The sequence below is a fragment of the Trachurus trachurus genome (genome assembly GCF_905171665.1).
Source record: "Trachurus trachurus genome assembly, chromosome: 3".
Lineage (NCBI taxonomy): Eukaryota > Metazoa > Chordata > Actinopteri > Carangiformes > Carangidae > Trachurus > Trachurus trachurus.
In genome coordinates this window covers 25,584,615-25,728,793 of record NC_139893.1, presented here as the reverse complement: position 1 = coordinate 25,728,793, position 144,179 = coordinate 25,584,615, and the positions used below count along the sequence as shown (strand labels likewise).

Below are 144,179 nucleotides of genomic sequence, written 5' to 3'. Positions count from 1 at the left end.
ATTGTCATTAGACTTCCACTCTGCCTCTAAGCCACAGTGCACACACAGTTGCAGAGACTGTTGTCTGTTAATGATCTGCACACTGTCAACATCAAGAAAGCTTGAGAGTCAAGCTTGAATGACTTAGAATGAAAATTTCTGTGAATTTCAGGCTGAGAGCAGCAGTTTCAACATGAAGCAAGTTATCAGAAGTCAATACTTCATACTATGAGGAATCAAAGACTGTCCAATGACAGCTGAATAATTGGAATCAAAAGTCAAGCAATGATGTGAAATGACTAAGGCAGGAATCGAACCCATGACCATATGATCACTAAACCTTTACTCTGCCACTCGGCTACAGAGAGCACACTGCTTTCAAGACTGTTGTCATTCATTGTAATGTGATGATGTGCTGCAAACTGGTATGAGTAATCAAGGAGATAACAAACACCTGTGACCAATTGAAGGCGTGGGAGGAGAGCAGAATTCAACATAACATAACAAGAGTTCTTCCCTTGGATTCGAACCAGTGACCTTAGGGTTGGGAAGCGGCCACCCTAACCCCTACACTACAGTGGAGTTGTCAAGGAGACGGTTGTCTGTTAATGATCTGCACACTGTCAACATCTAAAAAGTTAAATATTTGAAAAAGTATAAATAGTTAAAAAGAGAAAAGTAATGCCAATAAAGTTCAAAAAAAGCTGCACGTTTTGATATATGAATTGTTGAAATAGCACAAAGTATGAAGGACTAGAAGAAGACCGTAAAAAGGCGGAAGAAAATGGCCAAACAGAAGAACAATAGTGTGACTGCTTCAGCAGTCACACTAATTAAGCTTACAAAAATACACAGCAACATGCAGGGGACTAACACTGGCACACATGGCATGGACAATGCATACAATGAAGACAATGGGAAAACACAGAGGTAAAATACACAAGCGAACAAGACACAGGTGGTGTAATCAGACACAAGTGAGACACATTAGGTGATCACAGCAGGGTGCACACAGGAAGACAGGATAATGAACTTCAAAATAAAACAGGAACTCAACAGGGAAAGAAGATGTGAGCATATCATATACTTCAGCACTAGATTTTGATAGGGTATGAAATAAAATGCCTATGTTCAACTGCACACCTCAAGCTTCATGAACAAATCCCATCACAGGCTTTGTTGTGAATGGAGAATATTGTCCTCCTGAAGCTGCCATACATCTGACAAACTTTTGTCTGTGATCAAACCACCGATGGCAGCAAGTTTTACCTGATCACTGGCAGAGTCGAACAGATGTGGGTGGGATAGTGCTGCATTTAAGACAAATCTGAAAAAACAGGACAAGCCCTGCCGCATATTGATTCCACACGGGACACGCTATTTAAATATGGGACGAAAAAGTTTACCACATCTGAAAGTTTGACCACATCTGAATTTCCCTCGGGATTAATAAATTAAATATGACATATAACCTCAAGTATTACAGTACATGCAAAAAGTAATGTATTAGGACTGTCAAAGTTAACGCGTTAACACGTGATTTAACGTGTTAAAAAAAATTAACGCACAATTAAACATGTCACATGATTCAGGTAGAACCTGAAGGCCTCCCTTAAGGCAGCTGTCTCATGGGAGCAAAAAATGCACAATGCACACTAACAGTGATGCACAATTATACATGGAAGCATCTGCTGTAAGATTGACTCACTGTTCCAAAATAATCATGGAAACATCTGCATTCATGTGGATATCAGTCTTGGGGCTTTGTTTTACATTTTTCACTGTAAATCAGCAGGCATTTTGGAGACTTAAATAGTCAGAACACTTCACAGTGTCATGAAAAAGATTATTCAAATGCCTCAGGTAAAAGACTGTGCATTATTTTCTTCCCCAAAACATACACACTACATCTTTATATTCTTTTGTGTTTGGTAAATGATCATTATTAAACAAATAAAATAGTGTTTTTTACACACAGAAAACATGATGTTCATGAAAGATTGAATTAAACGAGACAGTTTTTGATCCTTGCAGTTAATTGTTAGCTACTGAGTCTATTTGTCGGACACAACAGTATGTTTATTCTGTGGAAACTCCCTACAGGATGACTTATCTGTCAGTGCTTCATGATGGGGTAAGCCCCATGCTCAGGGGGATGACAGTAGTGAATGTGATTGGTCATGACTACCTCTAACACACCCACCTATAATGTATGGTAATGTATTCTTTGTAATCCCACCCTGTTTCCAAGTGAGCTGCAGGTGCAAAGTGTTTTAAACAAGCTGTAAACACAACATTGATGCACTGGCCATTTACACATCACACATTAGAAACACTTGGATTCATCTGGCAGATGCAAGTCCACCATACACTCTCCTTGTAGCTCAACGCCGGCTCATTCACAAGCATAACAAATAATCTAGGTCTACACAGAAACTACTTACATAAATAAAAGATTTATGAAGGATAACTCACCATAAAACTACTACAACACATTCACTACTAAGACACAGTCAATAATCAGTGGTAAAGTGTGGGTGTTGCCAAGAGAAACTGTATTTATTTTCTTTTTATTGTTGTTACTAAAAACCACACACAAAGAAGGCATTTATTGTCTCTTATTCTCAGTGAACATAAATAAAGAAATTAATTACAGCACATAAAAGAAAAGTGAATGATCTCAAATTAACTAAAATATATCAATTTAATAAACATGCTTAAGGGCTTTCTTGTCAGCTCATAAGGAATTTCAACTGGTTACATGTATACATGGTTTAGTTTTTTTTTTAATAAAATGGATAAATAAAGACCTCTGTCATAACAATTAAATATTACAAAAAATTCAACATTCTGATTTTCTGATGGAATGTTTTCACTGTCAAGCCATTCCAGTGAATTGCGCTGACTTGAAGTGAATCTCCACAAACTCCTGACACTCGTTTGTGGGTAAAAGTTGCAATCAAATGTAAGGTGAAAAATGGAAGATGACAGCACCAACCACCTGTTGTTAGTATTACTGTAAACACGATGTATTAAGATGTCTATTTGACTGGTGTGATATTGAAAATGTGATCTTTTTTATGTAGGTTTTTTCAGACCCCAGGAAAACTAGCTTGTGCCATTGGCATCAGCTAATGGGGATCCTTTTAAATAAATAAATAAATGATGTTGATGAGTGCAGCTGAACCTAGGCCAAATGCAGCTGTCATCTGTAAAACCAAAACAATAAGCTGAAAGGTGCTAAAATACTGTGCAGAGATGAGGGTCAAATGCAAATTTAGACTATTGTTATTGGGTTAGTTGTGGTCTTTTTTTTAGTTGGTTATTAATTGGAAAAGGCAAGAACCACTGAGCTAGAGCATTGTCCAAAAAGTTACTACATTTGTTGCAAAGTGCTTTCTTGACAAACACACTCAACACACAACTTAACAAACTTAGAGTCTGCAGGTTTGCTCAACTGTGCAAGCCCCCTGCCCCTGACAACAGCAGCATCAGCAGCAGTTGCCAGGACTGCAAAGAAAAGGAAACACAGTCCGAGTGAAGTGCTGGCCTCAAGGAGGAGCCTCGACGTGCGACGTGTAGGAGGGATGTCGCGGTGAGCACGTGAGCCCAACTTCACCTGTGCTCTGTCACTGGGGAGAAAACACCGGCCCAGAAAGGTCCCGTCCACACCAAAACATCAAAATACAGGGGGGCACTCTGAAGACACAGTCACCTACCAACGAGTAGAAGCCCATGGGTGATGATGATTAATGGTAAAGTGAGCAGGATTTCCGAAAAAACAAAATAAAGACTTATACAAAAGAAATCCTGCTTAAGAAATGGCAGTCCTCTTCAGTAGCATCTGAATGGTAATCTTTACATTCAAAGGCAAGAGGGGTATATGACTGTTTTAAACCCCCTTGAGCTGTTGTTTTTACCTCTTTTGAGGGGTCCAAAATCCTCCTCAACCCCCACCACTAAATTCACGCCCTACAAGTAACCCCTTACACTTCATGCAGCATTTTATTGATTAGTGGAGCTTTCGGTGGACACTGATGAGCTGATGTTCTAAAATCCTCTTATATTCCCTCATGGTCACACTCACCTCATCAAACAATGTGAATTTCAATCTTAAAATCTTTAAATACACACAAATGTAGGCTTTTACCAAGCCCCGTTAGGTTTGTCAGTCATGTTAAACCCTTATTTGGACGAGAACGCTTGTGTTTCAACTCCACTTCCTTTTTAGTAGACTGCATTTTGAGACGTGACAGATCTATGTGCTAAGGGCCTGTCAGGGCCCTGATTCATATTACACTTGAAACAGGCCAGATAGGAGACTGGTAACAGATCGTCACACCATGACACTCTGTGAAGGACTGTCTCATTATGTGTCCCCACACTCCATTTAAAACCACTAGCTGCCACTCGGTGTGTGTTTGTGTGTGTGAGTGACTCTGGTGTGTGTTGTTAGCATATTTGCTCCGGCAAATTTGCATCTTGCATATGTGTGCATGTGTGCACTGTGCGCTACACATGAGTCTGTACACCTTTCATTGTCTGTGTCTGTGTGTATGTTTACGAATACGTGTGTTTGCATGCGTGTGTGTGTGTGGGTGGGTGTTTGAGGGGGAGCTCCTGCTGCAGGAAGAATGAGTTGATGCCCTGTGTTTGGCTAATTAAGACAGCAGTCGACAGAGAGAGGGGGAGCTGAGAGATGGCAGAGAGGTGCTAATTCATAATTGACGTAATGGATGAAATCTGTCTGAGCTTTTAAAGACACATGCGCACACAGACACACACAGTCACATACTCAAACACACGTGCTGGGTGATTTTAGTCTGATTTGTTGGTGCATCTTTGTACTTGTAATGAAAATACAAATCATGTACCATAATCCAAATCTTTTCCACAACTAACACACATGCATGCACGCACAGCACAGACAACAGACACCGATAGACAGACACAGTATGTGGACATTTGCCTTTATTATACTGATAGATTATTAGATTATCTGCTCAAATTGTGGTGGTTGACTTCGTGTCCTAGTGACAAGATGGATCACTCTGTTTTCCTCACTCCTTACCAGTGATTTTTCTTTCTTTTTAAACACGAGTCGATACTGTTGTGCAAGTAATGACTGTCGAGCATTAACTTTTTTTCCCCCTCTCCTAAGTAGTTCACCTTCCTCTTACAGTGCAAACAACCCTCATTGTTTCTGGTGAATGGTCATTACACACTCACATCAATTTGAGCCTGTCCACTGAGCTGTTGAAGGCAACGGGTCATTCTGTTCTTGAGCTGCACCTACATTTCCAGAAATAGCAAAGATGTGTTATTGCTCAACACAAACACCCAGACATATTCAGTGAGAATATATTGTTATAGGACTTTGGGATTATGTAGAATTTAGACAATGTATGTAAAAATGACACAGCCACATACATAAAGTTGTGACAAGAGGTCAGAAAGTGTAATGGTAAATTAATTTACATTTAAACAGAGAATTTCAAAGCGCCTATGCACATGTGTACATTGTACTCATGTGGAAAAATGGTCATAAACTGAAAATAATTAGAATTTCAATGTTATTTTTCATCTTTGTGCTTGTGATGATTTGTGATAATGATTTATTAAACGGGGACTCATGATGCTCATTTCCAGCTATGTAGTTTTTTTTTATAATAATAATAATAATAATGGTTTACATTTATATAGTGCTTTTCTATTGATACCCGATACCCAAAGCGCGTACAGAAACCATTGTTCATTCATACCACATTCACACCAGTGGTGGTAAGCTACGTGTGTAGCCACAGCTGCCCTGGGGCAGACCAACGGAAGCGTGGCTGCCAATATGCGCCAAACGGCTAAACGGCCCCTCCGATCACCACCATGATCATTCATACACATTCACACAAGGCAAGTTAGGTAAGGTGTCTCGCCCAAGGACACTATGGGCCCTATTTTCCTGGCGCAACTCAGGGGGGCGCAGCAAGGCGAGCCCTGACGCAGCTGGCGCAGTGGCATTTTCCTCCAGTGCAACAACGTGTGCAGCGGATTCGGTAAATTGGCAGACTGCTGTGCTGATGTCCCAAGAGCAGGTGTTGACACTACACACTGTGCCGTTGCGATGATCAGCTATTTATTTATTTACTTATTGATTTATTAGGGGCCAGCGCCGCATCGTCACGCAACCATAAAAAATAAAACTGAAAACAAATACACTATCATCTCTCACAGCAAACCACAATCAGCCTCGGCATCAGATGTGAGCAGATATTCACATCTCCCATCTCAGGTAAATTCTAAAGAAAAAAGAAAAAGAGAGACGCTCCGTGATGCCTCCTTTATGCACAGCTGTTTGTTTATGTTGTGATCTGTGCACACGGGTTTAAATAGTGGGTTACTAAATATGAGTGTCGTTATTAATGGAAAAGGTGTGTGTGTGTTTTGTTTTTTGTTTTTTTTTTACTGGGCAACAGCTCTCAATATGTCAGAGCAAACCTGGATAAAATCATAACCTCCTCCCTCCCACACTACTTTTGCATCATCAGCCCGTGAGGTCTGTTCGCGCGACCATATATTCGGACACTGCGAGCTTGGACCGGACCAGAACATCAGTTTCCTCCCGTCTCACTTGCTGTGAGAGATGATAGTTTATTTGTTTTCAGTTTTATTTGTTATGGTCGCGTGACGATGCGGCTCAATAAATCAATAAGTAAATAAATAAATATAGCAGATCATCGCAACGGCACAGTGTGTAGTGTCAACACAGCAGTAATCCATCCTCATCTTTCATCTCTGTTAATTCAGTCAGGTTGAGTTTCCATTACGCATGCCGACAGCCTTTGATCTGTCATCAGTGTGACGGGACAATCGATATAGATATACCTGTATGTGCTGATTCAAATAGGGGTTATTGTGATTATTAATTCCATTTAAATGTGCCTGGAACTGTGGAAACCTGCCTGTGAGGTCTTGCCTCCCTCTTCCACGGTGAAATCAAACGTGCGCCTCGCGCGCACGGCGGATTTAAAGGCGAGGAGAGGAGCTCATTTGATTGGTGAAGATCTGACTCGGCTGTGTCAAACCCACTCCACGCCTTCTCTCCTCCCTCTATGCCATTTGCGCCGGTGGGAGGGAAGTAGGCGGGATGCGCACCGCTGCGCTTCGAAGGAAAATTGCAAACTGCTCCTGGACACGCCTCGTTGGCCAAGCGAACGCGAAGCGCAGGCCTGATCCGCTGCGCCTGCGCTAGTTTACGAAAGTAGAGCCCTATATGACAGAGACTGGGAGAGAGCGGGGTTCGTACCATCAACCCTCTAATTATTGGACGACCCGCTCTACCTCCTGAGCCACTGCCGCCCCAGTTTTTTTCTCATTCTGGGACTCCACTAGAGTCTCTGCATGACTCACAGTTCAAAAAGAGTCTTTACTTTTCTCAAACTGCCTGTTTTGAAGCCATTCAGTTAAAGCAGAAGTAAGCAATCCGGTCGTTTTGGCTAACTTCTTGTCAGCCGGTGGAGTTAGCAGTCCCCGCCCTCGTCCCTACATCACCACATTCACGCGCATCCCTTGGCTGCACACACAGAGAGGACCGCCCCTTTATGCCGTTCTCTCTCCTCATTGGATAAAGGTTGTAGGATACAAGGAAAGTTTTCTCCTCGGCTTACAGCAGAGCAGAGTGACTGACAGACCCGTGTTTCAGACCAAACACTCTATATAAGTGATTGCTGTCGAGAGATATAACTATTTAAGACTTATATTAACACAAATATTCCGCTTACTTCTGCTTTAAGTCTCTGAAGAAAACAGGCAATATTAGTTTGAGCCTCCTTAAGAGGCCCCCATCAAGGTCCACTTCAAGGACTGCATAAGCATAAATATCAGAAATATCAATAAATTATCGGAATGCGACATTCAATAGAGCTGTGTAATGAAAAAAAGGTTTATCCACTCTTTTTGTGAGATTTGATGTCACAGCCCATAGACTGCCTTTGGAAGTCGGTACCCAAGATGGCGCTGCGACCGACTGCGACCGCTGCGTGACGTCACGTGATATAGAGTAGACAGTGTTATGGTCTGGGTTTTTGTTTATCTGCTCCCCCCCCCCTTGTGTTTTTTTTCTTTTGTTTCAGGTTGTGGCAAGAGGTGTGACTGGTTTCCTTGACTGGGATGAGGCACACCTGTCCACCATCACCAATCAACTTACTCCTGCAATAAACCCAGTCATGACTCCACAACTCTGTCAGATGATTCCCTTCCAGTGTGCATGCAAATCGGCGGGCTGGTCAGCTAACGCAACGGAGGCAAATGGTATTTCTACGTTTCCCTCATCAAACTATACAATCCAACAACTCCAAAACGATCTTGTGGAGAAGTTCTGACCTGTACATTCGCCACGCTGTGAGATAACGTATAATCATGTAACATTGCGCCACATGAAGCAAATACTCAGAACTGCTTTAGCTTTCAAAGTCACTCTGGCAAGCGACCGTGTCGGGAATGTAGTTTGTATTTACCTTGAAAACAGCTCCGTCTCGTAACGTTCCATTATTATTTCATAGTGTGGTGAATGTGCAGGTCGAAACTTTCCCTGAGAGCGTTTGGAGTTGATGGATTGTGTATTTGATGAGTTTGAGGGAAAACCCGGGAATATCGCGAGCCAAGGCAATGAACCTACCCCGAAGACTATAGGGATTATGACAATAGGCAAATTTGCCAAAATGTTGACATATCCCTTTAAAGAAAGCCTGGAAAGCCTGCATAGAACAGTTCTCTCTGCAATGCTCACCATAACCATCTTGGGTTGTGCTGAGCCTAGGATATTTCAACGGCGCCAGTGCAAATTAATTTCACAAACTTATTTGGTATTGGAGCATTTGTACAGAGGTGCAGAGGTAAGCACTGTCATCAAATTGTGTAATGCCCTACAGTACAAACAGCAAATATGTGTATCAACTCTTGGAAATGTGTGTGACTGAATGATACAAATCTTGATCAAAACCATGCTTGATTCAAAACAGCAACATACACTCCTGCTTTCACAGTCTTATTTACAGGACACAATGTATTACTGTATGCGACCTGTGGTGGTTACAAGCACATGCTATTTCAAAAATGTAATTTTTACCACACTGCTTTGACATGAAATCAAATGTAAAGAGGCCGGGCATATGATTACAATCCAGCTACAAGGGGGACACATATTAAACCTGTGAACCTGTAAACAGGGGCAGACATTTTCAGGCCAACTGTGTGTATAAAGCAACACAATCTGACAAAATCCCATCTTTAACATTAGCTCTTAAAACTCAGGGTGATGTGACAAGTGTAACCACAGCCAATGGCTATCCTCCAATCTTCTTTTTTTTCCTGACATATGGATGGATCCTTGTCTTTCAGAGCCTATTGTGTGATTGTAGGCCATCACATACTGTCAGTGCAGGCTGACGTGTTAGATACACTGAATACAGAATCGGCTTGTCTGCAATGTGCTGAGGCTGTCTTTGACAGTGTAGCGCTGTCTGTGTCACACTCTAACAGACAGCCAAATAACCCCTCGGCAGTGTAAACAAAGAGAGATTACACCCTGGTGAGTGGAAGGAGTGTGCCTGTGTGCTCCCAGCGTTGAGGGGAGAAACTGATGATGGGTGGTTGCAGCAGAAAGAAAAAGACAGTGAGAGAGAGAGAGGCAGTCAGAGAGATAGACGGAGGGAGAGAGAAAGGGGAAGGGGGCACAAAAAAAAATACTGACTGAGATGCCAAATATGGAAGATAATAGTTAAAAATGTCTACAACTTGAGCCTTGTTTGATTCCTTTTGCTGAACAGTGTTCAGTGGCTGCTGGTATTAAGTGCTTCATATCTTATTAAATAATGTGTACTATGAAAGATTTTTGAGCTAAATATGTGACAATACTGGACAAGTGCAAGTTGTTAGGTACATCACTCAAAGTGAGACTATCAAACTTTTACGAAAGAAATAATTTCTTGAAACTTTCATTCACTTTAAATGGGCTGTTTGTACGTTTCTCTGCCACTGAATATGGTTATTGTAAGGAGGGGGTTGTAGTGATTGTCATTTGACAGGAGGCCATTGATTTGTTTACAAGAAAGTAGGTTATAATACAGCCTCTGAGCAGAGCTACATCTTTGAGGCAAATTAAAGGCTAAAGGGCCTATTAGAAAGTGATAAGACAGCTAGCTGGTCAGCGGGCTAACTTTAGTCCAAGAGAAGAATTGAGACTAGAGAAATTGTCTGGGCTGCTGAACGAGGTTTGATGGAAAACTTTTCTTCTAGAGGGGTAAATAAACAGCTGTTATGCAAACTTAGCTGCAGTAGCAAAACTTACAAATAGCTCATCAAAAACATACACGATGTTTACCATATGATTTTTGCTCGGTTTTCATTTTGCCTCCATGTTCTGTAAGCAAGATCATTAACATTTTAATTGGACTTAATTTATCTGTCATTGTCTTGCGCTTCCAGTAAAATTTCACTCAGAAGCTATTTTGAGTATCAACCACAATATTAATATAGCTTATATTAGCTAGTGTGATCATGGCATATAATTATATGTACAACAACTAGAGGAACTTAAAATGTTGATTCCCTGTGAAGAAAATGTCACAAAAATCCAACTCCTGATCAAAAGTTACCATTTTCAGGTTGAGAGTTGCTAGCTGTAGAGTTGTAGTTTCCTGTAATGAAGGGTTTTTGGAAAATATTTACTGAATGGCAGGCTTTTCACCTCGACCTGCATCCAATGATACAAACTACACATTTCGCGACAGTTGCTTGAGTAATGTGGTAAAATAATTGGTACATTGGACACTAAGCTTCCTCTGAGGAAACATCTCTCTGGACTGGCCATGAGCCATGGTAACTGTAGAGTGAATTAAGACATGCCAATACGTGATTTTAAAAAATATGAGTTCATCTGTTGAGTTACATGTGTATGAATCAAGGGTAATTAGCTTACATATATTGCTGATGTGTTACCTGTAGACATGGTCAGGTTTTGGTTAATTATCTTTACAGATTCTGTTGTGAAAGCTTTCTGAAAGTTTTTAGTAGAGTTAGAATCAAAGATGCAACAGGAAGCATATTGTGAGTGGAAACCACTGGAACAGGAAACATAAGCTATCAATAGTAAGGCCTGAGGAGAGAACAATGTCCAGGATGTCTCCCGTCTAGTGAGTTGGACCCCCAACTTACTGAACAACATCAAAAGATTTCACAATGTTTATATGTAAAATTGGATGAAAGAATCAGAGGGGCAGCAAACATGCAGGCTATGTTGCATCCTACATATGATAATAAAAATGAAATCACATTAAATTCTTGTTGGAACATACAATACTGAACACATATGTTGGGGTTATCCCAACTATAAGTAAGGTGTATTAAGAATTATTCAGATGCCTCACAACGGAAGCACCGTTTATGTTATGCTTTGGCACAACTATGGGTAAAGTTATTATTAAGAGGGTTATTGGCTATCAAATTAGTAAAATATCAATACCAAAATATTAATAATTACTATAAAAATGATTAATGGGATTTAATTTTATTAAATCCACCGGGGCACCAGACAGCCAATGTACCAAAGTCAGTCTCATAAGGGTGTGCTAACTATTAATATAGAACCTTGTTTAATGATTAAGTTAATAATTCTAAACAAAATAACATTATCAATAGCTGCAAAGTTGAAGGATTTAGAAGTTCTACTGCGTAGAGGTTGGCATACTCACTATTGTACAACATTAACAGACGAGTAAAGTTTCAAGGACGTTTATTGGACACATCTAGAAAATGGGATAACAAAACATGAAACTAAGACAAGCTACATACACTATGTACACGTGTGTGTGTGTGTTGGTGAGAGTGTATGGCTATGTGTCGGTGACCATGTGTCTGTGAGGTGTGAAGTGTGACCTCAGACAATGGAAAAGATGGAGGGTGGCCTTTTGTCCTGAGACTTCTAGGGCAAACCGCATGTGATGTGGGGGAGGTGAGCAAAGGTTCAACGCTCAGGTCACAACTAAGGCCCCGTCCAGACGAATACGCGGCTTCACCGAATCCGATCTTTTTCTTAATCGTTTTGAAAAAAATCTCCGTAAACACGGCATTGTTTTCAGAAATACCTGCGCCCACATGGATTCAGTGAAAACGACCCAAAACGCTGTAGTACATACTCCAGGCGTGTGTGGAGCGGGTGGAGTGTGTGTGGCGCTGTAGCGCTGCCACCTTTTTTTACAGTCTATGGCTGCCACACACAAACACTTAAGACAGAGAAGAAGACGGGAAGTCCCCGCTGTAATTCAATAGAAGAAGAAGTCCCCCGCTGTATTCAAACTCAAACATGGGATTAAATGTTGACATGGAGTCGTGTCAGAGTAAATATGATGATCAGTGATGATTAAACAGGCGCGATTCAGCCGCAGCAGCGACCCGACGGCAGTCGGCCGTTGTTATTGTTACGTTAAGTCCATAGACTGTCAGTGTGCAGCTGCTGCAGCGGTGTGTGTGTGTGTCTCAGGTTACAGGTAGAGCAGCGGGGGGCATGACATCATCGTTTCTGAAAAAAGCCGTATTGGCCGTCCAGACGAAAACGCTGGGGCGGCGTTTTCAAATTTTCCCACTCTGGGACCCGTTTTCAAAAAATACCGTTTTCACCCCCCGAAAACGCCGGATCCGTGTGGACGCGAGGCCAATCCGACAAAGTATTTATCCGGATTCGAAAAAAACGGATTCGTGTGGACAGGGCCTACACATACAGCTTAAGTGAAGATCAGGCTCTAACTGACAACAACAACAACAAAGCTCAAGTATTTAAACTGATTTCAATCAATACATACATTGGCAAGGTTGAGGTATTCTATGCTTAGTGAAGGTGCAAGGTAATCCTAACTAGGCCCAGTTACGTTACCAGGTCACATGAAGGCGAGAAGTTCCCGGCGCTGGTGGGGATTCCTGCGGTTGCAGGTTTTGCTGGTCCTGTTGTGGCAGTCAAGTCCAGTGATTGTGTCTTTGTCCAGTGAACTACAGCCGTCCTGGCTGTGTAGTTTGAGTTCCGTTGAGGAGAGTCCTTCTCCTTGCAGAGTTGGTTGGTTGTTCTGCTTGGGGTTGTGGCTCCGTAGCTCAACTAGCAGACCTTGCATCGTGCTAGCTGGTTCCTTTTCTTGAGTCCGTTGGTAGGCACTCGCGGCGCTACCAGTGGAGGCGTCTGCCTTGTGCAGGCCTCATGGAGGTTGGAGAGCGGTGGAGTAGCTCCAGGTGAGGAGCTGAGAGGAGTGGCAGCTCCTCCTGAGAATCACCAAGAAGAGAGAGCCGAAGAGAGAGGGAACTCAGAGGAGCGGCAGCTCCTTCTGAGAACCACTGAGAAGAGAGGGAGAAGGGCACTTCTCCTTTTATATGGCCTGTGACCTCACAGGTCCTGGGGCCATACCTGACCAATGGGGGGTCAGTAGTGGAGGTTCCACACATAGGTGTGAAAAGGTGAAGGACGCTGGGAGGCTGAGTTCAATGGTTTTCCTTTGTCTGGGAGACAAAGAAGCCATGCAGTCTTGTCCTCCATTTTGACTGGGCTGAGTCCCAACACATACTTTCAATTCCTTGATGACCTCTATGAAAACCAGTGTCAGGTATGCTTATATGAGCTGATGTAGCATTTTAACATTTCCCTCTTCTAAGGAGTTTACAGCTGATCACTTGGTGTCACTTTTCTTCCAAGCTTCATCTCTATTCCTCATTTGCGTTTTGTAGAAGAATTTTATTCCTTGGTGGAATATTATAAGCACCACCTACATCAGATGCCTGTCACTGACACAATGAATGTCAGATGTCCACACATACAGTATCTGCATATCATTATCAGTGAGTGATCAGGGTACAAAGAGATCCTTTTTGAAGATCCATGTGGATGAGAACTTGCTGAAGACAGGGTCAGCAAGCACTACCATCTCCTGTATCTATATATATTCTGTGGGAATGTGGAAAATGTGCCACTTGTCACTGACACATTGTCACATGACTGACACCTGGTCACATGACCGCAGGCAATCCATCATCAGAAAGTGATAAAACGCTGCCCGCAGTACCTAGGTATCCCTCTCCCACAGGTATCATTGCTCTGGCGTTTACTCGAATCTCAAATAATGTTTTAACGAGCGCAACATGAGGTTGAGTTTGTGATTTGAATTCTGTTAGGGTGACCTATATCTGTCACAAGGTCGGAAACAGAGTGAAACTGAAAGTAATGCTCAGGCTTGTGCTAGCTCTTTTTGTCTCACCATGCATGTCAGTGTGCTCAGATCCTCTTTGTGTTTATGTTTTACCTGTGTGGAAGCAGTAATGCCACCTGAAAGTTATAGTACATTGCATTTTTGTTTCAGTCCAGGATTGACGTGACCACTGACGAGCTGCTGTGGCTAGAGACCCAAAGATCCTGGTAAACTGGTAAATGAAAAAAAAATAAATAGTATTAGCTCATAGCCACCCTCAAACAACATAGTTATTATGATATTGTTATAGACATATAATAGAAAATAATGTTTTGATCATGCCACTCCCAGCTGATCTTGGTGCAGTGCAGGAGAACGTATCTAACTGGTGTCACTATGTAAATAGCAGTTTCATTCCATCACATTATATGTCAGTTTATAAAACTTAACAAAATGGTATTCTATAAAATGTAGGCACAAAATGATAAACAACACAACACATTTCCACTTCCAGTGTAGACAGGAAGGTGAGAGAGAAAAAAGTGGAGTCTAAACACTCCTTGATTAAAAAAAAAAAATGTATAAGGCTGGTAGTCTCAGTCGTTTAGCACAGTAGCCATAATGTTCTTGAAAGATTAAAACAGCAGTAATTGGGCATTTTCAACTAACTAACTGAGCTACCATTATCTTAATTAGTCCTCTAGCTGATAAAATCCTCCAGTGGCAGTTGTCACTTGAGCCAGCAACTCAATGGTTGCCTGCTGGAAGTAAGATGGCTGCTTCTCAGAAGGACAGGAATGACTATTTCTAAAAACTATTCAACATGCACAGCCAGTGATGAGAATATAATGCAGTTGGACAGCTCCACATAGCAATGTTGCGATGAGCAGCAGAGATGAAGTGTGTCATTTAGCTGCTGCTCTTATTAGGTTCTGGTCGTTTTCCGTCATCACCTGCAGTGCAACACATTCCAATGAATGAGAGGGGGGAGGGGATCGAGTGTGTGCTATAACCATTAACTCTATGCTAGTGTGTATCTGTGTGTCTGTGTGTGTGTGTGTGTGTGTGTGTGTGTGTGTGTGTGTATGTATGTGTGTCTGTGCGTACTCTAACCTTGCTGTCTTCCTGGACCAGCTGGGAAACATCAGAGTGTTTGTGTCGGTGAAGCATGATTGAGATTGTGTCATCCTGCCTTGCCTGGAGCCCCGAGTGCATTATGGGTATGTCACACCATTATCCTAGACATTTGGCATATCTGAAAAGGAACACTGCCTTCTTTCCATTTCTCTCTCCCCCCTCTCCTAGACTTAATAGTTCATATGTTATTGCTTGAGAGCTCTCCGCAACATACCTATCTCTTCCTTAAATCACCAGCCTCTATAGCTTACGGCTGCAGTTTTGATCCCTTACATCTCTAGCCCTTTGTAGTCAGCATAAACTACACCACATCTCATTGCCAACCCCTATCTTTCTTCATTGTTGACTGGCAACATGTTATGGTAACCTATTCTGGATAGTGAAATTTAATCTTTATTACAGTCACTTGCAGTCAACCTTTCAAACTATCCAACTGAAGTGTAATCATCCAATCCAGGCCTTCAGTAAAATAGACTAGGTCTGCTAGGTTTCAGGATTCCAACTGATCATGATCATCACAAGTTGGGTGGTGTTAGTTATCCATATTTTTCTAAGGGAATCCTAGATGAGGCGTTTTGTCCCCATTTGGCACAGTCCTGATGCCACCCATCTCAACCAGGTTGTGCTCTAAAATTTATCTCACAGTCTTTATCATGACAGGATTAGTTTGTCAGATATTGAACCACCTGCAGGAAACTGTGGTTTTACTCAAATGGAGTTTTATTGACTCAGTAAAACAAAACAAAACAAAAAAAAAGCGAATGGGATGTGTTAAATGTGTAGTCTCCAAACCATTACCAGGAGGTCAGGATTTTTTTTTTTAGTTTAAATACTTATCTAACAATGCACTTACCAAGACAATGTAAAAAAGTATATCCACATTTATGCTCAGGTTAAATCTGTGACTATATAGATCTGTAAGTCACTCACTGTGACTTCCTGTCACTGCTGTTACTCCAGTACCTTGGATAGCTCCTTTGTTACAGTTTAAGGTCAGGACCTTATTGGGATCCGTGGCTTATGTTCCTGACAGTCAACATAAGTGCTGTAATTTTGCACATGGCATCATGGTATCTTTCAATACAAAAATGCTTGAGAGTGCTAAAACTCAACATCAAATTATTTAAAGGTCCCATATTTTAATCTATAAAAAGATATATCTGAGGTTTTGAGTTCCAAAACTATTTAAATGTTACAGTAACAAGAGGTTGTTACTAGCTTTAACAACATTTTGTTATTAGCTGACAATTTACAGCCAACAGAACGTACCAAATTTCAGATAAACAATCAGAGAAACCAAATGCTGCTAAACTGGATGGTAGGTTCAGGTGGGCAGTGTTTCGGCCATGACTGAACGCAGTGACTGCTTTTTTGTGACATCACAAAGTTACAGAAATCCTGACAGCTTGTTTTATGGTTCAGTGTTTGAATACAAGTTAACAAAGTTAATAAAGAACCTAGATCTGCTTTACAATCAAAAAAGAGATGGGAGTATAATTTTCTACCATGGGATCTTAAAAAAAGTTATATGATGTTAAAAGGTTGGAAAACATATATAATACACTATGATTTAAATTCCTTTGAGGTACAATTTCACTAAATAATCACTTACTTAAACCAAAGACATAAGTTAAGAAACCAAAACAAATTAAGACATAAATCTGATGATGTACTTCTTCCCCAATGTAACCAATGAAACTCCAGAGAGGTTATGGGGGTTTAAATATCTCTGTTTTGAAGTGAGCAGACTGTTGACTTAGAGTAATGCTGCTTCTCTTACATACAGTATAACTCCCCCCTACCGTTCTGTTCCTATCAGAGACGATTTGTGTCAACGGGACCCTACTCTCTCCTACATCTCTTGCTGTCAGGGGCTATCTGTGTCAATGACCCCCCACCTACCCCAGCTAATAGGCCTGTCAGCGCAGTGACATTGCAGGGCCCGGACCACGTGACAGCACTGGACGTCAGAGGCATTGCCCATTAGCGAATGTGACTTGCCTGTAATGTCAGCACCATGACACGCCTGATTGACTCACTTACACACTGACCATGATATCATATTAGCTGAGAGGTCAAGGAGGAGTGACCTAAATGAATACCAATAAGATAATGATGCGATGAATGGCACATGCTTTTGTGTCAGTCGCTCAGTTTTGATAATTTTTACATCCTTCCAAGGAACCGGTGGCACAGGAAGGTCAGGGTAAGCTTTAACAAATGGGGGGAAATAGTCAGCAACAGGATGATTAATTAGTTACCAATTTATATTAATGTTCATTGAAAGACCTTCACTTTGAGCACAATTAATTCTAATTAAAAGAGTGGCAATGGTTATGTTGGCAGTAAAAAAAAACCTAACAATATAATCAAGCTAATTAAATGGGGGTGTTCTGAAACCCTGCAGTTATCAGGAACCGATGATGCCTGAAAATCAAGTGAAGTTGATCCATGTGTTTATGCACAAACAGCTTGTTTAACAAACAAGTCACAACAGTTTTCTCAGTTCATTACAAGTGCAGGAGATTAGACAGTAAAAAAAAAAAATCAAACGAAAAACAGATGAAGATCACAAAGCAAACCTAAATCATCTGTTCCCTGATTGGGGAATAGACTGAAAAGCACTGTACTGTAGGTTCCAGACATTTCTTGTTCATCTTCCTTTATTCCTGTCTCTGGCCTTTCTGTTTTGTTTAAGTTTGAAATCCCCATAAGGCAGTGGAAGATTGACGTTTGTTCAGCAGAGTTCACAGTAGAGGAGCTGCTGTGATGCACTGAGCCCACCCAAAACTGTCAAGGCCAACAAACAGCCCATCTCCTCGCCGACGCCAGCTGAGATATCGCTACGCGTGTCAGTGCAAATGGACCACATCCTCTGTGTATGTGTGTGTGATAAGGCCATTCACCTCCACATGACCTGATCTCTCTCTTTCTCCTGGCTTCCTCTTTCTTTCCTCCCTCATCCTATATCCCCAGGTTTTGTCACTTTAATTCAATATGCCGTCCCTCCTCGCTGCTCCACGCTGCTGCTCCTGTCGCACACACATATGCAAATGTTAAAACAGAGGAAAACTCTTAGATAAGACTTCCCGTGCCAATCTCCCTTCACTACTTTTACTCGCTGTGACAACCTGCTGTGTCAACCACTACAATTGTCGCGTTGCCATCACCTCTCTGTCTGATGGTGCTCAGTGTCACACACCAGCTTTAGCTTGTCACACTCCATCTGTCTGTCAGCCTGTCACTCCGCTGTGGCCCTGCTTTCAATCAAGCCCTGTCAGTAACTTTGTCCCCAAGCCTTCTTTTGGTCTCCCTGTCTGTCAACCTCCAATTTAATTTGTTCATCAGTTCGTGAGTCCTTTCGCCGGTTTCTTCTCAGTATCGTGGGACCTACTCGAAAACAGCCGTACGCTAACGCTTACATAATAGGACGTCAAGCTACCAGGAAGCTCAGAGCCAGGTAGCTCTGACTGACATCTCATGATTGAACCTGTTCAGCAATGACATGTCCCGGGCTACCTTGATCTCCAAGCTGGTTTGGGAAATGATGGAAGTGGGTGGGAGGAAAAACTCAACTTCATTCTCTCTCGCTCTCTCTCTCACTCGCTCTGTCTCTTTTTTAATCTAACTTTGCGTGTCAAAATGTCAATCCCACACCGAGGAGATGTGACAAGCTCTAGGGCCCAGGGGGGACGGCTCCGAATAGAGGGCCCTGGTGCAAATTGATTTTGATTTTCCTCCAAATCAGTCAAAGAGTTTAGCTTTAATACGAGCTGATCAGAGAGCCACTTGGAGCACGACAGGACGAGGAGAGCGGGACAGTAACTGGGGAGATTAGCCCTGTCACTCCAGAGATCAGTGCCCGTCACTGTTGCTCACACACACACAGAGACTCACAGTCACACACAACTAACACACATCCAGTAGCACATAATGAAATTGTAATGAGTCACACTTATGGTTTTAGCACTCATGTACATGCTCGTGTAGACAAATATTGTGATTTGATGTTCAGACAGCTATGCTCCTATACCCCAGCACACACTTGTCCAAACACACACCTTCTCTTCTTATCACTGTATCTGTCAGCTGTGTGGTACTGACAACAAGGTGTAGCACAGTTTCCCAAACCCCATTGGATCTTTTACATAACACTGCTGCAAACTGCAGGAGTGTCACGCACACCAATGCAACTGCAACTGTCTTTTCCTCTAGTCTTCTTGGATGAAGCAAGTGAGGAGAGTGTAGCTGTGCTGATGTTGTCATTTATATGTGGGGAATGCTAACTCTTGAACACATCGGTCGTGTGGCGCTATTCAACCCACAAGAACAGCCTCTGAAGTAGCTTAGCATGCATATCAGATCATGGTTACAACAATGAACACACAGAGGAGCTAGCTCGTTGTTGTCATGGTTACAATAGTACAAGTGGTTCTTCTTGTGAAATTAATTTGGTTTGGGCCCAAAAACTACATAGCCAGGTTTTGGGACAAGATCATGATCAATCATCATTATGATGACATAGTGAAGTTGAGCATTGCTTTTGATGGTCGTAATCAATGTTGGGCACATTAGTTTTAAAAAGTATTTAGTAATAGTTACTAGTTACTTTCCCCCAAAAGTAACTGAGTTAGTAACAGAGTTAGGCTACTACATGATAAAAGTAATTAATTACCAGGAAAAGTGGCAGTGGCTCAGGCGGTAGAGCGGGTCGTCAGATTGATTTTCCGCCGGCTTTGTTGTAAACAAATGCACATGGTCAGGCGGAGGATTAGCAAAACAGAGGAAAAGCGAGCAGACTTGCATAGTTCCATTTTCTGATGGTACTTCTTGAGTCAAGTAATGCTGATAATGGTGCATCTTATTGTCAGTAACGGTAACAGTGTTGTAACAGGGGAAACAGTAACTGTATTCGTTACTAAAAAAAAATAGTGCCGTTAGAAACGTTGTTTATTTCAACGCCGTTATTCCCATTACTGGTAATTAACTACTATCATACTTCATGATCCATTTTGCTATGGCCAATGTGACTTTGACCTTTGACCAGTCCAAGGTTTGCTGGCAGGTTCCAGTTATTTCTGGTATATTGCCCTCAGAAGAATGCAACAAATATGAGATCACATCGCCACTGACCTCTGACCTTTGAGCACCAATATCTAATCGTATGTTTGCATCCAGGTTCACCTTGGTACCAAATTTGATTTTCCTAAAGTTGTCACTGGGATATTGTATTCCTTCTGGCTGGGAATTTCATTGGCAGAAGGATAATGTTATGCTAACATTTATGGTCATTAGTTATCATTGTCATGGAAATAATGACCGTTAAACTAGGGAACAACAGCAAAGTCCTGTGTTCTGTCATCACATCCATCCAGCTCTGGTTCTTCCTAGTGCCGACTCATTCTATATACTACATCAGAGTTCAACATCACTGAGCCTTGTTTGACATCAGGACTACAAGTGAAGCCAATGTGGACTAGCTCTCAATATACAGACCATATAAACAATCTCATCATAACTTGTGAATGTTCATTGACATACTCTGCAGCTTCCTTAGCTCCAAAATTCACATTGCCTTCAGCCCGAACCCTTTTAGAAATTAAAATTGATGCTGTCAGGGGTTTGTGTTACAATAACCAACTCATGCATTTGAATACTGTACATTTAATGTGGCTGTATGATGACAATTTCAACATGCACAAGGTCTTTGCCAAGTGTTATAACATTGTTTTGTACCTGAAAAGTCAACAAAAGTCGATAGGCTACTTGAATCCCTCTGACACTTTGACAAAATCTGACAAATGTTTTCAGCATCCTCATTTCTTGAAACTTGATAGCCTTGAAGTCTCTTGAGTGGATGGGAAGTGACAGTATCAAAGCCTGAGCTGAGCCAGTCAAACTTCACAGCCCCACCTGTCAGCAAGAAAATCCCACAGGGAGGGAGGGAGGCAAGGATTGAGGGAAGGAGAGGGAGAGAGAGACAAAGGAGAAGGTTTTAGGGAGACAACACAGCTCATCCCATCATTGCAAGTGTGCTGACCTACCCCTTACCATAAGCATGGACAATGCCACCTTAGTAGTCCTCACACCGTAAGAAGTAAAAAGCCTTGTGTGACAGAAACACTGCTCTTTAGATACATGCGTACATATCCATGCATGTATCAATTTATACATCTGACTTTCATGCCATTTTAAGTCTTTGTTATGTTTTTTTATGGACTTTCAAAGGCTGGAGAGATGATCTTAGGCCTGGTAACCATGAGGTCAGCACTTTCCTCCAGCGCCAGGGATGGGCTTTAAGGTGTCTTGTAATGTGTAAGGAGATGGGACCTAATAGATAGACACACAGGTTTTGACATGCTATTTGAGCGTGCAGGCCCGCTGTAATTGGTCACGTCATCATGCATTAAATTAACGATATATAGAGAAGTGCCCTGAGACGAGTGTCTTGGCCCGATCCGTCAGCCATCAGTGCAAAGTGCATGTGACAGGCCTCTCTGAGAGGAGGAAGAGGAAAGAGGGAGGGAGGAGGAGGGAGGTGCTTTTTTAAACTATTAGTCTGATGGACATCTGAGCTCAAACTCTCTGTCTCTTTCTCTACTCTCTGGCTTTCTTTCTAGTCATCTAGAAGCCATCCAGCCGCCAGGGATTCATTCACACCTGGTATGCCGGCAGAATGCTCTTAACTAGCTTGCATGATAGAAAGTCTGTCAGAAACCATCAGTACTTCTGGTGTTTACTCTTACTATCTTGGCTTATTGGCTTCTCTGTGTAGAATACAGGGCTATGCTAAGGATAGTTCAGTTTTTTGGAAGTGGGGTTGTATGAGGTACATATGGCCACTAAGTATAATATCTGCAGTAGAAAGGTCTCTGCCTGCCCCCACTGACAAGTACCGGCACATCGTGCTGCACCGAGACACAGGCAGTACACTGTTGTGAATGGGAGATAATTAATCAGCATATTTTCACAGCCTACGAGAAGTCCAATCTCAAAATAATACACCAGTTCAAGAGTACGATCTAAAGTAAAAAATGTACAATGTATCAGCTGGTCGGAAAAAAAGTTAGTTTATCTGGAACTAACCAACTCACTCAGTATTCCTCCGGACAGGTAGGCTTCGTGGCACGCTGGATCAATCCGCCTCAGCTGTTTGGTGTCATAACTGCGGTTGCTATCCCGGAGGGTATTTCAACTTCTGGGGCTGGTTGTTCTCTCTCTCTCTCTCTCTCTCTCTCTCTCTCTCTCTCTCTCTCTCTCTCTCAGTCAGTTGGGCTCTGTTGGGTATGGCCTTCAGCACCTGTGGGTTGGCTGTGGATGTGCCGAGAGCAGGACAGTTAGGACGAGACCTTTCTACTGCACATATTATATTTAGTGGCCATTTGTACCTCGTACAACCCCACTTCAAAAGAATTGTCCCTTTAAACAGTGATGTGTACATAACATTACCATTAACAGCTGTTTACATTATCAGTCTAGATGAGACATTTAAGTTCAACAACAAAAGTTTAATCCTTAAAGCAGAAGTAAGCGGAATATTTGTGTTAATATAAGTCTTAAATAGTTATATCTTTCGACAGCAATCACTTACATAGAGTGTTTGGTCTGAAACACGGGTCTGTCAGTCACTCTGCTCTCCTGTAAGCCGAGGAGAAAACTTTCCTTGTATCCTACAACCTTTATCCAATGAGGAGAGAGAACGGCATAAAGGGGCGGTCCTCTCTGTGTGTGCAGCCAAGGGATGCGCGTGAATGTGGTGACGTAGGGACGAGGGCGGGGACTGCTAACTCCATCGGCTGACAAGAAGTTAGCCAAAACGACCGGATCGCTTACTTCTGCTTTGACTCACAAAATGCAGTGTCCAGCAGTGTAAAACAATCATACTGGTTTGCTTGTCCATAGGTTTTGTCCCCTAACTTGAAATAAAGAGATGAGCTTGTCACCACACAATGTATGGTAATTGAAAAATTCAATTTTTCCATTACTTGAATTCTCTCTTTTCCATTGCTTTCCTGTCACTTTTTCGAATGTAACATATGAACAACCAGTCATCAATGTGAGATGTTTAGACTAAAACTTTACCCAATTCATCCAAATCTGTCAAAACCTTGGTAATAATTACACTGGATTAAACTTAATTGCTGCAGCACACACTAAGCATCAACATAATGAAGTACACTTTAATAAGCAGTACAAGAGCAATGTACAAAGTACAGAAATATTAAGAGAATGAATAACAGACCTATATGACATTATAGAAAAAAAGAGCACAGTGAAAGAGAGACAAAAGACAGGGATACAGGTCTATAAAAAGGCCTTACGAATTCTGTATAAACATTTTTTAAAGTAAAAAAACATTGGTAAACAACAACAACAAACAAACAGGTTTTGTTTTATCTTGGATAAATTGTATATTCTTTGGACTATATTGTTGCTACAACCACCTGCATCTACAATATCATCTAATAGCCTACCACTAAGCTGGCTATTGAAAGAAAGTCTGATGTAAGCTGTGATGCTAAACACATGTAGTAGGATATTTAACTTCATCTACAAAAGCAAGGACAATGAACTTAATCATCATGTAACGTGAGTCACACACACAATCTTTCCCTCTCTGTCTCTTGCTCAGTGGCTGTCTCCCTCTGTCAATTTGATTGCTGGTTTCCTTCCTGATGGTTAAATGTATCTCTTTTGTTGTCTGTTTCTATTTATCTCCTTAACAAGAATGCAGCAATACATCGTCTAACATACTATAGGTTATTTGCCCGAACAATGAAGTTGTTTAATACAGAGTTTTGTATGGGCTCAGTGAGCAGGGCAATTTATTTGAAATTCATGAAGTTTTGCAGTTTGATGGATATTACGTAATTAGTCTTAAAATAGCTATATTACTGTAGGCCTTGTTGTCCATTTTGTCATGTTTTATACAATAATGTCATTATTATATCATGCATATTGATAAGGATATGTAAGTTATGTACTTGATACTGTACTGATGCTTTCTGAGGTGATCATAAACTCTAGATCTGTGAATGTTTTAGTGGTCAATGCCTTAACTATTCACCACTGAGAGACAGTATATGAGAATATATACTTTTTTAGTATGCCCTATACTGCTTATGATGATCATGTCTGTGCGGCTTCAACTGATAAGTAGATACAACATCTGTTTCCCATGTTCCTTTATTTCTGATGCCTCTTGTGTGACAGTAACATTATTACATGACATTACATGAATGTAAGGTAAGGAAATTCCCAGTCTTGTTGTTTTTACACAATACAATATTACCCAGTACAAATATCAACATGACCATTGCCTGGTCAGAATGGTCAAATCATTAGTGAAGAGAAGAAGTGAACAACATCTAGTGAAGTTACAATATGTTTTCCAGCCGCATACTAGGGATTCACATGTATTTATATTTGTGTATTATGTGTATTATTGTGGAAGCAACCTTTGAAGCACCTGTTGATTATTATTATTTTTTTTCTTTCTGGTCCCAGTTGCCGTAAAGTAAAACATACCCAAGAAATTTGGATTTGTCAGGCAGTCACCAACACACACTTGACCTTTGTGTAGTGTGTGAATGTGTGTGTGAATGGGTCAATGCGATGTATGATGTAAAGCGCTTTGGGTATCGTTGCAGGTATAGTAACAGCGCTATATAAATACAGTCCATTTACCATTTAGTGCACATGCTATGTAGGAAAGACCCAAAATGAACACTGTAAGAAGCCTACTTGATTACTGTAAGCAAATCATTTAAACAGCATTCGTATTGTAATGATTCTGTCCCAAGCTCTTTGATCCACATTAGCAGTTAATCACAGTAACCGTGATCACTATAAACAGCTTCCACTGTTTCTGAATGTTGAGAAAGGTGTATGCCATGTCTTTGTGATGACTAGCCTACTCTGGATGCATTTGATGTGAATATGAAGCTGTCTAAAAGTTTACTGATTGGATGTTATGTGGTTTGCTGTAATATGCCACAATGGAATGATACTATAAATTTTAAGTTGTTAACTTTGTTGGCAAAATGACACATTGTCCTATTTTATGAAGCATAGCGTCAGTTCAGGCAGAGCACTGCAGTCGTGCTTGTGTTGGCTGATTGGCACCAGCTGTTCCTGCTGAAAGAGCTAATCCCCTCCAAATAAACACACACATGAACATAAATCTTTGTTAAATGAACAACATGGAATACCATATAAGGAGGGGGCCACAGTGGTGGAGGATGTTGCAGCAGCAAAAGGGCGTTGGCATGAGTGAGAGTGAGGAAGTGTTGGGTTAGGTGTTAGGTCAGGTTAGTGAATGTCACTCATTTCAATCAGAGACACTTGACAAATGAGGTGACCACAGCAGATTGTTATTAAGTTAGAGCTGCTGTGTAAAGGAATTGTCGAATAATCCAAGCAGCAACCTCCAAAACCAAATGACTGTTCCCTGCTTAATAAGTATTAGCAGCAGGGAGCACATAACACAGCCCCCCAAAACAACAGAGCCGCTGTGATCAGCCATTCCAAATGTGCAACAAGCACATTGCAATTACCTTTGAATGTTAGCAGAGCCTTTCTTATCTGATGAGTAGCTCAGGCAACATCCTGGCTGCCCGCAGATAAACATCTGGCAGGATATCCTTATTCAAGGGAAATATTCTAAACTTTAATGTACCTAACCTATGTGAAGCAACAACATAGTAGTAATTCCCCTTGAATGCAAAAAAGGCTCTTCTCATATGAGATTCAAGTCAGGATCATTGATTACTCTCAGATGAACATATGGCAGGATGTTAATAGCATCATATTACAAGGGAAATGTTCCACAACCAAAAAGAACCATAACCAAGTTTGACTTTTCTTCTAATGATGAATCAAATAGCGAAACACGATGCACGATAATATAACAACAAGGAAACAAAACAAAAACAAACACACAAACAAACAAAAAACAACAGTCTAAATAGATCATTCACACTGTAATTTAATCCACAAAGTAGCAAACTGGGAAGCCTCGGTGTAAGTAATGATAAGATGAATGTGCTTTGCAAATATTTTTACTTTGAAAAGGTTAAATAAATTAGCTGACTGTCTACTTGTTACTTTTACGTAAAATTCAGTTGTGCTTACTTAATTTGAGAAGTTTTCCAACTTAAAAAGAAAAAAAAAAGAAAAAGGGCTTGCTTTTCTAGGTGTTAGCAAATTAATAAAACAAGCCAGTCTGGCTTAACTGAGCAGGCGTTGGTAACATTTAATATAAACTGAGAGCCCCAAATGTAATTGGACTGAATGGATCATATTCTGGTTGAGAAACGAGTCGTTTTGCGGGGGTTGTGACACTCAAAAAAAATTATCCACTGTTATAGCTGCTTCTTTTCCCATTTTTTTTGTAATGCAATGCATGCAGGGAGTTGCTGTTTCTTAACAATCCTAACGTGAACTAGACACAAATGAAACAGAGTGACTCCCGTCGCGGCAGCCGGCAATAATACCTAGCTGCAGCCACCCACTACACCCGAAGCCGCGCTGCGGCTGCAGCTAGACCCTTCTCGCAGCCGGCAGTGTTGCCTGCTTGTGTTTGGTACTCTACTCGTTGTATGCTTCTATGGCGGGCGCACCAACGTTACGGTGCATTACCGCCACCTACTGTGTTGGAGTGTGAACCAGAATCACCTGGTTATGTGCTGTTGCTGATCCAAACATTTCTTCTTCTTTAGAAAAAAGCTCCCGAATAATGAGGAGAAAATTCGGACAGAAAAACTATTCGGGATCAAAGCATTATTCGTGTACTCCCGAATACCGTATTTGGGTACACCCCTAGTCAGCACAACAAAGAATAGTTAGTTTGCATGATTATCTTTTTAATTCTAACAAAATGCCAAGACAGGGGTTTGTGGAAGAGACACTTTGAACCTCTCTTCGGTAAATCTGGTTAAAGTGGGCTTGCTGAGAGTTGTAACAGCTTTGTTGTGCCATCACTAGATGTCCTCTTGTCTGGTTTTGACACTGTTTTACCGGCTGTGTGAATTTCTCTGTGGACTGAACAGAGCCTATACCTTAATAGTTAAAGACCGGGTAAACCAAATTCAGTATTTTTCTTCTTAACATATTAACTAGGTCTTAAAGAGGATACATCAATGTTATTTTAAGAGTTGAACAAAATACCTCAGTTTCCTTTTTCTTTTCACTATTTTTGATTTTGATTGAAAGTGAGGTCAACAGAAATGTTGGCATTTTGTGAGTCCAAAATACCACTGGATGCTGCCTAAAAATCAGGTAATTTTAAATCAAACTTTCCATCAAGTCATGACAGATACTACTGGCTGCAGCACACCCTCACACAATCAATGACAACATCTGGAGCTTCTCAGCATGGGAAGCTCTAAATGACATTCTAATCTGTGAAACAAGGCTTTGATTCAAAGAAAAGAATGGAAAATGTATCATTAGCTGCATTGGGAATTAGAGTTGGACTTGGCTCAGGTATGTGCGAACTGTACCTGGATCAGTTTCAATGGGTGAAATGATTAAAAAAGTCTCACCTCAAGCCTTGTCTCACCTACGGTAAGGCCTGCTGCTTCTTTTTTATGAATGTCATATTTGTGTGTGTGCGTGCCCTCCCAAAAGTGTGTATGAGGCTGTAAGTGCGATGGAAACACTGAGTCTTCTAATCTTTAAATTACCTCTGAAAAAGAGAGCACTGACCTTTACACAGAAGTTATATAAAGTTCAATTTAACAAGCCTCTCCTCTCTGTGATTTATTAACCGGAAATCTGAAGTGGAGCCCCTTTCTTTACTGCCGTGCCACTCGGTTTTCTGCAAGAGGCCATGAGTAGAGAGAAAAATATCACCTGTGGAGAATTTCAAGACATTGCCGCTCTTTCCAAGTTTGTATCGGTGTGCGTTACACGCTGTCTCTCTGTTTTGTCTCAGCTATTCCCCAGATGAGCATTAGCGTTTGAATGTTAGCTCGAGTGGCAGCTCAAAAATGACTCTGGCATTGAAAAGCAATCACGAAAAGTGAGTCATGCTTGTGTGCCATATGTGTCAGTACACTTCCCGCACTCTTTGGTCTTTGGTTTTCTTTGGCTGCTGGTGTCATTTCATCCCTTTGCTCCTTTTACCCAACTCGCTGTAAAGCTCAAGCTCAAAAAGAGCAGGTTTGTTTCCCTAAGACGGGAAGAAAGGCGGGGCAGTTGTACGACCGAGAAAAAGAGGGAGTGGAGACAGGCTGAAAGGACAGAGGTAAACAATTGAGATGAGGGGGTGAATGACAGAGAGGGAGAAAGATGGAGGAAAGCGGGAGGAGGGAGATCTCCGCAGAGCAGCCAGGCAATGTTTGAAGCAGGAAGCTGGCTAGACAACAGAGGCAGCTTTATTCCACAGACACAATGAGCAAACGCCACAATGGGAGTCATGCCGAGAGCAGGCCTGCACTACAACCGAGCCGCACACACAGGATTAAAGCGAGTACACACTTCAAGATCCACCCCTTGAAAGGGAAGGGAGGGGATATATCTTACACACCGACACCAAGAGAGAAAACAAAATGCACAACGCTATCTGGTGCGCTTCTTTTGATGAGGACATTTTGTGAATAGTGTAATGTTTGCGCACCCTTTCATAATAGCTGTAGGTGCATTGTGTCTGCCAAGTACCTTTTTGCCATTGTGAGAGATGATCTCGGCATTAGGGTGAATGGAAGGTTGGGTTGGGGGGTGGGGTGGGGTGGGGTGGGGTAAAGAGACAAGAGGGGGAGCAAACATCATAGGTGCAGTACTGCTTAAACAAAGCTCTTGTCCAAATCGGTGAAGATTTTTTTTTTGTGTGTGTGTGTGTGTCTGTATATTTATTTATTTATTTTTATCCCTCTTCCCTCGGTACACCTGGGCCTCAAAGCCACTCTCCTGCTCTGTGTCTAAAGCTGTCGAGGCAAATTTGCATAGAAAAGCCGTTTGCATATCAAACAGCTGGGACGCAGAGCTCACATCATCTTTCACTGATTTACAGGGAGATGCATGTTGCGCTGACACGCTGGAGTGCATGTCCCCTTTACCTCCATCTGCCCTTTGTGGGCATATCTTAAATGATCACTGGTGGCTGTGGCGGGAGAGTGTGTTTATGCACGTGTGTGTCTATTCCAATGTGTGCATATTGTGCTCTTGTGTGATAGAGTGCATAACAGTGGACCTTCAATACCTCTCCCACGTGCACGCACGCACGCACACACACACACACACGCACACACACACACACACACACACACACAGAGACACACACACTCTCCCGGTCAGCCCTCTTCTTGAAAGGGTGCAGTGTGGCTGCTAATAAGGGTATTCGTCACGCCAGCAGCTCGCCGTGACAGCGCTCTCCGTTCGGCCGCCTCACAATTGTCCCTCAAATATGAACTTATCATTTAATTACACTTGGGGAGGGACTTGATTGCCTTGTCAAGATGCAGGTTAGTTAAAAGGAGAGAGATCTCGGCTGGCAACGACCTCACTGTCCTGACAAGCGCTCAGCTCATCATAGGATCATCTGAGCTTCACGTCTGCCCTGCAATGAGATCTCATTTCTCCATCTCCTCCTCCCCTCCTGCTCTATAGTCCCCCTCCTTAATTGCATGGTTTTTAACACATCACCCTTTTATCAAGGCTTTACTCCAAAGAGAAGTTGCCTTCAGGGCGTGAGGCCGTTAAGTGCATTTCCCATTTTGTATCTTTGTGCAGTTTCATAACTGCATTTGTTTGCATTCATGAATGCAGTTTGGTCTGAATTCACAGTTATGCAGTTTGCTGGTGGGTAAGTTTCTGCTGTTTTGCATGTTGAAATCCCATTCCTTTGCTTTCCCCAAATTAGTCCAGTATCTGAGGTAATGAAATCACTCACGACATTAGGAAGTAACTTGGCATTCCTTTTTATTTCCTGTGCACTGCTTAACAGTTCTCCTGGGGGAAACGGGCTCTTGCCAATGAAAGTTCCACCCTGGCATGAGCTGAGCCTTCACAAATGAAGACATATGTCATTAAGAGAGAGACAGGCTGGAGCAAAAAGGCCTGGAGAAGTTTTTAATCCAGCTCATACCTCTCTGTTAACAAAAAGGCCTCATAAATTTAACCTTTCCAATGAGACACAAATGAAATTTGGAGCCTGAAGTTTTGGCCGTTTCTCTCCAGGACGATTGGAATGAATATGGGGTAGTTAAAGTTTAATATCCTATTATGTGTGTCTGTTTAACTTGCCTGGTTGCTTGGACTGTCAGGGACCTCTCTCTCTCTCTCTTCCTCCCCCTTTGTCTCTCACTCTCTGAGGTTTTTCAATATTTTCCAGTGCTTATGAGCATTTGTAACTGCTCAAATATGCCTTTTCATTTCAAATTGTGTTCCTCCGCAGCAAGATTTATGTCATTTAGGAAGGTTTAGTCTATAGTTACAGATGTCACACACAAAAGTGCACCATATAAAACCAGCACAAAGTGGTGAGAGAAGCCATTGAAAACTGATAACAAGGAAAATATTACATAAGTGGCACAATGCATGGAAATGTAAATGAAACACAAAGAGCATTTCAGGACAGATGTTTAACCTTGTGATGCATCTTTCAGGGCCAGCCACAATAACACTGACCTTTATTCGTTGGATACAAATACTTTTTAAATCTCCTTTAGTTTATGTGTAGACCAGGGGACTGCTAGCAGAAGTCTGAGGTTGAGTGCTGGTCATATATGGAGCTAGAACAGTCTCATAATGAATAAATGAACACAGAAATTAATAAATGCACAAAAGAAGATTCACAAATGTATTTGGGGATTTACATACATGAGCTGACTGAGCCAACACCGTGTAGCGCAAGACGGGTGCCAAAGTGCGGGTGAGAGGAGTGGAGAGACTCGGCTGGAGCGCTCCGCTTTCACGCGTGGGGTGTGTGCAGCTCGGAGCCGATCAGGAAGAGCGGAGGACCGACAGACTGGGTGTCTCGGTATCGCTGACCTGTGGCACACCAGACCCCCGGAGGTCAGTGAGACCGAGACCTAATGCCGTCTAATGTCTTGAGAAACACGGTGTCGTGCCACCGCCGCCTACTGCCTGCCACCACGGAGTGGGGGGGCTTCGCCGAGGCGGAGGTTCTTCATAGGACGGCCGAGGCAGACGGGTCTCGGTCTCGCTGACTTCCGAGACGGCCAGTCTGCCTCGGCCGACAGACCATCACTCAGTGTTGGGCGACTGTGGCACGATAATACATCCATGCTAAATCCCTGCAGCCTCTGGCCGCCTGCACACGTTTTAATGATGTCATCAAACACCCCTCGTGGTGAGGCACTCACGTGATTGGCTGTAAAGGAAGGAGACATTTGATTTGCTACAGATGATCCCCTGTTAGAAAAAATGCATTTGCTTATATATGGAATCAGGGTTTCCCGCAGCGCTTTCCTGTTAAGGCGGCCGCCTTAACAACAAAGAGCTGCCGCCTAAACTAACGTCTAAAAAAAAAAAAAAAAGTAGCGATATTCGCCGCCGCCCCGAAGCCCCCCCCCCCCCCGTCGGACGATGGCCGCATCCTCTCACACACATAGACACCACAGAGAAGCGCGCATGCATAACAGCAGCGCGTGGTGAAAGCGAAACTTAATACGCCCCCCCTCCCCCCCGTCGACAGGACAGACACCACTTTAACTAACAAATTTTCTGGGGGAAACACTGGGAATGAAACATATTTGTGTGTGCATTGAAAATGTATTTGTGTTTTGAGTCACATATAAATCCCAAAATACATTTGTGAATCTTCTTTTGTGCATTTATTAATTTCTACGTGCATTTATTCATTATGAGACTGTTCTAGCTCCATAAAGTCAGATGTAGTCTAGAGGTAGCCTTCTGCAGAGCAATTTTGAAGCGAGCTGATCCCCACCTGATACCTAATCCAAAAATGGGGAGAAAAAAAGAGGTGGAGCTTGTGTGGAGCTGTGCAATAGGTGAGTGTCAAGAAAGCAAATGCTCACCCACCTGTCCTCCAAAGCAACCCTCCATTATGCATTGATTTAGAGATGCAATATTTGGTGCTTCTAGTACTGAATCAACACAGTGTATGAAGCGACAGTGATGATATCATGAGAAAGACCTTATCTATTGTATATCAGAGGTATCTAATGAAATTAGCATTTTAACCAGCTAGCCTGGACCTGTCCTATGTTGTAATACCACACTGAATGCTTTACCTAGGCTGTAGCATCTAATCAGCCCTCAGTCCTAGAGGAGCAGCATCCTCCAGAACTTGAAGTTACGCTACAGCTAGCCTACTGAATAGCATCACAGAAACAGAGTTGATTGAAGCTGCCAGAAAGTGATCTTGATCTAACTTGCACATTTAAAATAAGCTTCAAAGAAGCCATAACTTTGTAATGTAACAAGAAAGCAGTGACTGACCACAACCATGCTAAGAGGCCCACCCACCTGGACCCACTATCCAGCCATTAAGTTGTTCTTTGGTTATTCCAATCACAACTGTATCTTATTCTGGGGCTACAATAAACCAAAGGAAAAGTGTAATTTGAGACCTTTAATAAAATTTTAACGAGTTGTTATCCAAGGGAGAAACACCTGCAGACCCCCAGGCTATAAACATGTTTTGGCGAACTGGCCCTTTAATGACGTGTATGCCGACGCACACGCGATTCCCGGCGGGAGATTTGAAAAAAAATGGCGGAGGGTAGCTACTCACCGTGGCTGTGTTCGAAACCACATACTCCATACTACATACTTCCATACTGCATACTTCCATACTCCATACTACATACTAATCGATCATACAGTATGCAGAGCGTTCACACTGCTGCGTACTATGATAACCCACAATGCATTTCGCTCCTGCCCGAGCCGAAATCAGCCGCCCTGAAGCTGATTTCACTTAAGCTCTAAACTCTGTAAATATATAACTTCAGCAACATTTGAAACATTTTCAGGCGAGAAAGTACTACTTCGTATCCCCATGGTGTTGAAAAAATGACAAAATAACACCTATTTACAATTTTAGTCGGACGAAGTCGGACTTCTCTGGCGTTAGTAAAACCAGCCGTAGTGAGCACTGTACTTCCGGTTTCTGTGTCAAAATAAAGCACCCGTTGCAATTGACCATAAAGAAAGCCGTTACAATGACGTCAGTGCTCTTACTTTATAAACAGGAAGTGAACCTGTCCCCACTGTGGCTAGCTTGCTCACATTTGTATTGCTGCCCCTCCTTTTTCCTCTCGTCCGCTCGGCTCCTCCTTCTCCGTTTTTTTTTTTTTTTTTTTTTTTCGCGGCAAGGAAGAGGCGGTCCTTGACGTCACGTTGCGTTGCATCTTGGGTAGTTTGAGTATGAGTAGTGACCTCATGATGTATACTCAACATTTCGGCCGAATCTAGTATGCATCCGGGAACTTCTCGCCTACTGCAAATCGCATACTGCGCAGTGTGAACATACTGCATACTCAAATCGTTAGTATGAGTAGTACGAGTAGTAGGAGAAGTATGCGGTTTCGAACACAGCCCATGTCTTCGCAGAGGAGCAATACAGCCGTCCTAAACCGAGCCGCCTACCCCAGGCTCCGCGAGTTAAATCCGCGCCTAGATTAGGCCGACCGTTCACCGCCTTGGAATACCTTTCCCCTTTCATCCACACGTTTTTTCGCTGTATTTCGCCTGCTGCGGACCGGCGGTACTGCAGGGTGAGTTCCAGGAGTTACAGTAAGTGGACGCAAGGATGCACAGCCAAGGATCCACAACAAACAGGAGGTAGGCCTACACTCGACTTTTGGAGACCAAGTAACTGACTGTTGAGCAGACTGACTGAAAACTGACTGTGAACTGAGCAAGGACTCAAAAATTTACTTTTGTGGTAAATAGGTGCTCTGTTTGAATGTGGGGATGTAACAAATGTGTGTTGTTTCTTGTGGAAATTGCAACTTGCTGGGTTGTTTTGTTCTGTTGTTTGATTTTGGCATGTGTTGTTTTTGAGGGGATGATACTGCTGTATTGAGAGTGAGGAGTTGTCGTCACAGCTCAGAGCCCCACCCCCCTTCTCTGTCATGATGGAAGCATTCCGGCGGCAAAAGCCTTACTAGTCTATGGGCAAAACAAAATTGTCTACTCCGTAATTTACTGTTTTACAATGCCTGGAAATCACTGCTGTGTTAAAAACTGCTCCAGTGATTTACTTTCTCCTTATTCTTTCTTGTAATTTGTTGATCTGTTGATCTGTTGGCGCAAAAAAGAGCTAGAATTTAGTCGCGTCTCTGTGATGTTCTGATGACGTTGCCCCTGGCAACCGATAGCGTCTCCTTCCATCATGGCCGACCGGCTCAAACCCCGCCCAGATCAGACCAAATCGGCACGTGACTCCTCACTCTCAATAGGGTAGACTGTAGCCTAGCTTACAGTATATTCACTAAATTGTCATAGCTAGGTAGGCTACTCACTCTGACTTGTATTCAGGCAACTGCTGTGAGCACTTAATAACTTTTGCTGTAAAGTTGAATATTTTAACATGAGGGGTCTATGGGGGTTGACCGACTTTTTGAACCCATCCTGATCTGCAATTAGAGGAACTGCAGGTTTTGGCACTCACATAGACCTATTGGCTTTATTTTTCACTCCCAGACATTGTTGTCTCATGCTTTTACATATTGGCACAAAAGCTCACAAATACTGTGCTGACTGTGAATGCAGTGTTTAAATGAGTTCTGAGTGTGTCACAGGTTTATCTCCTGTTTGTTGCAGTAGTCAGTCTGCCCTGATACCTTAAAATATAATTTCTGCATGTGCTGTTTTTCATCAGATTTCATATGTGTAAAATGCAGGAATCATTATTTATAGATTTTTCAATTAGGATTTATTCTGTGAATGTAAATTTACTTTGCCAATACATGGGCTACTGCTCCATAGGCTACCAGTCTAACTGATGAGAAAGAGAAAAAGCTGCAATATGCTCATATGCTTAGACAAGATAGGCTCCTATCACCAGCTATGTGGAGGCATGGCAATAGCAGTACTACAGTTATTCTCACGCCTTGGTTATTTTTTTGATTATTTATTTATTTAGGACCTGGCCCCTTTCCCCACCATGACTGTGATAATCCTGGTTAGTAATGCGCTGAATGCACCATACACACATTCCACATCTGCATCACATTCTGATGTGACAAGCGTGGAGGAGTAATTGATTATATTAATAGCTAATTGCTGGCTCATAATTGGATCTGACTCAATTAAAAAACCTCTGGGTGATAGTAATGAAACAGGGCGCTGCGGCTGAGCGGGTGGCTGCGTGACCACGTTTGCCAGTGTGTCAGACAGGAGAGGGAGAGCGAGCTCTTGATACACCTGCAATGCTAAATCATAAGCGCCTCACTAGATGGGAATGCTTTGTGCTGTTTTTGCAAGGTTGTAATATTTCACCAGGTGTGCGGCAGTGGGAGTGCACACATGAGGGTTGGAGTGGGGGATAGTGGGAGGGTTGGTTGTTGCTGAAATACGGTATCAGCATATATTGTAATTTCATTTTGATAAGGCCATGCTTATAGCCTGGTATGGCTAATCTTGAGCAGGTTGATGTGGGTGTTATTTTACATATTCCCCATCTCTGGGACATTGAGCAGCCATCATTAGCAAAGCTGTGTAAAAGAGGATAGGATCTGGAAATTAGGATGGGTGCTCAACCGACTGGGATGTTGAGATAATACATAGCATGAAGTCGGTTTATTTCCTAAAAAGCAAATTTGATGTGCGCTGATATTTGTCTCTGTACATGTGTTTAGTGGCGTTGGATGCAAACGGGTGCCATTAATATTCCGGCACAAATATCCAGTGTTGTAATCCTCATGTGTTTCTGCATCTTTGTGTCCTCCATACATGCTGCACGCTTGTGTGTGTGTGTGTGTGTGTGTGTGTGTGTGTGTGTGTTTCTCCCCTACCTCCGCCGTCCTGTCAAAATTTCCTTTCAACACCATCTGATCGGGTCGGGCCTCGTCAGCCTGTCACCGAGGCCGGCGTTTCATTAGGGCTGCCGCTCTCCGTCCGTCCGCCTCGCCGAGCACAAGAGCTCAAACACATGCGCAAATTAAAACGACATCCAAACTCACTCCCATACACAAAGCAATTTAAATGATATTCATTAGAGCGATGACAAGTCCTGATGAGCCTTTCAGTACTGCAGAGGAAGGAAGAGAGACTGAAAGACAGAGAGAGGGGATGGAGGATTCTTTTTTTTTCTTCTCCATCAGCTTTTTGCCAACTCTGTTTCATGGGCACTCAGGCGTGGCGCCCATCAACACACCTCCACTTCAGTAAATGAAGAGATAAAGAAAAAAGAAAAAAAACATGATGCAAAGATCTTCTCTGTTCATCTCTGATATGCTCACCTGGTCAGTCCACTTAATTCCCTCTGAACTACTCATTTCCTCCTGCATTGTCTTTTGCATGCCTGGTGCTATTCTAGGAAACCTCACTACATCATTTGAAAAAACCCACAGGTTTTTACTGATGTACGTAGAAAAGGATGAAGTTTGAGTTTTATGTTTCCTCTAAATGTGTGGAGCACTGTGAGTATTTGAGCATTGGGTGTGCGCAGGCCACAAGAGTGCAGGGAATTAAGTAAAACAAAATGCATTATTACACTAGACTAGTGATTACATTGTGATGAGGTTTGTGTATTTTTATATTATAAGTTTTACAAAAATCTATCTTCAGTGTGATGACAGCAAAAAATTACTAAGGCAATACAATATTTAAATCAAAATTAAAAACACTAAAATGCACCACAAGTTGTGTAATAATCAACTGAACAGCTTCATTAAGTCTCCTCAGTGTACAGGCTGCAGTTCAGTGTGTAGATGAAGTGCTGAGATCAGCGGCAGCAGAGTCAAGTCAGTTTCAACTATGTTTATGGCAGTGATGAGAGCTGAGAGCAAGCTATGTCAATCAGCACCCACACCACTTAAAGTTAAACTTTTTGAATTTTCTTTGTTATATTGTTAGTTTGGTAGCATATAAAGCCAAGTATAAACGGGGGAAGGTGAAACCTTTGGTCATACCTGTAGTTTCCTGGAGGCATGCAACAGCATACTCAGTAGAAAATAATCAGTTGCTCATTTATGGTGAACACAGTATTTTTCACTAGACACGACTCAAAGAATTGTGCAGTGGATTTACTGTGGACCTTTTCTACAGATAACTTCATAATGTGTTGTGGTGTTTGTGTTTCAAACACATGGGCCGTCTGGCACAGTGTAGCTCCTAGTGCACTTCCTCTTTTTGCATTCTTCATATGGGATGTAACATGGTTAAAGGCTGTTATAAAAAAACATAATAACTTCTTTTTGTTTTTTTTCCGTGAGAGACTGTGGCGGCCGCCGGCATAGTGAGGGGTCTTCGGCAATATAGCGCGATCTCTGTTTGAAGGGGGCTTCAGATTGTGCTTAGAGAGGAGGGGCTGTTCACAGACAGGTCCGTTGTCTATGTGTTTGTGTGAGAGAGGAAGAGCTCTACAAGGAAATACAATTTTAAAACATTATTTTGGAAGAAAAAATGTTCTCACAAACCACGACCGGAACCATACCAAGAACCGCGGCCAGAAAACGGGCTACCTGTACCGTTGCACCCCCAATTTTAGTCGGTTTTGTTTCTGGTGCTTCCCTTGCATTTGTTGACTGTAAGAAATACTACAGAATATTTCGTCTCATCCTTTAACATCTGTTAGTCATTTACTTTCCATCAAATACTTCTGATAATTATTACATGTACAGTTAATGTCACTGCAAGTCAACACTGTCAACTGATTCTGATGTATAAAAACCCCACAACCGTGCTCTCTCCCCCTCTATTATTTTCTTTCTGAAAAGGCACAAGCCAATTAATTCAGGCCTCTCCTCGCAGCCCCTAATTAACCCCTTCAGGACTGAAATTATGCTTAACACTGGTGATTGAGGCCAAGCCTGAAATTACCCATCCTGCTCTGTCATAATGACAAAATTCACATTCTCAGTTTGAAGTGTGTGTCTGTGAGTGTGTGTGTTTGTACCACCACGTAGACGCTTCCCTTTTTGTGTTTGCGTCTCATACCTCTTGATTACAGTTCCTTTGTTAAAGCTGTTACCTCTGTTCACTCATTAGCATTTACACAGAAGACATGCACAGCACTTTTATACATAAACACACGCACACACACAGTGGATCGTATGCTATACATTGTGTGGCACATGTAATATGTTTCTGCTGCCATTAGAGGCTTGCTGGTCCCACTGCAGGCCAATCGCCTTTTGTTCCTGAAGTGGATAGCCTCGCACACACACTGACTCTGATGTTGTAATCAATTTGTGCAGCCAGACGTGGTCTGGACGTGTGTGTTAATTAACGTTCTTGTGGGAGGAAATAATTTAACCGTGATAATGAGCTTGAAGAGGAGCAGTGAGAGGGGTGTGATCTCCAGGCTATCAGGCAAATAGAATAGGGAGCGCCCTAACCCTGCTTCTCCCGACTCAAGCCAGTTACAGAGAGCAAATGAGAGGTGAGTTTGGAAACTGGCACTTTCGATTTATTTATTTATTTTTTGCATGAACATGAATAGGAGAGATTACACAGTTTCAAATAGCTATTTTTAAGCCAATAGCTGTTTCCTTACCAGTCTAGAAATACCATTTTAAAGCAGATATCAGCTTCACGGCCGTTTCGGCTAATGCTGCGTTCAAGGCAGGCTTTTGAAACCGTAAGTTACAGCTTCAAGTCACAACTACGACTTGGTAGCGTTCCAGGTAACCCGTAGCTCGTGTTTTTACCATCCTGTTGTCTGTGAAAGTTCCCTATAACGGCCACTCGTAACTTCCGACCCGTGAACTCGTACCAGATCGAACTGGTATGACTTCACAGGAAGGAAAAACACAAAGTACGAGTTTCTTTGAACGCACCATGAGTTAGCAGCCCCCGCCCTTGTCAGGCATCAATTGGTCCTCGTGCTACGTCACCACATTCACGCGCATCCCTTGGCTGCACACACAGCCCTTCATGCCGTTCTCTCTCCTCATTGGATAACACTTGTATCCCACAAGGAAAATTTTCTCCTCGGGTTACAGCAGAGCAGAGTGACGGAGAGACTCGTGTTTAGGCTGAAATACTTCATGTAAGTGATTGCTGACGGAAAATAGGACTATTTAGGAATTATATTAACAAAAACATTCCACTGATATCTGCTTTAAGTTCCCCATCCACCTTAAAGTGACTTATTATGGGGCTGTCTTCTGTGGTGGAAAGCAGCCACCTTGAAACTTGTTTTACTTCTAGTTCTATCAATATGCACTGAAGAAGCACTGTTTAGAGCACATCTAATCTCTTACAAAGTTTATGATGGGTGCAGCTTTTGGCTCGGCATAAATGAAAAGCTATTATCATGTCAATCAATACGTTTTAACTTTCTTTTTTTTCATTCAACAAACTTACACTAATTTTCTGGAAAATGTACTCACCAATTCCCAGAAATTAGAGGACATACACTTTGCTTTGTCACATATTTTAGATTTGCAATATGTTTGATGATGATATCATCTGAGTCACCTATGACCTCAAAAACTATATATTGTAACTGGCCATCCATATTCTGCCACTTAGGTGAAGTCAAGGTTATTGAGCTAGCAGCCAAAGAAAAATTGTCAAGATTCTTCTCTTTTTCTTTTTAGCAACTTAATGAAGTAACTTCTGGGACACGCTCCTTGGCAAGATGTGTATATTCCCTCCATGTGTTTTCTAAACCTCTACCATAAGCTTCTCTCAGAGTTGACCTCACCTTGCCCTCAAGTGTGAATCTGGCTTTCCTGTAAAGTGCAACTCCTGTTGGTCGCTTGAAACAGTCAGTTCGTTCACTACGCAAAGCCAATGATCATAGGCGCGAATTGGAATGTAAATTGATTCAAGAGCTCCTTCATCAGTATAACAGTGCAGCACAGTGCTCGCATTATTACCAACACTGCACTAGACACTGCTCCAGGATCTCCTGATCTGTCTCACGCTCACCCAAGAGGACATCAATATACCTCAGGCATTTAATTCAACAACATGATGAGAGACTAATCATCTAAATAAATCACAGGTATGGTATTATGTTAGAGTTGTAGGACCATGTCATAAATGCATTTGTGACCACTTGAGATATTTTCTTTCTGCAGTCTTCAAATTTGATTTAAAGTTAAAGATATAATGTGTAAAATTATCCATTTAGAATATCTAAAAATGAGCAGAGCTGGGTTTTGTCCTCTGGATGATTCGGCTGTAAAAAATGTCCAGAATATATTCTTAATAAGTACACAGTGGAACAGAGAAATAGTGTAAGGGTTTCCAACACCCTATACTCTGACATCTGGGGTCGCTGTGCTGTTTCGGTTTTGATTTGAGATGTGGTTTGATTTTATGTTTTTGTTTTTTTTGTACTTCTTTGTGTTAGAATCAAGTGATTTTCAAGAAATATCATAATTGCAAACATTCATGTTTTGTTCATAGGCCAAAGGAAAACTGAAAATCCAAGAATTCACCAGCATCTGGATATGATACTGTGTTCATGGCCATTTTTCAAGAATTTTTCAGGAAAGTGTGTTTTTTCCTGTGGTGATGAGAATTGTTTTTTGGGGGTTTAATGTGAAATTTGTTGTTGTTTTTATTAATAATAATTACCTGTCTGACCTCTGTGGATAATTCATCTTCCAGTTGAAACCTCCTGTATCACTGAAACCGAAGAATCCAAATGGTGGATGGTCGTGAATAGGCTGGGATCAAGTAACATGATCCTGGATCATTCATGGTACTAACCAACAATGTCTATTGTTATTGTTTTGATAGAGGGATTCCTAGCAGCAGATGTTATGTGTTTAATTACTTTCAGTTTTCTATTTTGTTCCTCATCTTGTCCCAGGTTGTAGATAATGATTTATTTCCAATTTTGCAATTTCTCATAAAAACATGTGGTTGCAGACGTATAACAGCTTGTTGTTAGCAACATTTCTTCAACACTGCTCCATTTAAATCACTTATGGAGTGAAAAAGATCATTACTTTTTCTCATTAGCCTTATCAACAAAATTCTTAACTGTTTAGATTACTCCCTTGGTCAGTGGTGAATTGCTTAGTGCCTCATCCCACATGATTAAACCACACGTAATTTGCTGATCACACCAAACATCAAACTAGTGTGTTTTTATGCTTTTCTACCTCATGGCTATCTACAAATAGAGTGATCGTCAAACCAATCAATAGCCACTTAAATCTTAACTCTCCACCATCAGATGAACTGCTGTAAAAGCAGTGGGACATGCATCTTCTGTCTCAATCTTAATGCATGACTTTCCTTAAATGACAGCTTTCAAAAATGGTCGGATTTAATTCGCACTAACCTGCTTATATTGCACAAAGCAGAGATCTGTTGTGTCTATTACAGGTGTGTCTATTACGGGATAACACAACTTATTTGTTTGAATGGGGTCACACATTTGACCTCATGATGCACTGCAGTGCCAAAGGTAATGGTCAAGTCCCCTCGGGGGTGGCTCTGTACACAGAAACTCACATATTTATTCCCACACTAGCACCTAAAGAACATGCAACACTGGAGGCAGATTTGACCACAATGGACTCTTTGGCTCGTTGCACCTTTGACATTATGAGATACCATAAGAGTTGTTACTGTCCAGATAGCAGATATTTTAATAACAGTGGATGAAGTGGATGGTTTTTATAACTTGCAAAATATTCAAGTAGATGTTTGTCTAGAGGATAATGTCTAAGAAGATAAAACCAAACGGTATACCAGTGATCATCTACACTCATGTCAAGCTCCAACTCCCAAGGTCATCTCATCATGCTGTTTCAATAATTTGAGTTAATTTATGTAACTTCCTGTTTTATTTTGGTCACTTACCTTTTCTCTCATTTCAGGTTCCTACACTTCCTTGTCTTTGTCTGTGTTCCCTCCTGCCTTGCCCTAACGTGTTCCACCTGAGTCTCATTGTTTTCCTTTCCTCAGTAGGGGAGAGTGGGGCAATGTGAGACACCGGGTAATGTGAGACACCCCCTATATCTAGAAAACGGAACACAATTATGGTCATCTGACCATTATGTTTTCAAGCCCCTTCCATTTCCCCATGGTCATGAAGGAGAGGACCTCATGATGCTGTGGAAAGCATGTTTTTTTCACAAAAATATGATTTTTGCATGTAAAAGTAAATGTTCTTGCTGTCAACTTAATCAACTGTTGTGCCAAAGCAAATTGATTCAGGTAGAAAAACTTATATGATACATGATGATGAACTACCAACACATAAAACCATGTGATGATGCTGGCTGAAAATTAGCTGGAATTTCTAAGAGAGGTCATTTTTTCTAAAATGGGGGTGTTGGGGTAAAGTGAGACAAATGCTGCGGGGTAAAGTGAGACCATGGATCTATTATAATAAATCCAAGAGTGAGACACTGTGAGCACACCACACACAAAGATTTACACTAGAATCTCATCCCCCAAGCCAGAAATCTTGCGTGATCAAACATGATCTGTAGCCACACTGCTTTGTTATGCTATGTGCTCTCAGTCAGCTAGCTTATTTATTGGTTAATTAACTCAATTTTAGTCACATTCCACTTTGTCGGCTCCCCCCACACACAAGAGGACTTTTGATCAAAATGGTCATGATTGTCGGGTCCTACAATCTGACCCCCAGACTATCTAACAGGTTATATCTGTCATTTAAATGTTAATTAAAACATTTTGTGTTGTATTTGATTTTGGTTTTGAGTCACTTTGTGTTGAGAAAACAAAAGTGCTTAATTGACCAATCCCCATGATTCTGTTACTAGTCCGACATTAGTTTTGGGAAGTGTAGTCGTCAAGCTAGCTGTCAGGACTCTTACTGTTACAACATGTGTTGTTATGGTAGTTTAAGAGTGGAAAAAGTAAATGGATCAGTTTACCCCATTGATTTTTCTAGTTTTTCTCAGTTTACCCCTGACCTGGGGTAAAGTGAGACACGAGACCACTTTTTTTAAAACAATCATATTTTCACTGTCCTTCGTCCTAAATACATTCTGATAATTTCCATTGCTAAGCAACATCCTGAATTAGTGGGAAATGTGTAAATTTTACTGATAAATCATTTTAGCTCGCTTAGAGGGGAGCAAATGTAAAAAGTGTCTCACTTTACCCCGCTCTCCCCTACTCACCTTCTCCCTCTGTTACTTGCCAGTTTGTCTTTGTCATTTTGTGTCAAGCATTGCAGCCGCTGTTTTCTCCATGTGTTTTTTTTTTAAGTATATTTTTGGGGCTGAGGACTGAGCCTCAACATGGGGCGGCAGCTCTACCCAGTGAGCTAAACACCGCCCCTCTCCATGTGTTTTTAAAGTGTGCTTTAAACTTTTGAGATTTTTTTGGAGTTTTCTAGATACCCGAGTTGCCTGAGTTTTGTATGCTCTTTCTGGACAACTAAATCTTGTGAACTTTAATGAGAGTGAGTTGTCCATTTTTGTGTTCAAACCTTGTGCCTTTCTGTGATAGACATCACAGTGTGTTGTAGCCAGTTCAGATATCCTCTGAAGGGGACTGGCTGGACTTCCACAGGCAACCATGCCACACCTACACAAACACAGATCATTACAGTGTTTTGTTGAGAATTGTTTACAGTCTGACTGTGATCTAAGTCATGGTGGGGGCCACTTGTATGGTCATCTACGCCCAACCTCGGGTTTCCTGCTACTGGACAAAACATAGATTGTCAGGGCCTCAGTGACTGGTGGTATAGAACATGGCATGATTTACAGCAATAAATTCAAACCTAGCAGAAGTCTTGACAATGACATGAAATCACTGACAGCTTATTGCAATGACATGGTAAGAAAAATTGCAATATCACCTATACACTCTTAACAATAGCTTAGGTCTTAGAGAAAGTAGAATGAAAAATTACTTGGGCCTTTTTCTCTATTGCTTAAAATTTCTGTACCAAATATGGTCTTTCTCAATGTATCCATCCATCAATACCATAGCACATGATAGGAACCATAACAACATGCTCTGTAATCTCAAAGCAACATTAGATTTTTTTTTTTTAATTTATTTATCTTAAATACTAGAAAAGGAAGTGAGAATTTTTTTTTTATCTGAATCTACACAAGTTACAACTGTTTGTAACTTGCTATTTGTTTTTGGCATTAAACTAACCCTTTCTGATTAAATTACAGGTCTTGACATGCATTTTGAGCCCTTACTGTGCATTCACACCAAAAGCGATAAAATCGCCTGTAGTCGCTCCTATCACGTCTCTTGCCAGCTCTAGCAGGCCCTTGCACCAAGTGACCAAAGGGGCAGGACTTTCAAACTGTGCTGCAGATGTGTCCATTCAGGCTCTCTCAATTTCTCCGGGTGTGAGAATCCCAGTCCGCAATTGGCTGTCGCCGCGGTCGCGGCGCTGCTCATTTGCAAAAAGTTGAGCCTCTCTCAACTTTCGTCGCTCCTCGTCGCTCCTCGTCGCCAGCGTACATTGAAAATGAATGGCAGCCGGTCGCCGCGGCCGCTCAAGTCGCTTTTGGTGTGAACGCACAGTTACTGATATCATTGAAGAGGTCATGGTATTTAGTCAAATTTCCCATGTTGATTATTATTTAGAGTCTTGATTGTACTATTACATGTTTCTATATCTAACTTACTTACTTATATTATTACCTGTTTTAGGGGTGAGAGCCCCAGATACCTCTGATAAAGTTCTAGCTATAGAGTCTGGCCACACACACACACGCTTAATATGGTAGGCTATGTGTGAATCTCCAGGGAGCATCCCAGCTTATCTGATGAGTACCACAGCAAACCAATCCAAGAACGGTGCTAGCACGTCCTCTGTATTGTTCCTGTAGGACCTGGGACAGATAGCATCTCCACAGAGGAGAATAGATTATATTTGGTAATGGATATGGTCTGAACTCCCCTACCTGCGATTCTTCCTCAATCAGCAGAGCTCTACTTCTGATTGCACCATATCCGTAGTCAAGGAGCTACACAAGTCTGAATCACGTAACCTTTCAGTTGAGTGATTTTTATTTGTACTTTTTTAATCTCTCCAAATGTACACCTTGTGCAATATTGTGTTAAGTTGAAAGAAAATTTTGTGTTTTGGGGAGATATGTCCTGTCCTCACAGTTTTTGTTTCAAGATGAAGAAAAAAAGTCTGGCCCCAACGTAAGATTGCTACAAAGTGATATATGGCACTTATTTTTACATTTTACTTATTTTAACCTGTTGCATGTGTGCTTATGTTTATGTAACAGCTGTCACAAGTAATTAAAAACCAAATAAACCAATTGCATTTGTCTTAATATTGCTATATTTTGCATGTCTACAAAAAAAATAAAATAATGTGCACATGTGGGTGTAAATAATAAAAACACAGTTGATTAAACTATAATTAAATTGATAAACATGCTCTGCAATTATATCTCGTTTGAGCATGTTTTATTTGGTGAAAGCAGAAACACTGTTTTATAATTCAATCACAATTTTGTAATGTAAATCATTTTGAGATGTTAGACACATTGTACATTAATTGGCCTATGGGCAATAACTTGCACATATTCTATATATAAAATAAACATATAACGTATACACATTACACAAAGAGAACACACCCAAAAAAGGTGACTCACACACATGCACAATACAACACATTCTGTCATTGTATCTCCAGCTCCACACACACACATGCAAGGACAGACCAGTGTACACACTCAGCATGCATCTTCTTGAGTGTATGTGTGTCAGAGCGTGTGACTGGGATTCTATTTGTGTCGGTGAAGTGGCGGAGCTGTGTTTGTAGCGTTTAGAGGAAATTACCCCGCGAGCGTTGCCTCAGCCACAATAGATAGCAAGTCGCCTTTCTAGGCTGCATGGCATATTGATTTCTTGTTGTGAGGAGTGCTGTTCAAGCCCCATTTAAGATTTCCATCCAGCCCACAGTCCTGAGTACAGCAACCTGCCGTAAATTAGGGAAATTGCACATTCATCGCAAGTGTTATTTTAAGATACTTGTGGGGCCAGACAAGATCTACGGTGTTGCAGGTAACAAATACACACAATGACTGACTTACTGACTCTTCATCAGAGCAGAGAGGTGCACATTAAAATTCAAATCAGGACGTACTTTGAAACATGGTAATATAGAAAATAATGCAATAATAGGGAATAACCACCTATAGGAGTATTCTTACATCTCAGAAGTGCATTTTTCGGTGAAATATTTACCAAAACTTGCACAAAATCAATTTATGTGCTTAATTAACAATTTGCATACAATCTATTTTTAAGTAGCATATACATAATCAATTTTAATATATGAATTTTCATGTACTCACAAATTAGGTCATGCTTGAAGCTTGGTGGCATTGTGACTGTTGGTGACAGAGCTATGGCTTGTCTTAACATGTGACATGTGCATCTTTGGTGCAATTATGTGCTATGTTAGCAGTCCAATTCTCCAGGGAAGTACACAGGAAATTACTGATGTATTACATTAGAACTTGGATGTCAGAATTTCTGAGTTCCTGGTCAACTTCAACAGAAAGTCAGAATTCCAACTTAGATGCTTGGAATAACTTCAGTAGCTTGCAATCCAAGATGGCTTCACCATGTCATAGTCTATGGCACATGATGTTTCATTGGCTGGTATTAGCTAACATTGCTAACAACAACAACAATAGCGAACAAAGCTTTGTGAGTTGTTACCAACTCGGAACATACTGTCTCAGTCATCTCTGTGCTGTTAACTCTAAGCATAGATACCAAGGTGTTGAAATCGTCTTTCCACCAGTTTCACCTGGACTCACAAGGTCAAATGTGATATGACTGGCTGACATCTACACTGCCACTCTGAATTTGTAATTTGCTCAATACAAGCACCACAAACAATGCATAGTTTAGACTGTCATTATTCCACTGCAGTTCCAAGATGAAAATAATTAGTGGTTAAAAACTGGATTTTCATGTGAATCTAAATTGTTAATAATTAAAATCGATTTGTGTAATGTGAAAAAGAAATAGATGTGAATATTTTGCTGGGTGATTTCACTTCACTATTTTCAATTTCTTTCACCAATGCTTCTTTATAGTTTCCACAACATGAGATTTCCCATAACATGATGGAACATGATTGCCCAGTGCAGACAGATGATGACATCAAATACAATCTCATTCAGAATATTTGTACAGCTTGTATTAACAGGTTTGAACTGTTTTGGATACTAGGGATTAGAAATTAATATTTAAATATGTTCAAACACCAGAACTATAACAAATGGTTATTGGTAGCATTTAAAAATACACAGTTCTTTTTTAAGTATGGAAGTGTCTATTTGTTATTCCTCCTATATGCAGCAAAAAGAAGATTCAGAGCAGTATGAGGGTATGAAACCTTAAAGTTAACCCTTATAAGGATTCTTTAAATATTTTATTAAAAAAGCAAGTAAATGTCATGATTCTACCTTCCAGCTGCATCTGATGTATGACTTTGATGTGCAACTTCCCAGTCTCTTGGCACACTTCCCATAGTCTTCATAAGGAATCTAGCCCAGGAACCTGCTTAGACAGAATTTACATATGCCATTCCTATGATCTGAGACATCAGTGGCTGTACAAATGAATAGCTCTCTCCCAAAGCAAGACATTAGTGAATCAAGACCCTAGTAATATTACCAAGAGTTGCTCTGGTGAATTTATGACGAAAAGACTTTAAGACAGAGATTCAGTCAGTGATCTTTTGGTCCCATAGAAGGTTTTTTTTTTTTTTGATGTTTTACATCCAGATGAGGTAAATGTGGTTTGTTTCTCTGTGAAGATTTTGTTGCTGCAGGTAAAACAAGTGTTGCCTACAGAAGATGTTGATGATAAATCAACTGTTATCAAACACAAGCAGACACATTGCAAATTAAGGAATTCAGGCTTTAATTTTTCTCACCTTGAACTGTCAACAGTAGTGGGATCGTCTTCTTATTGACAAATGTCTGGAATTCAAATGCCAAGTTGGAGAAATAAGTCACTTCAGATAATTCCTGCTTGTCATACCCCGGGGGGCTGACATAAACCTTTTCTCCAACTGACAGCTTTCTTACAGAATTTCAGATATTATTAACATAGAAACCTAACCAGTATCCACATATGGAAATGGACATGTAGTCCCTTTCTGCCGTCAGTCATCATGGGAAATGTCAACTTTTTGCCCAACAAGAGTGATGAGCTGGAGATATTGGTGAAGACTCAGACAGTAGACATTTTTCCATATCATTACAATACTTGTGTACATCCACCAATGGCTGCTGCAGAAGTTCCATGTGAAGTTCTCCATGAAGTCATTGCTAGGATACAGACTAAACATCCTGACACACTTTCAATGATATCAGAAGACTTCAATCATGTTCCCCTGATGGATTCCCTGGGGATGTGGTGGAGAGATGTGCACTGAAGATCATAGAGGCCATTCTGAACAACTCGCCTCATCTATTTCTTAACACCGTGATGGACCAAAAAAAACTGCATTGGTGGACGACTCACAATACCTCCTCAACGTGGGTGGGGTCGTCACAGGACGGCCGCTACAGTGGCATCGTCTTGCAGTCTTTTTTCGGTCCCGCCGTCAGCCACTAAAAGCACTCATCTGCTCCTCATTGACCGACCAAGGTGTGGTTTTCTGCACAGTAGCCAAATAAGTCACTTTAAAGAATAACAACAGTTGCAGTACAGATCAGTGGGTGCTGTTGCCGGTGGGTTTAGCGGGTTTGATTCACGTATTGGACATTGCGTTTGCAACTCTTCCAGTGACGACTCTCTGGCCAATCAGTGGCCGGCAGTGGGTTGACACATTTTAATTTTGGAATTTTGGCTGAGGTGTTACCAAATACCAGGTACTATCCCTAATAGGGATGCACAAAATCACAGAAAAAATGGATGAAATTGGTCTGTAATCAACAAAGCTTCTGCAACCAAATGAGGGTAGTGAATTATAAGGTGGATGTAAACGGACAATATCAGATAATGTTCTGAGATACAATAAGATATTCACTTTATTAACAGATATTTGTTAGGGTGCCCTCATCGAATAGAGGCCCCCAGTCAATAAATTTCAATTGAGAATTTTAGTTGAAGAGTTGTCCTCTCTTTACTGTTTACCAGAATAAAGGCCAAGCAAAGTAAGTTATTCAAGTTCAATATCACATTCAATAAACATCTCTGTGTTTCCTCTAGGTTGCTGTGAAGGTGGAGACATGCGGTTGTGTATTTGCGACAATTAAAAACAAAAAAAAGTAAGAAATTTGAAGAAGCGGCGGCTAGGATTTAGGAATGGCGGCCCGCCACTCCTAAATGAATGTAGAGGAAACACTGCATCTCCTTCCCTGTGGTAATGTTTTGTGTGACTAACATGTTGTAGGCAAAGAGTAGCTGTAATTTGTCAAAGTTGTGTCCATCACTCATTGCCTGTGTGTGGTTCTGTACAGTAACTGTTGTGATCTTGACTGTGAAAGTCTACATGCGGGAAAGTGATGAAGTGATTGCGTATTTTGAGGAAAAACCATTCTCAAAATACTTTTGAGAATATCTGTAAAGAATCTGCAGTAGACATTGAGATATTTCACTAAATATATAAAAAGTCCTACCAGTGGATGGCACTAGAGGAAAGGTCAGGGGATTACCATAGTCTTCATGATTCATCATCTGGGCACCAAGAATATATGTACCAAATTGTAGTTCCATCCAATAGGTGTTGAGATTTTTCAGGTGGACCAACTGTGTCACCAAAAGACAGGCAATGGCATCCATAGAACTTGTGATATTACGTAGCAGAAAATGATCAGTTTGGACTAAACAATGTGAGGACTTAAACATCTTCATGTTTCTCTACGATAATTAGTCAATCAGATGTATGTAGTCGTACAAGGCAGAAATTAGGCCTACACTGAAAAAGTGTGGTTGTGTTGTGTAGACCTTTAGCACATTGACATCAAATTTTAGCATTACAAATTACAGTATATTATGTTCAATTGTAAAATAGGATGTGTGAGGCAGATGGCTGGCCCGCTAGCATTGTGTCTGTGTGACTGTGTGCAAGAGAAAGAAAGAACAGGAGAGAGGAGAAATGGGAACAGAGAAAGAAATTAAGAGAGAGTGAGATGGACAGGGCACGCTCCCTGTGTGTCTTTGTGTAAGGAGCATGGTTGCTTGTACTCTGGCTTTATTTATGTTATGCTGTGTGATTCCATTGTAAGGAGTAGATCCACTGAGCTTGTATCCCCACCCTCCCACCAGCCCCCTTCTTTAGATAAAGCTATCTGGATCTGCAGCGCACCTTCCTCAAAAGCATGGGAGCAGCTTTACTATTGTGGAAGCTCTCTCAGTGTTCCTGGGGGATTCTGACGGTTGCATTGTGTGGGCTACAATGAGGGTGTGGTATGTTGGCACATAGCACCATCTCCAAAACCACTATTAAGATGTTAATGTTCACTGGCATAGCTAGCTTCAAGCAGTACAATCATTTTACCTCTCCAAAGGCCTACTTCCCATCGACAGTTTTACAGCAATCATGGTGAGTTCACATTGAGCCATTCTGCCTTAAAGGGATAGTTCAACATTTTTGGCAAATTGGCCCACAAGTTTTAGGAGTAGGTTTGTTACCGTTAATTGACGGTGCAAGCTATTTTTAGAATGGTGGAGCAGAGCCATGAGCTGCTCAGAGCTACGTTACGGAGACTCATGGAATTTCTTGGTTTCCCTCATCAAACTCATCAAATACACAATCCAACAACTCCATTCACCACGCTATGAGATAACGGAACGTTACGAGACAAAGTTGTTTTCGAGGCAAATGCAGAGACTGAAAAACTGCTCCCGACGGGAACGCACATCAGCAGTCCGTCTCGTAACATTCCGATATTATCTCATAGCGTGGTTAATGTGCAAGTCACAACTTGTCCACAAGAGTGTTTTGGAGTTGTTGGATTGTGTATTGATGAGTATGGTGAGGGAAACCAAGAAATTCCATGAGCCTCCGCGTGGCTCTGCTCCGTGACGTAGTTCTAAAAATAGCTTGCACCGACAATTAAAGGTAATGAACCTACTCCTAAAACTATAGGGATTATGGCAATCGGCCAATTTGCCAAAATGTTGAACTATCCCTTTAAAATGGCACTACCTTCATATTTGGTCAAAACTGTATCTATAGCTCTGACATCTATTATATGAAATATTTGTTATTTCATTTATATCATTTATTGTTGAATTTTAGTGAAAACTGTCTCTATTTGCAGTGGCTACAAATTGGAGCTATTACCAAGGCAAAGTGCAGCACATGCAGTTTGTCTATGGCAGAGATTGCAGCCAGGGCAGCTGCAAAGCCAGGATGCAATGACTACAGTCTACAGAGCCACACAGCTCACTAGAAAGCGAAAAGAAGAGCAATATGTCAAGTGAAAGCTAGCTTGTGAGATAGCCTTAGCTAAAACTAAAGATTTATTACTTAACTGTTAATCACAAGAAATTGCAAAGCAAATTTAAAAATCAGCACCCACTAAAGGTCACAAACATTTTATCTCATTTTTGACTGTACTGAATTTTTGTGATTTGATGTGGTTGTGGGTAACATCTTTACATCATTTCAAAGTAATTTTATAATTGGTAACAGATGTATTGGATCAGTTACTTTAGTTATTTGTTTTAGGTTTTTTTTGTTAGCCTGTGTGGCCACAGTGTTAGTGTTGGGCTAATACAGTCTCTGGCTCTCTGTACTGACAAGGTTTTAGGTTTATCTAGCCCCTCTCCCAGTCTTCCATAGTTGACAGGATTGGTTCCTTGCATTTGTGACATATGAATGTCTACCTGCATGATACAGTGGTACAGTGGCTATGGGGCCTCTAGCAAGGAGGTTCTGTGTTTGATTCCCAGTGGTGGAGTTTGCATGTTCTCCCCCAACCTGCATGCGTTTTTTCTGGCTCGATTGCTGATTTTAACTTGCCAGGTTGTTTGTCTCATACAGTCAGTCCTGAGATAGACTTGTGACCTGTCTAGGGTGTCCTGCCCTCACTCCGCTCTATGTCTATTTTTATGAGTCTGTCATTTTAACTCAGATGTATGGTGTTATAAAAAACAAAACAAAAACACCATATCCACATGTTAACAGGGTTAAATGTTTTCCCTTGATGTTTTTTTTTTAATTCTTACTGGTGAATCTGTCCAAGAACCCCAGTTTGTCTAATAAGACCCAATTCATCTTACAAACGTGCAACCAGATAAACATACAAACTTCAAATCACCTCTAAAACAATTCATGTAAATGTTAACAATTTTTCTGTGTTAACATTCAACAACAGAGGCAACAATTCAAGATCTTTTTTAATGACTATATTGACCTCTATATATTGTACAGAATTGACAGCTGAGTCAATTGTGTTTAGTACTTGATAAAACTTTGTTCCAAATGACAACTTGATTAGGAAAAATACAAAGAAATTAAAAATGGTAAAAGTCTTACCATGGGCCTGAGAGGGTTGAACTCAGATGAACTGAAGTTGTCTGAACACAGTGATGCATTCAAATAAATTACAAAAAGTTGGTGTAATTTTCCCCAGGTTGATCACTGTCTGTAGATCGGCATTTACTCAACATTGTACTTCACTGACTGTGACTAATGGAGTTTATTGCTCATTGTGATTACATTGAGACACATAGTAATTCTATGAATGTAAATGTTTCTTTTGTGTGTGCGTGTGTATGTGTTCACTTCCCAGTGGTGAATACCCACTGTCTCCTGCATGTTAGTTTTGAACCTTAATAAGCCCTTGCCTCTACTTGCCAGATGTGAAGGCTGGGAGAGAGAAAATGGCTTTCTTACACTTCAATTTCACGCATATTTTCTTTGAGGCTAATGAGAGCCTTAAATATGGTGCCAGACTTCAGGCTGCACTGTTGAAGGCTGACATTTTCACACACGGTGGCACCTTGTCACAGCGGATGAAGTCCTTCTACCTGGCTGTTGAGGTGTGTGTGTGTGTGTGTGTGTGTCTTTTGTGCTCCGTGTGAATTTGGTATACTCGTCTGTCCCATTCAGAGGTGTTTGTGTTGCATGCAATTCTGTGTGCTTGCCTATGTATGGATGTTTTTACTCAGTATGGTATATTAAGTATATTTGTGTAATGTATGAGCAGATCTTCATGTTTGTTGACTATATGTGCTAGTTCATCAACATTTTTTTCTACCCTCTATAATTCTGTATCCCCGCTTCCTCATCTGGGCTGAAGATATAGTGATTCTCATGTAGATCTTCGGACAGGGAGCAGCTCTTGCAGATCTTTTCTCACCCCTATTTGCTTAACTCTTCACTCCATCTGCTTTATGTGGATCGGACCGTCGGGTGGTACATGATCAAATTGATTGTGATGCAATTCCTATTTAATCAATGCATCAGGACAGGGAAAAATATGAAAATATAAACACTTGAAAGGACCTGCTCATCCTGTCAGCACTGTTGTCAACTCCCACAAAGCCTGAACAAATATGTCTGTCAGGTTGCTTACCTCTTTGAGAGCAGTCACAAAATGGACGTCAGAGGTAATTATATCTGGAGATATGGAAGAGAAACTTTACGTGAGTGTGTGTGTGTGTGTGTGTGTGTGTGTGTGTGTGTATGAATACTATCCATATCCCATGTGGAATAAGGAGGAGCATCAAAGACCACTCCTCTCTGGTTGTTTATCAGAAAGCAATGTGTACAATGTGCATGCATGTTTTGTTTAATATACCTGCATCAGAAATGTGTTTGCATAGAATCTGTTAAAATTAAATGGCAAGATTGTGTAAATCACACAAGCGTGTAGTAACAAGGAGTCTTATTCCTTCAAATTTACCCTAAATGACAGATTGGTGCTTTATGACACACTGCAATATCCAATTCCCTCTTATTAAAATAAAGCAACTTTTTTTTCCATTTGATTGTTTACTGTATCTGGGATCTCATGTTGCAGACTCAGCCTTATGCAGTATATGCCTTAGTTTAAGCCACTAGAACAACAGAAGAGGCTATTCAAGTGCCCAGCAGTGATGGTGTCTGTTTGCATGTCTGAATGTCTGTGTGTGTGCGTGTGTGTGTGTGTGTTTGCCTCCCACACGGCCCCGCTGCTGCCACTCACTGTAAACTAGTCTGCAGCTCGTCACAGACAGACGTTGACACACTCCCAGTCTAATGTGCTCATTAGGGATTGCACAGCACACACATAATTGATAGCCATGACACACACGATGCACACACACACATTATTGCAAAAAACAGTTTCCTTTTTTAATGCTGCAGTAGAAAACAAGGTTATATGAAGTCATATAATGGGGGTTCATTGTCAAGAACAACAACAACAGAAAACGAAAGAACGAAATGAAAAAGACTTACAGCACAGAATGCATAACAGTATCTGTGCTGTTTACATGCCAATATTTTACACATACTTTTTTTTCTTATTTCTCTACACTGGCAGCTGTCAGTTACTTCAGCAAATTAACTGCCAAAAATGTAGCAGAACTTGTCACTCAAGGGGGTTAGTGTAACCATGGTTACTTTTCATATCCCTAAAAGATAAAGCTGCAGTGTGGAATCATGGCAGAGCAATTAGACAGAACAAAACAAAACAAAACATAATAATAATAATAAAAATAATAATATTAATAATAAAGCAAAATACAACAATCAAAAAGGCATTCAACAATATGAAACAACCAAGAGTGCTTATAAATAACAGTTTACATGTGAAATATCTTCATAAAGTAACATCTTTTTTTGTACAACCTTTAATATCTTTTTAGTGTTCATACAGCGGCACATGTAGAGTAGTGTCTGGTAAAAAGAGTCTTTAACCCTTTGAGCACGAGTCGGGAATAAAAAGATTCACCTGTTGTCATCACTTTGTTATCTCCCTTTTTTTCGTATCCTTTGATTAAATAACACATTTATAAAACTATTGTGCAAAACAATTTCATTTACGTCTTCATATACTGTGCACCAGCAGATAGTCATAATCCTTTTAAATTAAAAATATAGAAACGATGCATAATTTAGACAGGAATTAATATGTTTTTATATACATATTTTACACAGACCTGAATTAATATAGGTCCCTGATCGACCAAAGTAAAAGACATACAATTTTTTTCTTCTTTTTTACAACAATGTTTGTGTCAAGTCCTGTGAGAATTTTCCAGACAAGTATTAAGATGAAAACTAGCGTTAGACTCAGCATTCTCTATTTCTGAGAAACAGACATTGCAGACAGAATGCACACACTGTCCATCCAATTCTCACAATAGCTTCAATAATTCCCAATCTGAAATATTTCAGTATATAGTGGATCTTAGGTGTAGAAGTGCTTTGACGTACTCAGAGGGTTAAATTTTAAATGCTGACTCCAGCACAAAAATGTTTTTTAGAAAAAAAGAAAAAGAAAAAGACAGAGCGAGCAGGAAAAAGTGAAAACATGAAGAGAAAAAATCATGGAAAGTGCACCAGATTTAGTTATAAAATGTTTAACTAAACTGTTTCATTTATGCATGCAGCTTATCACACCCCAGTGATGCCAAAATATAAAGGAACTTAATTTCCATGTACACAAAATACATACCACTTCATTTAGAATCTCTTTTTTTTAAACCTTCATTTACTGTGTCCTCCCATAACAATTGCCCCCATCTGCACATTAGGAAAAAAAAATCACTAGTCCTATGAAAGAACATCACATCACACTCGGATCATAAAATCGAGTGAGTTGACCAGAGTGAGTCTACCTCACACTGAAACAAAGACAAAAAATGCTACAATGCAAATTTTAAAACCATGTGCCAAAACACAAAGCAGTAGTTGTATGGCATCTTTGTGCAGTTCCATCATGTTAATAATCCTTTCCTTTGCTTTGCAAGTAATGTCTGTGAAAGGATAAAGACAGAGCAAGAAAGAGTGAGCCATTATGAAAGAGTGCAGCATTGTCCGCAGCTGGTGCTACTGTTTCTCCAGCTCACACACATACATGAGGTGGTCCTCAGGAGACTTCCCATGAGTCTTGCTCAGGTGAAGCTTGACCGCGTGCTTGCTCGCAAAAGTCCGGTTGCAGAGCTTGCACTGGTACATGGCCCCACCGTCGTCGTCGTCTGGGGAGGGTGATGGGGATTCAGTTGAGGGCAGAGGGGTGTTTAAGGATGAGGGCAGGGAGATGGGTAAGGAGGAGGGTATGGATGTGGGTAGTGAGGATGCTAAAGGGTGGCTGGATGAGTGAAGGTTAGAGAGCAGTTTTTCAGAAAGTCCTTTGGTGTGGCGATGTTGATGGTGTTGCTGCGATATCTGGCTTAGCAGCTGCTCCCCAGAAAGCTTGGCCAAGTCACGCAGACGGAAGCCCAAATGAGATTCCAAGTGACTGACGTAGGTGGATGGTGAGCGAATCTGAGAGGCGCAGTCACTGCAGAAGAACACTGGGTGACCTGAATCCAAGTTTTTCAAGAACTTTGTGCCACCAGTTCTCCTCAGCTGGTATTTGACATTAGCCAACCAATGGGATATTGTAGTCATTGAGAGGCCAGTGAAACGGGAGATGTGCATCCTCTCTTGTGGGCTCAAGTCCGACATTATGTACTTGCCATCATTTGTTTGTCTCAGACTGGAAGCAAACTGGGCCTGTAGGATGAGGAGGTGTTGAGGGTTCCAGTTGGACTGACGGCCTTTGCGTTTCTGGGCTGGTGAAACATCTTCTGTTTCTTCTTGTGTGACACCTTCGAAGTCAGAGCGCTCTGACTGGCTGGTGGGTGTGGAGGACTTGGATACCGCCTGGCTTTCAGTCAGGTTCCTCAGCATGTCAGAGATGTCTGACAGGGCATTTTCTCTCAGAGGGGAGGTGGACATGAAGGAGGCTACTGCAGCTGAGGCTTTGGTCATAGTGACTGTGGAATGGGGGGGAATTGAGGACGGAGTGGAAGCAGTGGAAGAGAGAGTTGTCGAACTCAGAGAACCACCACTGCTGTTTTTGTCAGCATGTTTGCCTTTGGTGAGATCCATGGGTTGGTCATTACTTAGATGTTGCTGGTAGAAGTAGCGGTCTAAGTGGTCATTACCGGGCTTTTTGGTCTGTGCTGGTGGGGTGGAAGCAGCCACCGCTGCTTTCTCTGCCAGACTGTTGCTCATTTTGAACAGCATGCTCATAGGGTCAAGGGAGGGCAGGGCAGGCTTTGCAGCCTTACCAAGGTGGACGTTCATTACTGACTGCAGTGCACTGAGAGGATTGACAAAAGGTTGTTCTGGAGGTGGATGGTCTGTAATGATAGCTGTGCTGCCAGACAGGGAGGCAGGGAGGGGCGATGTCACAGCAGCTGATTCCAGTCCATTTTCCACAGACTCTTTTATGGAAATATCCCCATTTGAATCTCCGTTATTGGATGCATTTCCATCTCCTACACCCTTTTCCACTCCATTCGTATTATCTGGGGTTTTACAGTTTCCCACTCGATTTTCTTTGGGGGACTCTCCTCGAGCTGAGTCCCCTGCCTCACTGTTGCAGGGTGAAGGTGTGGTACGTCTCCGAGGAGATCCCCTGGCAACACCACTGGGCTCTCTCATTTTCTCCTCAACCTTGGCCACTTTCTCTGTCACTTTCTTGACTAGTTCCTCCATAGCATGGAAGTTGTTTTTGGGCAATGGAGAGGTCTGGCGGCTGGGAGGGGAGAGTAGAGACTGGCTCTTACCAGTGGGTGAGAGGATCTCTCCTCCAGGAAACATATATTTCAGGGGAGAGTTCTTTGCAGAATTGCCCAGAGAGAGCTTCATTATATTTGGGAGCTGATAGGCAGCATGGATACTGGGATATCCACCCCAGCTTGGAGCGCCATTCTGTGCTTTGTTGATGGCTGAGGTCACTGTGTTCTCCAAGGACTTGAGGATGTCAAGACCCCCTTTTGGACTTTCGTCTAGATCCTCTTCTGTCAGATAACTGTATTTTGAAGAAATATCAAACTTCTCCTCAGTCTCCTCCTCAACTCCTACCTTCTTCTCTTTGTTGATATTGTTACCGTTGTTGATGATAGGCTCTTTAGTGCATTCCTCCTCCTTCTCCTCCTTTTTTATCTCCACAGCCATGGCAGTGGGGGAGATGCTGGTTGGAGGAGGCACAGGGGCAGGTGGAGGGGAGAAGGTTGTGGCAGCTAATGGAACAGACTGGAACTTTTCTTCAACTGTTGAATTGGACGTGGGGACTGAGGGCGGCGACTCTATAATGGGTTTGCCTTTCTTAATAGCAGAATTGGTGACTTTAATAAAGTGTCCAGTCACCATCATGTGAGCGGTTAGCTCTTGCAGTGTGTCATGAGAGCTGCCACACTCCATGCATTTGAGGATCTGTGACTTCCTGGACTCAAACTGCCAGGCATAGCTGGCACCGTTCTGGTGCCCATATCGGTTGTTAGGTGTGATATAAGGGTTGGTAACCCTCTGGAGTATGTCGTTGGAGTCATTGAGGGAGGTGGACTTGGGGGTGGTCCCTCCATTAGAGTCAGGTGAACTAGGGGTGTCTAGTTCGATAGGTGCTCTCTTTCGAGCTGTGGAGATAATCTTAGCTGCCACCGGTGTAACAGGCTCTTTCAGAGGCACTTTCTGGTAGTGTTTCGTCTTGATCATGTGGACACTTAGGTCCTGCAGGGATTCAAACGAGTGCCCACAGTACATGCACTTCAGAACCTTTTGTGCATCCTCTTTCCCTTCCATCTCTAGCAAGGAACGCTTCCTGGGCTTTGACCACCGTTTAGCACCTTCACCGTCAGTCTCATGGTTATCATCGCGGTAGTGGCCTGTCTCATTCATGTGCACTGTGAGCTCGACTAGTGTGTCGTAGGCTGCACTGCAGTCCTTACAGCGGAATTTACTGGCACCAGTGAATATGGAGCCATAGAGTTTGGAGCTCTGTCGGTACAGTTGGACGGTACTGAAGAGGTTGGGTTCTGTAGATGCTGTGGATACAGCCACCATGGGGTGTTGAACCAGGGCCAGTCTGTTGTGGTGGTTCTGTGAGGCCTGTTGGAGGGTTTTAGCCATTGCTGTCTGGTGCCAGTCATAGCCTCCACTCCCACAGCTACTGCTACTGCTGCTGCTACTGCTGCTGCTGTGACTGCGAGGGGGTTTTTCTGGAGGGGGCTGGCTCAGGTTCAGATTCAGTGTAGACCAATATGAGTTGGTCAGGAAAGAAGTGTAAATGGCCTTCATCTTTTCTAGGCTGTCAGCTACAGACCCTGTTGTTGCTAATGTGGCCTCCTCTCCACTTACTACAGCAGTGGCATTGGCAGCGACAGCGGCCATCATAGCAGATGTGGAAGACAGTGACAGAGCATTTGAGGGGTCTTTTGAGGGGAGGACGTCATCCTCATTTTTAAGCGAGGAGCTCTCAAAATCAGACATTCTGTCACTGGCTTCGCTCACGTGAGACTCACTGTCCAGCTCCTGACCAGAGAAGTCAGCAGGGTTGGGGGAGTCATGGAAGCCAGTGGATCCTGGCCTGTCCTTGAGAAGAAAGTCCTTGTCCTGACAAAGGAACTTGGCGGCAGGTTCCTCCCCTTCATGAGCCGAGTCGTCTCCATCCAGGTCCTCATCCAACAGGGCTGCTTCCTTCTCATCTTCAGGGACATATGCTGCTCAGACAGAGAGAATAAAACAGAGAGAGAGATTTGTTAGAACCACTTTGACAGCATATCTAAAAGGAGATTTTCCATTCCATATTCCCTTTTTTCATCCCCAAGTGGAGGACTGATAGAAACGCAAGATCTACATTCACACTGGAGGAATCGTCCAGTGACATTTGCAGACAAAGTCTTTCCTATCATAAACACTTGTACTTCTTTTCAAACTTCCCTGTTTTTACATTGACATTGTCTTTAAATTGGAATCAAGTTTCCACCCTCTCCCATCTCTCTCTCCACCCCCAGGTCTTTGTTCCGTATTGTAGAAAATCAGAGACAGCACGAGAGAGAAAGAGAGATGGAGAATGGAAAGAGAAAAATGGAGGGAGGGAAAGGGGAAAATGTGTCTTCAAATAGAACTTGCCACCTTATTCTTCTCAAGGGGCAACAGCTTGAAATTAAAACTAAATTTGAAATTAATGAAGCACATTCTGGCGGTGGCATTCGTTTCTGAAGTAATAAATTACTTGTATCAACCTCGGAGACAGCGGTTCCTGTCTGTCAATTAATATGTCTTACGCTTCTTCTGCAGACTGTAATGCATTCCCTAACAGACACACTCGCCATTTAAATTAAGCATGCATTTTCACTCATTACACTGCTCAGCCCTCGCCTCCTCGTAAATAAAAATGAATGTATGTACGTTTGCCTGCGACAAATCTCTCCCCGCAAAACCCATTTGCTTCAATTACCAAAGATTAGAAAAAGTTTAGAGTTATTATTTACAGTTTAGCTTCGGGGACTGGGCTTGAGGCTTTCAATTTATATTCAAATCCCTCTCGTTTAAGATTAATACAATGGAAATCATACAGAGAAAAGATGTATCAAGACAAATCACAGTCTCGCTTCTTTGTACATCTATGAATGTTTTCTTTTGTTAATAAGTCTATCAAAAGGATAAAACAACATCAGATGAGAAATGCTGCATGCTCACACTTTGAGATTAAGGCTGCATTACTAAATAACAGCTGAAGCAATGCACAAGCATACGCAGAACAGCTATACTGGCAAAGCTGAGGGTGTAGGTGTGAACATCAGTGGGCTTGTGCCTAGCATTCCTCTTTGTAACAGGTCATCACTAACTTGGTATGTAAACATGGAGTGAACCGGTCAGTGGGAAGGGTGTGGCACAGGAGCACACACTCCCTCATAATATTTTTTTTTGACAAAAAAGGCTGAAACATATACAAAACTGTGCTACTGCTATGATGACAATGCACAGTGAAATTCCTTATAAACAATAAAAAGGAGAAAAATAAGGCAACTACCGTACGTTGAAAACAAAACTCAAAATAATGCCTACAGTTATGTGAGAGAGAAGGCTTGAAAACACAGGAAAGTACTGACTACCAACACACTTCAGCTGTTGCCAACTCCCATCCATTACTGAGCAGTGCAAATGCTCTGTGTGTGTATGTATGTGTGTGTGTTTGTGTATGTGTTAGTACTGCATCAGCAGCAACACAGAGAGGAGTCTCTGTCATTGTCAAGCCACTGGTTGCCATCGGCGATGATACGACACTGCCGTGGGATAAACAGATGCACAGAGACACAGATATCCCAGAGCCCATCACACACGCACACACACAAACACACATGCATTAGTTGTACTGTAACTGCTGTAGTATAACAACTCTTTGCCTTCAGGCAATCTCAGGAGCTTCTCTGTTGAACATGCAGTCTGCTTCAGTGTTAACTACAACAGAAAGCATCCATTTGAAACACCTCACATATGTTATCTTGTATTAAATGCTATTATGTGCAATTAAAAAATTGCAGGGTCACCTTATCCCTTCCAGGCTGCATCACTTACCTTTGTTAATGTTACTTAATTAAAGTACAAGAATGTTAAAACCTTGATGATCCCTTTCAACTGTATGTTTCAACATTTTTGGATTTAAAAGATTATCTAAAACACACGCACACACATACACTCTCATCTTTCCTTGTCTCTCTCTCCCCCGTTCTGTCTCAGAGACACATCCACCCGCCTGCACATACGTGCAGCCAAGCAGACCCACATGTACATGCCATCTGTTCTGAATCAGCCAAAACGACAGCTGTTTAAGAGAACAATGCTCTGGCTGAGGAAACAGACGAACACAGCAGCCCGGTGCTCTCATCAAGGCCAAACATCAATGTGAAATCTCCTTTAAAACACAACACACACACACAACACACACACTTGGTTTCAAATGAACTGCCTTTGTGTGATAAGAACAGCGTGTGTAATTGCAAGTGTGTGTGGTTATTTGTGTACCTTGTGTGTGATATGTATAGAGACGCATGCAGAGGATCAGGAAGAAAACAGCGGGACCAGGATGAAACCTCGGTGTGTAGGCTACATCCACCTACATGAAGCGCACAGCTGATTTCTGTACTTGTTTGAAGCAGATGATGTTAAAATATGGAAACATTTTAACATCTATCCATCCTGCCATCCACTGGCTATACGGCTGTGCAGGAATCAGGATAGTGAGGCGGCTGGAGCCAATCACAGCTGACATAGTGCCAGGGTCGGGGACATGTCGCCAGTCTATTACAAGACCAACATATAGAGACAAAAAACCTCATACACTTACATTCACACCTAGTGCCAATTTAGAGTCACCAAAATTGAGAACCCCCACAGGAACAGGGAGAACCTACAAGCTCCACACAGAAAGTCCCCCCCGGTTTGGGGTTCGAACCTAGTGTGGAACAACAGTGGTAACCACTGCAAGACCATTTTTTAGTGTTAAATTACAATAATAAAATTACCTGTATTGAAGCGTCTGCATTGGCAGTTGAGATTCAACCACATGTTACAAAACATGCATACAGCTGATTATAGTTTCAATAGTCCCTATATTCATATTATTAATAATATGTGCCTCACTGTAGTGTCTTTTGTTAAATGTGGCTTGTGTAGGTTAATTTTGAACCTGTCTTCTTTCAGTGTGTTACCACCCACCAAAAGCTTGCTGGCAGTTGCAAAGGGTAACATGAAATGGATATTATTACACTTTTTTTTTCATACACGACACAGTGATACAGGCTTTGATGTCTCTTTTTTTACTCAGCTCGGGTACATTTACATTCAAACCACTGCCTTTTGGTGTGGCAGAAGATGGACATTTGGACAATTTGTTTAGCTTTTTTTTTTTTACAATTGCAATCAATATTATTTTTATTTTTCTTCATTTTAATTATTTATTTATTTATTTTTTGATAAAGGTCAAACGTGTCGGAACAAATGAGGCGATATAGCCCTGGTAAAAAAAAAAAAAAAAAAACACCATACACCATACACAACACAATTATCAATTATAACATTTAAGAAATCCTATTCAAACTAATTCATTTTAATGATTAATTAAAACTGGATAATCCTGATCTTTCCTTACATGCCCTGCTATCTGCATCAGTACTCCTCACTAGGAATCATTGATGCACACCTCACGAACCAGCAGGCGCATCAGTATCATCAACATCATCACACAAAGGTTTCACTGTGTTTGTGGTGTGTGTGTGTGTGTGTGTGTGTGTGTGTGTGTGTGTGTGTGTGTGTGTAGGGGGGGGGATGGGTCACTCTGTGCCTTATCCATTATTGTGTTTATTGTAGTAACAAATGCAGTCAAATAAAGCTGTGACAAAATTTATGGTGCAAATCAACGGGAAGAAGGAGAACAGAGACACCACATTTATTATGTGGGAGAAGGAGAAGAGACTGAGGGGAGAGGAAGAAGAGGAGGGAGGAAGGGTTTGGAAAAAAGTCAAGACTGGGGCCATACACACACACACACACACACACACACACACACACACACACACACACACACACACACACACACACACACACACACACACACATGCAGAGATGATCCCCAAGGCCACTGGCTTAGGTCCAGGCTGCAAGGTTCACAACACTATGACCGAGGATAGTGAGACAAATATGGAGAAACACATCTGCGCAGACACACACAAACACACAGACACACACACACACACACACAATCTCACGCACACACGTAAAAACCACTGGAGTAGAAGAAGCCAGGGCCAATCGCACCAGGTATGCAGGTGCTCTTTTAATTAGTGGAGGAAGAGAGAGGGAGGTAGAGAGAGTTCCAGATGAATTGTCAGCAGGGAGGAAGAGGTGGTTTGATCTTGTTTTCAGGAGAACGGGCAAGGAGAGATTGAAACTGAGGCAAGAAAAGCAAACACCACAGTGGTTTCTGGGAGAGGTAGAAATGGTTCTTGACATCTGAACAAAATTACAAATCTGTCATATAATAGCAAGTTGGAAGTAAATGATCACTTTGGATTTACAGCCATATCAAAAACACTTAGAAAGAGCTGTGATTGTGAACTCTGTCTCTGTGTTCCTGTCTGAGGAAATGCTTATGCACTCTGCAGATGTTATGATGTTAGGAAACAGTTTATCATGCTTATATAACCACTTAACAGCCCTATCAGACACACTGGCAAGTCAGCGCTGTTTGTTTACACTTCTGCTTAGACCTCGCAGTTTCAGCACACGTGCACGGATATGTGTGTGCGCGTGTGCACGTGTGAGAAACAGTGAGAGACAGATTGTCCACATCAGTCTCATGTGGGGCAACATTTTTGTTGAGAAATAGATGCAGACAAGTCTCTTGGCCCGGGATGAAAGTGACCCCTTCCACCCCACACATCCCAATTTTTCCACTTGCACACGCTATATGTGAGCGTATTTATACATATTTGTGTGTGACATGCATCCACCCTGCTGCCATTTCCCACTTAATGAGATCCTATAATCTCCACCCTCACCTCCCTCCCTTCCTCATTTCAATCCCTCCCCAATCACCAGTGCAACCCACGTTAATGAAGTTAATTGAATCTGAGATCGATAATGCTTAATTATTGTGATTTGACATGCACAGACAAATTGGTGGGATAGCTTCTGTCTGCGTGTGTGTGTGCGTGTGTGTGTGCAGAAAGAGCAGTTAAAGGGCCATGTTTCTCTGCGCTGAGTGCCATGGGATTGGTGAGGCATGCCATTGATCTCCAGAGGTGTTCGATCGACCTAGACGCCTGAGGAATTGAGCTGTTCCTTGAACCAGCTACATGACTTACCAGAGTTGCAACATATTTACAGTATCACTGGAATATGACATAATGTCCTCCCAACTGACACACTATGTAGCGAGAGATGTACGCATACTTGTAATGCAAAAGTCATACAGACTTTACCACAGGGAATCTCTCTCACTTATAAAATCGAGAGCTAAAATTGGTAGTTGGAAAATAAAAATGAACAACAATACTAACGATACTTTGTCTATCAAGTTAATAATAAATATATGTTCTTTGACTACTTTAAGGGCTATAACGATATATAAAAGTAATAATGTAACAAAGGTGCTTAGTTTAACACAATGAAATAAAATGTTTTGCTTATAACATTAACTCCCATATTAACAGCTGAACTCCTTTACCATGTCCTTTTCTTTATTCCTTTCTGTCCTTCGTGCTCTACTTATTGTCTCTATTGTTAGTTTGTAGGCTACCTTACTTGCTGGCTCCAGTCACAATGATTGGCTGAGTAATGCAACATAACCAGGGCTGTAAAGAGCGGAAAAGCTGCATCAGTTACAAATGAAATTCTTCATCAAAGGTTATTCAGTTATTAGGCTAATAAGGTTATTTATCTGGATCCTGAAAGGAGAGGATATAGGTTTGAGTTCATGGTATTGTATTAGTGACCCCTGCTCTACTTTATAAAGAGTGCAGTGTATATATTATATGTATATTATACCTTATAATGTATGCATGCTGCATTTTTCATTCATTCATTCAAGGTTGTATTACAAACTGTTTGTATTGACAATGCTGTACTAATCTTGTAAGATTTATAGGTGTAAGGTATTTGTGTTTTTTGTTTAAGGTATCCCTCGAAAATGTATATTTGTCTTTTTTTCAGACCTATATCTGTATGTGCTGTATATGAATTATTTTTATATGGAATGAGCACTGTGCTGATAAGTGGTAATGAACAGCACGATAGTCCGAAATATGCAAAATGCCTTTCAAAAAAGCTGAGATAATATTAGCATATACAGCACATAGTGGCAGTGGTGTTAGCGAGGGAGAGGGAGAGGGAGGATGAGAGAGGGGAGATTAGATTTGGAGTGGCAACAGTTAGTGTGTCTGTCTGCAGCTGCAGCCGCATCGCAACATACTGGAATACTGCAATTATTCAGAAACACAGATCCTGCTCTAGCACGCTTGTGTATGTAAACTTAAATGTGTGTGTGTGTGTGTGTGTGTGTGTGTGTGTGTGTGTGTGTGTGTGTGTGTGTGTGTGTGTGTGTGTGTGTGTGTGTGTGTGTGAGAGCAGTGTTAGCTTGGCTAATCATCTCCCCATGCCACTCAGCTGGGGAGCTGCTGACAGTGTATTTACATGGTGCTGTTACAGGGCCAATACAAGAGTGTGTGCCTAGGTTAGAGAGCTACTGACACACTCACTGATGCGTGTGTATGTGCTGTATTTATACATATGTAGTACAGTGGAAACGGGTGATCACAGTTACAGCGATCAGCCGTTTTTATGGATCAAAAGGTTTGGGACAGGTTTGGGTCATTACCATACAAATGCTACTTTAATAAGTTGCTTATAGTAATATAGCAGTCTGCTCATGTCGGGCATTTTCATACATGAAAATATTAAGTAAAATAAAACTGTTGTAGCCTTCTACTGCAAGCTGTCATATACTCTGGCTGTGTGTAGGAGATTTTTGGAGCCACAGTAATGACTGGGAACAACCGGCCCTGCCTGCTCTCCCTACATAGATGTGAATGGCTGTGTGTGTGGAGTGTAGCCTAATGCTTTCACCCTGACCATCCAGTCCACGCTTGGATTGCAAGAGAGGGTGATGTCATGGTTAGTGTTTTTTTTTTTTTTTTAACTGTAGTTAAAATAGTAAAATAGTTCATAACCTGCATAAGAAATAGAGACAAAAGAGAAAAAAAAAAGTGTTTATATAGATCACAGATGTAATCACTACAAGTAGTTGACTTTCCACAATTCACAATATCATCTCAGATTAGTTTGTCTGAGACAAAACTAACGTAAAGCCTAAACACTGACTTTTATAAGTGATTCAATTTTTTTAAACTGTGGCAAATGTGTTTGTGTATGTGTTAGAGTTGTAGTGGAAAAAAAAGCTGAATTCAGTTATTAATAAAGAATGATAGCAAAATTGTAAGGAAGTGTTTGCCAACTAATTATCAAGTCAGGATTTCAAGCTAAGTCTGACTCTTGGCATCTTAAAGGCACATGAGAAAGGTGAACATTTCACACCCTCACACACGCACTTCAAAGGACATTATTTTGACTTGAACTCTTTTCAAGGAGACTTGAACTAACCATAACCCTAACCCCATATTTTAAAGACTGTCTGAACAGAACACTGTACAGTATATTTCCTATTAATGGTAAGTTATGTGAATAAATCATGACAGTACTGGCCAAATTCAGATGATGCGATACGAAAGCTGAGATAATGACTGAGTCAGCACTCATGCATTATTGTGAATACATGATGCATATTGATAGAAACCCCTTTTAAGTTCTGAATCTGCTGCAAGTCCAATAAAAATTAAATCTTAATTACTAACTGAATGAAATGAACAGGAAGAGGATTTAATGTGTGCATTAAACACATCTTGAATCTGATGCCCTGACAACCAGGCGGCCACTTAGGGAATCCATGTTAAATGTGATGTTAAGGATTCACTCCACATGCTGGTGGAGGCTACTGTTCAGTAAAGTAAAGAGAAAATCAACTATTTCTATATCTCCTCAGTCAGCAACTAGCATTAATTAGCCCCTTTGTAACATATTTGTATTTAATTTTGTTGCAAAATGTTGTGGGCTGGCCTTACATTCAATGTTTGCATTCAAATAGAAAAACGTACCAACACTCTGAGCCATCAGCTTGCAAGATTTCGCGCACATCATGTATTGGAGTTGTTAAATTGATGGTTACAATTACTAATATATTACACATGATATTAATAGTAACTAATCTGATATCTGTGTTCTGTAGTCTGACATGTGTTTGAAGGTACAGTCGCTCTGAAAAGGTTGCTAATGGAAAGTGTAGCAACTTTGTAAGTGAATGACCACAAATTATAGAGCACCACACGGGAGAAGAGGATCCTTATTTAATCAGACATTTACAATGACTCTATCGTCTACATTTCCTTTCATTTAAAGTGGGACAGTAGTAACAGTACTAATAGTGCTGATTCAATTAAGCCCCGTAGAACATTGTATATCTGGATTTAGATTTAAAAAAACAACCAAACAAAAAAAGAAATCTTACACACACATCAGCTGGTGATTGTCAAAGAATGATCCTCTGCTCGGCCCTTTGTTATTCAGATAGCTTCCACTTGGAGCAGACAAACTCTCAAAGCCCACAGGGTAGCCTAAGGTCACAAGTTCTCATCCCCGGGGACGTGTGAATGTGTGTATGCACAAAAAGAAAACAGTGGGCCGTTTAGAGAGCAAGATCCATCATTTTCACCTTCTCTTCACTGCAGTCCATCCTTGCTGTTCCTCTCTCTTACCACCATTTTCTGCTCCCCCACGTACAAGTTGGCACACAACACAAGAAATTGCAACTATAATAATAAATGTAAATATCGCAATGGACAACACTCGCTCTACGCTAGCGGGTACACAGTAATGTCATTGCTTTTGCACTTTGAGCGAGATTTGCTAAAATAAAAAAAGCATACTCGTGTATGTTCTCTGTTTCCATGCACACTGTCAGAAACCCACACAGCCACACTCTCTTTGCAGTGCAGTCTGGTTATAGTTGGTGGGTATCTATTACCTGACAGTCTCCTCTGATCTCTTTGGACAGCTCTGATCAAAAGATGTCATCCGACCTACTCGACTGGGCTCGCTAGGGAAGTTAGCAGCGAAGAACATTTGTGTGTATATGTGTGTGTGTGTGCGTGCAAGTGTGTGAAGTGTGTGTTTTGGAGTAAATCACACAGTGGTCTGGGTGTAAATAAAATGACAGGATCACTTTAAGGTCCTGTCAAGTTGGCAGGAGGCGATTATGATAACGCCTGCTCTGTTCAAACGCAAACGGACACACTTAAATTCACTGGCCGGAGCTTAATATACATGATATAGCTCTTTTTCTGTCTCTTCCTGCCTGCCTGTGTGTCTCTTCTTTTTTTCCTTTCATCTCGTGTGCAAATAATGTTTTTTTTCTGTTTTTTTTGTATTATTGCCGCTGCAGGCCTGAGGTACATCTGCTGAGAACAGATTGAAAGCAAATGTAAGTCAAAGACGTTTAAATCTGTATAGACCAACAGGATGCACGTGTGTCAACTCATCATCCATACACACACACGCACCAAAACCTCCTACATCTAAAAAATAAATGCATAGAGAAATATTCCCAAAAGTGAATTAGTGAAAACAAATCAAACACAGATGTAAAAGAGCAGTGGCGAAGCTCTGTCTGAGCAATAAAAGGTGTGAAATGTGAAGGGGTCTTATAGAGGGAGAGAGAGAGAGGGGGGGAAAAAAACAGCTGGCAATAAAGCTGGAAAACAGCACTGCTCCAAGGCAATTTAGACTGCAAAACACAAACCATTAAGTTTGTGCATTATCTTTTAATTTAATCTTGAATGATTTATAATCCATCACGCAAGGCTTCAACCATATCCAATTATTCTCTGCTGCTTGATTGACAACAAAGGTGATTTATTAAGCTAATAAAAACTGATGTGCTCTCCACTTGCTCTGAAAATAACCAGCCGGACCGAGGGCTTACACACACACACACACACACACACACACACACACACACACACACGTACACCTCTCAATCCTAAGAGGTATAGGATCAATACCCTCTGTGTCCACAGATGTTTATTTATACAAGTGTGTGCTTTTTTGTATACAACGTTAAAAGTGTGTGTGGGAACCCCTTTTGAAAAACCACTTAAGTATCCGTTGACTTGAAAGAGAAATCAGTCTCTGTCCGTCCCTGCCTCTCTCATGCTGTGCTAGAAATGCTGGAAATCAAAATGTCAGGCGTAGTGACGAGCAATGGTTTCTCCCTATGCAAGGCCGAGTGATTATATTAGGCTTTAATTCCTCCATCCACGGCATATATGTCATCTTAGTCTCTGCTTTATCTGCTAATGTTACGCTCAATCACTTGATATTAATGGAAAAACAGAGAGCTTGGGGCCCCCGTAATGGTGGCATGTGTGTATGTGTGTGTGTCTTTGTTGATGAGCAAGCGGGGTGGGGTGGGATAGAGGGGGTTAACGGTCTAGAGTTCACATGCATATCAATGTAGGAGAGTGCCATTAAGAAATATTAGCATGTTTACAGCGCCAATGCCGTGTATGGGGGGGGCTCATTTAATGAGGCTTAGAGTCACACAGGCTTCAGTGTGGCTGCACGTGAGCGCACACACACACACACACACACACACACACATACACTCAGGGGCCTTGTTTTCAATGGCTTTCCAATTCCTGTACAAAAATGGAGGTATGATTGTCGTTTATGCTGACATGTTTGAAAATGTGGAATTTATGAAGCTGGCTTTTAAGGCGACTGTCCGAATTAGACTTGTAATACTATATTTATTAGAAACAAATGTTCTGAGGAGCAGAGGAGGATGAGAATGATCATATGAAGGGAGGAGAGTTTGCCTCAGTTTGCCATAAGGTTAGGATAAGGGTTAAGCAAGGTTAAATGTTCAAGAGCTAGACAGCTTCTGCAATCTTACACTTTCAGTGTCTTTTATTTGAGTGTTGATCTATAACAGGCCATATTTTACAGTTTTTAAGACTCAAAAAAACATCTTGGTGTAGTTTTACATATCCTCTCAGGCTTCTCTCTGTAGCTCTCGTAACTACTGTTCACTGAGCCAATCAGAAGAGAGGAGGCTCTGAGTGTCTCATCTGATTGGCTGAGCGATCAAATAAAAAAGCCGGTTTCAGGTAAATCACTCAAAGAAATCATATTCTCCAAGCCTGGATGGTGGGTCCAGGTGGGTTGGGCTCGGGGCATGGCTGAGAAAGACTACTGCTTTGTTGCGACATCACAAAATTACAGAATACCTGACGACTGGTTTTAAGACTAAATACAGGCTGTGTGTCTTTCTCTGTGGACTGAGGCCTTGATACTTTAACAGTGTTAATACAGAGCCTATACCTGTTCCATAATGAAAAAAGACGCAGCCATCCACATTTATACAATGTGAGACATTTAAGAAATGAATGTGGTTAATCGCAGTGCACATAGAGGCATAATACTATACCTCTATATGTACAGACAAATGCAAAATGACTAATTTCCTGGCCTATACGCCCCAGCAACGTGAACAGGGAGAACCGTTCTCTGCTCATTCTGTCCTAAGAAGAACTTTCTGCACAGCATGCATCACCAAAAAATTGCACGGACATATTTTCCTGAATTTCAAAATAAAAACAGTCGATATATGTTAAACTGTGTGATAGCAGCATCATGGACACAAAGAAAACAGAAGGTCTCTGCATACTCAGACAGCCTCACTCTTTGTCACTTCACTCACTTCACACGTTAGTTATTGAACTGACTCATTTCACTGTCATTAACACCCTCACAATTATTTTCCAAATATATCACAAGAAACTTCAGTGCTATTTATTCTCAGTGCAGTGTCTGTTCTTGTGTTTTGCTTTGGCAGCAAGTGCTGGTGCATCCCATGCCAATACACACAACATGACTTGAATAGAGAAAGAGAGAAAAACACAAGCGACAATTAAGTTCCACAGTATAGTTACTGCACACAATTAAAGAAAAAAATAGAGTAAATAAATAAAATTAAAAAATAGAACAGATACATTGAAACAAGTATGGAGCATAATTTGAATATTCTGCCCTACAATTACATTTCAACCTTTCTTTTTATTCTAATTTTTTAAACCTGTAAAAAAAAAAATCAGCTCCACAAGTAGTTACATAGTTTTAGGGGGAAAAAACCTATGTTTCCATATCGATATTATAGTTTAGGGACGCTCTGCATGTAACTCATCACCAAAGGCTTGCTGATTTTTCTACTCTTTAACTTCTCCCTCTTCATCATCTTTGTAGTAACATGCAATTAAAATGCAACCTGAGAAGCATAGATAGTTTTAAAGCAAGCTTTTTTCCATGGCTTTGATATGTAACATGACTGTGCACATGCCACATGATGGATCAAGCCTTCAACACCTTTCCTCTTGGCCATGTTTTTTAGTGTGTGTGTGTGTGTGTGTGGGGGGGGGGGGGTTCAGTTTCAAAGCACTGGATGTAGTATGTGTCTGTGACAGTGTGCGTGTTTCTAGTAGTAAAAACACCACACAGAAATGAATGAATTATGTCAGGAAGGAAACCAGCATGTAATTAGGCCTGAGTACCAGGAAAAAAGGGCTTTTTAATGTCATGCATACTATGTCAAAAGGGTGTGTGTGTGTGTGTGTGTGTGTGTATGTACCCCAGTATATAAAAGTACCCACATGACAACGTCATCCAGGCTACAGGTAGACCAAGAAGGCAAACAAGGCCTCGTCTAACCACACAACCTCAGAGCACTGTTATGGCAACTAAACCTTTAGGGAAGACATAAACATGCATATAACACTGAGTCCAAGATGCATAGAGATGAACTGAGAAGAGATGATGTGACTTTTGAATATTCTGGGTTCTTTTTAAATTTCTGGACAGTTTTTTATGTAACATTTACCAATTTATCAATGGACAAAAATCTAATTCATTGCACAACTCTGAAGATACCAGCTGTATTTCTTCTGTCAACACAACTTAAATGTCAATATGACAACTGTAGATTTTATGGCTCTTTTGCATAACATTGGTTTTAATGTTATTTCAGTTTAATCATGTAAACTGATAATAATTGCAGAATATTAACTGATGTGACTGATAGATGTGTATGCGTGTGCCGTGTGTGTGTATTGAAGATGGTACACATGTGTTATAGCTGCCAATGAACCAATGAACAAAGTCTTTGAAGCCCAAATACGGTATGCAGACCAGTGATTGGGTGTTCATCTAAAAAAAATAATAATAATTAAATCATAGAAACAGCCCTGCACATCAAACCATTCCACGACTGCACTGTAACATGAAGCTTCTCTATATTTCACTTTTTGAACAACACACAGACACACACTCACACACACTAACATGATAGATACAGTAACTGCGGTGCTGGAGACATATAACTGTGATTTGTGACAGCTGTATGCAGGACATCATGTGACAGCTGTGCACACACACACACACACACACACACCCACACACCAATGTAAAACAGACCGTTCACCATGTCTGGCATGCCTTGACACAGGCCACAATTGATTAGTGTGATTTACAACATAACTCCCCCACACACAGAAACACACATGCAGACACTCTTCTGTCAGTAAGATGTGTGTTTGCACATGTGTAATCATGTGTGTGTGTTTGTGTGCTGGTCTGCATTTGAATAGGGTGTAATCTGCAAACACTGAGTCTTGTTAGGACTATGTTGAACGTTGTTTCCTCTTTGAGAAGAAGAGAGGAGCAGTAGTCTCTCTCTCTCTCTCTCTCTCTCTCTCTCTCTCTCTCTCTCTCTCTCTCTCTCTCACACACACACACACACACACACACACACACACACACACACACACACACACACACACACACACACACACACACACACACACACACACACAATTCAAGTTCACTCATAGATTCAACTTTAATTCTCATTAACTTTAAACATCTCAGCTATAGTGAAGGATGGATTAAGTTTTTCCAGGCTTGATCTGATTAACTCTGTGAGAAGAAAAAAAAATCTAAATATGCACCCGATCACCCCACACACACTGGGAACAAAACAATGCTTCACATTAATCTAAAGAGATGCTGACATATCTGACCAGGCAGCTTTTGAAAAATGCACAAGCACCCAAAGGAGACAATTTGGGGTTTTCAATGAGTTCAAATTGAAGGGATGTGAAGAAATAACATGATTAGGATTGCAGCGTATTTTTCCGTATCATGTTTCAGATGTTGATGATTTAAACATTTGATTCAAAACTGAACCTAAAGAAGCATGGTTTGACATGGCCTCTATCTTTCAATCAGTGCTCGGGGGTAATTTTAATTTTACACTTTGTGCACGAACAAACAAAACTATCCCACATTTGTTGCTCATTAATTTTAATGCACAATATTTACATCCTCATTGACGTTACCAGTTTGCATGTTAAAGCCCATTAGACCATAACTTAAATTTCAACATTTCACGGGGAGCCTGAGTCCAGAAATCACTTCTATTGAATTTTTTTTTTTTTTTCAATGCAGCTTCAGCGTCCAACGATGCAGGTCAGAATGGATCAGTTTTAATCTCTGGAATTCTTGACTGAGATATGTAATGGTTGTTTTGGCTTAAAGCATGTGGTGATCATTCATACAGCACAGCCAAGTGAAATGGAGCCCATACGACATAAGGGAGTTATTTAACACAAAATACTGAGACTTTTTTGAGACTATATATATGTGTGTGTATATATATAATGACTTATTTGGATTTGGATTCAGGATTTGAATTCAGGAATGCTCAGCAATTTATAGATTTTTCAGAGATACACCACCCATAGTTTTAGCACACTCATGTTGTATATTGTTCAGAGTTAGAATGAACAATTCAGAACACATGAAAGATGTCACTGAAAATGTATTCTTTTGTGAGACCTTGTAGATGTATCAGAGTGGATCTAACTCATACGGTAGCAGTGTATTTGTGTATGGAGAGGTTGGTTAACACCATAGCTTATACTGGTCAATGAATCAATAGCTACATGTTAGCCAATCAAGTGTCTATTGACTAGGTCATAAGTACTAATTAAAGGCACACACGCACAATTCTGTGATGCCAATGTGCCTTTAAATAGCCCATGTTCTTTCATTTATCAAAATGGAGACTTTTATTTCGGTGTCGTGTGTGTGTGTGTGTGTGTGTGTGTGTGTGTGTGTGTGTGTGTGTGTGTGTGTGTGTGTGTGTGTGTGTGTGTGTGTGTGTGTGTGTGTGTGTGCGCAAAGTGAGAGAGAGGGATGGAGGGAGGGAGAGACTGAGACTGGATATAACCTGGGGCAAGGCTTGAGGCTAAATCATCCCTGGAAAAGAGCCAGAAAAGGTAGAAAGCAAAATGTTAAATGCTGACTGATGCTCTGCCGGCTGCCTCCGTCTCTGCTGCTACTCTCTCTGTCTCCATCCTTCCCAACTACCAGGGTAAGTATCTGTCAATGGGTTTAGTCTAACTATCTCTCTTCATATATAGCCTACCTCCCTGTCCTCATCTGCACTGCAAAATATGTTGAAATTGCATTTAGTATAACAGAAATTAGCCTGATCGCTTTACTCATTTATTTCCACACCTCCAGGTCAGTGTGGTCATTCCAGTACATCAAATAATTCAGACTGGATGTAACAGCTCAAAGTAGAATTTCTTTTTATATGTATGTGTATGTATATGTGTATGTGTGTGAGTGTGTGTGTGTGAAATGTCCTGAAAAAATGAAATTTGAGTTATTTAACAGTAAATAAGACACAATGAAGATGAAAGCCGACTGGTGTTTCATATTCCATTTTACAGAGTAAAGAGAATGATTGTAGTTTCTAAAACTCTCAGCTCAGTTACAGCTCTGCTAATAGGCTACACTTTTCTTTGGTCTGTTTTGTTTTTTACTATTTTACTCTCTTTACTAGCCTGTTAGCTTTAAAAAAAAAAAAAAAACTTTTTCTTTCTCAGACCACAAGAAGACTTTCTCTGTTAGCAGGCCTCTAGGCACTTTCTTTACTTCTTTGGGTATTTCCTTTATTCGTGACGTGACTAACTTAACAGGACCAGCCTGCAAAGTGCACTTCAATACATGATGCGTTTGATACTACAACTAGTTAGCCTAGCAACACAATGCCAAATCCGCTAATACCAATGAGTCCTGTAACCTAAAGCGCTATAAAAGTTGATTATCCCTACCCTCACAAATGACCCATTACAGCGCACCAGCAGAGGACATGCGGAACATTTGTTGTCATGGTAACAATACATCACCCACTCTCAGCAGACATTCCAAGTCTTTGTTGTTAGAGTAGCCTAACTATAAAACAACCTGTAGGTTGTCAGGGTAACTATTATAAAAACCCACAGGAGCGTACCAGCAGCAGTTTTACTGTACTGTAAAAAAAAAAAAAAAAAACTGAAATTGGCACCAAATCTACACTATCCAAAATTGACCACTTCCCCCTTCTCATCGACAGCTCCTCTCAGGTTAGAGTCTGGGTGTCATCCTTGACAGCACTCTATCATTCAAATCTCACAACTCGATCTGCCTACTTCACCTACGAAATATCATCCGATTCCGTCCCTCCCTCACCCCCAACACTGCCTCCATCCTTGTCCACAGTCTCGTCACCTCCCGTCTGGATTACTGTTCGGAGCTAATGGAGATGTCCGGGCAAGGCTCCGTCCAGCATGGACCAAAACACAGCACGGACGGTTCAGAACCAATTTGGAACAAATTTAAAGCCTTTAGTAAACAGATAAAGTGGTGTTTTCACACAGGTAGCGTTCAGGTCAGCCCAGCTCAACTGTGGTGCACATCAAAACGGCCGCACAGAGTGGTCCTGGTCCGGCTTCAATGCAACCGACCTCGATCTGCTCCAACTGCCTGATGTCTCCATTGTTAGAGTTACTTCTTAGCGTTATATGTTTAGAATCAAGAGTAAACATGACGCATCTTTGTCCGGTCAGTCATGGAAACATGACGCTCTGCCAGTGGTGTGGCATTTGGACCAGAGTGAAAACAAACATGTGTACGAACCGTACGAGCTGAAAAATGCATCAGATGCGCAGCCTCGTTCCGCATTCTCAACCCTGGTCGTCACTCGTGGAGGTTGAAAATGTGACAAACCTGTTTTGACGATGAAAGTACAGATATGTGTGTTCAAATGTAGGGAGTAGAAGTAAAAAGATCGTCTGAAAAAAAAAAAAACCTCAAGATACCTGAAAAATAGTACAGTAATAAAGTATTTGTACTTTGTTACTTCCCACCTCTGCGTTTTGGTAACAACACCATGGCCCATAGGAGTTTATTTCCTCATTGTCGTCATGGTAACAACCTGTAGTAGCGTACCAGCAAAAAACTTAGTGGTAACAACTGTAACAAGCGTAGTTAAGGTTGTGGAATGGTCACAATTAAGTCCAGTTCAGGGTTGAAATAAGTGCTTTCTAAATGTTCTTCTGACCCCAACGTCCTCTGGAAGTAAGACAAAGAATGGAACCGAAACTATTGGGCATAAATAGCTGCTTGACAGGCAGAACTGTCAAACTAAAACAGGCAGTATCTGATAAAAAGATCATTTTTGTGTGATGCATACCATTGATTTACTACCATAACACATTTCCTTTTGAATTTCTAAAAGTCTAAAATTTTCACAGACACATTAATCATAATGTAGGCTATTTATATACTATTTTATAAAGTAATATCAGAGACTGTGATTTTGAACTGATCTCCTGGAAGTGTACTCAAGGTACCTGATTTAAGACATCTTTCTTCAATTAAGGTCTTGTACAAAATTCTGAAAAAAAAAAACTGCATTAAATATTAAATGATCTTCAAGTGCAGTGAGACCATTCTAGGCGTCCTTCAATGAGCTGAATATGTGAAATACAAGATAATCTCTTTGTGTCTTCCTGTTTGTCTCTCTGTCTGTTTCTCTCCGTCTGTGTATTTCTCTCCCATGCTGTTGTTATGTCTCAAAGCCTGGCTGGTTGTGTGTACAGAACATTTGGTTCCATCGGTGTGCTAGCTCTGTATAAACTCCAGATAATAAATGGTGGTGAGAAAATGAGGGATGTCAAAACACACGGGGACCCGGCTTGGTGAGATCAAAGATGTGACACAGAGGAGAAGGCTAGAGATCCTGTCTAATACTTCACCACTGATGTAAATGCACATATGAAGGCTGAGACGAGCGTGCAAGCAAAGTGTTCACGCACACACACACACGCACACACACACACACACACACACACACACACACACACACACACACACACACACACACACACACACACACACATTCTTGCAAACCAGAAACACTCTTTGATTGATGATTAAACAAAAATTCCTTCTTCTTCTTCATTCTACTTACTGAAATTCTGCGTCTCTTTTGAAACTAAGGTTTTCAGGTAAACGCAATTCCTCTAAAACCTAAAAATTAAAATCACTTGGGGTCTGACCAATATCAATGGTGAATAAAAATAATCGGCACTCATGGTGATTTTAAGTGAACCTCACAGTTGAAGGAGAAAACCTATAGAGTCCATTGAGTTTATCTTCAAATTTAAATTTATAAACTTTACGAAGTAACTAGTAGTAAGCTTTATCACCCTATTCATTAAAAAATCTACACTGGCATCTTCATGTCTTATTAGGAAAATACACAATATTTGTTTTGGTTGTTTAGGTTCCAAACTAGAACTGGGTTCTGTCACTACGAGAATTTGAGCTCGCCTTTAGACAAACTACTAAAAAGAGAAAATGAAAACGTGACATCAGAAAAGAGCTACAATGATCTATGATATGATAAGTGCAGTCAGTGATGTGATATATTTTTTAAATGAGGATAAAGGGCACACTCCTCCGGACAGTAGTTTCCACTCAGAGACAACGGCCACTTTGTTGCGTCATCGGTGAGGGTGTGTGGGGAGGAAGGCTGGGACACTTCAAAGCTGCATTTGAAGGACCTTAATGGTTTATCCGGCTAAATCAGACATCAAACTTTTGTCATCTTTTCTTCTCCTCATGATAAAACTTTGCAAAACAAGACAAAAAAAAAACGAACAATGCCAAAAATAAGTCATTTTTGACACAGTGACAGAGCAGGTGGTTATCACTCAGTCTGGTCTCTGCATATAGCTGTGTAAGTGTGACTGGAGGTGACAGCTGAATCCACACCAGTTTGAAGAGCTTCTTGTTTTTTCTCTTTAAAAAAGAATCCTACCACTTTTTTTTCTTTGGCAGATCTTCTCCTAATTAATTAGAGCAGAGCTAGTGATTAACAGGAGGGCTTGTTTTATCAGCATTCACTCATACCACTCCTCTGTTTGCCGTACGTTTGAATGTTTGAAGGAGGTGGATGAGCGGTCCAAAGTTACTGCAAAAAAAAAAAAAAAAAAAAGGCACCTTTTCTGTTTTACCCTCCACCCCCCTTTTCCATCCCCCCGCCCTCCACTCTTCCTGGGCAAACCCAGGACCAAGTACCAGCGAGGGTCATATCTTTTTAATTATCTTTCTCTCCTTTGATTAATTATCCAGCGTGACAACGGCGCGTTCGTAATGCTTTTCACCTGCCGCCGCTGACTGACGGCCCCTCTGTCGAACTCAAAAGCAAACAGCTGCTGCCATGATCGCCTAGCAACCGGCCGGTGATGGATGAGTACAAGAGATGGATGGCCACAATAAATCACCACATCTGCCTTGGCGCAACAGAAACCAGGGAGAGAGAGATGGAGGAGAGGGAATGAAGGTAAGGGGGGTGGGGGTGGGAGGGAGGTGGGGGGGAGGGGGGGCATGCCATGTTTTTCAAAATGGTTACACACACGTGGAAGGAGTTTTGAGAATTGTTTTTGTGCGCACCTCTTTCACTTCCTGTGTTTACTTCAAATGTATCCTCTTGTTTTACCATGGTTTCATCTCCGCAACAATCACTCAATAAGAGCTTCATAAAATAATCAATAAGGTCTTTGCTTGTCTCAGTAACAAGTGAGAACCTGAAAAAACAACATTAAATTGTAATTAATAATTATCAATCTACTACCTCTTGTAGAGAAGAGGTTGTAGCGGTGACTAGTTTTACAGTTGTACATTTAATGCCACATAATCCAGACAGCCACGTCAAAAATAAAGTAAATGTTACACTTCACTGCAGACTGGTCTGGACGAAACATAAAATACATGAGGTGTTGGTTATAAACTTTGATAATTTGACTGCATGCGCCACCTGCCCCAAGGAATACACATACTGTATGGTGTTTTACATTCAAAACCTTACATTTGTTTTGCACTTTTTGCTGTTGAAATATAAGCTTAGTGACAGGTTGACTGAACCATTGCATAAAACTTATTTATAACACTAATTCACCAACACACTAACAGATCAACATGGATTATTTAGTACCTGCTCTGCATAAACTGGTTTCCAGCTCTTAATAGATGAGTGAGATCTAATATTGTGATCTGCATGTGCTTTTTTTTTTAACCTTACACCTCAGCAAGTCTTAAAAACTTGTTAAACAAGTTCATTCATTGGCTCCTTTTGGCCTGTTTATTAAAGGAATGCCTGACAGCACCGGGAACAGCACCGGACTGTGAGTTTGATGCAGTCTGAGTTGCTGCTGCTGTGACACATTTTGTCAAAGAGCTAATAAACTTTATGTCCATTTACAATCATGACAACATACAATGATACGGAATGACAAATACACTAAAGTAAATGCATAAACAGAATTAAAGTCATTTAGTCTGGTGAATTAGGAAATATGTCTCAAAAAGCTGTGCAAGTGTCAGCTAGCTCATGCAGACTGGAGGGGAGACAATGTGCTGGATCTGAGCTGCCACAACAGTCAACTTTCACTGGAGTCAGTGGAAACCATTATAGAGCAGATATCCAGTTATCTTCAGTGAGCAACACACCCATCTAACATTGCATTACTAAAAATTGCAAATAGACAATATTTTCTCTCTAGTCGACCACTCAAAGAGCTTTCATTAACCAAGTCACACACACATTCATGCAGTGCTTGTTCTATCTTTCTGTCCACTTTCTCTAACACACACATTTACACACTGATAGTACGTCATCATCAGCAATAGTCAATTTGGGTTCAGTATCTGTCTCAATGTCACTTCAACAGGCAGATTGGAGATTTGGAGATCAAACCATTGTCCTGGCCTACCATCCAAGCCCCAGCGATCCAAAAGTTACAGGGTTCAAAATGAACAGTTTTTTTTTTTTTTTAAGTAAAAATTAATACAACCAAATTAGAGATAGAAACACTTTTAGTGCATGGGGAGCTGAGTCTTTACACAGCGCTCTATGAGTTTTTAAACATAGACCTGACTGTGTTGTCTTGGAAGTGGACAGAAGACAGTTGTGAGTCCATCACCAGCTCCTGCATTTGACCTTTCATGACCCTAATTAGTATTTAGATCCTCAATTACTTTCTTTAGTTTTGTTTCATTTGCTGTACAGTTTTATTAACTTTGTCTGCTCCTTCCTTCCCTGTGTTTCTTCTTCTCCTTTCTTTTGTTGAGACCCTGACTGTCCTTTCTTCCTCCCACCCCCATTCCTCTCCTTCACCTGCCATGTCCTCTCTCTTTCTCTCTTTTGCGCACGCACACAGACACACACATGCACACGCAGCTGTAGCTCAGGTTACAGCTCTGTAGTGATCCCGTCTAAATAATATAGCAGTGATGAATGGCAGGGCCAGATTCATATCCATCAACAGGCTCTTTTTTTTAAGGAGCATCCATCTTCTATAAAGCCTCCCTTTGAATCAGGGAAAAGTGAAGTGAGAGAGAGACTGCACTGCCCAAACCCCTGGGAGAGTCTTATGCACTGTTGTGAGTGGTTATGTATGTATACGTGTGTGTGTCTGTGTGTGTGTGTCTGTGTCTGTGTGTGTGTGTGTGTGTGTGTGTGTGTGTGTGTGTGTGTGTGTGTGTGTGTGTGTGTGTGTGTGTGTGTGTGTGTGTGTGTGTGTGTGTGTGTGTGTGTGTGTGTGTGTGTGTGTGTGTACATGTTAGATAAGACACTGTGACTGATACACGCCTGGAAGCAACTCCCTTAACACACGAACATGGGATAGACAAACACAGGTTGTTAATGACATACAAACACATATGCATGTCTGCATAAACATCAGGGAGATTAATGGAGGTATGATTTACAGTCTGCACATATCTATCATGTGAAATGTGAGTAATTGTGTGTAAAATACTATTTAAAGTTGCTTTATCAACATCACATTCACATGCACTTTTCCAAATCCTGATCGTGCGAGGAGGGAAATCGGGCCAAAACATTAGTGAAACCAGTCCAGCTGATTTCCTCCTCCACTCCCACAACTTCTCACACACTCACTCACTCAACACCACTGATCCCCCTCTTTCTGTTTTTCTCTCTCTCTCTCCATCCCTCACTCCCTCCTTCCTTCCCCAGGAGGACCTCAGAGGCAGAAGGAAGGACTCCCCCTAAACACTGAAACACACATATGTGCTCACACACACACACACACACACACACACACACACACACACACACACACACACACACACACACACACACACACACATACACCCCTATGGTTTCCCACACACACATGTGAGGCCCTGGCAAAGCCCTGTTTGATAAATGACACACGTCATTGTGTCAGGAGAGAAGGGTGGGTCTGTGATGTATGGTGGGGACAATGAGAGGGGGAAATCGACTGTTTGGCAGTGAGACGGTGCTCGTCTACTCGCTGCTTTCCTCCTCTGGAAACCTCCAAAAGCGAGAACGCATCCACACGTACACTTTAAGCGCGCCACATAAACGCACATGTCTTAATACGTTAGTGCAAATACATGCACTCAAGCTTCAGTCTGAGCGCGAGCGTGTTTGGGGCAAAGTAAAGGGCGCCCAGGTTTTCCTTTCAGCTTCTCTTTTTTTCCCCTCCTGCTCTCTCTTTTTTCACATGCCTTTTTCGTCCCTCTTTTATTTTTTCGAGCTCCTTTGCTTTCCCTGGCTGAGTTATAGAGAGGAAGAGTTCATCGAGGGAAGAAAAAAAAGAGGAGAAAAGGAGAACGAGAAGCGACTGCTGGTTGTGGGCAGGAGAGTGGCGAGGAGGAGGAGGGGGGGGGGGGGGGGGGTATATCAATCACAGTCCCGTTTGGCAACAGAGATACTAGTATTTCAAATAAAACAGCCAAACCTAGACAAATAGCCTTAACATGGGGCTGTAACCTGAGCACCCACCCCCCCTCAGCACCACCCTGAAACTTCTCATAAAGTGGAGAAACAGAGAGAGGCTTCTGCTTTGTATTTCTTTTCTTTTTTTCCAATCTTCCTCGCTGACTATCTTTCTCCTGCCTCTTTTCTCTCTTTGTCGTTAGCAGGCGAGGTGGCTGACATCTGCAGAGTGCATTTAAAGAGAAAAAAATGTGTCAGAGGAGTGTGATGCACTCTTTTGCACGCATGCACACACACACACACACACTCTCACACACACACACACACACAGGCGGCCCCCCTTGCTCGGTTTCATTAGCTCCCTGGCAGGGTGGCACTTCTCAAGCTCATTACTGAGGAAGGATTTATGGTGCGGCAGCCAGTGGCGGAGAAAAGGCATCTGTCAATAATTGCAGGGAGCAGCAACTCCCATCTCCACCAGCTTTGAAATCTCATTAGGTATGCAGTTATCAGGCATAAAGATCAAAAACATTACTCAGCTCCGACAGAAACCGACCAAGAAACATTAATTAGCAACAGGCCCTCGCAGTATAAAATAAAACAGCCTTCTTCCCCACTCCTCTCATCTCTCTCACTTTTCTCTCTCTTTTCAGCATGGTCGACTCTCTCTCTCTCTCTCTCTCCTCACCTGCCTCTTTGCTCTTACCCCTCTTTGAGACCACACACAAAATAGACAGAAACTCACATGTGTGTTTGTGGGTGTGAGACTACGCTGGTTTATACACACGTTTCCTACCACACCCTTGTAAGATCAGACCATATCAAACCATGAATTTCCTGCACGCAGACCGACATGGACACATGGTCGCGGTGTTGTGAGGATAAGGATAATTCTCAGCATCTGAAACTGATCAGAACATGAAATAAAAAGGAAGAATAGGAGGGCTAAAGGCACGTCAGACTGTCTTTTGACTGAGTGGTGACCATTCAGCCAAGTGTGTGTGTGTGTGTGTGTGGGTTTGATGGGAGAGAAGAGAAGAGGAAGGCGCTGTCAGCTTGAGAAGGATGTCAGCTCAGGCTGGCCCTGATTACCAGGGTCTGAGATGGGTCCTCACTGGCTCCCCTGCCTTTTATCACAGCCATCTCTCTCTCTCTCTCTCTCTCTCTCTCTCTCTCTCTCTCTCTCTCTCTCTCTCTCTCTCTCTCTCTCTCTCTCTCTCTCTCTCATCCACACACACACACACACACACACACACACTCACATGAGACTGATGGCTGCCAGTCTTGACTAGGTACAGCCAAAGGCTCCGTGGGAAAAGGGAGGCGAATGGCCCTGATTGTGTGAGCGTGCACACTCACACACTCACACACTCACACACACAATTTGCAGACATAAAGGCAACCCCCACTGAGGGTAAGAAGAAACCCAGACCTGGAGCCAAGCCCAGATGACACTCAAAAGACACACACACACACACACACACAGAGAGACTCACACACTCTCTCATTCTCACACACACACCTTGTCTTGTCTTGACACTGTCTCATCCTCCTACTGGGCCTGAAGCGCCCTCCACTCCATGAGTCGCTTTCTCACACACACACACACACACACACACACACACACACACACACACACACACACACACACACACACACACACACACACACACACACACACACACAGACATGTCCCCTAAACATGATAGCAAGTACAACAGCCTGTACATGCTATAAAAAATATAGCTAACCCCATAAACAGAAGTCCACTTCTGCAGATGGAAACATTTCATAAAATGATCAAAGCCGTTATTTTGATCCAGTTTTTATTCTACTTTATTTTGTGTGTGTGTGTGTTTTTTTTTTGTCCATGGCCAAGAGACCAGACCACCCCAGACATATTTTTTTCACAATAGGCTGCATATCTGGTCTATAAAATACTATAGGATTGTACGTAAATACCTGTGTATCTGCGTTGTATGAGCACAGCACGTGTGTGTCGGTGTGTGTCGGTGTGTGTCGGTGTGTGTGTGTGTGTGTGTGTGTGTGTGTGTGTATCCCTCTCTATCCACTCAAAGTCTTGTTTTAGTCATTTTCCCAGGGAGCCTTGCTGTAGGCCCCGTCAGCCCACATCAGACTTTACAGCGAAGGGCCGCTGGTTAGATTAGGATTATTACAGGTATGTTTGAAGTCTGTAGAGTTAATCATGTTATGAAGCACAGACCATTGCAATTATACTGACACAAATTACTCATGTAATTAAATCAGTAGCCATCAACACTTTGACCCTCATTCAATATTCAAACCATGTCTTGTATATTTCCTCAGTGTTTACACATCTATAAACTGAACCAATATACATTTTAGTATTTTAGCACCTTTTCAGCACAGTGTCATGATCGTGCCTTCATGCATTTCAGTTCATATTATAATTATGGAACAAAAACGTTTAAGTACACTAAGGAATATACTGATTTTTGCATAACGTCCCTGAGAATACACAAACATGTCTCTAAACGGAACTTTGGACCAAAAATTTACAGAATATACACATACATACCTTTTGTCATATTTCTCAGTATGCATGTGTTCATAGCTCTGCGAATCTCTCTGCACTCTTTGCACCCACCCTTCTATGTATATGCTCTCTCCTCACAAAATAATCTTTATGGGAGAAAGAGGAGAACAGGGAGGGGAGAGACAAGAGGAGAGAGGGAGAAGAATGGGTGAGGGGGGTTGGGGGGGGGAGTGATGCAGGATGCAGCCTTGTGAGCCAATTTAAGAAATAACTGCTGATGCATCAGCTATTGACTGTTTGAGCGCTCGTGATAACGCTCAAGGCAAAACTGGGAGCGAAATGACAGCATCAACTGCCTGCAATAAAGTGCAGTGCGCCAGACCAAGGGAGCTCTAATTGACAGCTGTCAACCTAATGGGAGCCATGACGGAAGATTCTGGGAGAGGGAGGAAAAGAAACACTGTTTATAAACCATCAGCCACTTATCCTCAAGGAAGCTCGAGCTCCCCTTCCTCCCTCTCCCCCTCCCCCTCTCTCTCCCTCTCTCTCTCTCTCTCCACAATTGTCATTTGTCTACTTGCTTGCTTTTTCATTCACTTCTACTTTCTCCTGCCCGTGCTCATAATCTTTTTTACAATCTCATTCCCTTTCTGTCTTTCCCTATGATAGAATATTTAACTATGCAACAGTTCTCCCATTTTATATATTCTCTCTCTCTTGGTTCATTGTGGCGGAGCGTAGTGGGGCAGGAGCACTGAGAAAAGCAGAGGAAGGCCATAACTAATCACAATGTCAGTTAGCTGCCTGGGAAAGACTCACTCTGCACAAAGTAATGCAGGGAGCAGGACTGGGACTGGGACGCCAACACTGACTGGAACAGAGAGTGTTGTCAGCTCAGCACACATGCAAAAGTTAGGAAACATTGTAAGTTTTAGTCAGAGGCAGGATAGTGAGGGCAGCGACGGAATGTTACACACCCCGCGTCCGGCTCAATACATGAAAATGTGTCATATTAAGGGGAAAAAAGCAAAAAATATGTACCCTTTTATTACACTTGATTTCAAGCAGAATCTTAATCAGATCTGTCCGGGAATGATCTGATGTGTTCTAGTTGAAACCAGGTGGGAAGTAGTCAGGGCATGAGTATGAAAGGACCACCACATATCAGATTAATGGACTGCAGATGGAAAAAAAAGGCTCAAGAGCTGCTATTTAAATACATCCACTTCATTAGAAATTGGGGTGGACGACTTTCGCTTCAAGGATGAGTAACCTCTGAATTTCATCTTTCACTTAAGGACTCAAAGTAATTCTCGGACCACGTCTTAGGTCACTCCAGATGACCTTTGAAGTGTTGAAGAGGGATGAAGACGGAAAAAAAAATCAGAAGTTGTAAAAGTTTGGGGGATTTGAAAGTGAGTCCTCGATGATGTGTTTTATCCAAAAGTCACAATTATCTAAAAAAAATAAATAAAAATAAAAAAAAACCTTATTTCTGCTACAATAAGAAAAATCATCTAAAAAAAAATAATCATACAACAAAATAATGACACACTTGTCAGTTGTGTGATATGACTCATAGCTATACATAGTTAACTCCCTGAATCATTCATAGATGTATCAAGAACTTTATTAAACAAGGTTAATTAGCTTGATTATATCAACCTGTTTCATTAGATGCTGTTGCCATTCGCTGGATAATGACATTGCATTACAACAGGCAGTTTTTTACTGTGCTCACCTCTCAGATACAGAGTATTTTATAACAGCAATTGTGCTCTTTAAGAAATCCAAAATCCGTGCTCAAACTGTTTGTTGAACAATGTGAACATGTGTGTATCTGCATTGTAAGTGCGTGGTAGCATATCCTCAGCCCTCCTGTGAGTCTCTGTGTGTGTGTGTGTGTGTGTGTGTGTGAGTGAGTGAGTATATTTAAATGGGCCACTGCATCTCGACTTAGATCCACCGCGAGTGCAACGTTAACACACATCAAGCGTGATTAATCTCTCGCTCTCATCTACAATCAATCACTCACACACAGACACACACACACACACATACACGCTCGCAGACGCACAAACACACACACACACACGATTGGAGGCAGAGAAATCACAGAAATCAGCTGCTTTTCCTCGGCGGCTGCCATCTATCTCCTGTTGGACAGAACCAGATCTGTCTTGATGTTAATATTTACATAAATCATGCTTAGCCTCTTTGGACACCGTGCTGATGATAGGTGTTTCTGAAAAATCAACTTGGGTGAAAAATCCTCCCACTCTGGAAAAGTGTCATTGAGTAGCTAATAATGACCACTGTCAACGTCATCAATCTGCAGCAGCAGGCTCATAGGAAGACAATGCACCTTCACACACACACACACACACGCATATAGTACATATGCAATGCTGTGTTAACACCATGCAGCTACTACTTAGGCTACTGCCAAACACCCTTCATTTAACATAACCTACACAGCTTTGAAACAATAGCTTTGTAGTTTTACATGTGAGGATATAAGTACGAGGCGTAAAAATGCAGGTAAAAAAATATACTTGCTGCTTGATGTTTAAGCTTCCTGCCCTATAACAATGATCTGTTTGGTCTAAGTCAGCCTTTGAAGCCGAGAGACAAAAGCCCGCTGCTCGTCTGAGCTTTGTCCCTTCCTGATGTCAGGAGCACTGAAAAAATAAATACCTCCGAAAATACTGCGTGTGTGTGCACGTATACATGTGTACACAAATAACCATTATTTTTTCTTGATTTTTTTTTTTTTAAATAACCACGCATAACCTCATCACCTTCTCTGAAACAATCCATAACAATTTTTAACCGCCACGAATTAGCATCACGCTCAACATCCAGCGCCATACTCCATACCTGTGCTACACCACCTCACCTGTGGTGGGGTTGGGGAAAAAAAATAAAAGAAAGGTGTGGGTGAGAGGCGGGAGGAGGGAGTTTGGGGAAGGGTTGGTGGGTGGGTGGGGGGGGGGGGGGAGTGGGGGCAAATGAGGGACGGTGTAAGATCAAGTTGATTACATCCAGCTACGCTGCAGACCTAATTGGCGAGCGTGACAGTGTGCGGAGCTTGTCATCTCCAATCATTAGGCCTGTCAGAGATCCATCAGATGCTCGGCTAATTAGGAGAACGCTAATGAAGCTGGCAAAACAACTCCTCTTTTTAGACGGCTGAGTGCACTGCGTCGCCAGGGTGGGAAGTGTGTGTGGTGGTGGGGTGAGGGAGGTGGGGAGGTTTGCTGGAAAAAGAAAGCGGGCGAGTGCGTGGGATCACGGAAGGAATAAGAGATGGATGAAGACTGAATGAAATTGGTTCTTCTTCTGCAGCGGAGCCCTGCAGAGAGAGCCTAGGCAGTATGTCTGCGATGGCACATTCAAGTAGATCTACATATGGTCTATCCTGACAATCAAGAACACATGAAACGCTCCAAAGGAACTTTTCAATAAGCTCTCTGACCTTTAACCAGATTTACTAGTTTCTGTCATTTTAACAAATTTGATGGTTGAATGAATCGCTGCCTTTCACCGCAAACACTTCAGCAGCGCTTTGTTTTTAAAGACCGAATCAGAAACAGAGAAGGGAGGAAAAAGTGAAAGAAGGGAAGAGACATAGCTATTGGAAAAAAAACAAAACAAAACAAAACAAACCCCCATCCCCCCCTTCTTCCCCTCTTCCTTCTCCTCCCCCAAGTTCCTAATCAAGCCCTATCATTTGCCATCCTCCCCATAACTCTTGCCATCGCTATGGCGCAATCAATTTGTCATCACTTTTTGTGTATGCCATGCAGTTCTCTCCAACCTTATAACTTGCAGCTGTGATCCAGGGAAGGGGCAAGAGAAAGACGGAATAAGGGATGGTGGTGGAGGGAGGAGGAATGAAGAGTTAAAAAAAAAGAGCAAGTTGCCAGTGGTGTAAAATGAAACTTTGCCTGCTTGGTGTTTGTTCCCGTCCGCTCATCAAAGAAATAAATGCCTCATTTTCTCTCCAGCTCTCACTGCCGGCGCACTCACTCACTCCCTCACTTGCTCGCTTGTTCCAGTTGAATAAAAAGGCTCTCAGTCATCCCACTACGCATGCATCCATCCATCCATCCATGGACCCATTGCGTCCATTAGCTAAAACATTTTGATCAAGTAAGGCCCTGATTTGAGAATACATAAGACTCTCTCTCTCTCTCTCTGGCAGCCTCTGATTGACCATTAAGGCCATTGATGAATGTGGCTGTAAGAGGCCAGACAATTAAATCAAATATGAAACAAAGTCTCTCTGACGGGCCCTTCTGATGGAGCAAACCAGTCTTCCGCCTCACGATTAGGCTAATAGTTACATTTTTCATAGCACTCTGTGTGCGTGTGTGCATGCGCAAAAAGTATTGCATTCTTGTTTATATGTACCATAAAGTCATTGCAGCATGTCTCGTGTGCATGCGCCACTGCGCCAATGTAATTATATGTGTTAGACTGTGTGTGTGTGTGTGTGTGTGTTTATGTTTTAGACTGTGTGTGTGTTTGTGCTGTTAGACTATAGAAAATATTGTGGAGACTGCACTCGCTCAACAGTTAAACTAAAAGTTGCAAACAAGGGTGTGCTTATGGTCATGAATAAATCATCACTAATGCACTATAATATAGCTACAAATAGTAATTTGTGTTTCAAAGCCACATGGCCACATGCTACAGAAAAAGCTGCAAAATACATCAACGATCGTTTAATTTCCTTAAATCAAAATATTAAATATTCAGAAGTCTCAGTAGAGGATAAAATAAAAGCAGAGTTTGGTTCTTTAATCACATCAAATCTGAAGCAAAGGGAGAAATAAGTAGGAAATGTCAGCATATAAAAGGAGAAAAAACACAAAGACACAATGAAATGATGGCTAGAAGTTTGCAAGGCCAGACATGACTTCAGCAGGCCCTGGTTTGCCACTCGAGTGAGGGAAAGAGAGAGAGAGAGGGGCTAGTCTAGAAGGAGGGAGGGGTGATTTATTGACACTTATCGGGAATGAACAGATCAAAGGCTCAGCCAGATGACAGGTGATCAATCAGGCATCAAATCAAAGATGGCAATTGTCCATTAAAGCTCTCTTCCAGCACACACACACTGCCTCACTAGGCTGTGGAAGAATCTTTAAGATGAGAGGAAAAGTCTTTTCCCAGAAAGTGAAGGGAAAGAGAAAACAAACCCTGATGAAAAACAAGGGTGGTAAATCTCTGAGGAAATTCTCAGTGAGGTTTCCGTATTAACTTCTTGTAGAAAGTAGAAACTATTATCATTTTCATATTCAAGAAATATACCGATACAATGAGAGGGGGAATTGAATAAATTCATTGAAACCCAATACTGTGGATTACAAAGTGCTGTAGAGGATATAACAACACACTGGTATCATAGTATCACTGAGAAGCCAACACACACGCTATGTTCAAAACAGAGAGAAAAATAAAGAGAAAGGCAGTGACCGTACGAGAATAATGTAATGAAATGTAAAAACGTAAATGACTAAACTCCCTCAGACTTCCCCCAAAAGAAATCAGCAAGCATCGAAGGTCGACGTGACAGTCAGCTGACTCTAGGCTTCCACAAAACCTCTCCACTTATAGATCCTTAATTCCACAGTCAATATCGACAATCAGAGGAGGTGGAGGAGGCATTGTAAAGGAGTAAGAAGACCAGACAGATCTATAAAAAAGCAAGTTCTCTGAGGCGAGGAGAAAACAGAGAGAACAAGAACTGAAAGGATTCTTCATGTTAAAAACTCTCACACTGACTCTCACTCTTTCCTAAAGCACGAATGCACCGGTCTGTGCAGAACTGACCTGTGACCTGGTTTGAAAGGCAACAGTATGTGGACTGGATCACACATGTGAATCCCCAAATCACTTTCCTGCATAATTTTTTTTTTAAATCCAGACTATGATGATTTGCTCTACATGTCAATCCTAACTTTAATTTATATAATGAAATAGGGAATAAAAAATGCCCATCATTGTTCTGCAAACTTGAAGTGATGAACAGCAAAGAGAAAGCAGCATAAAACAGTTGCACTGAATGTGTGTGTTTTAATATATTTTTGTTTAAAAAGTGCTTTAAGTGATTAATTATTTAACAAAATCACAATCAACTAATCGATTAATTGACAGATCATGTATTATTTACTTTAGTTGGGAAAAGAAAACTTTATTAAGACTTTAAAAAACGAGGTTCTTTGATATTCTAAAAATTCTAAAAAAAAAAAAAATCTTGTTAGGTGTTAAAGCAGAGGTACAGTAGTTGGTAGTTTCACACCATCTGATAATAATAGTAATGATTATGGGAGAAATTATAGAATAATTTTGGCACCAGAGGCTAAAAGTTGCGTTCAGGGCACTGGAGCTGAGAGAGGCAGAGGCAGAGAGCTGGATCTTTGCGCTTACACCGATACTTCACAGTAACAGGGGATGTTGTTGCAGTTACATAAATGTTACTATGTGGTTGAGGGAAATATCAATGAAAAAGTAACTGAATGGGGGAGGCGGGGAGGAAGGGGAGAGGGGGGGCACAAACAGAGCGCGGGGGGAGAGGGGGAGAACGAGAGAGAGAGAGTGAGAGAGAAAGAGAGAGGGGGGGAGAGAGAGGGATGTAAATTGCATGCAAACCAAAGCCAGTGCGTACCTGCGGCGCGCCGAGGCGCTTGCTGCTTCCTCCGCGGCATGTCTGCTTCGGGGGCCCGGCGGGGAGTTCTCTGGCCCCGGTGATCCGAGGCTGCCTGGGGAATCCGCGGAGCTTTGATACACAGTTTTGCCCCCTGGGTGCGCTCTCAGGGCTCCCACATAGATCGGGGAGGGTGTGTGTGTAAGGAGGAGGAGAATGTGCAGTTTTGGAACACACACACAAAAAGAAATCAAGCCAGTAGATGCGAGGGTAAATTCAAAAAAAAAAAAGAAGAAGAAGTGAGAGAGTGGGAGGGAGGGGGAGAACCAGCGTGACTCCCCCGGTCGGCTGCTCTCTCTGTCGGTCGCTCGGTCGCTCTCTCGCCCGCTCCTACTTGGATGGACGCGGTGAGGGGCAGGAACAGAAGGGGTGCTCCGCGGTAGAAAAACAGAAACGGGGAGGTAAAAAAGCGTCTTGTGCCTCCGTGTGATCCTCTTTATTTGGCGTCGGAGGCTGCAACAGGCGAGCTTGAGGAGATAAAACCAAATGATCGCGTCAGTCAAAAGTCCGCAAACAAGGGGGACAACACATCAAGAGCTGACACAACTGAAGCCCTGCGCCTCCTCTACGGTTCAACCTCTCCGCCGCTGATAGGCGTCACGTAGCTCCCTGTCTCTCTCTCTCTCTCCCTCCCTCCCTCTCCCTACCCCCACCACCACCGCCGCCCCCCTCCACCCTTTGCCTCTCTTACCCCCTCTCACTCTTTCTGTCATTCACCACCTTATTGTAGCCCCGTTTATTCGGAGCGAGCGGTGTAATCAGAAGCCTGTGGCTCTGCTTTGAAATGTGCAGTAATATGTATCAGTCATATTGCAGATGGGAAGAGGAGCAGACATGCAGGCACATGGTAGTCTAACAAAAACACACACATATCTACAGTATCGGTCACAAACACACACGCACAGGCTGACAGCCTGATCTTGGACGGAAATGCATACTTACTTTACGGGCTGATCCTCCGCAGCCCTGTCCATGAGCTTCTTGCTTTCCCCCCTTCTGTCTCTCCCGGTAATCACGCACAATTCAAAGCCAAGAGGTGGACCAGATGAAACGTGCCTGAAACCATCTCATAAAAATCCATTCGCCTCTGGCCAAGTCCTGTCGCTGGTGAGATGAAAAAAAAAGCCACATGCGGCTTTTTCAGTTTTGTTAATTCTCAGGACCGATAGCGGAGGAGAAACGAGGAAGAGGAGGAGAAGGAGGAGGAGGAGGGGAAAAAGGAGGAGGTGACGGCTGGGACTCTGTCGCCCACACGCTTGCCCCTGCTGCCTGGCACGGTTAAATGTTATTTTGTCCGAGAGCGCTTTTGAAAAATCCGCTGAGGGCAAGTCACTCAGTCAGTAATGCATGCCTGAGCGCGTGCGCGCATGCGCGTGAGGGACGCGCGTGCTGGCGTACAGCTGCGTGTGTGTATGTGTGTGCGTGAATCGATGAGATACGTGCTTGATTGGGTCTCCCTTGTTGTAATAATGTACACGAGGAAGAGGAGGAGGAGGAGGAGATGACGGGCTCAGGCTGCTCCCATGCATGCAGGCTTTTGCTGGAGCGCACGGATCAACCGAGCTCTGGCCACTACTGCCAAACACTTTCTTGGCCGCTGATGGTACTTTTCTCCCCCTTTTTTTCTTCTTTACGTGGCCTGATAGGAGCTATTTAAATCAGCCACGCAGCGAATCAGATGTGTCTCCCAACACTGCGCTCCGCTCTCCTTCCTGCGCCTCAAGTGACCGGAGAAGCGCAAAAAATCCACCACCGAAGCGATGTCCCCGTTATTTGGCGCTCAATGGAATAAAGTACTTTTTTTCTTTCACAGGTAAGCTCTAAAAACCTTGACATGTAAGTTATTCAGATGTTTTCCGGAGATGCCGTTGCTCCGTTTTTCTTTCTTTACAGCGAGGAATAAAAGTTTTTGCCGTCAACTGAGTTGGTGGAAGTGGATAAAAAAAAATATTATCCTGTGTTTTTCAGGCAATCCTCGGAGTGGAACGCGTGGTGAAAACAAAGGATAAAAGACTCTTGGAGAGGGAATGGAAGAACAAGGGAGGGCACCAAGGGTGAGTTGCCAAAGGCTGTGTTTCGCTCTCCTCCTGTCTTCCTCTGCGCCAGATGTGGTGCTGCTGCGCCTCCTCTCTCACGCTCGTCAAAAGCCGGAGAAACAGCTTTTTTTTCTCTCGTCGGTTCCGTCGAGGGAATCAGATCTCCTCAGCAGTTTCTTCCCGTGTCGGTCGCTCCTCCGGTGAACCGGAGAGTCTCTCAGTTCCTCCTCCGTTCACCGGACTCGGTGGAAGGATTGATGATTGGTGACTCTCCGCCGATCGAGGATGTTTTCGCCCTAATCTCGCCGTGACTGTGTGCGCCGCTCCACCACTGCATGCCGTTAGATCCGCCCAAGCATCTGTCCGTCTTTCCATTGGCGCATCCATCAGTGTCACACACACACACACACACACACACACACACACACACACACACACACACACACACACACACACACACACAGCTGCCGTGCTCACATTCCTTGCGATGCTACAACACCCCCCTCCCCTCCCACCCCACAGTGTACAGTCAAACATAACACTCATGCACACACACAAACACAACTCGAGCGCGCACTCGTGGGCGATGGAGTGCTCTCCTCTCCGTCTGACTGACAAAGTCCACTTTCTCAGGAGCTCGTCAGCGAGCGCGCGGCGCGTTTTGTTTGGCATTTCCACAGTCCGAGTGTTTTTTCCCCTCACCTCGCGGCGACAACGCTTTACTCACCTTCTCAAATATTTAAGAGAAGAGTCAAGACCCAACTTGTATTTGGTCTCTGACTTCTGAGTCTTCTGGGAATACTTTTATTTTCTCAAATTAAGACATTTCCAAAATATTTCATGTCGAGCTCAGATGAGTTAAAAAAAAAGACATCTGAAACTAGCTCTCAGTAGAATTTAAAATGAGGGCATGGTGCACGTCTGTTTAATAACCAGGGCGATTGTGCGCTGAGGTGACCAGGCAAAAGGCGAGTTCTGCGTTTTGGTCAGCAGCAAATCATCTCATAGCATTTTTTATGGTTGTAATTAAGTAAAACTGATGAGGTCGCTTCCCAGCCTCCAAGTACAGATTAAAGTGGGTCTAGTTTAGAGTTTAATATGTCTACAGTCTAAACCCCGCCACACTCAAATCTAGCCTATTTGAAAAAATAATCTCAGTTTGATGAAATTATTTAATGTTATATTTGTTGTTGTTGTTGTTTTGTTTTGTTTTGTTTTGCTTTGTTTTGTTTTTAATTATTATTTACAGATATGAGATTTTATCTGCTCTCCTCTGAGAATTAAACTCCGTTGTGATTTTGGCACCTTGTGTCTGAACCATTCATTGTGGGGATATAGACTTACAGACACGACCCACTACGCCCACTTCAAAAGACACAGTGGGTTGTATGTGTCTTAGTGTGTATGTGCGGCGGGGTGGGGGTGTGTTAAGGTGTTGCCAACAGTTACCAAACTCCTGAACTTGAAACAAAAATGTTTTACCCCCCAAAAAAGATCTTTCTCATCTTGGTTGGATTCTCTTCATCTAAAGCCTAAGACCGGTTCCACTGTATTTAGGTCTCAGAGATTTGGACAACTCTGAGGGTGAACTGACTTCAGGTTGAAAAACTAACTCTGCTGTGTGCGGCCACCCAGTTTTTGGCCACATTTTCGCATTCAACTTGACATTAATGGAAGTTCTCTTCAGCCACTGACGTTTCAGATACAATCAGTACATTAAAGTACTGCTGAGACTCATGTACAAGTATCATTTATGAAGTGCCAGTAAAAGATTTTAGCCAGTCTACTGTGGTTAAATCAGTTATGTGACTTTTATTCTCCAATTTAAATTATCACTTCACCATATGCTTTATTGCGCTCGCGTGCGCGCGCACAACTGTGTGTGTGTAGAGAGAGAGAGAGAGTGCGTGTGTGTGTGTGTGTGTGTGTGTGTGTGTGTGTGTGTGTGTGTGTGTGTGTGTGTGTGTGTGTGTGTGTGTGTGTGTGTCGTTCGTTTTAAAAAGTCAGTGTCTTAATGAAACAGAAACAAGGTGATAGTTCGTTTCGACCTGGAAAAATATTCCGTTCGAAAAAAGCGACTAAAGTTAATTCAAATGTGCAATTACAGTAGGCTACGTGTGGTATGTTTGTGTGTGTCTGTGTGTGCGTGTGCGCGTGTGTGCATGTGAGAGACAGGCAGAAAAATAGACAGAAAGAGTCACTCTGCTCATTCATCTGAGTCACTGTATTAAAATCATACCCATAAAACTTTCCAAAACACGAAAAGTACTGTGAAAACGATGGATTTAAAGCTGCGTCGTGTTTAAGGCACTGAGAGAAAACTCAGAGCTGTTCCAAAAAAAGTAATTCAGGAAGCTGTATTTCATGGCAGGTAAAGCTGTGATTCATTAAATGAAAAAGGAAAAAGAAAAAGAAAAAAAATCTACAAATATTTTCCCCACTTTTTTCACGTGTCAAACTATTTGGAATCGAATTTTGTCGTTTGGGTGACACGAGGCATTTGATGATGCAGTTTAATCCATATGACTCCACTGTCAATTAGCCTATATAATTCTCACTGCATGACTATGGCGAGAAAAAAACTTTCTAACTTACCGTAAAGGGAATTTTGGTGAGAATACTGACCTCGTCTTTTTTATATGTATGTATATAAATGTAGCAAATCACCGCCCATTTATTTTTGTCCTGCTTGCGCCATACATAAAAATAAAAATACAGCATCACCAGATAAATAACATAGCAAATTATATTGTTAAATGCCAGTGGGCCTATAGGATAATTATCACACTACATATCACACTCGTGCGTTTTTATCCAATCACTTGTATTAAAACCAAGGTAATTTAACACTGACGCCTTTGGTTTAATGTTCAAGTCGCAGTGATAGTTTGAGCAGATTTACTTCTGCTCTCTGAAAACAATATGGATCACAGCGAAATAAATCTTCGGTGACATGTTGACTTCACTCTGTAAAGGCGGACTCGTACTGGAACACGATGACAGCCGCTTGCATGACTCATGTTTGAGTGTGTGAGACTCAGAATGAGAGAAGTAGGGACAATTTTAATATTGTTTCACCCAGCAATTAAGAAAGACCTCTTGTAATGCGCTATAACTATGAGCAGGCGCACACATTTTGGCCCAGACTAGTATAGGCTTTGCAAGATGACATTATCACGTTGTGTCACGTGTGCGCGTGCATGCTTGAAACTTCTGTTTTACTCATAGGCCAGTAATTTATGCGGTGTATTCCCGTGTGTGTGTGTGTGTGTGTGTGTGTGTGTGTGTGTGTGTGTGTGTGTGTGTGTGTGTGTGTGTGTGTGTGTGTGTGTGTTAAACGGGGGCTATATAGTGAAGGAGTCGGGTCCTCGCCTCTGCCCCCTGCAGCTGCTGGCTTTACGCACGAGTCCCAAAAAGCCTCCTCGCGGTCGCACGGCGTGGCACGCGTTTTGGCACTCACTCTAGAGGGAGTGAGTCCACATTTGATCCAGTCATTTAATATTAACGTTGTTATATAGTGACGAACAACAAAGTAAAGCCGAAATCCACCTAGAGTATATAGAGACTCCATCTAAGCAAACACACACACACACGAGAAAATGTAATGCTTTTTTGAGACAGTGTATAGACTTTATCATGAGTGTACCACCGGAAAATATATCCTTTTAGGTTCCATTCACACACTTTCTTCCAATGGGGGAATAATCAGTAAATACGAGTTTTAAAGTTCCAGTGCCATATCTGTCTGCTGAGACTTTGTCACAGTCCAGATTAGGCTTTAGTGAATTAACGCCCCCCCGCCCCTTACCCCCTTCTCAAAACGCAAATAGATGCGTTCGGTTGTGCAGAAACAGGCAGAGAGGTTTAGAGCACAACTCCTGTGATTTATCTCTGAGCTCCACCACTCTTCACCATCCGTGATTTACTCTTTTTTTTCTCTCGACCTTTTCTCTTTCTTCTCCTTCTTCCTCCTCTTCTATGATGATCACTTTGGCGTGGAGAGGCGGAGTGGCGCACCGGCTTCACGGCACACTGGTTTCTAGTAGAGTGGATAAAGAGCCAGAGGGAGGGACAGTTGGCAGAGCAGCTTGGAAAACCGCAGGAAAATGAAAAACGGAGGAAATAGTGTAATATACGACAGCACATGTCCCCTAAACACTAAACTATGGCACAGCCACTGGATCTTTGGGATAGTGGGACACTGACTGATAGATACACCAAAGGTGATCACAGTGTGTATTTCACCAATTAGCCTATATGTATAGTTCAGTGGAAGCTCCCCTTAATGATATTCTTCTTAAATACAAATAAAATCCCTTAAACACTCACACATGCCCTTTAAATCATAGCTGCTTTAAATTCTAGAAGAAGAAGAATCAAGATGTCGTAAAAAGTAGATTTGTAATGGGAAAAAATGAAATAATTTCTCTGTTATGATGAATAGACTAATGGGAGAAGCTCACAAACGTCCTCCAAACACCTCTTTTAGTTTGACATGTTTAGTTTTTTTTCTCTCTCTCTCTCTCAAAAATCTACTTTTTTTTCTTACCCTGTTTTTGATTTTCCTCATCTCAGCCTTAGGCCGTGCCCGTGGCTGTTGGCCAAACCCTCCTACGTAGCCCACCTCAATTTGAGACAGACTGTTTTATTATGTAGTGTTAAGGTTTTTGTCGATATCTGAATGACCTCCAAAGCCAAACCAAAAAAAAAGTAAAGGCACCTATTTGCATGAAGAGAGAATACAAAAAGGAGGCCAGGGTTAGACTCTCCTTAAATAACCTTAAAAGTTTCAAACTCCCACCAAAAACAAGATGAGCATTGACATGAAAAGCTGAAAAAGATGGAGTGGGTGCTCTCTCTCTTTCTCTCTCTCTCTTCTCTCTCTATCTATCCCTCCCTCCCCAGTGTCCTCCCTCCCTCCTGCCTCGTTGGGTGTGCTGCGGAGCTAGCAGGGTTGAGAGGGCAAGTGCTGACCAGCCCTCTTTCTTTCTTTCTCTGTCTGCTGTTACTAGGTCACCACACATGCACACACATATGCAACACACACACATACACACACACACACACACACACACACACACACACACACACACACACACACACACACACACACACACACACACACACACACGTACACACACACACACACATCTCTCCTTGCGGTCAGTGTTGCCACCAGGGAGAGGGGTAATTTAAGCCCTCCTTGATGTAGCCTATTCATCACTGTCCCGTGGCCTGTGCTTCAAAATTAAAGTCTGATCTACAAAGTTAGAGTGAAATGAGATAAAAATTGGCAGAGGTCACAGAGGGCCGGACCAGTCAAAGCACAAAAGCTGGGACCGGCTGCTGCTTTTATTATTTTTCTCTTTATTTGGTGAGTTGTGATTTTTGTTTTTTTGGGGTAGTGGACATTAAATCAGAGGAGGGACTTGTTGGGAACTTGTGGGGATGGCGAATCATCCTGGCAGATGCTTCGCAGCCTGACTCAGTAGCTATATGGTATTAGTGTGTAGAAAAACACCAATACAACTAAATCACAATTAAGATGTACTGTAAAAAGAAAAAAAGAAAATACGATTAGTCTCAAATATTTACACTCAAGCTTGCTTTTATTATCATATTAATTTTGTTAAAATCCTGAAATCAGTATTTCAAAATAAAATGTCAGGTCTAGACATTTGGAAACCTCAAATGTGAAAATGTTTTGTTTTTCCAGCAAAAATTACTTTTGGATTCTACAGTCTCCACAGCTATGTGCAACAATACTAATGGCACTAATTAAAAAAAAAAAAAACTTCTGACCTCGTTAAAACCCAATATACAGAAAGTGATTGAGGCAGTAATCACCCATCCTTCTGATACAAATTGATGAAGGTGACAAATCACTGTGCCATTATCGTGTTCAATAGAGAAATGTTTATGTTACATGGGTTATGTACGCATCATTTAGCTGCATAAAAAGAGTCAGTCAACACAATTACAAAATACAAAATACTCTGTCTGCAGTTGTGTGCCTGTGACCCAAACATAACATGTCATTCTCTGTAGCAGATGCTCATCAGTTTAAAATATTCCATTCTTCTTCATTTTTTCTTCATCAGCAATACATATTGACAAACGTCTTAAAATATCTAGCTGATGATACAATGTTAAGTATGTTTGTTGATCTGTTTGAGCCTTTTTTGAGATCTCCACAAGCACAAACATAACATTAAAGATGCAGTGAAATGTCACATATAGCACCTTTAACTTCCTCCATCAGGATCATTAGATGCCGAGGTAGAGGACGTGGCAGAAATGCATGTTTGGAAAATAAAGTTTTAGCTGATCTCCAAACACAGATTTGTGATCCTCGAGGTTGCTATGACTCACAAGTTAACAAGAACAAGGTCTTGCTTAACGTGCAATGTGACTGGATGAACAGATGTTTACGTCAAGTAATGGATGATCAGGGATCAAAGACAACGTTTTATCAAACCCTAACCCACAAATTTGGTGGGTTTTAATAAGTTAATACTGTAAGACATTTCGTCGACATTTTTAATAAACCTCAACAGTCACGAGAAGGAGTCTAAGAATGTATTTTTCTTTATACTTTAAGTGAAAATCAGTGTGTTTTCGATGGTACAACTCGTAAACTGAGTAAATTCACAGACGCGGGTATTTTTAGAAGGAGTAGGTATTTCTGAGGAAATGTTTGTGTCTAATGTCTGATGCAAGTCTGATGAGTTATACTGTTTATCAGTGTACAGTGTGATGGCGCACTGCTGAGTGAGTCACTGCTTCCTTCTTACTCTGTGTGTGTGTGTGTGTGTGTGTGTGTGTGTGTGTGTGTGTGCATGTATGTGTGCGGAAACCACGCTGACAGCTGCAGCTCATTACAGGCACTATTACTGATGGGGACTGCTGGGGGAAATTCCTTCTTCTAGAGAGCAAACCACCCTGTTTACCACACACACACACACACACACACACACACACACACACACACACACACACACACACACACACACACACACACACACACAGGTCTTGCTTATTCATAAACTAGAGCTGCAACATCTGTAACCGGAACAAAAAAAAAGAAGGAAAGATAGAAATATTTACTAAACATTTACTCCTGAGTGAAAAATGAGGAAATAGGAAACTACTTACATTAAAAAAATAAATAAAATTGTAACACGTCAGCATCTGTCCAGGTGCTGGACAGGTGAGGTATGAAATACATACAGTACCTCAGCCGTTCATAAATGACACCCCTCTACAAGTAGGTGTGTACATGCGTAAACACAGATATGGACACGTACACACAGCCACAGGGTGAGCAAACTTGAGATGAGATCACCGAAGCACTCTAAGCCTCGCTATATTGGCAAACACTCTCTCTCTCTCTCCCTCGCTCACACACACACACACACACACACACACACACACACACACACACACACACACACACACACATGCACAGCAACAGCGTATACAGTGTCCAGTGACGTTAATGAGAGGGCTGAAAGCCAGACACACATGTGCTAGAGTCATTAGGGAAGATTTCATAGCTACACTTCAGGCCACTACACTCCATTACTGTACTTCATTGGTTACACTGCTCGAAAATAGCGGTTTCTTAAAGTCAAGTTAAGGGACCACCAGGGCTCCTCTCAGAGCCCCGGGGAGTTCCTCTTTAAATAAAAAAAAAGACCAGTTACCTGTTTTTCTTCATGTTATTTATTTGAAGCACTACCCTGAAAGAAAACAAGGATCAGTCTTTATTAACTTACACAGGCTGTGACTGAAACATCCAGAACCTTTTACAGCACCGATTCAAAGTGTGGAGGCAAAATTAGGACACTTAGGACACAACACTCTTCATTTCTTGTCTTTGCTGTTATTATTCATGGTCCAGTGGCTGTAACAGCAGTAGAGGTAATAGATGTAGGTGAGGATGCAAATCACAAACAAGGAAACATGTCAGCCTCCTTCCACATTCAGATGGAAGGATGAAGCATATTTTTTTTCTTATTGTAAAGATCTCCCAGCTATCTTTGGAACTTTTCTACTCTTTTTTTAAAACTTATTTTTACTTTAATTTCTCTCCCTTTTTCTGGAGGGTCTAATGCATACATTTTAATTTAGATTGCAAAGAGCAGCAGAAAGCAAAATAATACTGTCATTTTTGGCAAAAGTACTACTCAAACTAAAGTAATTAGTGGGTTCGTTGGGTCTATTTTCTGACGGATTCCACAGTGATGCATGTGGGACTGATTCAAAATACAATGTTGCACTAATATTTATTCCAATGAAGGAAGTTGTGATCCAGTGTAGGGATAGTCTTTTGGAAAACAATGGAGCTCTGTGGTAAAGCTAAATCAGGCATTAGCCACACAGGCTCTAAAAGTAGAATCACTCTTAAATTATGAAAAACAAAATATCAACACTAACTTGTGCCAGATAGTTAACACCCAGTTTAACATTTCATTATAGTCTTTGGTTCCTGGCATCATCCTGGCAATGGTGAAAAAAAAAGAAGATATTTAGGCATCAGTCCTTCCTGTAGTAACACAACTTAAGGTTTAGTTTGCATTCATTTCATTTGAAAGCAGATTTGATATTGTTACCGGCTTCTACAAGGTTTGCAGCTTGGGCGCAAATGAGTGCATCATCAGCATAAATACAACATCTGAACTAGCTCTCGGTGATTTTGTAATTGCAACTGTAAGACTTGTTAATCAAAAAATAATTAAATAAATGAATAAAATATGTCTGTGGAGATTTATTATAAGCACATTCTGTCATAACCTAATAACACCATGCTCTGTCTCTATCCTTTCATGAAGAGAGAAGGAGAGATAGAGAGACGGTCCACTCCATGCTGTGATGTATCTGTTGCATTAATCAGCCTCTTAAATTGGAACGGGCTGCTTTTATTAATTATGTTCAGCGTGAGGATGATGGGGCCTCTCCCAACCATCCCTCCCTCCTCTTTTAGGCACACCAATCACTTTCAGGAAGATAGAAAGACAGTAGAGAGACAGGGGGAGAGAGGGAGAGAGAGCATCATTACAAGCAAATGAAAAAGGGATGACGCAAAAGAGAAAACAGCGAGGGAATGAAAAGTATTAAAATCTTTTTTTTTTTTTAATCAGAAGTGACACATGGGTGTTTGTATGCTTTAGTCTTATTGGCATTTCTGGCTTTAAAACATATTTACCTACAGGCAATATTAGTGGGAACATAATATCTACTACTACTCTACGACATCACAGTGATGGTGTAATAGCATTGAATTTCATCATCATTCTCTCTTCATCACTGCAAGAGAGAATGACTTTGATCTTTTATCACAAAACTATTAATTGCTCTTTAGGCATTATCAACATGCTTGTGGTCATATTTACTAATTTCTCAAATTTTGACGGACCATTGTTAAAGTGACCTGACTATTATAAAAGTATTTAAAGCATCTGAAAAATACAGCAGACTTAGGGCTGTCAATTGATTACAATGTTGAATTGAATTGTAGCAATGAGTATCCATAGGTAATCCCAATTCATCACAAATTATTCTCACCCACTTTATTTGTTAAAAATGTACCTAAAAAGCATATTTTTCAAGTGTATAGTAAAGAACAAATATACTTGCTTTATTCTTACATCAACATTATACATCAACATATATATATCAACATTTAACTTACATCAATTAAATATTGCGACAGAAACCCTCAAAAGGTTAGGGTTAGTTATTTGTGGTGTCTTCATTGTGACAGTGGCAGTGAGCCATAAACAGGAAAGTCAGGGACAGAGAGAGGGGATGACATGCAGCAAAGCACTGTACTGTATGTCGGATTTGAACCCATGGCCACTGTGTTTAGGTCAAAACTATGGAATGTAGTACTCTAACAGGTGAACCAATGGGGTGTCCCAACACTGTATTTGGCTATAAATTATATGCATGCTCAAACAGTGACATATTGGGGCCATTCAAGAGGTAACTGGTAGCTGAGATAGCTTAGCTTGTGACTGTGATTTTTCACTTTTCCAGCAACAGATTCATACTATGGGTTGGGCACTTAACAAAAATTAGCATTGTTATCACATTACCTTTGGCAGCCGACGATAAACCAAAATTCGGTAGTGATTTTTTTTTTTTTTTTTTTTACTCTGTGAACGTTAAAGGAACCACAGTGGGCCAAAGTTCAACTAGTAGGGCTATAAACTGTGGTGGTTGTTTAAAGCTGGCAGTTTGGATTAAAACCATTCGCCTCTGGTTTCTTCTCAGTTGTTAGCTTTTTGTCATCACCTCTTTCACTTTTGGATCTAATGATTCCCACCGGCCATCGCATATAGTGCTTAGTTGCATGCAATGCACGACACAGAGAAGGAAAAAGAGAGTGTGCTAGTGAGAAGAAAGAAAACAGTGGGGATTAGGAGGTCAGGTATCTCAATAATGTAATGTTACAACAATACATTGGGTCTGATGGATCAGGTGAAACTTTAACAGCCCTACATAAGCTTAGCTTCACCATGATACGGAATTAGTACTGGCTGTAAACATGCCACTAGGTCACAGGAACACTCTGGAGTCAAATGTGACATGTTTCAGAATGTATAGTGAGTGTGTGGGAGCCACTCCACACTAAGAGCTCAAATGGATACAAATCACAGTCCGATACTCGTCACATCAGCCCAAAGCTACTTGAGCTTCACCTGGGGCTTATCTTAGTGTGACATTCCCCCTGCTGATGTGCCAAAGCCACGATCACTCCTCACCCACTTCTACCCCACCACTGCCCAGAATTAGATACCTGCTAAATGGAAGGAGAGACAGATGAATATAACCATGGTAGAAAGATAAAGAGAGAGTGAAGCAGAGGAAGAGAGCGGGGAAATGAGCACATGTTTGGCCTCTGTGGGATTTTGCATGCATGCAGAATGCATCTGCTTTTATGTTAACCAGCTTCAGCAAGACCAAAAAAAAGAGTGTTTATATGTGTGTGTATGTTGTGGGGGTCTGTGGCTTTTTGTATTTGTGAGGTTTAGGTTTTTGTTCTTGTATTAGTGGATGGTTACAAATATTTATGGTTGGGGTTCAGGACCTACTTTCAGCAGCTCAAATGCATCTATAGGCAACACATTTTGTGGGATTCAGTTTCTCATCAAGAGGAAATAATTGAATGAATCTGTGAAATTTTCATATAGAAAGCATCTGCAAAATGTTGTACCAACAACTTAATCAGCTCCAGGTCAGCTAAAGCACAATTAACAACATAATGGTGTCGTTTAAGGAATTCAAAGCACATGATTAAGGCTGATCAAAGATTGTGGTTTTCATTTAATACCAAAACGTGAATGTTGACTTGTTCAGAGTAATTAAACTATTCAACTGAAAGAAGAAAAAAAAATGCCAACAGAATAGCGAATGACAAACATTCTATCATGTCATAAAAGTGGCTAACTGACAGATGTGCATTTTGGCTCATGATACACTATCATATTTTGTTTAGCATGTTAAAGTATCCATAATGAGGACATTGCTTTTGTTATGAGAAGACTTCAGAGGCAAGTTCATCATCTGATCAAAGAGAACAGGACCTGGGTTGAGTGCAAAGCAGAGAAGATAGTGTGAGAGGGAGGGCAACCAGCAGGGTCTGAGGAAGTGGAGGCAGAGGACGGGGAGGTCAGTCTGCGGCTGTCCAAGGAGCAGATGTTCTTTTTCTTTTTTTTTCTTCTTCTTCCAGGAGGGCATAGACACTAATACAAAATATATATGTATGTATTTATTTATTTATTCATTATTCAGGACAATCCGTACAAATCAAATCTTGAATATGTCAGATTTTTTTCTTTCCACTCAGGTCATCAATACTGTATTTACATGTTGTACTAATAATGACAACCAAATCTGGTATGACAATGTTTAAATGTTTATTTTCTTGAACACAATGAAATACAACATAATACATAAAAGTTGAGTCTATATGTGTGTGTGTATTGTTGTTCATATATGTATTTAAAATTTGAACTTGCTTTTACTCATAAGTTACTTAGTCAAGTTCAAGCTACTACATAATTTAACCACAAACTGTAATTAGCTAGCTATGCTGGTGAATTAGTAAGTTCCCCACAAAACTAAACAAAATACAGGAGCCATGACATCACCTTCCAAGGCCCACAACTCGCTCAGTTGTTGCTATCATTGAAAAACCATACAACTTTACTCTAGTTTGACCTCTTACTTAATCCAACCTCTTTGTGACCTTGGTCATTTCTTCTTCTGTCATTATTTGTGTGCTTTGTTCAGGAATGTAAGGTGCTGTAGGAAGTTACACAGTAGCTCAAACTGGAATTTTTTAAATTTTATTTTATATTCTGATACCCTTGAGTGACAAACCTGCAAGCGTTATAGCAATATACCGTACTGTATCTGCCTTACCTTGTGGAAAACTGTCACATGCAATGAGTTCACAAACAGAATGTGCAGATAGAAACAAATGAAATGATTGGACAGGTTTATTACAGGACAGCTGCAATGGATGGTCTTCTTTATATGGCCATCATGACCATTTGATCTATTGATTTTTTCGGTATAGAAAAATCAATAGATCAAAGAAAAAAAATCCATATTATGATATAAGAAAAAAAACACACTGAAAGGTGTCAAAATTATATCATGAAATGAAGGACAATCTGTTGTAGTTCATCCCTCCAGTAAAGTTCTGAAGACTTGGAGAAGTGTTGAGCTCTTCTGGTGGCTCACAATGGACCAGCACCTCCCTAGTCACTTGGTGTTTGGTTTTTCCTATTAACAGTAGGGATGAGTTGGAATTAATAGTATGTAATAAAATCCCACCTATCTCACATTCTCTACAGCCTCAAGAGAAACGTCTTTCATTTTACATAAGCATTAGCGTTCCAAGCACCCCCCACCCCCCTTGTCCTAATGTAAACTCGTGTTGACCTCACGTTCAACCAACATCCATAAGCCATGCATGCACAGTAAATAGGATACTGTATTAAATGTGTACACCCTGGGGTGCACTGGCCACAGGTGCCCCTGGGCCCTGTGAAGATGCTAGCTGACTTGACATTCGTGTTGGAGCCACGTCTGCTCCATGCCTGTCTGAATTAGTGCCTCACTGCCGGGCCGAAACGGCCGGCAATCTGCCTTACCTCGGGGGAGGCGAGAGGAGAGGTCAATATGCTCAAATGATTTTCCACTTCTGCAGAGAGGGAGTAGTCCTAGCTTTAGGATATTCAGTGACACAGAGTATTGTTTACTGGCATGATATTCTCGATGCGACCCCCCCCCACCCCCACCTCCCGCACCTCAAACACTGAGATGTGGATTTTCATCAGCACTAGTGATGACTGATGGTTGAGGAAATAGGAAGCAGCGTCCTCAACAGTGAACAGATGCTGACCAGCAGATCACCATCAACAGACATCTGAAGTTTTGGACATCGAATAGTCTGTGTGTGTGTGTGTGTGTGTGTGTGTAATCCAACAGAGTCTGTGAGGGCTTTCCCTCTGTAGTGTCAACCTCCCAGAGAGAGGATCAAGTGCTAAGCTGGGGACTCAGGGACTCAGTGTGCCGGGTGTGTATCTGTATGTATTTATTTGTGTGTGTGTGTGTGTGTGTGTGTGTGTGTGTGTGTGTGTGTGTGTGTGTGTGTGTGTGTGTGTGTGTGTGTGTGTGTGTGTGTCAATAGCCCACACTTGTGGTTTTAAGGATTGAGAAAGTGATATATCCTTTTATCTGTTACCGTGGATGACCGCAAGCCTGACCAGAGTTGGCCCTGCAAGACTAAATCCACACACTCAAAGGATGGATCAGTATATGTGTGTGTGTATGATTTTAAGCGTGTGTGTGTTTGGATGTTCAAAGGTGCATCACGGAGCCGGTCTCTTCCCTTGAGGGGGAAGCGCAGAGTTGAAAGGTCAAATACACATGTGGGGGGTCAGTGAGCACCCTGGCAAGCAGAACAGAAACCTTTTATAAACAGAAACACAAGGATCAGTTAATGTGTGTGTGTGTGTGCGGGCGTGTGTGAAGTGATTATACCAGTATATATTAGTTTTTCACTGCATTTAGATGTACAAGATTCAATGTTGAAGCAACTTATTAGGAACATCTGTACACCTGCTTATTCATGCTGTTCTTGCAATCAGCAATGCAGAAAATCATGATGACTGTTGGTGGCCAGATGGTTTCAGTATTTCTAAGACGTATCTCCTTGGATTTTCACACACCACAGTCTCCAGAGCTTTTACTCAGAATGGTGCAAAACCAGCTCAGAGAAAGGCTACAGAAACTCAGATAACCCAGATAGATAATCACTCTTCACAACTGTGATGAGCAGAAAAGACTTATAGTGAACAACATGTCCAACCTTGAGGTGTAGACAGGAGACAACCAGTGGACACAGAGTCACCAACACTGGACGGTTGAAGACTGAAACCATGATGATGAATGTGGAGGGTTTTCTTGTCATATTTTGAGCCCCTTAAATTGAATATTTGCAAAGTATCTATACTGGTGAACATAAAGTTGGAACTGAGCATCATCTAGATAAATATACAGATGCTTAATAGTTCCTTTGTGTATTTTACCCAGGGATGTGATAGATTGTCATGGAACTATTAACAGATACCATATAAAATACAAATGACAACTTCATTAAATATAATAAATATAAAATATTTCTGTTAAAGAAACAAAATTCTGTATTGAATTAGCTACTATTATAAAAGATAAATAAAGAAGATATAGCCTACTAAGCACTGACATATAACTTTTATTTTTGTTTTGATCAATTGTATCTTGGGGCAATTTGACTCAGAACCATTAGATTAATGTGTGCAAACACTGAATACAACATATGGGCTAAACATGCCGGCTGACAACTTCTTGAGATGTGGTTTCGTCAATTATATTTTCTTTTCCCCTAATAAACAATTTTACAGAGCAAATGAAAAAGACAGTCATAGCTCCTTATTACTGACTAACATAAAGTGAAATATGCCATATGTCATGTTAAATCATACTAGTCGTATAAATAAGTTATTGTATTAGTTACTGTGACCATGTGGATACCATGGTTATGTCTTTTATCCAATAAACCCCTCTCTCTCTCTTTCTCGCCATGCTTTATATATGTATATATATTAATAAAGTACAGTGATCTCAACCCAACCAGCTACATAGTTGCGACAGAAGCATGACTTTCATTTATGAGGCAATCCTCTCTGCAGGAATATAAGGATGCACAATCAATGTGATTTTACCTCTCATAACGTATTATACTGTGGTTTATGCTGTTGTAGTGGGAGGTGCATGTCAGGGGGTGTGGTGGGGGCTTTTTGACAGCACAGGGAGAAATGTGTTAAAAGCCAAAGCGTGTTTGTCATTGTGTTTTCACAGCTACGCTCTAAACTACAACAAGAGTCGGTGTTACCACGAGGACAAAAGGACAACTCAGATTGGTAACATCTCATCTCTTGTCCTCTCTCTTTCTTATTCTTTGTTTTGCAGGTTGGTGCAGAGATTTGTGAGATTCGGATCCACCAGGACTCCACCCAAACGAATAAACTACCTGGGTATGAGAGAACATCTGCACACACACACACACACACACACACACACATGCACTTAGGTGCAAAGAAACACAGTCATCTGTTAAAAGGAGTGAACACATCACTCTTTGCTAAGTAGAAGCTTCAGTCATCTCCCCTTCCTCGCTTTTTCATCTGTCCATGTCATTCTTCACTACTTCACTTTCACATTAACCATCAGTTAGTCTCTCTCTCACACACACACACACACACCTCCTCACATCAGCCATCAGTTTGTCCGACAGATACATAAATGTACATCTTCACATTCACACACAGACCAACCCCTTTACATCACACGTCAGATCTTCCAAGAATCACACACACCGATGCACACACATAAACACACACACACACACACACACACACACATCAGGTCTATCTTTTAGGCTGAGGGTGAAAGGGGTTTGTTGGCAGCAGGAGGGGTTGACAGGGAAGAAGAGGAAGTACACAGGAAGTACATTAGTTCTCACTCCCATGTCTTCTCCACCTTTTCACGTCTTATCACCACCCGACGTCTCAGACCCCGGCCAAGCTGCTCCTCCTCCTCATCCCACCCCTTTCCCTTTTTCTCTTTCTGTCTCTCTCTTTCTCACACACGCCTCTAAAAATGACTTCCGTGCTCCACTTTAGTGTCGGGCTCTGGGATCTAGATGACACTTGGCAAGCCACAGAAGCCGCAAGACAACTGGATGAAATATTTAAATGAAAGACGGCAGGGGTAGGAGAGGTGAAGAAAGGAGGGGGGTGGGGGGGGATGAATAAAGGACAGAGGACGAGGGAAGGAGAGAGTGACGATCCTCAGATGGTGAGCAGAGTGTGAGGGATTTCTTGGCAGAGAGAGGGCCGTGTGACAAGAAGTGCAGATGAATTGGCTTTTACCTACAAAGTAGCCTGAAGAGATATATTCCAATATAGTCTGAGATCACATTGCTTTATCTTGGAATCATCAGCGATTCTTAGTATGTGTCAAAATCCTCTCAGAGGTGTGCCAGCTCAGCTGCTTGGAGGACAGCATTTTAAAAACATAACCAAATGAGATTTAACTTTGTCATAACAGTTTGATGACTTTAGATTCAATTGGACTTCATTGTCAGCGAGACTAAAATGCTGTGTCCTGATTCAGAGGCTAGATCCAGAGGCTGCATTTGAAGAATGTTTGCGTAGTTTTGAATGAAGCCGAGAAATGCAGCCTAATTTTTCTGAACAGAAAAGGCTCCATTGGATGACCCACCCTAACTCAAGATTCAGTTTGTGCCAGTGGTGAAAATAATGTCAACAAAAAGAATAGACAAATGTAAATAGAAGTAAGCTCAGTTGACTAGATAACGGTACGATTGTTAAAAAACTACAACAGGCCTTGAAACATGTTTTTTTCAAAGGTTACATGAAGTTAAGACAGTATAGTAGCACTTTGTTGTACAAAAAGGAGGGGTAGGCACAGGTGGTGATTCAAACGATAAATCCTCTGTAAGGTAGACCATTGTATGTTAGTTTGGCCTTCGTGGTCAACAACAGCTTGATCATGTCCCCTAAAGGATGGAGCCCCATACCAGCTACTTTGTAAGGCTACTAAATGCAAATGATTGCAGGTATAATGTGTGCTACATTCACCATAAGGTTAATATGCTAGCATGTTATGACATGCATGGTAACAAATGCTAGACCTTCTCTTCAGTAGTAGTAGTGGTGAGGAAAATCTTTGAAGAGGCAGAAACCTCAAGCTGAACCAGAATCAGGGTGAGCGACCATCTGCCTCAACCAGTTGGGTTGGAGTTGGGTTGGACTGAAAATATATATAAATACTGATGAAAGCAAACAAATAACACTAATAATAATAGCACTGAGGCTGATTGGGAATTAATTGGTTTTGCTGAAATCTGGTCAAAAACACCATCCTAAAGGGAACACGAATATCCAACATCCCCAACATATTTCATTCAAAACCATAAATATATAGGTATTTTTTACTGAATGATTAAATATTAATATTATATATTGCAGAAATATGACCAAATAGTATATCTACCACAGAATTCTTTCTCTGGGATCATGAATGTTATGTAATTATATTATTTTAATCTGGACCAATGTGATGGAGCAACAGACCGACATTGCAATCTATAAAGGTATGATACCAGCATAAATTAAACATTCATGCAGCACAGTTCTGGCAAGCCATTAACACTTTGTATTGGCTTAATTTTAGTTTTACTTTTTAATAGTAACTCAACGCAGTGTACTGCAGACTTAAGGCAACATTTATTAACTGACTGTGATGACCTGTGAATGGGAAAGAGAAGAGGTGGGACAGTTATAGAAGGAAGCAGAGAACATTTTTGTCACATAGTTTTTACTTTCATTGTTATGTATTTATATAAAGAAATAGTCATATTCAGCAATTAATGCTTTGATTATGAACAATAGAAAAAAGAGAAATTTTTAATATTAGGAGGATGTTACCTTTAAAATCAGGAAGTTTTGATATTATTGATAAACAATGACATACAGTATTGATGCATAAAACACGACTATATGTTTTTTTTGTTCTGAGATATGAAAACTGAAGCTCAGTATTTCAAAACTAAGATTTGATTCAGTCTCCCAAGCGAATAAAAAAACAACACAATAAAGGACCACTTATAAATAAATGTGTGTGTGTGTGTGTGTGTGTGTGTGTGTGTGTGTGTGTGTGTGTGTGTGTGTGTGTGTGTGTGTGTGTGTTTCATTCAGTCACCCACACTTACTTTATATGCTCTTTGTAATTACTTTCTTAAGAAGCCGTAAGAGCAGAGCTGCATGCTAGTTATGCAAAGGCTTATTGAAGGTGCATGTATGTGTGTTTATCATTGTGTGTGTGTTTGTGTGTAGCCCTTTGTGCATATTCTGCATATACATTATTTTACTGTGGTGCACATCTGCAACATGCGTGCATGGGTTTGTGTTTACTGTATAATTTATGCCTCTTTATGCTGCATTACTGCCTTGTACGACCTCCATCACGGCTCAGAAACTGTGCTTATTGCAAAGCTGGACATCAGGCCTGTCTGCCAAAGAAGCACTATAGGCAAGAAAAGTAATACAATAAAAGTGCTTTGTTCTGTAGTGTTTAAATCATTTGAAAGAAAAGGTCAATAAAAATGAAGTTTTGTTATGAAAAGTGTGTGATATTCTTTGTATTTTACATGCATCACTGTATATTATACTCCCTTCCCTGGAATTGTTTCAGTGGTTTAAAAAACTGCTCCCACGTTTTGTTACCGCACACGCACCATGAATCACAGATTTATGAAGATTATGGTTTGAATAAATTGTCAAAAAAGACAGCATGGAATAGAACAAATGTGTAGCACATGCTGACATCACACAAGATCAGAGCTTTTAGAGCAGCTCCAGGTCATAGTGAACAATGTGAACGAGATATGCACAAGTAAACTGGAGCAAAAAAGAAAAAAAAAAAGTGGCAGTGTATATATATATATTACATTCATATCATTTTTCTGGTTATTGTAGCAAAAAGAGGGGGGGTGGGGGGTCGGGGTTATTCATTACTCTCCAGAACAGATTATGCATGCAGTAATGAAAATGCTAACGTATTGCCATCCAGTAGTTCAGAGTAAAGTATTACTTCAAATAAACATTCTGTTTCCCAGTGCTGGAGCTTTGTGAATAAATGGAACAGAGGGGTTTTCTCCTGTGCTGATTGGGTGCAGATGTGAGCTCCGGTCTGGGTTTGGTTAAAGTCCTGCTGCCAGGAATATTCGCTACAATTCAATAAATAGAGCTGTTAGGAGCGAGGCATTTCCTTGTCACCATGTCAAGGTTTCAGAGCGGATGTTTCACGCTGGGTGTTTTCACTCCATCCATAGTGTATTTAATGTTTAGCTTTTGCGCTCAGCTCGATATAAAACACTGGAGAACGGCAAAAGCTGCAGACATGGATCAAATAATGTCGTTGAACTTGAATTTAGACTTGGATTTATACATTTATGTTTTGAGTTTATATCATTTTTAACACTTTTTATTCACGGGTGGTGTGATATGCAAACACCTTGTAGTGGAACAACTTTAGACCACAGGTCAGCAGAGCAACGTATGCATACGCCTGTACAGCACATACTGTAGGGCCAAATGGGCCCATGGTACATTGCAAAGAACCAGTCATTATATTTATCATGCATTTCAGTTGTGTTGCATGCAATTTATAATTTACATTGCAGTATGCTATGATTTATCAGATTTGTTCCACGTGTCATCAAGGTCAGCACCAAAATATTTATTCCTACTGTATTTGATTTTGTTTGTGAAGTTGTCATCACTCATAAGCAGTTGGTTATAATTCATGCAATTATATTTATGCTTATCCAAAATTAGGGTTATTCAAACTGCTATTCTCTGTGCAATGTATATAATATGAAGTTATGTTCAAATGATTTAAAAAAAAATGAATTAATAAAAAAATAAATGTTTTGAGGGGTATGAAAATATTTGTTTTATCTGAGGTTGGGTTAACTATGGTTTTAATGGTTTGTCCTGTCTAAATCCAAACTCAACAGCAAGTCCATGTTTTACAAATGAAAAATAGATGAAAATAAAAAGCAAAGAAAGTGCAGAGAAAATAAAACGCTACACCTTTCTGAGTATTTAAGGGCGACTTATTCATCCAAATTGGCCTCACATCACACAACTCTATACCCGTGTCCTTACCTCCTCCCATACAATCCTCTTCTCTCTCCTCCTCTTCCTCCTCCCCCCATTCCTCCCTCTTTTCCCTTCTCCTCCCCTGCGCCCATCTTCTAGGTGATCAAATCATCGTATGGAGAAATCCTGGTGATCCAAGAGGGCCGGGTAGAAAGGTCACGGAGAGAGTCCGTAAAATGGATGAAGCCTAATGATTAGCTCAACCTTTGCGTAATCAATAATCATTTATCCAACAATATCACCGGCAGCCATAGCCCCATTTGCCATTAACCTCAGTGGTGAGGAGAGAGGCAGTATTGTTTCCTCTGGCAGCTTTATGGCACTCAGATGAGTGGTAGAGCCCTGGATGGAAGCTTAAGGTTGGATCTTGATGGCTCAGATCCTATTAAGGGACTGTAGGTATTTTAGCGTAGCAGTGTCATATAATTACCCCTCTGAATGATTGACTGTGACACTGGCCATAGTGTTGAAATGGCTAGAACAGGAGCACCTTTTTTATGAAAGGATATAATGACAAGACGTGTCTCGCGCACTATTGAAAACACATTAAAAGCACTAAATTTCAAAATCTGCATTGTTTCCTCATTCCATGATTTGATGCAGTTCTAAGAAATAAAAAAAAGGATTTTAATGTTTTATTTAGCTTTTATTTTATTTTTTTAAAGAAAAACATATTTATACGTATTTTTTTTTCACACACTCCCTGTGTCTGTTTCACACACACATGCAGCAGCGGCAGCGGTGCCTGTCTCCTCTGTGTCTCTCCATGATGCCATCTTCATCATAACCTCTCCCTCTTTATTGCCTTTAATGACTCCCCCTCTCCTTTCATTAATTCTTTATCGATTCTGCCTGACGTTGCCTGAATTATTTTCCAATTACAGCAAATAAAAGAAAAGGAAAATCTATTGCAAATACATGCCTGCGTGTCTTTGTGTGGTTACGTACCTACAGCGACGTTTCATTAACCGCACACATGCAGAGGATACCTAACACACTTCTGTGACAGTTTATGGTCATTTTCTGAGGCATCAGTTCTGTTTTGGTGCATTTTTCCTTTTTTCTTTTTTTTTTCCGAATGTTTCCACAAACACACACACACGCACGTAGATGAGGCGGAATGTGACGGCAAAGAAAGAGTGGTAAAGGTCACAGGAAGCTAATGGCTCCAGCTATCTTACATGGAATAAGCTCAGACACTTTGGACAGGTTTGTGTGTGTGTCTGAGAGGAGCAGACCCAGACGTGAGTGGAAAACAACGCAACAGCACACATCCATGGAGAAGTGTAGAGCCACAAGGTTTCAACACACACACACACGGTTTCATATTAAGTGTTTGTGCAGCAACAGAAACTACAGATTCTTTTAATATGCTGTTTTCAGAGTGTGAATGATGATGATCCCGATACTAGATAGATTCAGTTGTAGACTTTGCCACAAAGGTCCATCAGATGGCTCTGCTTAATACCCACAGGTCATTAATTACAACAATTATTCACCCTCATATCGCAGACACGTATCGACTCTTGTTTTTACGCCTCGGCCTGGCTTGTCTGATGATGCACCCAAAAGGCTCAATGGGAAAATAAAGCAAGTGCATTAGGCGTGTGTGTGTGTGTGTGTTGTGGGTGGAAATAGATTTTTACCTGCACAGAACCTTGAGTTGTTTATTTCGTACTGTACTGCACGCCGGCCCCTCTGTTGCCCAATTAGATTATATTACTCTGAGGCAGTGTCAGAGAAAGTGATGGTTAATGATGTAAAACATGATTTAGATGCACCCGATACAAATGCACAAAGCACAAATGTGCATGAGAAGGTTTTTTCGCTATCACACACATTACTCTCGTGACTTAGAAACGAGCGGCGAGAGGAAATTAAGTTAACTTCTATTATGCACTTACCTGAGAAGTGTTGTTGTTGTTCTGCTGCTTCCTCTGTTTTCACAAATGAGAGCCATATGTTATCTGCTTTGTGTACATGTCTGTGTGCAAGTTGCAGAAGGTATGATCTGATCTCTTCTTCCAAGAAGTGCATGAATGCTTTTATTTAGAGTACATCTCAGGGTGTGTACATGTGCATGTGTGTGTGTGTGTGTGTGTGTGTGTGTGTGTGTGTCCTGACCTCTCCTGCCCTCTCTCCTTCCATCCCTCCTTTGAGAGTGTGTGTGATATACAGGGCTCTAATTGTCAGGTCTGGCCCCGACATTCCTCGCTTCAACCAGCCTACCAACACTGTGTCACTTTAACAACCGCAAATTATCACCGCTATGGAGTTTTCGGCTTCACAGTGGCTCTATGAGAATATAGATACATTTCCTTCAATAAATTACCCCCTCCAACACCAGCGCTGTGCGTGCACAGACACACACACACTACCTGTCCGCGATGCTCTCCCCCTTCCTCCTCCTCCCTCACACTCTCTGCTCTTTGACTGACGGTTTTACCACAACATTATTGCGTCTGCCTCGAGATGGGGGGAAGTCGTCACTGCACCGAATGTCGCTAAAGTATCTGGTTAAAAGGCGATGAGATGAATCTAGCCCCCTGTGTTGTCATTTGACCGGGGTTATTGATTCTCACAGAACCGAGCAGGATCAGAGCGGGTTTCCCATAAAGTCGGTGGCCACAGGGGCCGACTGCAGAGGACAGGGTATAAAGAGGACGACGATACAGTACGCATTCATGTGTGGTGACTGGAGGTTGTTTCTTCTATTAACATCTGTTCTTTCTTAATCTTTTGCTCAGGCTACGATATTGCCTCATGTGCTTTTTCATAGCTGGAGTGTATTCAAAGAGGATGTGTTTCATGCACTGGATTTATTCCTTTTTTCCTTGGCTGTGAAATAAAACTTTCTGTAGAGGCAATAAAATGTAAGTGAAATCAAACACACCTTTTTCTTTCTTTCTTTCTTTCGCCGACAGTGTTCTCCATCATTTCTAACCATCCGTCAGAGTACAACGACTGATATCCTAAATTACACTAAAAATCATGTGTACAAATGGTGGACAAAGTCATTATCAAACTGGGACCATTACATCCCAGTCTGCCATGTGGTTCATTTTTATATCAGTGCTAAACAAAAATAATTCCAACCACCCAATCGGATGCAGCCTAAGTACTTCAGCATGGCCTCGCGAAGCAAAGCAGTCATCTTCTCCAGCAGACGGGATGCCACGTAAGTGTTTCAGTCTGTCTTCATAGAAGTCTGGGCCAGCTCCGCTACAGGCTCAGCCAGGACCGGGGGTTCGGCTTAATGAAAGGCAGATTGAAAAAGGCTCTTGATTGATTTCCTACATCTTGATTTGATATCCTGAATTAATTACTTGAACTTGAATAATATATAAAGGAAAAATAAATGTAGAACACTCAAGGGAAACAAGGAGAGGGCTTTAGTGTCGCTGCTACGACTGTTGCGCAGATACCGTATCCTTTGGCCAACCTTAATTCCCTGCCTCTCTGAAGGAACAGTGTGTGTGTGTGTGTGTGTGTGTGTGTGTGTGTGTGTGTGTGTGTGTGTGTGTGTGTGTGTGTGTGTGTGTGTGTGTGTGTGTGTGTGTGTGTGTGTGTTGGTGAGTGTGTCACGTGTGGTGGTACAGACAGCTGTGGTACATGTGCATGTTGTAGTGTCGTTTTTGTCTGTGCATGTGTGGCAGGGGAAGAAAATGACGTTTATGTAGTTGGCTCCTTACAGCATCAGTCTGTCTATAATTTAGAATGAAGTTACAGCTCCATAAAAAAAGCTATCTGTTATGAAAATGTAAAACCTGGGTGTAAAGTAGGCATTTAGATGGAGTGTTATGATCGAGATAAATCTGGAGGCAAACTGGAAAAACTGCTAAATAGAGGAGGAAAAAGAAGTTGGAAATATTTTAGTTAAATGCTGGTATGTTCTGCTGGTATGTTCTTACACCAAACAAGAAACAGAGTAGTGTGATGCTAGCAAGGGAGTCACATGTTAGGTCATCAACAGAACGTGAGCGAAAACTTCTGAAATTCATGTGAACAGTGGATGAAATAATTTTAAAATGCCCACAGATACTGTAGTTATTACCAACACTGTTCCCCTCACCACTGGACCTTCTGTTTCAGCTCATGCTGCTGATTTAATGGCTCAAAAATGGTTACTGGGTCTTTTGCTCAGGAGTTGGTGGAGACCTGAGAGATCTGTCGATGTTCTTCTGTCCCTGTGTTACTGTAACATGTTATTGCTTGCTATGTTTTCCCATAACCACTTTATAAGTTGTTGACTGGTCAGTTCTGTTACAGCTTACAGGCTTGTGCAAGCTCACATCAAGCTTAAAGTTCAGTTCACACTGATTAAAATGAACTCTTTCACATTCATAGTTGACAATTTTGAATCTGAGCTAAGTTTACAGTCAGTGAAAACTGAGCATATTTATGTTCATTTCAGAGCCTCCTCCTACACATCCACCCCCAGCACCCAGTTACTGTCACTTAACAAACTAGTGAATAACTGTAAACTATCATAGAGTCACAGGTAGTGACCTGTTCACGCAGGCCCCCTAGTGGTTGGGACGCCGGCGTCCCAAATCAATAACACACGAACGGCGTCCTTAATATAACGAAAAGTAGGCATGCTGTAATTAAAACTCCACCACAGACCTTTTAAGGACACTTTCAGCAACAGGTAGAAAAAAAAATGAAGTTTCTAGGTGCTACGGTTTTTTCACAGTCACTGAAAATGTCTCAAACAATATCAGACTACGGCAGCCCGCAAGTGACGTCACGTCAACAACGAAGGTGATTTTAACATATGTACCATCTGTACACCTCTTCTTTCACCACCAAAAAATCGTTTTCTGTCATATAAACAAAAGCAAAGCACTAAAATGCAGTTTTTACCCCATCAAAGGTTTAAACAAGCCTGCTCACTCAACAAAAACAAACCCGGAAGTCATTTTCGAGTGCCGAAAAAGACGGACAATAATCAATAATAAACCCACTAAAACACTGAATAAAATTACAAGCTTACCCTTTTTTAAAAGCTGAACATGTGCTCGAAAATAATCCATTGATTGATTTTATCCATCGTGACCAGATATTCCACGGCGTTTTACGTAACTCCGCAGTTCTAATACTACTCGCATTCTCCGGCAGACTGCGCACCCGCTTTGCGCATCTCTCGTCGCCTGTCAATCAAAGTCACGGGGGTGAAAACTTTTTGGTCCAATAGCAGAGACTCTAAGGTGTGACCTGATATATAATGATCCCTGATTGGGCAAAGCTTAAGCCTGCACCCAGCTGGTTCATGTGGTTCCCTCTCCCCCTAGTGTCAACATGTAAGCAATACAAGTCGACACAAAAAGTGTGTTTTTACTGCCCCAAGTTTAATTAAAAATAATAATAAAAGACAAAATGAACTATTTCAAATGTCCTTGTTAATTTAAGCCATCACTGATGGTTGTGGGATGTTTACTTCTGGAGTTTTAAAGGAAAATAACAATATAATACAGGCGAAAATAGGTAAATTCATGTTTGGATGGGTTTTGGACACTAAATATTCATCCCCAGAAATAAAATTTTCAAATGGCATTTTACTTATGTAACTGGTGTTCCTAAAACCCATCAAGTATGTGATTGGCCCCAGTAAGTTATCTGTTGGAAAAAAAAAAAATCTCACTAAAATCTTGCAGTGTGCATTTTAGCCAAATTGGACAATTTTGGACAGGTTTTGCACACTGTACATCGCCAAGGGACACTGTTTGGAAAAACTCTATAGTGCCTCAGTAGTTTTACATATCAACCTAAAATTTGGTACACATGTGGACAGGGAGTGTGTGAACCATATATGTAAAATTCAACCTGTTTTATAATTAGGATTTTGATATATCACCTTTTCACCAAAAATTTCAAACTCATTTTTTTTTTTTTTCAAAAAAAAATAGCAATTCCAGAAGCCCATTTTTTTATGGAATGACTCAATTCAATATTTTATACATATAGATGTAAAGGGACAAATGTTGTCTTTCATTTAAGCCATAAACCATAGTTGTGGGATTAGTACTTCTGTGGCTATTAAGCTTTAATTGCAGTGATACAAAAACAGGCGGAAATTGCCAAAAATGGCCTCTGCATGAAGAGGTTAAAAGTCAGTGAAAAAAACAGTTAGCAGGCCTATGTACACTGTTGCCCATGAAGTTGGAATATATATATATATATATTTTTTTTTTTACCTCTTCTCATGAAAGGATTGCAATAATGTGAACTTGATAAAGTGTATCTGCTCAAATTGTATTGATCTATCTCTTCCAAACATATCACTGTAACCCGAACCCCTCCCCCTGCTGGAACTGGTGTCTATGGTACAGTACCATCCTTGGTTGCCACTTTGAAACACAGTTTTTTTCTGATGCTTTTTGGCGTTGCGGGACAGCTTTTTGGTGCAATTTAGAGCCACCTTTGAGTAAGTATAGAGAATGTGAGATGCTTACGTTTGTGTGTTCACACCGAAACAATTCAGTAGTTCAATGCTCATGTAACAGTTTCTTTTCCTGCATCTAATGACCCGCAGGAATTGAACAGACATGAAGGACCAGAGAGATATGTTTTATGCACTTTGGTCTGTGGGAGGTTTACATCTGCTCAGGTATCAAATTATTAATTAGAAAATGCATTATGACAGTCAATAAAAAAGAATTCCTAGTTGCAGCCATACATATAATGTGGATATCCATCTTTCAGATGGCCACAGTGGCCCTGAGCGCACAATGCAAATATGCAAATTCAGTACCACAACAGCCTGGGTTCAAATCCAACCAATGGCTCTTTGTGCCATGCATTGTCTCCATCTCTCTAGTGGAATTAAGGCAAAAAAAAGAAGAAAAAAAAGATGCAACTGTACAACATGTTTCCCTTCAAAAGTCAAAACAAATGAACATTAAACAACTAAGTCCTAGCCAGGGTCATCATTGCAGCACAGCAGTTTGTTGAGCTCTCAGGGCCATTGTATACAGGTTCTACAAAGTTTTGCCACCACAAATGAATCCTGTTCTCTCTCTCCCTTTGTTTGTGTGTGTGTGTGAGAGAGAGAGAGAGAGAGAGAGAGAGAGAGAGAGAGAGAGAGAGAGAGAGAGAGAGAGAGAGAGAGAGAGAGAGAGAGAGAGAGACACCAGACATCAGTTTTCTTATTGATAAAACAGGAAACCTAGTTTCCGCCAACAATAGAATATTCTAAACTACAGTATCATCCGCATATAACTTATTTTCTCGTACAGGTGCCCGGGGCCCAGCTCATTCTGTTTTGGCATCAGAGGAAACATTAAACACTCCTCCTGCTCATCTTCTCCCCTCAGCCAGAGAGAAGAAAGATGAAGGGAAGGTGAGAGATGCCGAAGGAGGGAGGGAGGCTATCAGCTGGGTTCAATTGGACGAGTACACGCCGCCTTCCCCCACTGCCACCTATTTTGTTCTCCCTCTTTCGCTGCTGACACCCAGATTATCATAAAAGAAGACGACCGCCGTGTAGGTGCTGATTTACAGCGAGCTTGAACCAATCAATCTCAAAAGTTGAGATTAACAGTAAAGGCTTCGAGCTGCTTCTCTTCTGCCCTCCCCCGCACTCCTGTTCTGTTGTCTCAATTTCCCTACCTCCCTTTTATTCTTTTATATTTTAATCTAAACGAGAAATAAAAGAGAGAGGGGGGGAGGCTTTAAATTTCATATAGCTTCCACAGAACTCGGGCAAGTATTCGTTGTTGTTCTACTTTTGCCTTTCAACCATCTCAGCTGGAGGCCTTGCTTCATGACAACTTTATAGATGACACTCTGCTCTCAGAATGCCACTGACGTCTTCAGATGAGCTGCACTCTGATCTCAGAAAACAAAAACACCCCTGACAAGTTTTCTTCTTATTGACATGCTGCAAGAGAGATCAGCCTGTGCATCAGCAGCCCATGGCCTCACTCATCCCATGGCATTAAAAGTACCTACACAGAATATACTCACAACTAAAGCAGGCATAATTACTCCCTGGATATTTTAGGATAATTGTTCTAACTTATGATAAATACTTTTTTTCCCTCTCCTCTTCCACCTGTTTTATGGCGAGGATCAGCAGTGTCATAAAGAACAAGGTGCCGCTTTTAATCATCAGGACAAATACACCATTAACTTTTGAATTCATTTCCTGAATCTGCATCGGCTACGGTAAACTCGTCCTCATTACGGAAGCAGATGCTTTAAAAGCCAGACTGGATGGGATCAAAGGCCAGCGGGGAGAGAGAGCGACTGGCTCCCTCGCTTGCCGCTTTAGCTCATTTTCATTATCATCCTCTGACTAAAACATCTATCGCATTATGCATTAACAGTTTAAAAGCTCCTCTTTTCTCCGGCCTCTTGAACACCTTTTCTATATTAGAGGATGTCATCGTGGCCAAAGCATGGCGGAAAGGCTTGCATCAAGTCGATCAAATCATCTGCACTAATGATGACACCCTGACACACACACACACACACACACACACACACACACACACACACACACACACACACACACACACACACACACACACACACACACACACACACACACACACACACACACACACACACACACACACACACACACACACACACACACACACGAGAGGCAAGAGACTGAGTGAGTGTGTAGATGCCAAAAAACACAGTTGTTAACTATTTCCCTTTAGAATAAAGCTATGCAGGAGTGTGTGCAATATACATGCCTGCGCGCTGGGCAAGGCCGGAGAGCCGAGAAGGCCGATGGTAATGTATTTTTCTCCAAACAAGAAAGATTGCTGGATCCCTGCCTCCTGGAGCAGAGGCGGGGGAAGTAGGGGAAGGGGAGGGGGTGGGCTACCTAGTGATGCCGGGGATTCAGGTTATATGGATGGCCTAAGGAGGTTTCCATCATTCATAAAGTGCGGCCGCTGTATGTGCCCTGACGCCGAATTGATCTTGCAAAAGAAGCAGGGTGGCAGAGCGACCACTTCATTAGTCTCCCTGAGCAACAAATCACCTGCTAGCACTGTGGCACTCAGAGGCACTGGTGTTACCCACACTACATTACTAGACTAAAGTGACCAGCCATTCACACAGCCATTATGAGTGAGTTATGTAGCAATGCAAAAATATTCTCTATACATCTGGTATTACTGTTGGTCACCGTCAACACTTCTACGATGAATGTGCTAGCTCTAAGTGCTAGCTGTGAGCGGAGTAATCCACAAAATAAAGAGCTCTGCAGCTGGAAGAAAAGGAAAAGAGTATAGTGCAGAACAATACATGGAGGATTGCATTCAAACCACATATACTATGGAGCTGTTGGTCTAATTGGATTTTGCATTATTTTGCATGTTGAGTAAGGAAAATGGAAAAGCTACAGAATCATTTGCCTTGATTGTGACAGGGCAGTGAGAGATAGACAGGAATTTTATGGAGCAAAAGGTTGATTACATGCAGCAAAGGACCACAGGTCAGATTCAAACCATGGCCACTGCACAGCCTACATGGTAAGTGCTCCACCTGAATCCCTGGTATCACTTATTTGGTCAAACTGAATAAATACTGTAGCTGATGATGCAAGCTTGGCAGCATCAGACGAGTGGTTTCAGATTTTCCAGTTGGATTAATTGTCCTATTAATAGTCTTCAAGTCCTCTACACATTTCTCTGCTTTGAACACTCTCCACTCTGCTTTCTAATGTTTTACTGTTCTTCTGCATTTTAAAAATATTACTTAAACTTTGCACAAACATGCATGCACAAATACAGAAAAGGGGAATTATTTTATTTTGAAATGTACCATTTAGACATTGAATCTGATGTATTATTTGCCTGATTGGTTGATATGAGGCCTATGGGTACTTGGTACCCAATTTTTGGACACTGTAAGTCAGGGAAAACACCAGCTGTGTGTGTGTGTTCTTGTACTTACTACATTGTGAGGACCGGCAAGAGTTTTTAACCAACAGAGTGAGGACATATTTGGGAAGAGAGGGCATTTTGGCCGGTCCTCACTTTTTCGCTGTTGAATGTCTTGGTTTTAATTTCAGTGCCTGTAAATGTAAATGCCCCCAACACCTTGCACTCATTGTAGTTTCAATGTCTAGCCTGAATCTAAAGATGTCACTGCAAATAACATTTTAAACCATTTTAGCAGCTGCACATGAAGATAGTGGTACTTAAATAGTTGCTGTCAAAAATAAAGAAAATCATTGAAGAAATGAAGAAAAATCCAACATTCAAGTAACCAGAGATAGAGCTGCAGTAGCAGCGACACAGCAGGCACGCAGCCGGTGTGAACACACATGCTACACAGGCATTGTGTTTTTTGTTTTTTTTTTCTAGTCAAGTCTGGGTTCAATTTTTGTGGTTGTCATTTTTGAAAGTGGGCAATATGTTTGTACATTTAATAGTAGATGTTATTTTTTTGTCTAATTAAGTCTATTTAGTATGCATTTTTTGTATTTTTGGTACAACCTTACAACAGTAATTAGAATGATTTCCCCTTCAACATTCATGCAGGATTTCACTCGAGTGATCGCAAATTACTTTTTTTTCTCGGCCAAAAATCTATTGAGCTCAACATCAGTGAATGGTTGCATGTGTTCAAGAGTCCATCTGTGACAAAATACCTGTTTCTGTAACAAACACAGCCTCTAATTCAAAACAACACTGAAAACAAGAGCAGTTGTGGAGTAGTCATTACAAAGGGACACAGAATTGGATCCATGCATCTTTTTTTTTCACTCTACAGTATGGACATCTTCCACACAATGAGACATTGGACAATTCATAGGGCTTAGAAACAGGGCTATGAGAGTAGTAGATTATATCTGCTATCACCCGAGAACCTGAGGGCAAAGACCTTATGCCGATTTCCCATTTTCTAACATGACAACATCTTACAGAAGATTGGAGAATACCAGTATAAGCCCGCATTGTTGCTCCCATTGTCTTAAATTACCTGACCATCATATGACTATATCATTCAATAAGATGTCAACTTTAATGCTTCTGCATCAGTGTGATCAAACACACCACTAACTCTGCAGAGGATTTAGCAGCTGGCAGGTGGACGACTGAGTAAAAACTAAAAACCTCAATCGGGAAACAAATGACAGCTCGACTCAGCGACAACACCTCGCTCCCCTGTACACACAGACCCACACACACGCGGCACAGACTGTCAGCTACAGAGGACTCATGCATATAGATGTTTTATTTCAAGCTGACTGAAAACAAGCACTTAAGCTTTCATGGGTGAAAATCATTAAGTTGATTAGCTAATGCAGGTCATAGGTGCTGCATTAGTATACATGGTGGTGGAAACTTATCAGACTCTTTCTAAACTGTCCTGACAGAAGCTGTATTCATTTGGTATTTCAAGGATGTTAACACCAATGCCACACTAATACTGTATAACCCAGAGGAGCAGGAAAAAAAGAAGTATAATTAGCAGGGTAATTAACAAGCGACGAGAACTGGCGAGCATCTTGATGAAGATAGAAATATTACTCAAATATTGTTATTCCACTATGACAAAAGGTAGATAATTAACAGTGTTTAAATTATGAAACATTAGAGAAAGCCAGGTGTTACCTTTCATCATGATCTGACCGTAATTTACTTTTCTATTTATGCATTTGTTTACTGATCATTATCTAGCTATTGAACACACCATTTATACTACTCAGTGCTCGTGTGGTATAAGGACCTGGACTGGAGTTGGTGTCACATTATTGACTTTCATTTAGACTTTGCTTCTTCTATTGCTTTTTCTTTTAACTCATAAGCAGTCTTTTTTTCTTTTAATGTTTTAGTTCCTGAATCTTAATCACAGCATAATATAGGTACATAACTTGTCATTTTCATAATCCATCTCTATAAGTGTTTTTGTCATCATCTCCATATTCATTATGCCCTATGAATTCTACACATTACGTTTTGCTATGCTATCTGTTGTGTAAATAAGGAAGTAACAAAACAAAATATAACACAACTGGAGAAAGGCAACAAATGTGTATGTATTTGCAAACGTATCACGATCTCCATCCACAAGCAATCATGAGACAAAATACAGGACAAAGGAAAGATATAAAAATGAAAATGATGATAAGAACCTCAAGAAAAACTATTATACAAAACACAGTGGCAAAAAGGAGAAGAAAAATTCAAATAAAATGAATCCTAATTCATCCATTTTTATTTTGAGAACAGTAACATTGCACTTTGCTACACTACAATCAAAAAGCTACAACTATTTCACACTGTAACTACACCTATAGTGGATACATAGGATGAAGCCTTTAAAGCTTTACGTAAACATTATGACTCAAGATTCAAGAAGGATTTGAAATGTGTAGTAAAGTGCTCGCTGATCACAGGATTGCAAGCGGGCCTGTTACGACTTTGAATCGCCGCATAATTAGTCCAATACCCTTTTCATAGTGGCGGACTGAGAGTAATGATGCCAAGCAGTCAGAGGGAAGATGGAGCACTCACTAAGGACTTGGTTTGTGATCTCAGAGGAGGCAACTTCACCGAGGCAGGGCAGAGAGAAACAAAGTGCGAAGGCCTTCCATGTACACAAATCTTGTCAATGGTAATTGATCGCTGCTGGTCACCAGCACAGGACCTGGGACGAAATCAAGTGGCTTCTCCATAAAACAATGTCAAATATTGATGATATTTCTCTTCCCTGCCTCTAGAATGAATAGCCTCATCCTCCCTGTAGTTTTGATGAATGTTTGTTATTGCCTTCTCCTCTTGTTGTCTTTCTGTTGTCATTTTCACCAGCTGCTTGCTGCTATGGAGTCATGTTTTTTTCAGCATTTTTTTTTTTTTTTGCCACTTCACAGCAAACAAAACCACTATTGATGTAATGTAATTATTGACCTGGCAGGTTAACTTGACATTAGAGTGAACTGAGTTTAAAAAGAACTTTTGTTTCCTGTGATAAATCTCTGTGTGTTTCAAGGGTAAAAACCAACTTTGTGCCATGTCCTTGGTGTTGCCCGTGTCTTTGTAAAGGCTGATATCCCTTTTTTGTTATGACAATCTTCTCCCTCAAACAAGACACAAGCTCAGTTTTGCCACCACAGCGGCAGAGCAGTCGAGACATTTGACTTGGAAATATACAAAGTGAATTCAATGCCTCCCCAGCTCATCTCTGCCTTTTCTCCCTGTTTCATCTGTCAACATCTTTCTCACTCTTTTTTTTAAAGAAAGAAAAAAAAATCACGTTCTTATTGTCTGTTTAAACTTGCATGCTCCCACACACACACACACACACATACACAGGCTTCCACACTCTATTCCCTCAACTGTCAGTGCAAGAGGTCTAAAAGCTCGTCTGGTCCACTGTTTCACATCAGAAAGGGTTTGTGTGTTTGTCAGTTCTGGGTCTCTGGCGAATGAAATGAGAGAGACAGAGACAGAGAGACAGAGGGGAAAAAACAACATATGGAGTTTATGATGAATGTTGGAGGGGACAGTACATGTTTTTTTTTGTGAAGATGTGATGGGGTGGTGGTGGTGGTGGGGTTTTGGAAAACACACTGAATATGGTGCACACGTACATATACACACACATCACTGACAGTCTCCGTCTGACTTCTGTGGCTTAACAAATACATCAGAAGGCAGGCATCAATTATTCAATCCACTTGGTTAGGAAAAGTGTGTACCTGTGTGCATTTGTGCACGTGTGCTCTAAGTGGGGGGTGGGGGTGGGGTTGGTGGTGGTGGTCAAACAAGTCCCTCAAGGTTAGGCCCATTTGGGAAGTGAGGCCAGGCTAAACGGCAGACATTGGCAATACGAGCTCAGCGCTCGTCCGAGGGGAATTTGGACTCCAGAATTGATTTGCACCGAACACTGCAGAGCTATACTAAGGGGGGGGCGGTGGGGTTCAGAGGTGAAAGCTCATGTTGTAGGGACAACATGAAAGACGAATATCTTTACTAAAACACTGTGTCGCAGTCTCTCCACCCTTTACCCATTACATAATTAACACAGAAAAGAGAGCAGTGAAACATTAGTGGATGGACGGTATCAAGTCAGGGTGATATTTAAAATTTGTTAAATCTACAGTGCATTTTGCCATTTTTAGGGAAAGCATAATCATCTATCAGGTATATTTCCGTTGTTTTACAAGTATTCTGTGTTGTTGACACAAAAGAAGAGGAAACCAGGTTTTTATGCCAGATGTGCCTCTCATGTCTCCTCCTGGGGTTTGAGAAGCCAGAGATCAAACCTCCAACTGAGGGATCAGCGGCCCACCTGCTGTACCACCTGAACCCCAGCCCCAAAGAATTAACAAACCTTTTATTTTCTTGCGCATCTGACATCATTAAGTTGTAATATATTGAGAAGTGTTTAGATACTAATCATTTCCCTTTGCAAAAAACTGGGTCATACGGACTATGAAGCGTTGTCATTACAACAAATAAAGATGTGTTTTATGTTTTATGTGTGACAAACAGAACAGTGAACAGTATTGCAAGGGAACAATGTTTGTATGAAGCATGATCTATTAAGTTGTCTCATCTCCAATTTGCCCATAGAGCAGCACAGTGGGAAGGATGCAGCCTGAGTGCACAGCTTGTGTTTTTGAGTTACATGTTGAAACAGTGAGATAATATTATTTGATCTTTGAGTAATTTACGATTTTGCAAAGAATAGCACCAGGCAGTGGCACCAGTTGATTCTGGTGGGACATCTATAAACAGAAATGAGGCTTCAGCTCCACATCATAGAGGATTATTAACACAGTATTTAAATATCATTGTGCATTACACACGTGACTTTATTCAGAGTGTATAATACCAGATTGTAACAACAATGACAATTTACTCTGATTGTGTTCATCTACTTAAATTGCATAATGACTGGTGAGCATTATGTTTTAAACAGGTATTTATGTCAGCAGGTATATAGATAAAATACTATTCACTCCTCAGTCAGTAATCTAAACAGCATTCTCTCTCTCTCTCTCTCTCTCTCTCTCTCTCTCACACACACACACACACACACACACACACACACACACACACACACGTATACGCAGAGTGATGCCCTGAGACACATGTTGCTAGGACACAAGCACCAAGTGTGGTGGTAAGCTGTCTTGTTTGTGCAGTGTATGTGAGAGTGTTTAAGTATATGTGTGTGTGTGTGTGTGTGTGTGTGTGTGTGTGTGTGTGTGTGTGTGTGTGTGTGTGTGTGTGTGTGTGTGTGTGTGTGTGTTGGAGTGATAACCCGCCAAAGAGACTCAAAAGAGGCAGCTAATGGACTCCAACTGTGGAGCGCTTGTCACACAAACATTTCTGCTGTCACAGCAGTTTATCACACATAACACAATGAGACAGCCCCCCACCCCCCCTTCCCCGCACACACACACACACAGATGCACACACTGTCCCAAAGCACCCATTTGTCCCAGCTTGCAGAGAGTGGATGGGAGGGGAGCAGAGAGGAGAACAAAGGAGAAGAGACAGTCAGAGAGAGCAGTTGTGTTTTCACAGTTGTTTTAGCAAATCTGATGTGACAAAGTAAGAAAGAGGGTTTCTTGGCGCCACACTGCTCCTGACTGAACACGTACTTGACCCTGCGTGGATATGGGTGTACACACAGACAAAAAATCAGCAGTTTTATAATACATTGCAATGTAATCTGTGTGTTTTTCCTCTGGCTAGGAATAAGACTGTATACAAGCAGTACAGGACACATAGGTGTGTGTACATATAACATGTAGTATCTCCAAAAACCTCCAAGGTTGAGAATCATCATGTTGACTATCAAGTTGTGATTTCTTGTTAGTGAGCAGTTCACTAGTACTGTAGTTCACCGTACTTTGTTCAACTAGTTGAAGCAACTTGTACATCAGCACTGTAATGAATGTGACCAAAGAAGAAACTCAACAGGACATTGTCTAATCTCAAATCATCAGTTAAAGGAATGGTTTGTCTATATACCGCCCAGAGCTGTTGATAAATCACCCTGTACAAGTCCAGTCACTCTGATTTACTTCCACCATCCACCAGTATGTCTGGTCCAAAAAACAAAAAAAAATACAATACTTTATTGTTTCCTGTTCTGCTCATTTGAAGCCTCACCAGAGTTCCCATTCAAGTGAATAAAAAAGTGTCACTTTTAGACCCCACTGTATCATGGTAACTCCTGGTGAAAGAAAAGTGATATATTTGTGATGGGTTAGGTTTTTTTTAAAAAAACAATCTCAATGTAGTTTTACATCCCATCTTTCAGGCTTCTTTCTTGAGCTCTGGTGACAGGTTCGTGAGCCAATCAGAAGAGATTCTTCTCCGATGTTAGATGGTGGTGTGTTGTGTAGGGGGTACAGCTGGGGGGGGGGTTGGACCTTTGCGACTTCACAAAATTGCAGAAGTCCTGACAGCTTGATTTAGGATGAAGAGGGTAGAAAAGTTTGACTAGCGCTTGTAATCTGCTTTCCCCCCCCTCCCCTCCTGTTTCTCCTGTTTTTTCATTTATGCCCCTGCCCCCCTGGCCCCCATCCTCCTCCCTCTGTGACCCTTCATCTCGCAGTCCTCTCTCAGACACGAGGCTCTCTCCGTACCTTTCTCTGCATGGCTGGGCTAATTGAGTATCTAAACAAACTAATTAATCATGGGCGTCCAGCAAAGACGGACAGGTCCAGAGAGGTGATGCTCATCAACCCCCACCCCATCCCCCCTCTACACACACACACACCTCTCCTAAACCCCCCCGCCAACAATTTTGTTTCCTTAATCCCCACTTGCAGTTTATTTTGCTGAATGCGCACATTCACTCCCGCCTCTCCTCCCCCGTCCCACCCGCCCTCCCCTCAAATCTCTTTGCCACGGCCAAGGTTATACTGGTATACACACTCATTCACTATTTATGATTTTGCATAGGGGATAAGTGCCCCCCCCCCTCCCCTCGTTTCCTCTTCTCTTAGAGTCAGGGTATCTGGGTACATTAATCAAAAATAATGAATAAAATGATCAGCCTGACAATGTGGCGGAGCCTCCCTCGGTTTCAGGAGAATAACCGACCAACTTTATTAATCAACATTTCCTGATTAATTGTTACAAAGTGTCATCCATAAATTTCCCTTCATTTTAATAGTACTTTGGCCAACACTAACAATATCCCCCGTGACCGCAGATTTATTGAGGCCTTGGCCGATTTGAGAGAAGGGAAAAAGAGAGAGGGAAAGAAAGAGACTGATAGAAGAGGAGGTAAGGAAAACAACATCCCCTTTTAACAATGCTTTGAATGCACGACTGAGACTGTGGGTAGATTTGCAGCTCCCGAACACTTAGTCTTCAGAATTGGCCTAATGGCAGTTTGGTAGCTACAGCATGGCCCCATGGAGCTCTCTCTCTCTCTCCCTCCCCTCTCTCTCTCTCTCTATCTCCGTCTCCCTCCCTCTTTCTCTCTTTCCCTTGATAAGGTGAGGCGGCGAAGTAAACCATTACGGGTGACAGTTTCACTTTTCTCCCCCTAATTACTTGTTCCTGCCCATGTGGCATTTCTTAGAAAAATTTGTTGAATAATGACCGGCATTAAAATGGAGGCTCTTAAGAATTTATATGCACCAGCTTAATTCATCATGTACTTTCTTTATCTCCTGTGTAGATTTATATCCTGGCGTGTCACAGGGCCCTCTGCCTTGTGACAGGGGCCGTCATCTCCTTAAGGGCACGGCATGTATATCAGTGACTGCACCCCCCCCACCCCCCCAACACCTACCCACTGCTGCTTTCCATCAGTGGGGCTTCCTCGGCAGGTAGAGTGGAGACTGTTGGGAGCGTTTGTTTCTCTTGTCAAGGTGTCTGTTCAGACATTTGTAGAGGGAGCTATGTCATAGATGTCTGTTTAGGTGTGTGACTTATCCTCTCCAACCTGGCTTCTGGCTGAGTGCATGATTCAATTGTTCTGTTTTCTGAGTTTCATCATTTAACTTTTATAAAGAAAAACTTGCTCTGATCAACAGAAAGGTAATATCAGAGGGTGTCTTGGCGATACTTTCATGCTGGAATGTTGAAAGATATTTCCCACCTTGCTCCTGGTGGGAATTTACTTTCTTTTTCTTCCCATAGCTTTTGCTATTTGAGATTCTACATCATTTCAGTTCATTTATTATTATTAAAGCAGAAGTAAGCAATCTGGTCGTTTTGGCTAACTTCCTGTCAGCGGCTGGAGTTAGCAGTCCCCGCCCGCGTCCCTACGTCACCACATGCATGCGCATCCCTTGGCTGCACACACAGAGAGGACCGCCCCTTTATGCCGTTCTCTCTCCTCATTGGATAAAGGTTGTAGGATACAAGGAAAGTTTTCTCCAAACACTCTATATAGGTGATTGCTGTTGGAAGATATAACTATTTAAGACTTATATTAACACAAACATTCCACTTACTTCTGCTTTAAATACTACAAATATTCTTATTCTTATTATGATTATTATTACAAGTAGTCATATTGCAAACTAAAACTTCTGATAATATCCAATGTTTAATTTCACCCGAATGTCAAGATGAAAAAAAGGCCTGACTTCTGACGGCTTGGGTGATGACCTCACAATATCAGAAATCTGTGTGTGATGGTAAAATCACTTGAAGAGTTGTTTGGTCTGAGGCCAGTGATGAGATGCTGACTTGTAAGGGCAATGTCAGAGATTGGTGTTGGACATTTTTGACAACAGGATAGACTTGAACTCAATGTTGAATGAGGCTGAACAACATGTCATACAAACAGCCTTGTTCCCAATATAATCTGAAACTTCTTGATATAATATCTGATTGGACTTGTAATTCAAGTGATTTTCATAGTTTCACATCAATTCAGCGACTCCTGGTGCCCTGCGTGAAAGCATCTGCATTTGTCATTTTTACTACAAGCTGTTGCAGTCTAAATTCTACTTGAGGTGAATAAAAGTCATAAAAATTTAAACAGGTGACTTTTGTAAATCAGTGTCCTTTACTGACTAAACAATAAACGCCATGGGCCGGTGTGTGTGAGTGTGTGAATGTCCCAGACATGCCATCGCAGCCAAGATTAATACCAGCACAAACAAATGCAGTGCAGGTGTGGAGTTTGTCCTTCTGACTCCAGCAGAAGTGATGAGTGTTTGTTGTGGGCTGAAGACATCAAAAGTGGGAAACAAGCATTTCCTAAAAACAAATCCTCGAGAATTCACATGCAATGACATGCACATGCCCCTACCTTTGAATACAATGCATCATATATGTTTGTATTTGCATGTATATTATGCCCCCTCCTTCCTATTTAAGTATGCAGAGTTTTTAAGTCAGGCATTAGGATGATTTATGTACAGTATCAGGTGAAGTGTTCTGAGAGCCACCTACAGCTTTGCCTTTATTACTGTTGTTTTTTTTTACTGTTTCCTTAGGGTAATTTACTACACGCTCTCTGGAGCATACCCACTTAGGACAGCTTTCCACTTTCAAGGGCGTCATGGTGGGCATCTAATATGCAGTGTGCTAATGTCACAATGGTGCGTTATGGATGGTAGAGACAAATACATCCCTCCATTCAGTGTTTGTTTGTCATTGGTGGTAAAGGCTATTGCTTTAGCATTTGTCGACAACTTGCTAGCATGACAGGAGGAGGAGAGAGGGGTAATTCGGGCAGCTGAGGACACAGAGCCGACTCATTGTTCTATTAAACACAGGCTAGGCTATACTCTGTAATGGATCCAAGAGCAAAGTATGCCTATAAGAACTATAGTAAGTCTGTACGCTCCACAGCTCACGATTTTCACCCTGTGCTAATTTTCAGCTCCAAAACAGGAAATAATGTGCCCCTTGTGTCGTGAGGTAAAAAGTAAAAATGAAGGGGTCAAGGTGTGAGAACAGATTGCATCCAGTAATAGATAATTAATGTTTTTTTGTTGTTGATGCTGTTTTTCACAACCACAATCAGTCCCTTGATGCTGATGAACTGTTGAGTGAAATCCATAAAATAATTACAATAAACTCTGGGCAGGAAATCCTTACACAGGAGAAGAAGGAACCATAAATTACTTGTTTAGTCCAAATTACATATTGTATATTTTAATTTATGACAAAACAACTTATTGTACAAGATCTCTAGTGTAAAATCATGGTCCGCACTTGTGAAGTAACTCGTGACTATAGAGTCGCCATGTAATTGTAGTAGAATCAACATTAAAGAGTAAAGAGTGTCAGGAGAAGGATATAATTATGATAACTGGTTGATTGCAGATGATTTGAAATTCATATAAGACCTATGCGATGCTTTCGATCTCACCTGTTCGTTTGACCTCAGCACAGTGTGTCCTCCTCAGAGAAAGCAAACACCCACTGAAAAGAACCTTGAGAATTCAACTAACCTTGAGTGTGGGAGTGTGGGTTAAGGTTAAGGTAGAATAAAACAGAAGAATAAAAAACTTTCACATTAAAGTAATTACATTTCATTGAGGTGACTTTCAGCAACATTTAAATTGTCACCAAATGTGTTGACAAACATTAAGCATGTGATGAATCTTATTCAAAAAAAAAAATACACACCTGCAAAATACTGCATCGATAGGGTCCAGAGATAAAGCCTTGGTCTCAGGACTCCATCTATTTATGCCATCAAATCACTGGTATCATTTATACACAGGTTTTACCTTTCTGTCTAGGTCTATAGACAGAAAAGATTTAGATTTTTGAAATCGAGGGCTCAACTGCACAAGACCATATGAAGCACATTATGTAAATTATACAAACCATCCTCAGGTAAAACCAAGTACAGTGTGTCCTGTCCAATTAAAGAATCCCTCCAGTGAATTCATTCATCTCCACACTGAATGTGAGCTGTGATCCGATCCACTAATATCTTTGGCTTCTCCACACCGGGTGACTACAGGCCCTGTGGGCATCTCTATGCTAATTGCATGTAAATTACATAACACCTGACACATTTTTGATGGGAACTTAAAAAGAAGTGACATTCCATACGTGCACTTAGCATTCATTCATAACATCCTGTTATCACACCAGCTGCCAGGGAACAATCGCCTGGTTGCACCAAAGACTTGACACACATATTTTGCCATTTTATGATCCTTATGATCTTATGTGAGTTAGCCATGACCTATGACCTTTTCAAACACCCAACCACCATCTACTTCCTGCCATTTGCCTTTGTAGAGCAGGACAAATCAAAATTCATGACTTAAAGGGGAACCGTCACCCTTTACAAAAATGTCCTATGAATCGATTCTGAAATGATATAATGATGATGATATACCTGAGGTAGTGGAGAAACCATAATGATAAAAAAAAAAATCATCTAGTGCACTGTTTAGACACACAAACGCATGAATACAAATAGTGGTGCTGTACGTATCAATCAGGTGTGACAGCATTTAAGTGTGAGGCTGTGACATGACAGGAGTTTCCTGCCAGGAGGCTTGTCTTTCTAATGACAGCCACTGCTCTGGAACGGAGACAATCTGGGAGGCACATACACACACACACATAGACACTCACAGGCATATACATACACACTCACTCGGCCTTTGCCTCGATCTCTCTCTTTGATAACTATCACTGTCAAGGGGAGACAGTGCCCAATGTATGACAATTTGTTCATTATCATAGTGAATAGATTTTCACAGGCTCCCCCGCCAGTCTGCCACTGGCGGATAGATGAATATCAAACAGGCCTCTCCTTTGTCCTAGGGGCCAAATTTAGGAAATAACATCTCATCCTACTCTCTGCCTTCCTTTAACTCTCTCTCTATCTCTCTATCTCTCTCTCCCTCTCCTCTCCACACCCCCTACAACACAAGTGCCACCTGAAATACCTGAGTGTGCTTGTGTGTGTGTGTGTGGAAATTATAGTTTGTTAGGATATGATGGAAAATAGCTGAGATTACAGACAAGAATTTAAACATACTAATCCAAAATAGAAATTAAACAATATAATTTGTGTGACCTAATAGAAATTCTAGTAATTTCTATGCAATCATTGTACTGAAATTGACATTTACTCATTCTAACCTAAATCATATTGTTCTGTCTCTTGTTTGCATTAAAGATTTAGCAAAATGCTAAGCATTTGTCTTGCTCGTTATCACCGGAAAGCAATGAGACTTTAGCTTGTTTTTATCATAAGTGACATAACTTCACACTAATAGCAGTTGTAAAAACAAATCTATTAAAGTTTGTATTACATGTATTTGTATCAATGCTAAAGCTAACATCACATATCTAGCCCTTTCTGGTTCTTATCATAACAGACAAAAACAAATCTTCAAATTCAAAATTTAAAAAAAGTCCTGGCTACAGCTCAGCGTTGGTTTGTTGTTGTTTGGCTCTCTCTGGATGTAGAGCCAAATGTGCCTGATAGCACAAAACAGCTGAACATATTTTTACATTTGATCATGGTTTATATTTTTATCTATACACGCTGGAAGAGGTCATATATTAGAGGTACATGTTAATATATCATGGATGCTTTTACCTTTTTTGATAAAATAATATTTTCTTCACTATGTATTGAGTAGTGAGCACCAGATAACCTTTTGTTTGTTGCTTGATAGTTGATGTATAAAAGTGTATTTTGTAACAACACTTTTTTGTCTCTTCCAGTGGCAGATGAAACAGATTTTATATAACTAAACACTGCACTGTGTGTGTGGTGTTTGTATTGTGTCCATCAAGGGAAGCAGCAGCGTGTGTATGCATGTCCAGGGCTGTCTGTTCTGTTGGCGTGCACTCAGCAGACCGTGGCGGTCCATAATTAAAACCTCTGCTAGGACAGCAGACAGTATGGAGGTCCAAGACCTGTCAGGACCTGGCAACACAACTATACCTGGTTCTCTCTCTCCCACATACACAGGACTGAGTCTCCTCCGGTCTGCTGTTTCCACTTTCTTCATTCAGAGATAAAGACGGAACAAAGGACAAACCAAGATTTTCAGTTTTCCTCTCCTTTCTCATCTTGTCTTTTCTTACCCTTTATTACTCTTTTCTCTTCAGTGTTGAATACTGTGTGTTTTTATGATTGTTGCATCTTAAAGTATCTCGCCGAAGCCATGTAAAAGCCAGGCCAACAATCCCTTTTTACCTACAAAGTTTTTTTTAGTATGAGATAATTTATGAAAATGACTTTTTGCTCATTTTGTTTAATGTATGCACTTTAACAATTAATAACCCAAGCGCTGGGAGATTTTCAACTAAAGGCCATTAATTTGTATAAATCTGCCAAGCCCTGACAGCAAGAGATTTTTTAAACTGATCTGAGGGAAAGTGAAATTATTCTCTAGCCTCGGGTTAAATATTACTTTTCTCCAGGACCTCTTCAGGTCCGCCGGCTCCTTGCCGCTTTCTGACCTTGTCATTGATCTAACTCTCCCTCACTTGCTCTCTGTCTCCTTTTCTCTCACTGCGTTATCTGTTTGCATTTTTTTGTGTGTGCGCTCATTTCTTTAGTTATCAGAGAAAGGTGTGTTTGTGAGTGGCCTCAAGGCCTTTGGAAGCAGCTCCCTCTGAATCAGAATGTTCCCCCTGCCATGGCTGAAGGAGGGCCAACATGTCCTCACGCCCTGCTGAGAAAAATCCCCTTTTTCTAAGCGTAGATCTGATCTGACCCATCAGACCCATTCCTGATGTCACGCCAAGTTTAGGCAGCTTAAGTTCTGGATAGGGGAAAGATTGTTGTCATCTCCCGGGAGAAGATCTGACACAAACTGTGTCCAAGTCAAACATGTGTTTGCCATGTTTCCCCTTGAAATCGTAGTGAAGGTGGCTGGTGTGAGAATCACGGAGTTTGTGGGATGTTTAATACTGAGGATCAGCTGGTGAGGCTCCAACGTTTATTTGAGGCACTAAAAGAGGAAATGATTTGAAACCTGACTTTGAAATCGTATTAAAGTCTTCTGAAAGCTGACATACCAGAGTGTCTGACATCCACACTGTCAGTGATGCTGCAAATCTCAGTAATGTAACATAGAGATGTGCACTATTCTCAAGAAAGAATACAGTGAAAGAGCCCATATTGTATAAAGGTAGCTTTATAGAACGGGTCATTGTTCTATATTAATACTGTGAAAGCATCAAAGCCTCAGTCCACAGAGAAATAAACTGTATTCCAAAGCTCAGCAAAAGAAGCCTTTGAATCTTCTTTAACTTTGAGTTGTTCAGTCAATTTAATTTTTGTTACGATATGGGTATAGTTTTTCAACCACGTATGTAGACTCAAAAACGTCACTCAAGGGCTGTTTGCTTTGTGGCATTTTTACTGTGAGTGGATCACATTGATTAATACAGTTACTGCAATGACTGGGATAAGATTATTTTAACTGTGCTTTTAGTTAAATGTTAAGAAAGTCAAACTAAAACCATGGTATAATATAACCTTCAGGAAGTACTTCAAGTGTCACTTTCAGGTATGTTCTACTGTAAAGTTAATTTTCAGAAAACAAATACTTCTGGCAGGTCTGAAAAAAAGTTAAATACACCGGTGCTGTTTTCTATACACAGTGTGGAAATGCTCCTACATGTGTTCCTCTAAACAGGGTGCACCTGAATGATGCATTTTAAAGCTGCAGTTCGCTTGAAGATAATAAATACTTTGCCGTTGCAACAAAAGTAATGGCAGGACTAATGATTCAGGGACTCAGGACAATCTGGTTACAGGTGAAATAAGAGATCACCTGTTTTCATCAAATGACTACCAGATAAAAATCTTCAAGTTTTGTGGAGCATTCGTACCATATCTACTCCAACCCCTGTGCTAATTTTCCAGTTGTCTGGTATTATGCCTCTTTAAGCCTGTTTACCTGGCTGCTTCTGCTGGATCTGTTATCTAGATCACAGCCATTTAGTGCCCATCATTCATCATATGAGCCAGATTTGAAACAAGGCAACTGCAACACCCGGTCTGCGCCAAAACACCCACACTGTTCTAGGTCAAGGTCATGGTTTCTTCTTGCACCCAACTGCTGAAAGACATTTCCACAGAAGGGCAAACAAAATGGGAAAGGCACAACAGACACAACAAGGCAATAGTAAAACATATTAACCAAACTTCAAACTTAAATTATGTTTAATGATATGATAGTTTTGTCATTTTTACCCTGAAGAAATAAGACGTCATCCTCTATGGGTTTAGAGTTTTAAAGCAGGCTATTTAATGTTAATGGAGACAAATCATGATAACAAAAATGAATCTGTTACACAGCAGAACTTTCACTGTCTTCTAATGTACCAACACTATTTTTTTTTTAATTTGGTCTGCCAATTTCCGTCTGTCTCCCTTCATCCTCGATCCCTCTCTCTCCCTCCTTCTCTCGCCCTCTCCTCCTAGTGGTAGTTTTTTTTAAGTTCAGACTCTGAGAGCATGTCTTCATTAGCTGCATTAACATTCACAGGCTGTAGTAAATTCTGACAGTGAAAAGGTCCCCGTAACCTTTAGTTGTGCAGAAATTTACTTCCCCAGAAAATTACAGCTGGCACTGTCTTAATTAATGCCCGCTTTCTTCTCTTGAAAACCCAGAGCCTGTCATCTGGAAGAGAAGAGGAGGAAAGAGAAATTAGAAAAACAGAGAGTGGCGAGAGGAGGAGAGAGGAGGAGAGAAAAAATCGAGGGGAGAAGTGGGAAAAAAAGAAAATCAGGACAGAGAAGAGAATACGGCTGAAATTTGAATCGACTAAATGGTTTTTACTCACAGACACGGGGGTGGCGGAGTAAAATGAGACTGTGAATGGGAATAACAAAGTGTGTGTGTGTGAGAGAGAGAGAGCGAGTGTGTGTGTGTGTGTGTGGGGGGGGGGGGGGGTGTCTCAATTTCACACTATTGCTGTTTGTTGTAGTGTGTAGTTTTATGGGCCGTTGTTGTCGCCTGAACACCCCCCTCCCCATGTAAGTAGATTCAGTAGATTCAAATCTATACTATCTCCTGCACAACTCCCATCTCCCCTCTCTCTCATTCTCTGCTTTTTGTCATCCAAAGTGGTGAGAGAGAGAGAGGCGAGGGTAGGGTGAGATGGGGTGGTGGTGGTGGGAGACTGCAGGAAACTAATACATATTTTATCTCAGGCTATCTCCAGGGTGCAGATGCTGCTTTGTTCCAAGCCCTAAAAGGAGGAGAATGGCAAAAAGAACCAGAAATCTATCTTCACACTGGGGAAGCCCTGCACCACAGCCCCGCACTGATTCATCCACAGACAAATTAGAATAAATACCATGCAGCTTGTGCGCGGCAAATAAAGAGCTAAACATTTTGTGTATGTGTGTGTGGTGTGTCTCCTCTTAGGCTCATGCTCAGTGATAGTCCCTGTCCCTAATTGTCCAAGCAAGCTCCTCTCACGGTTTGATCATCTTCCTCTCACTGAGTCTGGTACCCCCCCACCACCACCCCCACCACCCCCCGCCCCCTTGTCTGTGCTCCCTCTCTCTTACTCCTTCCATCTCTGTTGACGCTAATTAGAGAAGTAAGTTGTGGCTCTGTTGATAGACAAATGTCAGCAAGTGTCTCCAGTCACTTGGTAATTGCCTGAATCAAAGCCACCGGGAGAGAGAGAGCAAAGATGGTGAGGAGACGAGACACTGTAGCCTACACTGTGAGCGGTGTCCGTCCGCCTCGTCTCCCCGCATCTGAAAGTCAAATTCTCCTGGTAATCACAGACTTTGCAATGCTGCAGCAAAAAAAAGGGAGATTGCTGCTCAGCACGCTGTGTTGACAAAGTTGAGGTGTGTACCTGTGTCGTAGTTCTTTTTGATGTAAAGCACCTGCGGAGCCCAAATGTTCAGACGTGTCCTTGAAATGAAAGGGAAAAAAAAAAAAACTTGCCCACCGTGGTCACTGTCATGTGTCAACATGTAGCGTAGTGAGGCTGGACACCCTCTGACCCTACAGTCCTCCCTCACACAACCATTGAGCGTCTGTCACCTCAAGTGTCATCGTGACCATGGTAAACACTCCCAAAATGGTCAGAGAACGAACCAGTTTCCAACGACCCCCGCCGGGCTCTAGTCCTGATGTCAAAGTGTCCTTAAACCCAAATTGTTCCAGATGGTTAGTTGGGAAACTTGTGCCATGAGTTATGAGTGTGTGTGTCTATGGGTGAAAGAGAGGCACACTGTGAAGCATCAGTATATTAGTATCTGTCTGTCTCAGTCATCCAGGTCTTGGCTCAGTTGCCTTTGGATTCGACAGCCATACTTCTGGATTAATCTTGGTATTTGAAAAAGTTATCACCAATACACACACACATTATTTTGTCCTCTTTCCTGTTGAGGCATTTCCAGGTGGCCTATAGATGGTTGTGACCATGAATAGTCAAGTCAGTCTTGACCAGTTACTGTAGAATACAAGAAGCAGGGATAAGTTGATGAACCTCATGTGTGACTCTCGCTGTTTACCTCACCTGTGCGTGAAAGTAACTCTGATACTTTTATGAACTGCTGCAGTTGGCATGTGCCAACAGTGTGTCTGCTCATGCCAATCCTATCTTTAAATACTGAGTCTGCTTTTGACAGTTCTACATTTAATTTCCTTTCATTATCAAAAAGGAGAGAAGTTGGGACCAGAACAAGAGTGACAAAGTGGCATTATGTTTGTTTAAAAAAAGAGGGAGAGAGAGAGAGAAAGAGAGAGAGAGAGAGAGAGAGAGAGAGAGAGAGAGAGAGAGAGAGAGAGAGAGAGAGAGAGAGAGAGAGAGAGAGAGAGAGAGAGAGAGAGAGCACCAGAAAACCTCTTGCCCTTTACTTGAGATTCTCTTCACTTATTCCCAACACTGGAGACCTCACACTTTCTCCTTTAATAACACCCAGAATGGTTACAAAAAGTAAGAAAAACATGTTGTTTTTTCACGTGTTGGTCAGTCTTACTTTTTTGTGTTTTATAATCAGTATAACTTTCCTCAGATGAACATAATTGCCACATTTATAACTAATCTGGTAGCCCGTTACATCAACAAATAGGGGTGGCCTACGAAATTAGCAGTGTGGTGCTTTGTGTGAACAGCGTGGCCCGGGATGGAGTCAGACTCCTCGCCTGAATTATCATCTCAGTCCGCCCTTTGCATTTGGCCCCTTTCACAATACTTCCCCTTGGCTTGAGAGAGAAACTAATGCATTGCAAGGGCTCCCACTTTGTTCAAAACAAATGATTAAAGAATGAGGAAAACTTTATCATAACACACGGGCTCATTTGACAAAGAGAGCGAGCCATGCACTCTGCAAGCCACTGGTCATTATTTTGTAACACATCATGAAATTTGGGGGCGTCTAACGTCAAGTAGTTAGGACTTTATTTTTAACAAATGGGCAGCAAGCATCAGGCTACTTGTTTAGCAGTCCACATATGACACCTCCATTAGAGGAACACCCTGACCGTGCCACAATAAATTCTCATGTCTCCTAATTATAAAGGTTTGACTCTGGCCTTAGTTAGAACCACAAGAGTCTCTTCTCTAAATAACATCTCGAGCTACACCATCAAATATCTTCATCTCATTTACAAAGGAGCTCCCTCTCTCTGTCTCACATCTTTTTTAGTTTGCCCTCGCCCGCCCTCCCTTTGTGTGATTTGGTGACTTTATGCAACTTGCACACATTACCATCACTCCAGCAGCACAGTTAGGTATACCAATTATATCAGCTAATCAAAACAGTTAGGAGATCGAGGGGATCTGAGGGTTCCATGTCAAGCAGGGAGTCAGGTTATTAAAATCGGTGCCTAATGAGTGTTAGTTTAACTAACATCTGCATGTGTGTGTGTATGTGTGTGTGTATATGTATGCCTATGTCTGTGTGACTTATACCACTGTTGCAAAAGAAAGATAAAGTTTCCTGATTTGTTTTCGCTTATGTCGATGCTTGTCAGTGAACATGAAAAATTGTTTACTGCTCAATGAAGCAGTGTGATCCCAACAGGAGTGTGTGTGTTTGTATGTATGTGCCTCTATATAGCTTATCTCCTCGTTCAAAAAGTCTTTACAGTGGAGGAAACTTATATTAAGCCATGCCCCTGAAATATTCTGTCCACACACACACACACACACACACACACACACACACACACACACACACACACACACACACACACACACACACACACACACACACACACACACTCCCCTGTGTTACCTGTGATGATAAACGGCTCCAGATTTTAAGATTCCCATTTCTAATTTTCTGAGTGGAGAGGCAGGACTATGGCGATTGATCAAATTGGGCAGTGAGTTAAACTCGAACCCCATCCTCTACTCCCCTTCCCCCACCACATCCTCTACCTTTTTTGCTCTCTTTTATTTCTCTCCATCTCTTCTCCCTCCTTTTCCCCTCTTAAAATATTTAACTAGATTTATGGTGACCGCACCTCAACTATTAATATCTCCAAAAATTGACAGGAAATGATATATTTCCATTTAGTCAGAGAGAAAAAATTAAAAATTTGGTTTGT

At 41.5% G+C, this 144,179-nt stretch overlaps 1 protein-coding gene and 1 long non-coding RNA gene across 2 annotated transcripts; one reads left to right on the top strand and one right to left on the bottom strand.

Annotated features, from left to right (window-relative positions):
* Nucleotides 1–56,362: 56,362 nt before the first annotated feature.
* Nucleotides 56,363–92,398, bottom strand: tshz3b (teashirt zinc finger homeobox 3b; the record flags this gene model as incomplete). Its single annotated transcript, XM_083969278.1, has 2 exons — nt 56,363–60,056; nt 92,359–92,398. The coding sequence occupies 2 exons, from the start codon at nt 92,396–92,398 to the stop codon at nt 56,395–56,397; spliced, it is 3,702 nt and encodes a 1,233-aa protein (XP_083825404.1). The 3' UTR covers nt 56,363–56,394.
* A 1,514-nt stretch (nt 92,399–93,912) lies between these two features.
* On the top strand, nt 93,913–114,949 carry LOC311005934. The gene is made up of 4 exons (XR_014596367.1): nt 93,913–94,210; nt 94,366–94,451; nt 109,965–110,029; nt 114,845–114,949. It is a non-coding gene; the product is annotated as an uncharacterized lncRNA (long non-coding RNA).
* The last annotated feature ends 29,230 nt before the right edge of the window (nt 114,950–144,179 follow it).